The 141,106-nt window shown below is 44.9% G+C and overlaps 15 protein-coding genes, 1 long non-coding RNA gene and 3 pseudogenes across 20 annotated transcripts in view; 7 read left to right on the top strand and 12 right to left on the bottom strand.

The window, feature by feature from the left end:
- Positions 1 to 42,107: 42,107 nt before the first annotated feature.
- Positions 42,108 to 42,499, top strand: LOC311527962 (histone H4). The gene has a single exon (XM_084642469.1). It carries the CDS (start codon positions 42,138 to 42,140, stop codon positions 42,447 to 42,449), a length of 312 nt encoding a protein of 103 aa, XP_084498595.1. The 5' UTR covers positions 42,108 to 42,137; the 3' UTR covers positions 42,450 to 42,499.
- Positions 42,500 to 43,686: 1,187 nt separating this feature from the next.
- LOC311527938 (histone H3.2) lies at positions 43,687 to 44,361 on the top strand. The gene has a single exon (XM_084642417.1). The coding sequence runs from the start codon at positions 43,723 to 43,725 to the stop codon at positions 44,131 to 44,133; it is 411 nt and encodes a 136-aa protein (XP_084498543.1). The 5' UTR covers positions 43,687 to 43,722; the 3' UTR covers positions 44,134 to 44,361.
- A 405-nt stretch (positions 44,362 to 44,766) lies between these two features.
- Positions 44,767 to 45,440, bottom strand: LOC311527934 (histone H3.2). Its single transcript, XM_084642403.1, has one exon. It carries the CDS (start codon positions 45,402 to 45,404, stop codon positions 44,994 to 44,996), a length of 411 nt encoding a protein of 136 aa, XP_084498529.1. The 5' UTR covers positions 45,405 to 45,440; the 3' UTR covers positions 44,767 to 44,993.
- Positions 45,441 to 46,627: 1,187 nt separating this feature from the next.
- Positions 46,628 to 47,019, bottom strand: LOC311527954 (histone H4). Its single transcript, XM_084642457.1, has one exon. The coding sequence runs from the start codon at positions 46,987 to 46,989 to the stop codon at positions 46,678 to 46,680; it is 312 nt and encodes a 103-aa protein (XP_084498583.1). The 5' UTR covers positions 46,990 to 47,019; the 3' UTR covers positions 46,628 to 46,677.
- A 5,980-nt stretch (positions 47,020 to 52,999) lies between these two features.
- LOC311527928 (histone H1.01-like) lies at positions 53,000 to 53,905 on the bottom strand. Its single transcript, XM_084642390.1, has one exon. It carries the CDS (start codon positions 53,902 to 53,904, stop codon positions 53,269 to 53,271), a length of 636 nt encoding a protein of 211 aa, XP_084498516.1. The 5' UTR covers position 53,905; the 3' UTR covers positions 53,000 to 53,268.
- A 9,181-nt stretch (positions 53,906 to 63,086) lies between these two features.
- Positions 63,087 to 69,099, top strand: LOC311525325. Its single transcript, XR_014712758.1, has 3 exons — positions 63,087 to 63,175; positions 65,545 to 65,725; positions 66,998 to 69,099. It is a non-coding gene; the product is annotated as an uncharacterized lncRNA (long non-coding RNA).
- Positions 69,100 to 70,086: 987 nt separating this feature from the next.
- LOC311525318 (histone H2A.J) lies at positions 70,087 to 70,545 on the bottom strand. The gene has a single exon (XM_084637371.1). The coding sequence runs from the start codon at positions 70,512 to 70,514 to the stop codon at positions 70,125 to 70,127; it is 390 nt and encodes a 129-aa protein (XP_084493497.1). The 5' UTR covers positions 70,515 to 70,545; the 3' UTR covers positions 70,087 to 70,124.
- A 1,823-nt stretch (positions 70,546 to 72,368) lies between these two features.
- On the bottom strand, positions 72,369 to 72,721 carry LOC311514799 (histone H4). Its single transcript, XM_084617486.1, has one exon. The coding sequence runs from the start codon at positions 72,683 to 72,685 to the stop codon at positions 72,374 to 72,376; it is 312 nt and encodes a 103-aa protein (XP_084473612.1). The 5' UTR covers positions 72,686 to 72,721; the 3' UTR covers positions 72,369 to 72,373.
- A 10,580-nt stretch (positions 72,722 to 83,301) lies between these two features.
- Positions 83,302 to 84,019, top strand: LOC311518891 (histone H1.01 pseudogene; annotated as a pseudogene). The gene has a single exon. The product of its transcript is annotated as a histone H1.01 pseudogene (transcript).
- A 9,608-nt stretch (positions 84,020 to 93,627) lies between these two features.
- LOC311518911 (histone H4) lies at positions 93,628 to 94,306 on the bottom strand. The gene has a single exon (XM_084624968.1). The coding sequence runs from the start codon at positions 94,265 to 94,267 to the stop codon at positions 93,956 to 93,958; it is 312 nt and encodes a 103-aa protein (XP_084481094.1). The 5' UTR covers positions 94,268 to 94,306; the 3' UTR covers positions 93,628 to 93,955.
- Positions 94,307 to 95,412: 1,106 nt separating this feature from the next.
- LOC311518902 (histone H3.2) lies at positions 95,413 to 96,850 on the bottom strand. The gene has a single exon (XM_084624958.1). It carries the CDS (start codon positions 96,815 to 96,817, stop codon positions 96,407 to 96,409), a length of 411 nt encoding a protein of 136 aa, XP_084481084.1. The 5' UTR covers positions 96,818 to 96,850; the 3' UTR covers positions 95,413 to 96,406.
- A 2,951-nt stretch (positions 96,851 to 99,801) lies between these two features.
- Positions 99,802 to 100,679, top strand: LOC311518881 (histone H1 pseudogene; annotated as a pseudogene). Its single transcript has one exon. The product of its transcript is annotated as a histone H1 pseudogene (transcript).
- Positions 100,680 to 101,514: 835 nt separating this feature from the next.
- On the bottom strand, positions 101,515 to 102,265 carry LOC311514778 (histone H2A type 2-C). The gene has a single exon (XM_084617473.1). It carries the CDS (start codon positions 102,238 to 102,240, stop codon positions 101,851 to 101,853), a length of 390 nt encoding a protein of 129 aa, XP_084473599.1. The 5' UTR covers positions 102,241 to 102,265; the 3' UTR covers positions 101,515 to 101,850.
- A 304-nt stretch (positions 102,266 to 102,569) lies between these two features.
- LOC311528694 (histone H2B 8 pseudogene) lies at positions 102,570 to 103,038 on the top strand (annotated as a pseudogene). Its single transcript has one exon. The product of its transcript is annotated as a histone H2B 8 pseudogene (transcript).
- An 8,983-nt stretch (positions 103,039 to 112,021) lies between these two features.
- LOC311514874 (histone H2A.J-like) lies at positions 112,022 to 116,372 on the bottom strand (the record flags this gene model as incomplete). Its single annotated transcript, XM_084617608.1, has 3 exons — positions 115,922 to 116,372; positions 112,715 to 112,848; positions 112,022 to 112,075 (listed from the first exon to the last, which is right to left on the bottom strand). Exons 1-3 carry the CDS (start codon positions 116,301 to 116,303, stop codon positions 112,022 to 112,024), a joined length of 570 nt encoding a protein of 189 aa, XP_084473734.1. The 5' UTR covers positions 116,304 to 116,372.
- A 5,704-nt stretch (positions 116,373 to 122,076) lies between these two features.
- LOC311531192 (histone H3.2) lies at positions 122,077 to 123,791 on the bottom strand. Its single transcript, XM_084648368.1, has 2 exons — positions 123,717 to 123,791; positions 122,077 to 122,725 (listed from the first exon to the last, which is right to left on the bottom strand). The coding sequence occupies exon 2, from the start codon at positions 122,706 to 122,708 to the stop codon at positions 122,298 to 122,300; it is 411 nt and encodes a 136-aa protein (XP_084504494.1). The 5' UTR covers positions 122,709 to 122,725; positions 123,717 to 123,791; the 3' UTR covers positions 122,077 to 122,297.
- A 1,139-nt stretch (positions 123,792 to 124,930) lies between these two features.
- Positions 124,931 to 125,312, bottom strand: LOC311512601 (histone H2B 8; the record flags this gene model as incomplete). Its single annotated transcript, XM_084613917.1, has 1 exon — positions 124,931 to 125,312. One exon carries the CDS (start codon positions 125,310 to 125,312, stop codon positions 124,932 to 124,934), a length of 381 nt encoding a protein of 126 aa, XP_084470043.1. The 3' UTR covers position 124,931.
- A 5,344-nt stretch (positions 125,313 to 130,656) lies between these two features.
- On the top strand, positions 130,657 to 131,716 carry LOC311512979 (histone H2A.J). Its single transcript, XM_084614488.1, has one exon. It carries the CDS (start codon positions 131,043 to 131,045, stop codon positions 131,430 to 131,432), a length of 390 nt encoding a protein of 129 aa, XP_084470614.1. The 5' UTR covers positions 130,657 to 131,042; the 3' UTR covers positions 131,433 to 131,716.
- Positions 131,717 to 139,553: 7,837 nt separating this feature from the next.
- Positions 139,554 to 141,106, bottom strand: part of LOC311517145 (histone H2B 8) — a 9,879-nt gene continuing 8,326 nt past the window's right edge. The window contains exon 2 of one of the 2 annotated variants that reach the window (XM_084621714.1): positions 139,554 to 140,179. In XM_084621714.1, coding sequence (XP_084477840.1) covers positions 140,176 to 140,179 — 4 coding nt within the window. In that variant the 3' untranslated portion in view covers positions 139,554 to 140,175. The remainder of the gene's footprint in view (positions 140,180 to 141,106) is intronic. The other variant, XM_084621713.1, reaches the window with a different exon arrangement.

Genomic DNA, 141,106 nt, shown 5'->3' with positions numbered 1-141,106 from the left:
AGATTGCTTTCGCTACGATTTTGTAGTCTATGCTGAGGAGCGAGACGGGACGCCAATTTCGTAAATCGCGGAGGTCCCCCTTCTTCGGCAATAAGGCGAGCACAGCTCGCGTGCAAGAAAGAGGGAGGACCCCGCTCTGCACAGACTCAGCCCAGATGGTGACTAGGTCTGAGCTGAGGACGTCCCAAAACACGCGGTAGAACTCCATGGTCAGCCTGTCCATGCCTGGAGACTTATTAGTGGGCATACGACGGAGGGCTTCCGAGAACTCGACCAGAATGAGAGGCAACTCTAGCCGGTCTCGGTCACTCGCGCTGACCGTAGGGAGCTCCTCCCAGAGTACTCTGCAAGCTCTAGGGACGGTCGGATCCGGGGAGAAAAGACTTGCGTAGAAGGTTCGGGCCCTCCCGCACATCTCCACCGGTTCCGTGAGGGGGGTGCCATCTTCTGCCAGGAGGCAGGTGACCTGTTTCTTGGCCCCCCTCATTTTCTCCAGGGCATAGAAGAAGCGGGAGCCACGATCCATCTCCCGAAGGAGGCGGATGTGGGATCAAACAAAGGCGCCCCGGGCCCGATGGTCCTTGAGGGCCCGGAGCTCCTCCCGCTTCTCCCGGCACGCTCCGCAGAGAAGCGGGTCCTCGGGGCTGGCGGCCAGATGCCTCTCCAGCTCTAAGACCTCCCGTTCCAACTGCTCTATCGCCGCATTTCTCCATTGGCTGGTGCCCCGGGTGTAGTCGCGGCAGAAAAGCCGGTCACGCACCTTCCCCAGGTCCCACCATTGCTGCGCCGAGGGAAAGGCACGCCGCTGCCCTCGCCAGGCCAGCCAGAATTCCCAGAAGGACGTCACGAAGCCCTCATCCTCCAACAGGTTGTTGTTAAAATGCCAATAGGCCGGCCCTGGCCTCTCTGCACAGAGGGAGGCTGTCACGGTGGCTAGGTGATGGTCAGAAAATGGGACCAGCCGAATGCTGGAGGAGTGGGCTCATGAGAGATAGAAACGTGATAAATAAATGCGGTCCAACCGGGAGTGGCGCGACCGATGGGCCTCCACCCAGACAAAGGTGAACGTGGAAGTGTCATCCGGGTGGTGGTCAAACCAGATGTCCACTAGGGAGTGGTGTTTGACTATCTCCCGGAGGGTGTTCGCGGCAGCCGGGCTCTGCTTGGTCCCCGAGTGGTCCCGCTCCTCGAGGGTGATATTAAAATCCCCTCCCAGGACCAGGTACTCGTAAGAATCTAAGGTGCCGAGGAAGGCGGACACCTGCTGATAGAATTGCAGCCGCTCCGGACCCGATGTCGGGGCATAGACATTAACAAGGTTAATCACGATCCCCTCCATACGGAACCGGAGATGCAGCAGGGGACCCGGCACAGCCTCGGTGACCCCTAGCACCTCGGGCCGTAGGTCGGGGGAGAACAGGGTCGCCATTCCAGCCTGTTGAACCGTGGAATGGCTAAAGTAGACCCCGTCCCCCCACTCCAGCCGCCAACTGTCTTCGGCGGTCGGATCCATATGGGTCTCCTGCAGGAAAACCACAGAGTACCCTCCCTCCCGAAGGAAGGAGAGCACCTGGGACTACAACCCCGGGCGTTCAACATTGCTATCGTGAGAGGGGTCATGGGGAGGATCCTCACTGGCAGGGACGCTCACATCCCCCAGCGGGCTGCGCAACAGTCCTTGACCCATCCCGTAGGTGAGTAATTGTTCATGGAAGACGTGGACCCACCAGTAGGCCGCGGCATCCCGCTTCCCCGTCCCTTTATCTTCCCCCATGAGGGCCCTTGTGGCCCAGAGGATCTGAACCCCATCGCTGGAGAGCAACCTGTATCATGTTGCGGGAGCCATGGGCATCTTCTAAAAACTTCTGCAGCTCTCCTCGCATCTCATGGCGGGGTGGGGTTACGGTTTCCCGATTGTTCCCCGGAGGGGCCCTTGGTGCAGCCCTGTGGCCCACTAAAACAGGCAAGCAGGGTGCGGACCCTCGACGGGGTGCCTGATGGGCTGGAGCTTCTAGGCCCGCCCCAAACCCTGGGGCAATAGAGGGCAGTGGAGGGAAAATAGCAGCCCCTAATGGGTCAGTGTAGGAGAACACAAAGGCCACTCCCTGGGGGTCATTAGTTGGAAAAGGGAAGGAGACAGCCCCGGGGGCGGCAATAACATTGCAGGAGGTAAACTGGATAGAGGTAAGGGCAGGGGCAGGGGCAGAGGCGAGGTTCTGGGTTTTGGGAGGCAAGCAGCTGGATGGTGGCACCTCCCAATCAGGCTCGAGGGTTAAGGGGGTGCGGAGGGAGCTCTCAGTGATACCGGGCGCAGGCTCTATGGTGGATTTAGCGGCCACAGCATCAGGAGGTGGATTATCTTCTGTAGGGCCCCCGCCTGGGAAGGAAGTCAATTGCTCCGCACCAATGGGGGGTGCCCCTGACTACTCCTGTCCTGGCCGCGTGGCACTGGCTATCACCTGAGCAGGCTTGGTGGTTGTCAGCAGGGTGCCATCAGTGGCTGGGTTGATGGAGGAGTCCAGGGGCTCCTTGGAGGTGGGAGCAGAAGCAGCAATTAGGAGGAGGGAGCATGGGGAATAGAGGGGTGGAGTGAGGTCGCCCAGATCGAGGTTTGCTGGCAAAAGGTCATCCTTCTCCTGGGCAACCGGGGTCAGATCTAGGGCCTTGATCTCCTCAAACATGGAGGAGAGGACACTTTCTGCCACCCTGGGGTTCTCCCTGCTGGCACCCGCCACGATGGTTGCCTCGGGGTTCATGGGGGATTCAGGTAGTGTCAGGACAGACGGGGCTTCCTCGAGGGTCTCGGAGGGGAGGGTCTCCCATGGAGGGGAGACACTAGTACTTCCAGTACTGCCACGTCTTTCCCGGCTGACACCGGTGGATGGGACGCACTCGTGGGCAAAGCGGAAGGCTCGGCATCCGTGCCCCGCTTCCTGGTCTTCCGGGGGGCCTCCGCTTTGGGTCGATGAGGCAGAGCTCGAGCCTTCTGCTTGCCTCGCTTCCCCTGGACTAGGGCCTGGCCCTCCATGGCATCATCTGGGGGCTGGTTAGCAGGAGTCGTGTCAGGGGGTAGAGGCGATGGCTCAGAGATTTGGGGGGGGGGAACGGTGGGGCAGCATAAGGGAGGGAGGATTCTCCCTGGGGCAGGCTCTCTCCCATGCCTGGTGGTATCTCTGCTACACCCTCCTCCATGGGCCCCTCCAGATTGTCAGCAGCGAGGGCGGGGCTCTCCCGCTCGTCTGGGCATTGTAGGGGAGGTGCCCCTTGGGCCTGAGCAGGAGTAGCGGTGGTCCGATTAGGACGGGGGGCGGATTCGGGTATGGGGCAGCCAGGGGCATTGGCAATGACAGGGCCGATGTCCGGCCGGGTCTTGGGGATCCCAGGTGCCCCTCCTTGGCGGGCTAAGGGGCAGTCCCTCTGGACATGCCCCGACTCCCGGCAGAGGTAGCACCGGGCTTCCCCCATGAAGAAGTACACCCGGTAACGGGCCCCCTGGTGGGGGACTAGGAAGGACCCCTCGAGCGCCTCTCCGTCACGCGCCGCCGACGGCAGTAGAAGCTGCACTTGCCGGCGGAAGGAAAAGATGTGACGGAGGGTGGTCCTTGCAGCCCAACAGGAGAGGGCTGATAACAGAAACAGGTTTCCCCAGGATGGAAAGGGCAGGTAACAGGGCAGCATTGGGGAGAAAAGGAAGGACAGAGGTCAGGACCAGGCAGATGCCCAGGTCCTCTAGCAGCTCTAGGGAGACAAACACCCCCTCCACCGCCAGGCCCCTCTCCACCGCTTCCTGGGCACCAGCCTCCAATGCTAAGAAGAAAACGATCTTCCTATACATTTTGGAGGCTGCCACAATGGCTGAGGGCCCCACCACCCTCACCAACGCCTGCATGTAGGTCTCAACGTGGGGCGAGGCGGGCACCAGGAGGCATCGGACACGGTGCTTCCTTGTCATGGTGGGAAAGGGGCCCCGGCCGCTATTGATGGTGGCGGAGGTGGTGGGTGGGAGAGATGACGAGGCAGCAGGCAGAGGGGGCTGCCGCCACCCGGACATACATCCTGGGGGCTGAGGGAGGGACACCCACAGAGCTGGTGGAGGAGGCAGCGGGGAAGGACGCCGTGGTCGGTGGCGGGGCTGCAGCAGTGGGGGTGGCCCCTGCCATGGAGGACCTGGTGGTTTTAGTGGGGCCCTTCCCCTTCTTCTTGCCCTGGCCTTTCCTGCCAGCTGGGGGAGCTCCCCTAGAGTCTGGGGAGGTGATGGGCATGGCAGCGGCGGAGGTCACCCCGGTGCCCTCCATTGCCGATGCCCCAGCTGGGGCGGTGGCAGGTGGTTAACAGGAGTTGGGGTCAGGTAAGAAGGGACAAGCTGTGGGGTGGACAATTCAGGGTGGGGGGGCACATGAACCACCGTACGCTTGACCAGAGAGTCCTGTTTGATTGGCTGGTGCTTCTGGCCCACACAGTGGAATCAGGGCAAGCAACTGAGTCCAGAGGCAGATGTTAAACAGCCAGCAAAGATGGTGGAGGGGGGCAGTGGTGAAGATCGTAGTGTGGGGGTTGGGAGGACACAGATGGATCGGGGGGCAGCTCCGTGCCACACCCCCTGTGTCCCTACAAACACAGTCAAGACACAGTCAAGGCCTCCCCCCACACGAGAGCACAGTTCGAAAGTTACTCAGTCTTAAGGCCCCCTCCATGGCGATTTGTAGATTCCCTGGGAGGTGTTCCTCTGGTAGACGGCTTTTTCCTTTTCTTTTCCGGGCTTTCTTTGCAGCTGTAGTATTCCAGAGATGCCGGAACAGATGATAAGAGTCTTTCTCAGCCAGATACAGGTCCACAAACAAACAGCAAGCAGGTGGGTCTGGGTCCCTCCACTCCCCCCTCCAGGGAGCAGGTCAGCAGGCCGCCCCCCCTCAGGGGGTTTCAGCTGGAGTGGTAGCAGCGTCCGAGAGCGGGCGGGGGTGCTGACAGCCAGCAGGCAGCCGACCAGCACTCAAGCAACAGCAGAAAAACAAAAAAAAAAAAGGAGGGGGGGGGAGAGCGTCTGGCCTGGTCGGGGGGAAAGCTGAAAGCAGGGGCAAAAAGTAAGGAACGCTCAGGCCAGAGGGCAGCAGGAGAATGCCAGAAGGGAGCCTTATTCCCTGCAGAGGGAAGCAAGTTTGCTATAAATTAATTAAAGCACCTGAAGCCAATTAAAGCACCTGAAGCCAGTCACATGATAACCCCGCCCCCCCCCCCCCGCTTCAATCAGACAAGAGGAGGAGTTGAAGTAGAGTGGATTTGTGTTGGAGCAGAGAGCAGTTTGGAGGAGTTGGAGCAGAGTGGATTGGTGTTGGAGCAGAGGGCAGTTTGGAGGGAAGCAGAGGAGAGTCTGGAGAAGTGCTGCGGTGGACTAAGAAGACCAAGGCCTAGGTAAAGGGACATCTGGCTTGTGCAGAGGGAGGGCAGGAAGTCCCACAAGCTGAAGGGCAGGCGAGGGAAGTAGCCCAGGGGAAGAAACCGCTAGTTCTAGTGGTTTACTGCTATCCCTAGGGCCCCTGGGCTAGGACCTGGAGTAGAGGGTGGGCCCGGGTCCCTCCCTCTCTACTCCCCTCCTCTAGGACACTAGTGGGGCAGTTAATACCCCAGTTCAGGGACAAGAAATGGTGCCCTGAAACCCCCCCCCCCCCAAGAAGAGAAAGTGCGAGATCCATCATAGTAGTGCCAGCAATTTGCCACAATATATATATATATTTTTAAATGAGCATCATCAGCATGGAAGTATGTCCTCTGGAATGGTGGCTGAATCTTGAAGGGGCATACGAATGTATAGTACACCTCTACCCCGATATAATGTGACCCGATATAACATGAATTTGGATATAACGTGGTAAAGCAGCGCTCTGGGTGGTGGGCCTGTGTGGTCCGGCGTGTCAGCATGTCTGGCTCTGACATGCTGCTCTGAGCAGCGTGTTAAGGATGCCAGGCTGGGGCCAAGGGGTTGGATAAGGGGCAGAGGGTCTCAGGGGGCAGTCAGGGGACAGGGAGTTGGGGGGTTGGATGGTTCAGAAGTTCTGGGGGTGGGGCTGTGAGGAGATGGGGAACGGGGGCATTCGATAAGGCGTGGGAGTCCCGGGGGGGGCTGTCAGGGGGTGGGGGTGTGGATAGGGGTTGGGGCAGTCAGGGGACAGGGATCAGGGGGGTTGGGTAGGGGGTTGGGTCATGGGGGTGATTAAGGATGGGAGGGTCTCTGGAGGGGGCAGTTAGGGGACAAGGAGTGGGGGGTTGGATGGGTTAGGGGTTCTGAGGGGTCAGTCGGGGGTGGGAAGTAGGTGGATAGGGGTCAGGGTCAGGCTGTTTGGGGAGACACAGCCTTCCCTACCCGGCAAGTTCGATATAACATGGTTTCACCTATAACAAGGTAAGATTTTTTTCGCTCCCGAGGACCATGTTATATCAGGGTAGTGGTGTATATCTGGCATATAACTACCTTGCAACACTGACTACAAAAGTGCCATGAGAATGCCTGTTCTCAATTTCAGGTAACATTGTAAATAAGAAGCAGGCAGCAGTATCTCCTGTAAATGAAAACAAACTTGCTTGTCTTAGCGACTGGCTGAACAAGAAGTAGGACTGAGTGGACTTATAGGCTCTAAAGTTTTACATTGTTTTGTTTTTGAGTGCAGTTGTGTAACAAAAAAAATCTACATTTGTAAGTTAAACTTTCACGATAAAGAGATTGCACTACAGTACTTGTATGAGGTGAATTGAAAAATACTATTTCTTTGTTTATCATTTTTATAGTGCAAATATTTGTAATAAAAATAATAATATAAAGTGAGCAGTGTACACTTTGTATTCTGTGTTGTAATAGAAATCAAAATATCTGAAAATGTAGAAAAACATCCAAAAATATTTAATACATTTCAATTGGTATTCTGTTGTTCAACAGTGTGATTAATCACAATTTTTTTTAATTCCAATTAATTTTTTTTGAGTTAATCATGTGAGTTAACTGCAATTAATAAACAGACCTAAAAAAATGATCAGTGACTGGGATAAATGTGAGCTCTGTAATTCATGATCAAGGCAAATATCACCCAGAAAAGAGCCTGTAACAATGTGTTTTAGAGGATTGGTTGTAAATGCAAAACATGTGAGATATGGATGAAGGAGATAAATGGGGAAGATGGATGTTGAAGACAAATATATTAAAATTATTAATCAAGAAAAATATATATAATCTATTTCCTGTGACAATTATTTGTGCTCAGAATTCTGGGGACAAAGGTCTCCAACAATTTGTTTTAGGTCAGTCTGAAGTAAGTTGAAGAAATCTGGAACAGATGATTTGTATGGAACTAGATTTTAAGGCCCCCTGAGGCTTAGCAATGGAGCTTTATTAGTAGTGCAAGCCCCTAGGAAACAGCTAGCAATACCGATCAAATTCCTGCCCAGCATGGAATTGTCAAACTTGCTTACATTACACCTTTAAGTTTGTTTCCAGCAGCCAATTGGAAAAGATTACCAAAAAAAAAACAAAAAAAAAACCCAATGATGAATAAACAAAAATAGACAAACAAAACAAAAACAAAGGGGAAAAAGTGATTTTTCACTCACTTTCCTCCCTAATTTGTGTAGGTGCCACAGAAAAGAATGGAGGGAGAAGGGGCGCCCCTTAATCTGAGCTTCAATTTTGTCACTCTTGCACCCCAGACAGCAATACGTGTTTTTTGTGATGCTTGGGAGTAGACACAGGCCATTGTTTACTCCCATTGCCATTAATTTCCTTTTACTTGCTTGGGAGTTGGAACATATGTGGAAATTTAAGATTAACGTCTCTCATATTCTGAACTGAGTGGACTACACTATGGCTATTTTTTGTTTGTTTATGTTTTTTTTTCTCGTTCAATATAAGGTGTTTGTGATGAAGGAAGATGTCTTGGAAATATTGTTTGGGTAGCAGGATATAGGTTCTGTTAGGACAAGGCTTGATTACTCTTTGTGTATAGGATCTCCATAAAGGAGTCAGAATGTGTGAGGAGAAAGGAAAGTTGGTACTGGGTATTGTGACACGTGAACAGCAAGGGTTAAACATCCTGCAGGATGAATGACTCAAAGCCCTGGTCTACACTAGGATTTTAGGTCGAATTTAGCAGCGTTAAATCGATTTAAACCTGCACCCGTCCACACAATGAAGCCCTTTATTTCGACTTAAAGGGCTCTTAAAATCGATTTCCTTACTCCACCCCTGACAAGTGGATTAGCGCTTAAATCGACATTGCCAGCTCGAATTTGGGGTACTGTGGACACAATTCGATGGTATTGGCCTCTGGGAGCTATCCCAGAGTGCTTCATTCTGACCGCTCTGGACAGCACTCTCAACTCAGATGCACTGGCCAGGTAGACAGGAAAAGAACCGCGAACTTTTGAATCTCATTTCCTGTTTGGCCAGCGTGGCAAGCTGCAGGTGACCATGCAGAGCTCATCAGCACAGGTGACCACGATGGAGTCCCAGAATCGCAAAAGAGCTCCAGCATGGACCGAACGGGAGGTACGGGATCTGATCGCTGTATGGGGAGAGGAATCCGTGCTATCAGAACTCCGTTCCAGTTTTCGAAATGCCAAAACCTTTGTGAAAATCTCCCAGGGCATGAAGGACAGAGGCCATAACAGGGACCCTAAGCAGTGCCGCGTGAAACTGAAGGAGCTGAGGCAAGCCTACCAGAAAACCAGAGAGGTGAACAGCCGCTCTGGGTCAGAGCCCCAAACATGCTGCTTCTATGATGAGCTGCATGCCATTTTAGGGGGTTCAGCCACCACTACCCCAGCCGTGTTGTTTGACTCCTTCAATGGAGATGGAGGCAATACGGAAGTAGGTTTTGGGGACGAAGAAGATAGCTCACAGCAAGCAAGCGGAGAAACCGGTTTTCCCGACAGCCAGGAACTGTTTCTCACCCTAGACCTGGAGCCAGAAACCCCCGAACCCACCCAAGGCTGCCTCCTGGACCCAGCAGGCGGAGAAGGGACCTCTGGTGAGTGTACCTTTTAAAATGCTATACATGGTTTAAAAGCAAGCATGTGAAAGGATTACTTTGCCCTGGCATTTGCGGTTCTCCTAGATGTAGTCCTAAAGCCTTTGCAAAAGGTTTCTGGGGAGGGCAGCCTTATTTCGTCCTTCATGGTAGGACACTTTACCACTCCAGGCCAGTAACACGTACTCGGGTATCACTGTAGAACAAAGCATTGCAGTGTATGTTTGCTGGCATTCAACCAAAATCCGTTCTTTATCTCTCTGTGTTATCCTCAGGAGAGTGAGATATAATTCATGGTCACCTGGTTGAAATAGAGTGCTTTTCTTCAGGGGACACTCAGAGGAGCCCATTCCTGCTGGGCTGTTTGCCTGTGGCTAAACAGAAATGTTCCCCGCTGTTAGCCACAGGGAGGGGGGAAGGTTGAGGGGGTAGTCACGCGGTGGGAGGAGGCAAAATGCGACCTTGTAACGAAAGCACATGTGCTATGTATGTAATGTTAACAGCAAGGTTTACCCTGAAAGAGTGTAGCCACTGTTTTATAAAATGTGTCTTTTTAAATACTGCTATCTGTCCCTTTTTTTTTCTCCACCAGCTGCATGTGTTTCAATGATCACAGGATCTTCTCCTTCCCAGAGGCTAGTGAAGCTTAGAAAGAAAAAAAAAAAACGCACTCGCGATGAAATGTTCTCCGAGCTCATGCTGTCCTCCCACACTGACAGAGCACAGACGAATGCGTAGAGGCAAATAATGTCAGAGTGCAGGAAAGCACAAAATGACCGGGAGGAGAGGTGGCGGGCTGAAGAGAGTAAGTGGCGGGCTGAAGAGAAGGCTGAAGCTCAAATGTGGCGGCAGCGTGATGAGAAGAGGCAGGATTCAATGCTGAGGCTGCTGCAGGACCAAACCAGTATGCTCCAGTGTATGGTTGAGCTGCAGCAAAGGCAGCTGGAGCACAGACTGCCACTGCTGCCCCTCTGTAACCAACCGCCCTCCTCAACAAGTTCCATAGCCTCCACACCCAGACGCCCAAGAACGCGGTTGGGGGGGCCTCCGGCCAACCAGCCACTCCACCACAGAGGATTGCCCAAAAAAAAGAAGGCTGGCATTCAATAAATTTTAAAGTTGTAAACTTTTAAAGTGCTGTGCTTAAAGTGCTGTGTGGCATTTTCCTTCCCTCCTCCACCACTCCTCCTGGGCTACCTTGGTAGTCATCTCCCTATTTGTGTGATGAATGAATAACGAATGCATGACTGTGAAGCAGCAATGACTTTATTGCCTCTGCAAGCAATGATTAAAGGGAGCAGGGGAGGGTGGTTAGCTTACAGGGAAGTAGAGTGAACCAAGGGGCGGGGGGTTTCATGAAGGAGAAACAAACAGAACTTTCACACCGTAGCCTGGCCAGTCATGAAACTGTTTTTCAAAGCTTCTCTGATGCTTACCGCGCCCTCCTGTGCTCTTCTAACCGCCTTGGTGTCTGGCTGCGCGTAACCAGCAGCTAGGCGATTTGCCTCAACCTCCCACCCCGCCATAAACGTATTCCCCTTACTCTCACAGATATTGTGGAGCACACAGCAAGCAGTAATAACAGTGGGAATATTGGTTTCGCTGAGGTCTAAGCGAGTCAGTAAACTGCACCAGCGCGCCTTTAAACGTCCAAATGCACATTCTACCACCATTCTGCACTTGCTCAGCCTGTAGTTGAACAGCTCCTGACTACTGTCCAGGCTGCCTGTGTACGGCTTCATGAGCCATGGCATTAAGGGGTAGGCTGGGTCCCCAAGGATAACTATAGGCATTTCAACATCCCCAACAGTTATTTTCTGGTCTGGGAATAAAGTCCCTTCCTGCAGCTTTTGAAACAGACCAGAGTTCCTGAAGATGCGAGCATCATGCACCTTTCCCGGCCATCCCACGTTGATGTTGGTGAAACGTCCCTTGTGATCCACCAGAGCTTGCAGCACTATCGAAAAGTACCCCTTGCAGTTTATGTACTCGGCGGCTTGGTGCTCCGGTGCCAAGATAGGGATATGGGTTCCATCTATGGCCCCACCACAGTTAGGGAATCCCATTGCAGCAAAGCCATCCACTATGACCTGCACATTTCCCAGGATCACTACCCTTGATATCAGCAGATCTTTGATTGCGTGGGCTACTTGCATCACAGCAGCCCCAACAGTAGATTTGCCCACTCCAAATTGATTCCCAACTGACCGGTAGCTGTCTGGCGTTGCAAGCTTCCACAGGGCTATCGCCACTCGCTTCCCAACTGTGAGGGCTTCTCTCATCTTGGTATTCATGCGCTTCAGGGCAGGGGAAAGCAAGTCACAAAGTTCCATGAAAGTGCCCCTACGCATGCGAAAGTTTCGCAGCCACTGGGAATCGTCCCAGACCTGCAACACTATGCGGTCCCACCAGTCTGTGCTTGTTTCCCGAGCCCAGAATCGGCGTTCCACAGCACGAACCTGCCCCATTAGCACCATGATGCATGCATTGGCAGGGCCCATGCTTTCAGAGAAATCTGTGTCCATGTCCTGATCACTCATGGGACCGCGCTGACGTCGCCTCCTCGCCCGGTATCGCGTTGCCATGTTCTGGTGCTGCATATACTGCTGGATAATGCATGTGGTGGTTAATGTGCTCCTAATTGCCAAAGTGAGCTGAGCGGCCTCCATGCTTGCCTTGGTATGGCGTCCGCACAGAAAAAAGGCGCGGAACGATTGTCTGCCATTGCTCTGACAGAGGGAGGGGCGACTGACGACATGGCTTACAGGGTTGGCTTCAGGGAGCTAAAATCAACAAAGGGTGTGCCTGTACATCAAGGAGTATTTCAGGCAGGACTGCATGGAGGGTTCCAATAAGAAATGGTGCACCTAAGTTATCGTTGTTATTGGAACAAGGAGGTTAGCCTGGCCTCTGATTGATACATAGCTAGATTTACCTCGCTGCACCTTCTCTGTAAGTGACTGCAGTGTGATCTAGAAGAATGAGTCCCCTAGACAGAGGAGGGGGGGAAGCAAATGAGTACAAAACAAATCTGGTCTATTTCTTGTTTTGATCCACTCCATCTATCTTTTACATCTTTGGCTGGCAGCAGACGGTGCAGAAGGTCTGCATGCCATCCACATCTCATGGCTGCTCGGCAGAAGATGGTACAGTACGACTGCTAGCAGTCCGTATCGCCTGCCCGCTCACCATAAGATGGTTCAATAGGACTGACTGCAGGACTAAAGAGAATGACCCGCTCAAGTCACTCCAAATTTAGTCCCTGCGCCCATGTCTGCCTAGGCGCTCCTGATCGACCTCACATAGGGGACCAGGAGCACCTCAGATATGACGATGACGGCTACCAGTCGTACTGTATCGTCTGCTGCCACAAGGCAAGGGGTTGCTGCTACTGTGTAGCAATGCCGTACCGCGTCTGCCAGCACCCAGGAGACATAGGGTGACGGTTACCTGAGCGGGCTCCATGCTTGCCGTGGTATGGCGTCTGCACGGGTAACTCAGGAAAAAAGGCGCGAAATGATTGTCTGCCCTTGCTTTCACGGGGGGAGGGAGGGAACGGGGGCCTGATGATATGTACCCAGAACCACCCGCGACAATGTTTTAGCGCCATCAGGCATTGGGATCTCAACCCAGAATTCCAATGGGCAGCGGAGACTGCGGGAACTGTGGGATAGCTACCCACAGTGCAACACTCCGGAAGTCGACTCTAGCCTCGGTACTGTGGAAGCGCTCCGCCGAGTTAATGCACTTAATGCACTTAGAGCATTTTCTGTGGGGACACACACACTCGAATATATAAAACCGATTTCTAAAAAAACGACTTCTATAAATTCGACCTAATTTCGTAGTGTAGACATACCCAAAGTCAACCCATAAAGACAGTATGGGGAGATAATGTTTATGTTTTTGTGTATTTACATATCTATGGGTAGTGGCCAACAATGTAATCAACAGTCCCTGTCTATGCTGTATGCTGATAAATCAGAGATCAAAAGAACATCCTAGCATTTAAATGAATTGTAAATATGGGATATGCTGTATTCATCTCTCTTTGAAATGTATAGCAAATCATTTGTAAATGCTGGAGAAACAGGCAAATGCCTTCTTTTAATTCATATAGCTAAGTACTGGTGACTGACCTACTTAAAAGTCGCCCTAATTACCTATTGTTCCCTGAGGGACTTCCACTTGTCAAAGAAGGTTTGAAATTGTATAAAAGATCCTTGGGTCCCAATCCTTTTAATCTCATATCTGCTTAAGCGTCATCAGGGGAAGTTTGAGTTGCAAGATTGAGGTCTCAGTTCAGCTGGAGACACCCTGAATATGATATTGGACATTGGACTATAACCTATGGACTAAATTCTAAAATAACTCTTTGCAGCTACAAAACTCAGCATCTCAGCTATGTATCTGAACCTCAAGAATTGAACTCATATCTGTATGTATATTAATCTTTTAACCATACTCTTTCTCTTTTCTTTTTAAATAAATTTTAGTTTCATTAATAATAATTGGCTGTAAGCGTGTATTTGGGTAAGATCTGGAATATTCCTTAACCTGAGACACATTATGCCCATTATGTTTGGGATTGGTAGAACCTTTTCTTTTATATGATTAAATAAGATTTTCATTAATCCTCCTCATAAAGGGAACTGTGTTGTTGGCTTCTGGGCAACCAATGAGATAATAAAGAAGCTGTTTTTTGCTGGATTGGTAAATCTAAGCATTGAAAATATCCACCAGCTTTGGGGATTGTCTGCCCCATTCTTTGCAGTTCACCCTAATGAGTGACCTCAGATGGCCCCCCTGGGACTCCGGTTACAGTAGGTAACTGGAAAAAAAATAGTTTCTCTAACTCTATTCTGTCATGTTTCCTCTCTCCCTCCCCTCTTCCCCCTCAAATCCCCTTCCCATTACATTCTGTTTCTGTTTAAAATAAGATCCTGCCACCTTCCAACCTTCTGGAAAATATTAAGATTTCAGCCAATGAAAAGGTTCAGCAGAACTGAGTGGATCTAAAATACTGAAGTGTTTGCCAGTGACCTGGTATTATCAGTCTGGTTCACTCAGCTTCCCTATAAAGATAAAATTCTCCAAGGCATCCAACTCTAGACCTAGATGCACCAAAATATTAAGTTTTTAAAGCATAACATGTTGCCTTGTATTTCAATGTTTGTCCTCTCCTTCTTTGCTCTGGGCAAAAATACCAAAGAATACATGCAAAGATCCAATTGATCCTGGGAAGCACTATTTATGCTTTACTTAACACATGTAAACTTCATGCTACTCATTGCTATGGGTATGAGAGCCCCCCATACATATGACCCTGCCAGAGTCCCAAACACCACCCTCCCACACTGTCAAGGTTTCTTCTCCACTCTGAACTCTCGGGTACAGATGTGGGGACCTGCATGAAAACCCCCCTGAGCTTATTTTTACCAGCTTAGGTTAAAACTTCCACAAGGTACAAACTATTTTATCTTTTGTCCCTGGACTTTATTGCTGCCACCACCAAGTGTCTAACAAATATATCACAGGGAAAGAGCCAGCTTGGAAACCACTTTCCCCCCAAGCACTGCACCCCCTTTTCTGGGGAAGGCTTGATAAAAATCCTCACAAATTTGCATAGGTGAACACAGACACAAACCCTTGGATCTTAAGAACAATGAGAAACTAATCAGGTTCTTAAAAGAAGAATTTTTAATGGAAGAAAAAGTAAAAGAATCCCCTCTGTAAAATCAGGATGGTAAATACCTTACAGGGTAATCAGATTCAAAACATAGAGAATCCCTCTAGGCTAAACCTTAAGTTACAAAAAGACACAAAAACAGGAATATACATGCCATTCAGCACAACTTATTTTATCAGCCATTTAAACAAAACAGAATCTAACGTATATCTAACTAGAAGAAAAGGAGTACTTGTGGCACCTTAGAGACTAACCAATTTATTTGAGCATAAGCTTTCGTGAGCTACAGCTCACAAGTACTCCTTTTCTTTTTGGGAATACAGACTAACACGGCTGTTACTCTGAAACATATCTAACTAGATTGCTTACTGACTTTTTACAAAAAGAAAAGGAGTACTTGTGGCACCTTAGAGACTAACCAATTTATTTGAGCATGAGCTTTCGTGAGCTACAGCTCACTTTATCGGATGCATACCGTGGAAACTTCACTTCATCGGATGCATACCGTGGAAACTGCAGCAGTTTCCATGGTATGCATCTGATGAAGTGAGCTGTAGCTCATGAAAGCTCATGCTCAAATAAATTGGTTAGTCTCTAAGGTGCCACAAGTACTTCTTTTCTTTTTGCGAATACAGACTAACACGGCTGTTACTCTGAAACCTGACTTTTTACAGGAGTTCTGACCTGCATTCCTGCTCTGGTCCTGGCAAAAACCAACACACGCACAGACAGAGAGAACCCTTTGTTCCCCCCCATCCCCCCCTCCCCCCACACCCCTCCAGCTTTGAAAGTATCTTGTCTCCTCATTGGTCATTTTGGTAAGTTGCCAGCGAGGTTGTCTTAGCTTCTTAACCCTTTACAGGTGAAAGGGTTTTTTCCTCTGGCCAGGAGAGATTTAAAGGGGTTTACCCTTCCCTTTATATTTGACACACACATTCCATATAACACAGCTTCCTTGGGCAACATCCTGACACACAGCTCCACACTCTTTTGCCCAAATCCAGACACCTCCATGCTCCCAAATGCTCCACTCCATCTGATCTTTATCTGTACACCCACCACTACCCCTTATATATCATAACATGTCCAGGGACACAACAGAGGTGGGAGGGCCCAGGAGGCTCTCCCCTGCCACCCCCCCCCCCCGACCCCCTCACTTGGCCATCTCAGAGCAGAGACCCAGCAGCCACTGCTTACTGTTTCATCCATGCCTGGTACAGCAACATGGGGTGGCCCTGCAGCAGTGGACCTATTGCCTGTACAGGAGGTAACAGATGGGGGCTCCCACATACCTTCCCTGCCAGAGTCCTGGAGCTGCAGTCTGGGAAGGGAGGTCCCAGCACTTCCCTGAACCCCTTGCCCCGGGTGGGACAGCAGTGGAAAAGGGGCTGCACCCCAGATGCCAGGGATTTTCATGGTAAATGTTAGGGGCTTATTCCTTCAGCCACTCACTTCCCTGGTCCTTCTCGCATGAACAGAGAGAAACAATACCCGAAGTCCAAAGATGCAAACAATTCGATGTTTATTGGGGTGAACTTCCAGCAAGCATGATTCCAGTTTCCTTCCTTAGTATCCTCCTTCCCAGCTCTGACACCAGAGCCTTACACCTGTGTCCCTGTTCCCATTCCTGCCCTTAGCCAAACATGATTCCAATTTCCCCAGCCCCATTCCCTGTTCCCATTTCCCCTCTTAGCAAAACATGACTCCAATTTCCTTACCCCTATTCCCTGTTCCCATCTCCCCCACCCACACACCCACCCCCTCACTTCCTGATTGACTGCAGACTATATAGTAAAACTTGAGTTCTGCTTAGCTATACCTTAACCAATCATTTTCCTGAAATTTAACTAACCAATCCTAACATATTGTAACATGATTATGTACCCAGTTATATCCCACCACCTTAATTAGTTTACACCCAGCAAAATTAATTATACAGCAGACAGAAACAATCACAGAACCAGACAGAGATTATACAGACAAACAATAGCAAAGTGGGAACTATAATGACAAAACAATACAGAAGTGAGGATTTCACATTCCAGCTATAGATAAGTGAGTTCTTGCCGGACAGGATGCTATCAAATTAAGTTTCCTTTTACATTTTCTAGGCACTTCCCTTTCTCTGGAGGTGATAGGCACTATCAGGACAGGATTGTATTTCTAACAGTCCAATAGCACCTTCTTTCAATGTGACTAGTTTGGAATGTGAGGATGTGACCGGTCGCTTCCCAGCTTATGGTTGCCTCTGTTGCTTAGCCAAAGGCCTTAGCCTAAGAACAGGGCCTCAGACTATCACAGTAAGAGAAGGCCCTTACACGGGCAGACAGTGATTTTGATTCTTTCTTTTGTACCTCTATAACTAGCCAAGTGATAAGAATACACCTAAATTCTTAGAATATAGGCCTTTACAGACAGGCCTGAATATCTATATCCTAACAGTAAACAGGGCTTCTGGGATCCCATGGGCCTGCATGGTACCTCCCCATGCAGGCTCCTGGCTGTGCCCTGAGCTGGGCTAGTGGTCAGCATGTGCCTGTGCTTCCTTCTTGGCCTGAAGCCCTGCAAACCTGCCTGTGGCTGTCTCTGCACTCTGCGAGCCTGGCTCAGAGCCATGCATCTGGGTCACCCTACACCCCCACCTTCTTCTCCATCCCATTACAGGCACCCTACTAGAGAGGTGTCTCTACCTGGGTGCTCCTTAGAAAAGTTCTGGTTGCTTCCTGGACTTCCCCTCCTGGGCATACACTTTGTTCAACTTGTATCTCTGGGCACTAGTGTAGCCCTGGTACCCCTTTGTAGGGGAAAAACTTTAGTGCTGAACATCATAGGTGTGCCATCTTGAAATGCCTAAACAACAACCCGGAATCCATCTTGGATGCCCTTCTTCCCCCTCCTCAGGTGTAGCTTCCTGCCCTTTCTACGGAAAGGCGAGAAACCAAGCAAACCATGTGACCTGTGATCTGCCCAGTAACAGCAGGGCATATAAGGGCTGGCACGTCTGAGGGAAGGGGCTGCCCTTCTGAGTGGCAGAGTCTGAAAGTGCTGCTGCTGCAACTGTTGGAAACCACAGCAGACACCTCAATACTCTAGGTTGCCTCAGAAGAGTATGCTGAGCACCGCACTCTTCCAGGTGGTTGCGGGAGGGTAATTCTCACTTGCATGCAAAGAGTGTGTCACCAGTGGCCACTCTTTCACTGAGGACAAACACACCCCCACGATGTTGCAGGGGGAGTACAAGCCAAGTCACTGCTGGGGCAGAGCTGTCATTGCCTGATCCTGATGTCCCTCCTTACCTGTGGGTTCCACCTACCTGGACGGAGTCCGGAGCTGTCCTGTTGTCATGAGGGTCCTCAGAGCTGCAAGACATGGTAGTGGTCCATTGATCCTCCATCCTCTTACCTGGGTCCCATCCTAGGGGAGGGAACTTACTCTCAGTCACAGTCATCATACTGCCAGTCCTTTACTTACCTTTATATCACCTGTTGTGGGGGTCCTTGCTTTACCTGTGTTCCTATTCATTTGGTTTACCTCTGGTTTACCTTGTTTAAAACTGTTGATGGTTTAATAAATACCTTGTTTGTTTATACCCACACATCCTAGTTGTTTTTTAAGGGGCTCACAACAAACCCTGATGACAGATGCGGGTATGGGGATATTCCTCTAGATTGGTTTCAACACCTTCAGCTTCCTCACAGGACACTTGCCTGTAAATATCAAGCAATTCTGGCTGTTTTTCTTAACTCTGTTTTGAATGCCCTGTAGATCTCTTCAAAGCCTATTTATTGACTATGCCTCCAACTTCTTGGTTTGAAAAACCACTTGTCAAGGTCCCTTCCCCACTCTGAACTCTAGGGTACAGATGTGGGGACCTGAATGAAAAAAACCCTAAGCTTATTTTTACCAGCTTAGGTTAAAACTTCCACAAGGTACAAACTATTTTACCTTTTGCCCTTGGACTTTAACGCTGCCACCACCAAGCGTCTAACAAATATATAACAGGGAAAGGCCAGCTTGGAAACATCTCCCCCCCCCCAAAATCCTCCCAAACCCTACACCTCCTTTCCTGGGGAAGGCTTGATAAAAATCCTCACAAATTTGCATAGGTGAATACAGACCCAAACCCTCGAATCTTAAGAACAATGAAAAAACAATCAGGTTCTTAAAAGAAGAATTTTAATGGAAGAAAAAGTAAAAGAATCCCCTCTGTAAAATCAGGATGGTAAATACCTTACAGGGTAATCAGATTCAAAACATAGAGAATCCCTCTAGGCAAAACCTTAAAGTTACAAAAAGACACAAAAACAGGAATATACATTCCATTCAGCACAATTTATTTTATCAGCCATTTAAACAAAACAGAATCTAACACATATCTAACTAGATTACTTACTAAATTCTAAGACTCCATTCCTTTTCTGTTCCTGGCAAAAGCATCACACAGACAGAGAGAACCTTTGTTTATTCCCCCACCCCCTTCAGCTTTGAAAGTTTTTCCTCTGGCCTGGGGGGATTTAAAGGTGTTTACCCTTCCCTTTATATTTATGACACCACTAAACTCTTGTTTAACCGGGGTAAACACAACATAAACATAACAACAGAGTTTATCAGTGGCATGCAGTCAAAGTATGAAACACATGCCTTGTTTGCCCATGAAAGCCTTGACTATGACTTCCTAACTATCTATGCCCGTGGGACAATTCCATCTGAGCCCCAAACACTCATGGAGGATGCCATTTTTGTAGAGCATACACATAGTGTGACCATGCACACACCATGTGTGCGAGGTGATGCCTTACTTGCAAATGTAGAATTGCATGCCTTACTAAAATGTTGTGGCATGCCACTGGCATTCAGTAACCATTCTACAGTAGGTGCTCTTTAGCAGCAACATTTCAGTGCCCTTTTGTTATGTTGCATCTAAGCAGCTGTTGCTGTTATAGGGAGTACGGAGAGTTAAGGGAGTTTCAGAAGGGATGGGGCAACCATGCTGTGTGTGGGTGTGAGGTGATGGAACCCGAAGTTTGGTGGGAATGGGGCAGGGGAACCCTGGGTTTGGCAAGGGAGACGCCAGTCAGCAAAATGGCTGAATGAACACGGCTGCTGGGGACAGGCTGAGGATGCTCCCACTGGCAGCTTCATGCTTCCCCCTGGATAGGGATGGATGGCTGGGGAGAGCACTGTCCTCACCCTCCAATGGGGGAGCTGGGTGGCTTCTAGCAGAGACGGAAGGGGGGAAGGGATCCCCCAACCCCACACTACAAAATAGCACACCTACACCCTGCTGCCAGCAACCAAGTTGGAGGGGACAGCTCAGTGTATGGGGGAGTCCCCAAAACACCCCACTGCAAAATAGCAACCCGCCATCACTGCCTGCAAGCCAGAGGCTGAGGAAGGGAGGAGGAACCCTTCCAGCTGCACATCTGCTGCAACCCCAGCTTCCCCCAACCCCCGAAAAATCCCTCTCTTCCAGACTTTCTCCCTACAGATGCTCTCTATGCAGCTTCTCTCAGGTAGAATCATAGAATATCAGGGTTGGAAGGGACCTCAGGAGGTCATCTAGTCCAACCCCCTGCTCAAAAGCAGGACCCATACCCAATTAAATCATCCCAGCCAGGGCTTTGTCAAGCCTGACCTTAAAAACTTCTAAGGAAGGAGATTCCACCACCTCCCTAGGCAACGCATTCCAGTGTTTCACCACCCTCCTAGTGAAAAAGTTTTTCCTAATATCCAACCTAAACCTCCCCCCTGCAACTTGAGACCATTACTCCTTGTCCTGTCCTCTTCCACCACTGAGAATAGTCTAGAACCATCCTCTCTGGAACCACCTCTCAGGTAGTTGAAAGCAGCTATCAAATCCCCCCTCATTCTTCTCTTCTGCAGACTAAACAATCCCAGTTCCCTCAGCCTCTCCTCATAAGTCATGTGTTCCAGACCCCTAATCATTTTTGTTGCCCTTCGCTGGACTCTCTCCAATTTATCCACATCCTTCTTGTAGTGTGGGGCCCAAAACTGGACACAGTACTCCAGATGAGGCCTCACCAATGTCGAATAGAGGGGGACGATCACGTCCCTCAATCTGCTCGCTATGCCCCTACTTATACATCCCAAAATGCCATTGGCCTTCTTGGCAATAAGGGCACACTGCTGGCTCATATCCAGCTTCTCGTCCACTGTCACCCCTAGGTCCTTTTCCGCAGAACTGCTGCCTAGCCATTCGGGCCCTAGTCTGTAGCTGTGCATTGGGTTCTTCCGTCCTAAGTGCAGGACCCTGCACTTATCCTTATTGAACCTCATCAGATTTTTTTTGGCCCAATCCTCCAATTTGTCTAGGTCCCTCTGTATCCTATCCCTGCCCTCCAGCATATCTACCACTCCTCCCAGTTTAGTATCATCCGCAAATTTGCTGAGAGTGCAATCCACACCATCCTCCAGATCATTTATGAAGATATTGAACAAAACCGGCCCCAGGACTGACCCCTGGGGCACTCCACTTGACACCGGCTGCCAACTAGACATGGAACCATTGATCACTACCCGTTGAGCCCGACAATCTAGCCAACTTTCTACCCACCTTATAGTGCATTCATCCAGCCCATACTTCCTTAACTTGCTGACAAGAATACTGTGGGAGACCATGTCAAAAGCTTTGCTAAAGTCAAGATACAATACATCCACTGCTTTCCCTTCATCCACAGAACCAGTAATCTCATCATAGAAGGCGATTAGATTAGTCAGGCATGACCTTCCCTTAGTGAATCCATGCTGACTGTTCCTGATCACTTTCCTCTCATGTAAGTGCTTCAGGATTGATTCTTTGAGGACCTGCTCCATGATTTTTCCGGGGACTGAAGTGAGGCTTACTGGCCTGTATTTCCCAGGATCCTCCTTCTTCCCTTTTTTAAAGATTGGCACTACATTAGCCTTTTTCCAGTCATCTGCGACTTCCCCTGTTCGCCATGAGTTTTCAAAGATAATGGCCAATGGCTCTGCAATCACAGCCGCCAGTTCCTTTAGCACTCTCAGATGCAACTCATCCGGCCCCATGGACTTGTGCACATCCAGTTTCTCTAAGTAGTCCCTAACCACCTCTTTCTCCACAGAGGGCTGGTCACCTCCTCCCCATGCTGTGCTGCCCAGTGCAGCAGTCTGGGGACTGAACTTGTTCGTGAAGTCAGACGCAAAAAAAGCATTGAGTACATTAGCTTTTTCCACATCGTCCGTCACTAGGTTGCCTCCCTCTTTCATTAAGGGGCCCGCACTTTCCTTGGCTTTCTTCTTGTTGCCAACATACCTGAAGAAACCCTTCTTGTTACTCTTAACATCTCTTGCTAGCTGCAGCTCCAGGTGCGATTTGGCCCTCCTGATTTCATTCCTACATGCCCGAGCAACATTTTTATACTCTTCCCTGGTCATATGTCCAACCTTCCACTTCTTGTAGGCTTCTTTTTTATGCTTAAGATCTGCTAGGATTTCACCGTTAAGCCAAGCTGGTCGTCTGCCATACTTACTATTCTTTCGACACATCGGGATGGTTTGTCCCTGTAACCTCAACAGGGATTCCTTGAAATACAGCCAGCTCTCATACAGTAGGGCAAGTGGATGGAGCTGTGTGCCCTGGAACTGCGCTGAAGGGCCAGGCCGGGAGGAGAGTGGAAATATTCAGTTTCAGGGGGGAGGCAACACTCTTATATGCCCCCCCCATCTCCACCCCTGGATGTGATGTCACCAATGTTGCTCTAATGCGGTGGCTCTGTTGCTGTTACTGAGTGGACAATTCGCTGTAGGGAAAGTGTTGCTCGTAAGCGGCGGTTGCTCTTGCAAGGTATTGCTGCAAACAAGTGTCTACTGTACTTACTGCCAGAGGGAAAGGCTAATCTTGAAAGGATACGATTTAGTCACGGATTCTGTGACTACCTGCAGCTGGATCCAGAACTGGAGCTGGGGTGTGCTCCTCCCCTGCCCTGTGGCTGCTGCTGGGGCTGTGCCCCTCCTCCCCTCGTGGCGGTGGGGCTCTGGCTGTCACTCCCTTCTCGGTCCACCTACCCCAATGGGGCTCCCGCTATCATTTCTCCGGCCCAAGCCCTCACCCACCCAGTTATTTTTAGTAAAAGTCACAGATGGGTCACAGGCTCCTGTGAATTTTTGTTTATTGCCTGGAACCTGTCCATGACTTTTACTAAAAATTACCATGACAAAATCTTAACCTTAAAGCTCAGCAGTTTCCTGATCACAGCCTAGCTCTCCGACCGCCTCTGTGATTCTGCTCCTTCTACTCACAGGAGCCAACTCTTGAGCTTTCAAATTCAACCCCTGCACATTTCTAAATGGGCAGTCTGGGTAGATCCTCCATCCAGGATCCAAGCTTCATTCCTCTGTGCACCCAGCAGCTTATGTTTGGCTTTTGTTTTTTGTCTTCATTCAGCAACATACTCATCATACAATTTTGCTTAATAACACCTACCCTAAAACAATATCTCATATCATACAATTTTAAGTTTTCAGAGGCCCTTCTCCACACACCTGTAAACCATACACTCCCTTCTAGATACCCTCTTCCCCACATTGTGGAAAGTTGGAATCAGAGCTATGGCTCCTCGGAGCACCATGACTCTTCCCATAAGAACCCTCCCAACTCAAGCCCCATATTTTCCAGTGCCACTATTATTGTTGTTGTATTCTAGCAACACCTAAGGGCTCCAACCTGGATTGGAGCCAATTTTCTAGGCATTATAGTGTGTCTGAGTCTTGCTATTTTATTCGGAGTAATGTGAAGTTGGTCTTTGCTGCAGGCTGTCTTGAGATGAAGAGAAAAGCTGCAGTTTATACACATTTATTTCAGTACTTTTAAAATTAAATTAAATTCAGTTTATTCATTCATTCATTTATATAGAGGTATTTTTTAAAAGGGAAGAAACTCTGCTCCAGAGTTTCTTAGATTTGTTGTTGTTTCAAGATACAACTAGGCAAAGCTACAGACAAAACAACAACAGAACTTGGGTGGGACATCAGGGGATCTTCTTTCTCTTCTGCTTGCAGTTTAGTTGCTGAAGAGACACAGCCATATCACACAACAGGCAATTTTAATGGACAGTCCAGGTCATGAGAAACTTTCACTGGAATTCAGCTGCTAAGGCATCATTCCAGCTCGCCACTCTTGTTCCAAAGTAATGTGACATGGGTACCTTTCTTGTGGCTTGCTAAACTGGACACTTATGAAGCAGAAAAGAGTAAGACAGATAGAGAAGAGGTAAGAGAACAAAAATACTGGAAAGAGTAATATAATAAGGACCTCAGGTTCACAATTCTGGAGTTGGTTAGAACACAGCCATGTGGGTAGCAAGTCCAGGCCTAGGGAACAGATTCCTTGATCTCCAGAGTCATCCACTAGTATCCATTTCCATCTGGAGTCCAGGGTCCTAAACTGAGTTCCCCTACAAAAGAATAAGTACCCCAAAATCTCTAGCATGTCAGCAGTCAAATATTTGTCTACTGTGGGCTCTGCAAGTAGCCGAAAGACAAAGCCACATCAAGGCCACATTACAACTGACAGTTACCTCAATTAACTCCTCTCTGCAAGCACTGACAGGATGGATGAATGAAGCAGAAGGCAAAATATCATTGGTAGAAAATCAGATAAAAAAACCTTTCTGCCTAGGTGTAGAGAAGCCTAACAGATTTACCTTTTCTGAAATTTAAAGTGGGCAGACTTGGAGAGGAGCTCTCTCCACAATTATTTGAGAATTATAGAAGTACCTGTAGTAGCCCACTAGAATTTGCCTAGAAAGGCAACCCCCTAGAATTTGTTCCCTGGCTCCTTACGGAAGTGCTCAGCCTGCCAGATAATTTTAAATTTGATTTAGAAAGAGCACATAGGTCCCTGGCTCCTATGATGGTCTCAAATGTCAAACCTCATGCTTCAATTGTCAAATTACTTTGATTTATTGTTAAAGAAAAAAAATGCAGCTAGCATATGTGGGGAAAACAGTTTTGGGGGAGGCCACAAAATAAGATAATATTTTTTTCAAGTTTTTTTTAGAGATGTGGTTGAATAGAGATTAGCCTTTAGAAGAGTTCGGGAACTTGCCAAGATGCGAGGGCTGAAATGTTTTTTGAAGTTTCCAGCTCAGTCCCATATCAAGGTTGTTGAGGAAAACACAAAGGCATACCCTTGTCAGACCTGGTTAAAAATATCATGTTTGTGGAGTGTGTGCTACATTTCATCTGCTTATGATGTTGTTGCTACTTTGTGGTCTGGGAATTATAGGACACTTGTTAAAAAATGTAATTTAAATAATGGTCATTGATGAAGCTTCCAGCCTGGATGGTGGGTCTTCCGGATCCATCTCCTCTGCAATTTACAGTTGGTTTATTTTTGTCTATAGAATTATAGTTTTGTTTACAGAATCATAGGAAGGGACCTCAAGAAGTCATCAAGTCCAGCCCCTGCTAATGAGGCAGGACCAAGTAAACCTAAACCATCCTTGACAGGTGTTTGTCCAACCTACTTCTTAAAAACTTCCAGGGATGTGTGATACTTTCTTGGCATGTCAAGAACTATGGGTCACCTTGTTACCTAGACTTGCTGGGGTTAAACTGTGTAGCTATTCTCTAACACTCACAATCACTTAGCCACCCAAACAATCTCCTCCAAAGCTCTGTTAGCCTTTATTTTGTCTTGCAGGCAACACTTGGCATACCTCAGTTCCAGAGCCCCCTGGAAGAGGGTTCCCCTGGAGGATCCACCCCATGTCACTGGACACTCACAGAAGTAATTAAGTTTGCTATCTCCAAAAAGACCGTATACACACCAGCTTGTCTGACTAAACTAAGAATTCACACCTTGCTTAATATTACATCAAAGAGATCTACTTATAATAAAACAAAAATAAGTTCATTAACAAAGATAGAGAATTGTTACTGAATAAGGATAGTGGAAACATAATCTTTGCTGGCTAAAATCTTTGTCTAAGTTAAGCTTCTCACCAAAAGCAACCTCTCAGTGTCACCAGCTCCCAGCCCCAGGATCCAGCTTTAATGGATGCAGAAAGCACTCTCCTTTTTCCCCCCACAGTAATGGATACCGAAAATATCTTTTTGCCTCCTTCTTATGGTCAAGTGAACCTTTAAAATGTGTTCCTGCTGTTTGTTCTTCAGCATGCTGGTACCATGTTGCTTTTCTCATCCACTTATTAATTTGCTTTTCCCATTGACTTCAGATGCAAATGAACTCCCATTGTGTTTCTTATCCTGTTTACTCTGCATCACAGATCTAGGCAGACAGTGAAATCAATATTCCTTTGACTGGGGGAAAATTGTTTATCAACCTTGCCTGGTTACATAGTATAAACATATTTTCAGTACATGCATAAAACTTCTTGACAGATGTCTTCACATACATCTCTCAGTGATTATAAGTTTTTTATTTTATATATTACACAACATTAGCAATGCGTTAAGTGTAGTGACTTTGTCAGTCCTGATAGAAGTTGCTGTTACATGACAGTGAACTATTTGCCAGTTGGCACTGATGCCCATAACCATCCTTGGAAACCTATTCCAGGGTTTAATTACCCTTATAACTGTAAAGTTTTCCCTAATATCTAGTCTAAATTTCCCTTGCTGCAGATTAAGCCCATTACTTCTTGTTTTATGTCCAGTGGAACTGGATAACAATTGATCACAGTTTTCTGTATAACAGCCCTTAATATATTTGAAGACTGTGATCAGATCACCTATTAGTCTCCTTTTCGCAAGGAGAAACATGCCAGCTTTTTTTGTTTGTTTGTTGTTAACCTTTCCTCATAGGTCAGGATTTCTAAACCCTTTTTTCTCGCCCCCCGCCTCCCCTCTGGAATCTCTCCAATTTGTTCCCATCTGTCCTAATGCGTGGTGCCCAGAATGCAACTTCAGATGAGGCCTCGCCTGTGCAAAGAGGAGCAGGACTATTATCTCCCATGTCTTATATAAAACACTCCTCTTAATACCACCGTGAAGGATATTAGCCTTTGTATCAACTACATCACATTGTTGACTCATATTCAATTTGTGATCCACTGTAGCCTCCAGATCATTTTCAGCAGGACTACCACCTAGCCAGTTATTCTCCATTTTATAGTGGTGCATTTGATTTTTCCTTACTAAGTATAGTATTTTGCAATTAACTTTATTGCATTTCATCTTGTTGACTTCAGACCAAGTCTCCAGTTTCTCAAGGTGATTTTGAATTCTAATCCTGTTCTCCAAAGTGCTTGCAAGCCCTTCAGGCTTGGTGTCATCTGCAAATTGTATGCACATATTCTCCATTCTATTATCCAAGTCATTCAAGTCAAACACTGAATAGTAACAAACCAAGTATTACCCCCTGTGGGACCCCACTAGATACACCCTCACAGTTTAACACTGAACCATTGATAACTTCTCTTTGATTATGGTCTTTCAACCAGTTGTGTATTCACCTTATAGTAAATTCATCCACCCCACATTTGCCTAGTTTGCTTATGAGAATGTCATGTGGAACTGTGTCAAAAGCCTTACTAACCTCAAGATAGATCACATCTACCACTTTCCCTCTATCCATTAGGTCATCATTCCTGTCAAACAAGGAAATTGAGTTGGTTTGGCATGATTTGTTCTTGACAAATCCATACTAGCTATTCCTTATAAGACTATTCTCCACCAGGTGCTTACAAACTGATCGTTTAATAATGTGTTCCACTATCTTTCCTGGTATCAAAGTTAGGATGACTCAGCTATAATTCCATGGGTATTCTTTGTTCCCCTTTTTAAAGACAGGTACAGTAAAAGTTTTGTTAGCCGGCATGTTGGGAGAATAGGGGGTGCCGGTTAGTCAAAAATTCTGGTTAACTAAGAATTATATGGAGGGACGGAGTTTGGATGTGGGAAGGGGCTCAGGGATGGGAGTTGGGACGTAGGAGGGGGTGCAGGGCTCAGACTCTTGGAGGGAGTTTGGGTATGGGAGGGGGCTTGGGGCAGGGGATTGGGGTATGGGAGGGGGCTTGGGGCAAGGGGTTGGGGCATGGGAGGGTTTTGGGGTACTGTATCCGGGCGGTGTTCAACTCGGGAGCTCCCCAGAAGCGGCGACATGTCTCTGCTGCTCCGCAGTGGCGGCGTGGCCAGACGTCTCCACACGCTGCCTCTGCCTGCAGGCACCGTCCCCGCAGCTCCCACTGGCCAGGGTTCCCGGCCAATGGGAGCTGTGGAGCCAGTGCTCAGGGCGGGGTGGGAGCAGTGCACAGAGCCCCCATGGTTGTTTCTCCACCTAGGAGCAGAAGGGACATGTTGCTGCTTCTCAGGAGCCACGTGGACCCACGCCAACCAGACTTTTAATGGATATCAGAAATGCTGGTTTCTAGAGCTTTCCAGTTGGTAAAGTGCCAGATAACACAGCTTTTACTGTACTAAGTTTGCCCTTCTGTGGTCTTCTGAAACCACACCCATCCTCCCATGAGCTTTTGAATATAATTACTAAAGATTCTGAGATTTCTTCAGCTAGTTGATGAAGTACTCTAGGATGAATTTCATGAGGCCCTAATGACTTGAATACATTTAACTTATCTAAATGTTCTTTAACCTGTTTTTCCCTATTTTGGCTTATATTCCTTCTCCTTTGTTGTGATTATTAATTGTGTTGAATATCTGGTCAGCATTAACTGTTTTAGGGAAGACCACCCTATACGGGAAACCTACTGACCGCTATTCCTACCTACATGCTTCCAGCTTTCACCCAGACCACACCACATGATCCATTGTCTACAGCCAAGCTCTAGGATACAACCGCATTTGCTCCAACCCCTCAGACAGAGACAAACACCTACAAGATCTCTATCAAGCATTCTTACAACTACAGTACCCACGTGCTGAAGTGAAGAAACAGATTGACAGAGCCAGAAGAGTACCCAGAAGTCACCTACTACAGGACAGGCCCAACAAAGAAAATAACAGAATGCCGCTAGCCGTCACCTTCAGCCCCCAACTAAATCCCCTCCAACGCATTATCAAGGATCTACAACCTATCCTGAAGGACGACCCATCACTCTCACAAATCTTGGGACACAGGCCAGTCCTTGCCTACAGATAGCCTCCCAACCTGAAGCCCCCACCCCCCCCCACCCCCGTTCCTCAGACGTTCTTGTTAACTCTTGGAAATGTGCTGGAAATGGCCCACCTTGATTATCACTTCAAAAGGTTTTCTCTCCCCCCCACCCCACTCTCCTGCTGGTAATAGCTCATCTTAAGTGATCACTCTCCTTACAGTGTGTATGGTAAACATCCATTTTTGTATGGTCTGTGTGTATATAAATCTCCTCACTGTATTTTCCACTTTATGCATCCGATGAAGTGAGCTGTAGCTCACGAAAGCTTATGCTCAAATAAATGGGCTAGTCTCTAAGGTGCCACAAGTCCTCCTTTTCTTTTTGTGAATACAGACTAACACGGCTGCTACTCTGAAACCTGAAGGAAAAGGGGTATTAAACATCTCAGCTTTCTTGATGTAACCACTTATTAGCTTTCCTGTCCTGCTGAGTAAAGGACTACACTGTTCTACATCTTTCTCTTGCTGCTGATGTGTTTAAAGAACCTCTTCTTGTTGCCTTTTATGTCCCTGGCTAGGTCTAATTCAATTTGTGCCTGAGCAGTTTTGAGTTTCTTTCCTACCTGCTTGTGTTATTCTTTTGTATTCCTCCTGAGTAATTTGTCCATGTGTCCACTTTTGCAAGGATTCCTTTCTGATTTTCAGGTTATTAAAGAGCTCCTGATGGAGCCATATTGGCTCCTTACTATTTTGTCTATCTTTACTTCACATTGGGATAGTTCACAGTTGGATCTTTTATATTGTCTCCTTGAGAAACTGCCAGCTCTCCTGAACTCCCTTTTCCCCTAGATGTACTTCCCATAGTAGCTTGCCTACCAGTTCTCTGTGTTTGTTAGAGTCTACTTTTTTGAAGTCCTTTGGCCTTATTCTGCTGCTAAAATGGCTGTCTCTCTGGTTACTTCCTCCACTTTCTAAAACAAAAAGTTTTTCTTTGAGTGCTTGTTCATGTCCATTCAAATCAGGTGTGTGCGCGTGCGTGTGCACGTTGGCCGAAAGATTTTTCCCCTAGCAGCATCCATCGGGTCAGTCTGGGCACCCCCTGGAGTCACACCTAATATATAGCCCTGCCGACCTGCCACCCCTTCAGTTCCTTCTTACCGCCAGTGACGGTGGCTGGAACTTCCCTTAGCTCTTTCACCGCAAGTTCACTCTCTATCCAATTGTATGTAGTTAGTTGTTAGTGTTGTCAGAGTGATTAGAGTTTAGTATAGTGTTTGTTGGGGGCTGTTTGCCCCTCCCCCCCCGCCCACTCCGGTTCCTGGAACCGTGGTATGTCACGCTCCCCGGGTTTCAAAAACTGTGTGGCCTGCGCCAAGCGCATGCCCAAGAGTGACCAGCACTTGTCATGTCTATGGTGCCTGGGGCAGACCCAACAGAAAGATCGCTGTAAGATCTGCCGCGAGTTCCATCCGAGACCTCTTAAGGAAAGGGAAGAGCAGCTCAAGGTGATCCTCATGGAGGCAGCTCTACGCCCCCACTTTGATCCAGGCTTGGGAGACCTGACCCCCTACTGCGTCGTCCTCTACGTGAAGAGCCTCGGCACCAAGAAAGAACTCTTCCCAAGACGCTCGGCACTGTCACGGCTCTTCAAGCGGCCTGTCTGACAGTAGGCACCGTTCCCACTCACTGATGCCTCAGAAGAAGAAAAAGCCGGACAACTGTTCTCCTCTGGCTGAACCATGAGATGTGCTACCCCAGGTGGGCCACTCCTTGGGATCTCCTTCCAGGGCTGTATCGACTACTGCCCGGGTGCGGCAGTTGAGTCCGGCCCTGCCTCGAACACCGACACCTACACAGCAGCTGCAGCTCCCATCCATGCTGGAAGCGTACCAGGCTGCTCGGGACCTCCTCCGTCTGACAGAACCATTCTCGCCTGCCAGGGAGGAACCCTCAGTGCCTGCAGACTTGCTTCCTCTGGTGCATTCGAAGGGGAAGCCAGCTATGATGTTGAGACACTCCCCCTCGCCATGTCCCTTGGCGCCCACCCGCTCCGACAAAGAGCCTACCTGCTCCCCGAGCTCTCAACGTTTGAGGCAACGAGGACTGACTCCTCCTCTTCAGTGTCTGAGACCTTGGAGTCAGAGTCCAACTCCTATCACTCTGGTAGGAGCAAAAGTCGCACACTGAGGTCCGGTAGAGACAGAAGAGAGTCCCAGGTGTGGCCTCCGCAGTGGCAGAACCCACCTCAGTGGTTCTTCTAGACCCCCTAGGCTTTTCACCAGGGTCAGGCAGGAACCCAGGGTCCACGCTCAGCAACATCATCCATGGCCTTTGGCACCATCATGCCACCTTCTGCTGCGCATCTGCCCTCGGCGGCTACGGTCCCAATGCCTCTGCCTCCAGCACCGTGCTTAACTCCGATCTTGGCACCTTTTTTCACGACGTCAACACACCCGTCTACCACACCTGCACCGTTGTCGACATCAACCTCGAGGCAGGCACCTGCGGCCCCAGTGTCAATGTCAGCACCAGGCCCCCTGCTTCTGGTGGCTCCTGTGAGCGTGCTGACACAGCTCCCTCCTGTAGGACTGACGCTGTTGCCATCGTCCGTTCTGACATCCATAGCCCGATGTCACCGTCACCTCCAGCGGCACCACTACCTCCGATGCTGCCCCAGGAGCCATCTGACCCCCTCGGGAGTAGATCGTAGGGAGCTTCCACTACGAGCACACACGTCTTCCTCCTCGTTACCGGACAAAGCATTGGCAGGGACAGCCATAGCCCCTGCGTTAGAGAACAACAGACTCCTGCAGCAGTTGCTGTGCAGGGCCGCCCAGGGTCTGGGCATCAAGGCTGAGGAGATGGTAGAGGAGACACATCCTGGCACCCTTGGAACGTTCACATATAGCCTTGTCTCTTATAAAGACCATTGTGGACACCACTAGGACCCTGTGGCAGACGCCGGCATCCTTGCCATCTACTGCCAAGCACAGCTGGTTTCAGCCCAGCACATTTCATCATGGATCGTGGCCTGTATCAGTGAGTTCTACAATCTAGCAGAGGTTCCTGCGCCTCTGATCACAGCGCACTCTACCAGGGCACAGGATTCATTGACGGCATTCCTGGCTCAAGTTCCCACCCAGGGAATCTGCAGGGCAGCGACATGGTCATCCATACACACTTTCGCCGTGAACTATGCAATCACCTGACAGGCCAGAGACGATGCGGCCTTCGGAAGAACAGTACTCCAATCAGTGGACAGCTCTGACCCCACCTCCTGAATTTGGCTTGAGAGACACTGATTGGAATGGACATGAGCAAGCATGCGAAGAAGAAAAAACGGTTACTCACTTCTTGTAACTGTTCTTTGAGATGTCTTGTTCATGTCTATTCCAATACCGACCTTCCTACCCCTCTGTCGGAGTAGCCAGCAAGAAGGAACTGAGGGGGTGGCGGGGTCAGCAGGGCTATATATTAGGCGCCATGAGGGCGTGACTCCAGGGCCACACAGACCAACTCGATGGATGCTGCTAGTGCAAAAATCTTCCAGCCAACGTGCACATGTGCTCACATATACCTGATTGGAATGGACATGAACAACATCTCGAAGAACAATAGTTATGAGAAGTGGGTAACCGTTTTTTTGTCCCCAGTGTGACGGGTGGACCCCCTTTCTGGGGTGCCACCTGATGTGCTGGGGTCCCACTGAGCCCACCTGTCCACCAGCCTGGGTCCCCTCCCCCCACACTGTGCTGCTGTGTCCGGCTCTCCAGTCCCCTTCCAGCACAAACACAGGTAGGGACATGTCCAGCTGTAGAATCACACAGCATCTGCAATCAGCTCTGTGTAGGAGGACTCAACTGGGGAATTGCCCAGCTCTTCGATGCACACCCCCTCTGGTGTGTAAACCCCAAATGATATTGTCTTGCGCTGTATAAAAATGTATACAGCATAAGCTCATAATATTCATCTCCTCCCTCAATGTGAAGGAAGATATGTACAGCTTTCTCTCTTCTCCCACCCCCACCCTCCAAGTTATGAATTGCACAAACTGGGTTTTGGAATAAACAAAGAACAAGTTTATTAACTACAAAAGGTAAATGTTAAGTGACTATAAGAGATTGCAAACAGAACAAAGCAGGTTACGGAGCAAATAAAACAAAACACAGAAACTAAACTTAATACACTTAAGAATACTGGCTACAGATAATAATTTCTCACCCTAAATGTTCTTTCAAGCTGGTTGAAGAGTTTCTTGAAGATAAACTGCACTGCTTGCAGCTTAAATCTTCAGGGATTCCTTTTACAGGCTGATTTGTCTCAGAGTTTATATTCCTAACTTCAGATACAGAAATGATACATGCATACATATAGGATAATCATATTCAGTAAATCATAATCTTTCCAACGATACTTCATATGACCTCTCTTACATAAAATACATCTCAGTTATGCCATATTCATAACAATTTTTCTATGAAGAATAAGGGGGCTTAACATCACACCCATTATTGTCCAAAAACTTGTTGGACATTTTGTTGTATTACTTTCCTACCAATATGGATAGTTAAATTTCCACATTACTGCCAGGTCTTGTGTTTTGGATATTTCTGTTATTTGTTCTAGAAATGCCTCATCTACCTCCTGTTCCTGAGTTAGTGGTCTATAATAAATCCCTATTATGATGTCACCCCTACTTTTTACTACTTTTCCATATATAGTGTTTGATAATTCCTGATTTTTCATTGTGTTTTGCTTTTTAAGTGGGGAATGGGGGGACACCACTTGGGATAGAGTTGGACAGCCAGTGGTACTTGGCAACAAGTCAAGTTGTTACGTTTATGTTATGCACTTTATGTTTTTGTTTTAATCTCTATTTTTGTGCTCTTCCCTCTCCCTCTCTGGTTCCCTCTTCTATAGCCCCTTATGATGCCCATTCTTTTTACCCCGTCCCAGTGCCCTTTGGACAAGCAACACTCAGGAAAATTATACCCTAGACGATTGCGATTTACATCAAGCTTCTGCAGTTGATGGCACCTTATGCTCATGCCTCCCCATAATTCTCCTGCACCTACTTTATTCCCTGGAAGTCTGGCAAGTGGCTGTTACCTGAAATTGGGCCAGCTAGTGAGCTTAGGGAGGACTAATGACCCATGAGAGTTTGGCAGAAAGCAGCACATTTATTATACTGATAGCTAAGCTCAAAAGAAGTGTGTGTGTGTGGGAGGGGAGTCACATTCACACTCGCATGCTCACATTCTGAGGACAGGCACAGCACTGGAGATGTCAGGATCCTTCAAGGTAAGTGTCCCACAGCGCAGCGATGGATGGTGAGAGGAAGGTAAGTCTTCCCGAGGCACGATGGAATGCAACATGCCGAACCACTGGTCAGGCGGTCCGGGCGAAGGGCCTTCAGAGGAGGTACAAGCTTGTGAGTGCACTCCTGAGCATGTGGCCCCTTCCCCTTTTAAGGACCTGCTCCTCATGGCCTGCGACTAGAGATGACTTGGCCACGTCCGATTGGTCACACTGCACCTCAGGCCGTGTCCATGCAGTGTGCATGCACTGGGGGTGTGAGTGCTGCCTAATTAGAGTCCCAGACACCTTGTCTACCTGGGAGCTCTTCTGATCTTCCAGCTGTTCAACCAGCCCATTCATCCCACAAGCATTCCAGGAGTGAGGGGGAGGGGGAAAGCCACTTCACAGGTATTCAAAGAGGGAGAGGAGACAACAGCGGGGGGGGCGAGGGAATGTAACAGATCTTTTGAGCATACAAGTTATATGTAGCATAGTCATACAGAGCATACAGATCACTGCTGCTCCTACAACAGTGGCAAGCATCAGACAAGGTAATCCAACAACTGTGAAATATATGTATGAAGCATTTCATCCATATACTCCCCCTCCTCACCACCCGTTGGAATTCTGTGTAGGGAGTAGGATGGAATTCAATAGAGAAAATGATACAAACTTTCCATCACCCTCATAAGATCACACATTAAAATAATAATAATGAAACTATCTCTTAACCAGCCAAATGATCCTGAATTTCAATTTTATTTCCTGGAATGTAAAGGGATTCACCATGTAAATCCAAAGGATAAGGGGGATAAAAGCATTCTCATTATTAAAGAGAGCAAAGATCAATATAGTTCTTTTGCAGAAGACACACTTGATCACAGATGAGGCTGCTAAATTAGAACGTGACTGGGTAGGAAAAGCAATGTTTTGTTGCTACTCATGCAGATCCAGAGGGGTAGCAATCTTCTTCCATAAAGTACTGGAAATAACTGTGTCTGAGTCAATTTCAGATGATCAGTGCAGATCTTTAATTCTTAAAGTCGCCAGAAATAGATCTGAGCTAGTCATTGCTAATATATTTTTTTAACTTCTTTATATGGAGCACCCCATCTCCCTACTGTAATTGTTGGGGATTTTAATTTAGTGCTTTAAGTGGATACATCTGCCTATAGGGTCATAAACCAACCAAAAGTAGAATGGCCCTGGAATTGTATATGTAAGCGGGGAAATGGTCCTGCTATTATGGGGAAGTTTTCTGGCTTATAAATTACCCCGGCGAAATGGGCTAGCGAAAGGATCTGAGTCTTCGCTCTCACTCCCTTTACCCAGAGGCCTGCCTGACGTCAAGGGATCCCCTTCCACTCTCCTGTGTGGCAGAGTCCTTGTAACTCCAACAAGGCTGGGCCCAGGATTCCTGGGATGGCTCAACCCCCAACCTTGTAGTGGTCACTTAGGATGGGGCTAGGGTGTCCCCAGTCCAGGGTTCTCTCACCGCACCGGATGCTTCCCTGACCCACTGATCATTTAATACAATTCAAAGCAGATACAATTTATTAAACAGCAATTAATTTAAAAAATAAGGAAAACTGGGAAAGGTTAAAGTAAAACACATAACCCCGCTCTGTGGCATGGGGACATCACAAACAGTGTTTCTGGAATGTAAGGGAAGTTCACAGTCTATTCCTCACATGTACCAGGCCTCCTTCTCAGGCCCTGGCTGTGCTGCAGGGATGCTGCGGGTCACTCACTCTGGCGGTGACCACACGCCTTCAGGCTCTAGGTGGCAGGACTCTTCTTCCCAGTGTCAGCCCCCTGTTGGGGTTACGATCCCCCTCCAAGTCTGGCCTGCAATGCCTCTTGGCTAGCGGTGTCTTCCTGCGCTGGGCCTACTGCCAAGGTCCTTCCCACTCTCCCCAGCTGCTCACCGTACCCGGCTCAGACTGCTCCAGCCCCAACTCCACTCTGCCTCAGTGCAGCTCCCTGGGCTGCTTCTCTGGCCCCTCTGGCTCTGATTACTGCAGCTCTCCTCCCAGCACAGATCTGCTCTCGGGGCTGCTTCTGTGGCTCTGCTCCCAGCACTGACCTGCTCCCTGGGCTGCTTCTCTGGCTTTTGTTGTTGTGGCCCTGCTCCCAGGACGGATCTGCTCCCTGCGTGCTGCTCTGGTTCTCTCTGGCTGGCATGGCCCTGCTCTCCAGCTCAGCTCGGGCCCCTGCTCTCTCCTTAGCTTGGCCCCACTCTGTTCCCCGCAATTCCAGCTCACAGGGAGGATGAGACAGCCCCACCCCCACCCCCGGTCCTCTGACTCCCTCATTAACCTGCCCGCCTTGTCAATCAGGCTGACCTGGAGCATTGGCCTCTCCCCATTGCTCCTGGGGACTGTTAGTCTCAGGGACCTGATTTCTCAATCCATCCTTCCCCTTCCATTTGGTACTGGGAGCTAGTCAACCGAAAAAAAAAAAAAAACACTTAATTTTAGTAAAGTCCCCTTACACATATTAAAGATCTGGGACTATTTGATATCTGACAGCACATACATTCAAAGGGTAGGGGCTATTCATACTTTTCTCCAGTACAAGGATTCTATTCCCACATAGATTTCTTTTTGCTCTCCAGGGACTTGCTTAATTATATAATTGATTCCTCCATTGATACAGTTGCTGTTTCTGATTGTGCCCCTCTTCAAATAGGAACAGAACTGCATAAGAAACAGACATGTAGATGGAGATTTAATTCTTCTCTTTTATTAGATCCTCATTAAAATATATATACATTGAAAAAGGAATTGGCCTTTTCCTGGAGACAAACAAACCCTCAACATCTTCTAGCAGGATGTTGTGGGAGACTCTCAAGGCCTATTTGAGAGATAGAATTATTCGTTTCATGACTGCCAAGAAGAGGAAATATGAAGAAAATTTGATTGCCCTGAAGGAAAAAAAGTAAGAGCTTGACTCATCTTATGCCATAGCCCCATCTCCAGATTCGTTGTGATTCCTGATCAATTATAGATATGAACTCAATGAGCTGCACTTGGCACAGGCTGAACTCGCCCTATTTTGACTGAGTAGTATTTCTGGAAATGGAGTGAAAAAGCAAGCAAGTTGCTGGCATATCAACTAAGACAAAAGGCCTCTGTGTGTAGAATCATGGTCTTTTGTGATAAACATGGTAAATTACGTACATCACCCAATGGGAATAATAAATAGTTCTTTAATTTCTACAAAGATCTGTACAAACCCCTCCACAGATTATTTGGATTGATTTTTTAAAAAATATTACATTATCACAAATTACTGCAGGCCAGTGTGGAAAACTTGATGCTTCCCTAACTGAGGATGACTTAAGTGAGGTGATTAAGAATATGAAAGTGGGGAAAGTCTCAGCCCCAGATAGGTTCCCCACTGAGTTCTATAGACATTTCTTTGAACTTCTGTCTGGCAAGATAATTGAAATGTTTAATGAGTCACTTTTAGAAGGCATCCTTCCTTCATATGCTGAGGGAAGCCCTAATATTAGTTATTCCTAAACCAGGAAGAGATGGTGAGATGCCACACTATGTTCCAACTGCAGGCCAATATCCCTTGTTAATAGTGGTATCAGAATACTGTAGTGGCAAAAGTTCTGGGAATGAGACTGGAGAAGGTTTTGGGCTCTATCATACATCCAAATCAATTGGGTTTGTCAGAGACCTTCTTGGCTCTGATAACCTTTGACAAAGTTAATCGTATCATACAATAGCAGTAAAATATGGTGACCCTGAACCACAAGCTGTTTTAGCCTTAGTTGCAGAAAATGCTTTTGAGAGGGTAAGCTGGAGGTATGTTTTATACTCTACAAATTTTTTTATTTGTACCCATGTTTAGTTCCCACATTTATATTCGTCCCCAACCTCTCACCTCACAACCAGCAAAGTGATCTTGAATATTTTCAGCCTTTTCAGAGGAACCAGGCAAGTGTGACTGTTGTCTCTATTACTTTTTGATTTGGCTCTTGAGCCCCTGGCAATATCTATACAGTCTCATCCAGATACCCCAGGCATATAACTTGGTTCCATGTTGATGTTATATGCAGAGGATGCCCCGTTGTATTAATTTAGATGGAATATATGGACCCAAAGAGTCCAATGTCTTAACAAGACTGTGATGGGGCGTGCATACCCCGCACTAGGCAGTAAAGGGTTAATCCCACACTATGGGCGGCAGAAGTGCCGCCCCTTAGACCAGATGGGGCATGCTCCAAATGCTGCACTAGTATAAAGGAGAGAAGCCCAGCTCACTAGGGTGGAAGGACACTTGGTGGAGGCGCCAGTCCAGGAGCCACTTCAGCCCTTGATTGCAGGAATCAGAGAGCCTGAGGCCCAGACTGGAGACCGGTTGCCCTCAACCAGTCGACAGGAGTCGGAGTCCCAACCAGCTACCTGTACCAAGGAGCTCAGAGATCCCAATGATGAACAGACCCTGGCTTCGGGATTTACTGTAGGAAGTGGCCTAGAGGGGTGTAGTGAGTGGTGCTTCACACCTTAAGAGAATCAGCGTGTTGCAGTAGGATCCCCGCTCACTGGGTGGTGATCACACTCACCGCTGACAGGACTTTGGGCCTGGACCCAGTGGAGACGGAGGGACCGGGTCCCCCTATCATCCCTGCTGCTACCCACCCTTGGGTGGTGGTCTGCTTCTTTGACTCTGGCCACTAGGTCACACAGGCTTGACCCCAAGGGTAGCTGTGTTGAATCTGACCACTGTGCCTTATCATGGCGAGGTCTGAAACAGTCGGGTAGATGGTTACGCGGTGTCAGCACTCCCATCGCCTGCTGCATCAGGGGACAGGGAGTGCATGCATACACTTCTACAAAGACCCAGTCACTGTCCAACATTAAACAGTTTTAAACCAGGTTTGGTACTCAGAAATGCTTAGCACCATGGCAAACACCATTAAAAATCCTTGTATTAAAGACACAGAAAAGGAAGAAAAAGTTAAAGTATTTGAAAAGTAAAATATTAATAAGTAAGTCTTTCACTTTAACAACATCCCTTGTTCCCTTTCCCTGCATCTGTAGCCAGTGTTTAAAGGAAAAACACAAACAAAAACAAACCATCTAAACCTTGTTTGACAGTCTCTTTGATTATAGTAAAGATGGTAACTACTGTCCCCTAGGGAAAAGACAAGTTAGTTGAGATTGGCTGGCGCTGTTTTTGTTGCTGTTGCTACAGTTGTAAAAATCTGATCTCATTTCCTAGAAGACTGTCAGGGTTCCCTCCCCGCTCTGAACTTTGGGGTACAGATGTGGGGACCCGCATGAAAGCCCCCCTAAGCTTATTTCTACCAGCTTAGATTAAAAACTTCCCCAAAGCACAAATCCTTTGTCCTTGGAGGGTATGCTGCCACCACCAAGTGATTTAGACAAAGAATCAGGGAAAGGACCACTTGGAGTTCCTATTCCCCCAAAATATCCCCAAGCCCCTTTCCTGGGGAGGCTTGAGAATAATATCCTAACCGATTGTTTCCAAAGTGAGCACAGATCAACCCCCCTGGGTCTTAGGGCATTGAAAAAAATCAATCAGGTTTTTTAAAAAGGTAAAAGAATCACACCTCTGTAAAATCAGGGTGGAAGATAACTTTACAGGGTAACAAAAGATTCAAAAACACAGCAGAACTCCCTCTAGGCTTAGTTTCAAAGTTACAAAATACAGGAATACACCTCCCTCTAGCAAAGGGAAAATGCACAAGCTAAAACAAAAGATAATCTAATGCGCCTTGCCTTACTTACTCTTTTTGCAATATTGAGACTCATTTTAGGATGGTTTATAGGAGAAGGAGTTTTCTGAGCTGATGCTTCTCTGCTTCCCAAGAGAACACACACAAACTAAGCCCCTCCCCCAAGATTTGAAAGTATTTTCTTTCCCCATTGGTCCTTTTGGTCAGGTGCCAACCAGGTTATTTGAGCTTCTTAACCCCTTACAGGTAAGAAGGAATCCTAGGCTACCCTTAGATGTATGGTTATGAGAAAGACAAAACGAGAAAAATGTGCACAAAAGGGGAAAGAAAATAAGAGCAAAGATAGAAAATGTACCTTCTGTCTTTGGTATTGACTTTCACTTACAACCTCACTTTTGGAAAACCACAGGAAGAGCACATGGTCTTACCTGCCACTCTGAGACCTGGCAAACTTGTACTAGCCTCAAGTTTTTTAGGGTATGACATTTAGCTGCCTATTTCAAGTCACAGACTTTCAGTTGCACAATATGCAGTCCTGGTCAGTGTTGGGATTATCTGAAATAATTAATAAGGGAAACCTCTATGTTTCCCATTTGTTAGAACTCCTACTTTGCAAACATATCTATGTGCAACTGAAGTTCTGCCGGCTTCTTGTAGTGTTCTCTCTTTGTTCAGGGAGAAATAACCTGGTATTCAGAGTACTAGTAATCCTCCTGTGAGACTGAGAGGCATGAACAAAAGGTATCTATTTAAAAATAATCATCAGTAGTAAATAGGAAAAGTAACCAGAATGTTGTATCGTTTAAAACTCCTGCGGCTTAAAAAACAACAACAACAAGAACAACGTCCATCAGAGGACAAAAAGAAAAGGAGTACTTGTGGCACCTTAGAGACTAACCAATTTATTTGAGCATAAGCTTTCGTGAGCTACAGCTCACTTCATCGGATGCATACCGTGGAAACTGCAGCAGACTTTATATACACACAGAGAATATGAAACAATACCTCCTCCCACCCCACTGTCCTGCTGGTAATAGCTTATCTAAAGTGATCATCAGGTGGGCCATTTCCAGCACAAATCCAGGTTTTCTCACCCTCCACCCCCCCCCCCCACAAATTCACTCTCCTGCTGGTGATAGCCCATCCAAAGTGACCTCTCCTGCTGCTGATAAGGAATGAGAAAGGGCGACAAGTTTTTCAAGGGCTTTTGAGAACCCCCTTCAGATAACGTCCACCCATGCTTTCCAAAGATATGAGGGTTCCTACTAAACGGGTACAGTGTAGCCTTTGCCTTGCCACACGTGCAGGTATAAACTCCTTTTCTAAGTATTGCCCCCGAGCCCCCCCTTTGCATCTAAGCAATTCAGAAGCTGACCCCTTCCCAACATGAAACAATGATTTCTGCCTCTGAGGTAGAGGAACGAGTTCCTTTCTCTGGAATGGGAAAGCAGGCTGGTTTTGTGAGCGATTATTTCTGTAGTCGTTTTTATGCATTAGTCACACTGTGACTGTGTCACATGTACTGTGAAAGAAACAGTAAGAATGAGCATACCACCAAATGAACAAATTTAAGGAATGGAAGAAAAAAATGCGGTGTCCCCCGCTTTATCTTTTGATGAAGAAATGTGCACGTTTCGTTCACATTAACCCTCCCTGTACAGCCTTTGGAAAACACAGGGGAGAGACGATGCGTCCGGAAACCTGATTGGTCAGATTTTGATGCAGTCTGTAAATGTTTGAAAATCAGAGGATGGTTTAAAAAAAAAAAAAGCCACAAATATGAAGATCTCTGGATGGAAGACCCTCCAGAAAGGAAGATCATAAGCTAAGGACAAATACAAAGTTCAGCGGGGAAGTGGCTCTTATTTTGCACAATTCACAGAGACGGGCGATATTGCCAGAAACCGCGGGGTTGCATTACAATCCTAATTGCTGCAAGCAGGACTTTTTCGTGGATTCTAAGGCCAGAAGGGATCATTGTGACCATCTAGTTTTGACAGTGTGTCTCGGTATAACAAACGAAGGACTTATCCTGGATCGGATCGAATCTATCTATTTTAACTTCCTTCTTTAATTCAAATCTAGAGCAGCGTACCCCTGCCACCAACGGCGGGTGAGCTGGGAAGGAAGAGGAGAGGAGGGACAGCAAACTCACTAACCCGCCTCTTTTCTTCCGAAGCACGCCTTATGCAGGCATCGGCAACCGGAGGAGGGGGAGTTCGGTGGAAAACAGGGCCAAGGCTCCACCCCTTTTCTTGAGAGTTCTCAAACAGGTCGGCTCCCAGACCATATACGGAGAGTAGAACGAGCCGAAGCAACTTGCTCGTTCTGGTTTTCTGAGAGCGCTGGTTGTAAGGTCGTAGCACTATGTCTGGTCGCGGCAAAGGTGGTAAGGGCTTGGGAAAGGGGGGTGCTAAGCGCCATCGCAAGGTACTCCGTGATAACATTCAGGGTATCACGAAGCCGGCTATTCGTCGTTTGGCGCGCCGTGGTGGCGTAAAGCGTATTTCTGGCTTGATCTATGAAGAAACCCGAGGAGTGCTGAAAGTGTTTTTAGAGAACGTGATCCGTGACGCTGTCACTTACACTGAACATGCCAAGCGAAAGACCGTGACTGCTATGGACGTAGTTTATGCTCTGAAACGCCAGGGTCGCACTCTCTACGGCTTCGGGGGCTAAGTTTCCATCGGCCTTTAAAGTTGAAACATCCTCAAAACCACAAAGGCTCTTTTAAGAGCCACCCACATTTTCACAACGAGAGCTTAATTACTAGTCTGGTTTTGAAATTGCAGAGTGTGTGTGCGCGTGTGCGCGCGCGATAAATTATGTGTATTGTTAAGTTTTCGGAGTGTTTTATTTTCTCACTTTCCCTAAATCATAGATCACGTGGAAAGAGAAGGATTAATGTTCTTTCGCTGCAGAGGGGAGGGGGGGGCACTAAACCCCGTGGTCAAAAGCTTTAGGGCCGACCTTTATGCTCAGACAAAATCTGTTTCGTCAGCTCTCCGGGTAACGAGAGGCAGAACAGCGTGGGGTTCGCGGGAAGACCTTTCTGCTGCCTTACCCGCGTCGTGATAGCTCGAGAAACAATTGATGGGTAAAATGCAATAACGTCCACTCTGACTAAAAACACTAGTGTCCGTTTTGGTTCCTCCCGCATTTGGGGAGGACAAAAGAGATTTCCCGCTTTGTTCCACAAGGCCCCCTATTTCATACACACTTTTTCATTTTGGTGGAGAAGATATGGGGGGCATGAGAAGATGTCAATCGAGAACATATGTAAGAATTACAATTGAGAAGTGACCTTTGGTGGCCTCTGAAGCTTAAGGCAGGACTGAAGGAGAGTAAAGAGGTCCTTCCTTCATAAGGAGTCAAGCGCTGTCACCTTCTAAAAGCCGATAAATTAGCACACGAAGAGACTTTTCTATGTAGTCAACACATCCTGTGGTTTCAGTGTTACCTTCCGGGGATTCGTGCTCGTGCAAGTTGTTCATATGTAAGATACCGAACATCATTCACGCTTCTTCGCAGTACTGTATCCGAGATTTGGCCCGTTTGGAAGCGAAATATGAGACGACGAGCCGCCTCTTTAAAAGAGAGAGAGGTAGAAGGTGAGGGAGGGAGCGGCGGAGTTTCAGGGAGAGGGGGGAACCGCAAGAATCGGACTATGGGGACATCCAGAGAGCGCGAGTTTAGTGACCTGACCGTTAAAAGCCAGTTTGGGCGAGACTTGTCCCGCCGACGCTGGGGGGTGGGGAAGGGCGGGTCGGATGTTTCGCTGCACAAGCGCGGGCTTTTCAAATGTTCAAATTGTCCAATGATAGCTGTCTCCATGTCAACAACGAATCAGAAAGGAGCACTGGGCTATATATACCACCGGAGCCGGGGGGCTCTACCTTACTTTGTTCCTTTGCGCTGTTTGTCTCAGAGTTGCGATTGAGGGTTGCTGAGAATGGCCCGGACCAAGCAAACCGCCCGTAAATCCACCGGTGGCAAAGCCCCCCGTAAGCAGCTGGCCACTAAAGCTGCCCGGAAGAGCGCGCCTGCTACTGGGGGAGTGAAGAAACCCCATCGCTATCGACCCGGCACCGTGGCCCTGCGGGAGATCCGCCGCTACCAGAAATCTACCGAACTGCTCATCCGCAAGCTGCCCTTCCAGCGCCTGGTGCGTGAAATCGCCCAGGACTTCAAGACCGACTTGCGCTTCCAGAGCTCGGCCGTTATGGCCCTGCAGGAGGCCAGCGAAGCCTACTTGGTGGGGCTCTTTGAGGACACCAACCTGTGTGCTATTCACGCCAAGAGAGTCACCATCATGCCCAAAGACATCCAGTTAGCCCGGCGTATCCGAGGCGAGAGAGCTTAAAAGTTTACACCCACCACCTTTTGGCAACTAGGAAACCATTACGAAAGATCCAAAGGCTCTTTTAAGAGCCACCACATTCACATTCAAAAGAAGCTGCAACACACTCGTTATTTGTGCAGCCTCAATCGTCATACTTGCGAATCAGGTTTATGTAAGAAAAAAAAAAACGCTGAGAAAACCACATAACATTGCAACCCGATCCCTGTCGAAATTGCTGTCTCCCCGAAATACATCCTCCTGCACTTAACTCTTCTCGTGAGTTTGGTTTCTGCTATGTGTGTCTCACATCGTGCCGTCTGTTGCGTGAGCTCGTCTAAGGATGGCGCTTAGAATGCTCTTTAGACTTTCCATACCCAGCCGTAGGCCTGAGATAGGTGTGCCTGTCTTCCACTGGTTTGTGTACATTGTTTTGTGGTTTAGGCAGGAGATGACAATGCCTACCGTGAGGCAGTAGTGAGCATAACTAGAGGTAGAAATGTAGGTGCCTATGGGATTTTTCTCCTAACAGTTTAAAGAACATAAAAGAATACAAATCTCGTGTGTTAGTCAGTGGCAGTGACATGTTCAAACAAGCCTCGTTAAAACACCCACCGCCCCAAACCAGGAACAAATCATGCAAAAACTCAATTTACATTTGATTAGTAATTTGAAATTTAAAGGGACATTTTCTCATTACAGGCAATACAGTTAGAATCGTAAGATTTCAAAGGATATTGATACACAATTTTATGACTGTCAAGGCTGCACAAATAACGAGTGTGTTGCAGCTTCTTTTGAATGTGAATGTGGTGGCTCTTAAAAGAGCCTTTGGATCTTTCGTAATGGTTTCCTAGTTGCCAAAAGGTGGTGGGTGTAAACTTTTAAGCTCTCTCGCCTCGGATACGCCGGGCTAACTGGATGTCTTTGGGCATGATGGTGACTCTCTTGGCGTGAATAGCACACAGGTTGGTGTCCTCAAAGAGCCCCACCAAGTAGGCTTCGCTGGCCTCCTGCAGGGCCATAACGGCCGAGCTCTGGAAGCGCAAGTCGGTCTTGAAGTCCTGGGCGATTTCACGCACCAGGCGCTGGAAGGGCAGCTTGCGGATGAGCAGTTCGGTAGATTTCTGGTAGCGGCGGATCTCCCGCAGGGCCACGGTGCCGGGTCGATAGCGATGGGGTTTCTTCACTCCCCCAGTAGCAGGCGCGCTCTTCCGGGCAGCTTTAGTGGCCAGCTGCTTACGGGGGGCTTTGCCACCGGTGGATTTACGGGCGGTTTGCTTGGTCCGGGCCATTCTCAGCAACCCTCAATCGCAACTCTGAGACAAACAGCGCAAAGGAACAAAGTAAGGTAGAGCCCCCCGGCTCCGGTGGTATATATAGCCCAGTGCTCCTTTCTGATTCGTTGTTGACATGGAGACAGCTATCATTGGACAATTTGAACATTTGAAAAGCCCGCGCTTGTGCAGCGAAACATCCGACCCGCCCTTCCCCACCCCCCAGCGTCGGCGGGACAAGTCTCGCCCAAACTGGCTTTTAACGGTCAGGTCACTAAACTCGCGCTCTCTGGATGTCCCCATAGTCCGATTCTTGCGGTTCCCCCCTCTCCCTGAAACTCCGCCGCTCCCTCCCTCACCTTCTACCTCTCTCTCTTTTAAAGAGGCGGCTCGTCGTCTCATATTTCGCTTCCAAACGGGCCAAATCTCGGATACAGTACTGCGAAGAAGCGTGAATGATGTTCGGTATCTTACATATGAACAACTTGCACGAGCACGAATCCCCGGAAGGTAACACTGAAACCACAGGATGTGTTGACTACATAGAAAAGTCTCTTCGTGTGCTAATTTATCGGCTTTTAGAAGGTGACAGCGCTTGACTCCTTATGAAGGAAGGACCTCTTTACTCTCCTTCAGTCCTGCCTTAAGCTTCAGAGGCCACCAAAGGTCACTTCTCAATTGTAATTCTTACATATGTTCTCGATTGACATCTTCTCATGCCCCCCATATCTTCTCCACCAAAATGAAAAAGTGTGTATGAAATAGGGGGCCTTGTGGAACAAAGCGGGAAATCTCTTTTGTCCTCCCCAAATGCGGGAGGAACCAAAACGGACACTAGTGTTTTTAGTCAGAGTGGACGTTATTGCATTTTACCCATCAATTGTTTCTCGAGCTATCACGACGCGGGTAAGGCAGCAGAAAGGTCTTCCCGCGAACCCCACGCTGTTCTGCCTCTCGTTACCCGGAGAGCTGACGAAACAGATTTTGTCTGAGCATAAAGGTCGGCCCTAAAGCTTTTGACCACGGGGTTTAGTGCCCCCCCCTCCCCTCTGCAGCGAAAGAACATTAATCCTTCTCTTTCCACGTGATCTATGATTTAGGGAAAGTGAGAAAATAAAACACTCCGAAAACTTAACAATACACATAATTTATCGCGCGCGCACACGCGCACACACACTCTGCAATTTCAAAACCAGACTAGTAATTAAGCTCTCGTTGTGAAAATGTGGGTGGCTCTTAAAAGAGCCTTTGTGGTTTTGAGGATGTTTCAACTTTAAAGGCCGATGGAAACTTAGCCCCCGAAGCCGTAGAGAGTGCGACCCTGGCGTTTCAGAGCATAAACTACGTCCATAGCAGTCACGGTCTTTCGCTTGGCATGTTCAGTGTAAGTGACAGCGTCACGGATCACGTTCTCTAAAAACACTTTCAGCACTCCTCGGGTTTCTTCATAGATCAAGCCAGAAATACGCTTTACGCCACCACGGCGCGCCAAACGACGAATAGCCGGCTTCGTGATACCCTGAATGTTATCACGGAGTACCTTGCGATGGCGCTTAGCACCCCCCTTTCCCAAGCCCTTACCACCTTTGCCGCGACCAGACATAGTGCTACGACCTTACAACCAGCGCTCTCAGAAAACCAGAACGAGCAAGTTGCTTCGGCTCGTTCTACTCTCCGTATATGGTCTGGGAGCCGACCTGTTTGAGAACTCTCAAGAAAAGGGGTGGAGCCTTGGCCCTGTTTTCCACCGAACTCCCCCTCCTCCGGTTGCCGATGCCTGCATAAGGCGTGCTTCGGAAGAAAAGAGGCGGGTTAGTGAGTTTGCTGTCCCTCCTCTCCTCTTCCTTCCCAGCTCACCCGCCGTTGGTGGCAGGGGTACGCTGCTCTAGATTTGAATTAAAGAAGGAAGTTAAAATAGATAGATTCGATCCGATCCAGGATAAGTCCTTCGTTTGTTATACCGAGACACACTGTCAAAACTAGATGGTCACAATGATCCCTTCTGGCCTTAGAATCCACGAAAAAGTCCTGCTTGCAGCAATTAGGATTGTAATGCAACCCCGCGGTTTCTGGCAATATCGCCCGTCTCTGTGAATTGTGCAAAATAAGAGCCACTTCCCCGCTGAACTTTGTATTTGTCCTTAGCTTATGATCTTCCTTTCTGGAGGGTCTTCCATCCAGAGATCTTCATATTTGTGGCTTTTTTTTTTTTTTAAACCATCCTCTGATTTTCAAACATTTACAGACTGCATCAAAATCTGACCAATCAGGTTTCCGGACGCATCGTCTCTCCCCTGTGTTTTCCAAAGGCTGTACAGGGAGGGTTAATGTGAACGAAACGTGCACATTTCTTCATCAAAAGATAAAGCGGGGGACACCGCATTTTTTTCTTCCATTCCTTAAATTTGTTCATTTGGTGGTATGCTCATTCTTACTGTTTCTTTCACAGTACATGTGTCACAGTCACAGTGTGACTAATGCATAAAAACGACTACAGAAATAATCGCTCACAAAACCAGCCTGCTTTCCCATTCCAGAGAAAGGAACTCGTTCCTCTACCTCAGAGGCAGAAATCATTGTTTCATGTTGGGAAGGGGTCAGCTTCTGAATTGCTTAGATGCAAAGGGGGGGCTCGGGGGCAATACTTAGAAAAGGAGTTTATACCTGCACGTGTGGCAAGGCAAAGGCTACACTGTACCCGTTTAGTAGGAACCCTCATATCTTTGGAAAGCATGGGTGGACGTTATCTGAAGGGGGTTCTCAAAAGCCCTTGAAAAACTTGTCGCCCTTTCTCATTCCTTATCAGCAGCAGGAGAGGTCACTTTGGATGGGCTATCACCAGCAGGAGAGTGAATTTGTGGGGGGGGGGGTGGAGGGTGAGAAAACCTGGATTTGTGCTGGAAATGGCCCACCTGATGATCACTTTAGATAAGCTATTACCAGCAGGACAGTGGGGTGGGAGGAGGTATTGTTTCATATTCTCTGTGTGTATATAAAGTCTGCTGCAGTTTCCACGGTATGCATCCGATGAAGTGAGCTGTAGCTCACGAAAGCTTATGCTCAAATAAATTGGTTAGTCTCTAAGGTGCCACAAGTACTCCTTTTCTTTTTGTCCTCTGATGGACGTTGTTCTTGTTGTTGTTGTTTTTTAAGCCGCAGGAGTTTTAAACGATACAACATTCTGGTTACTTTTCCTATTTACTACTGATGATTATTTTTAAATAGATACCTTTTGTTCATGCCTCTCAGTCTCACAGGAGGATTACTAGTACTCTGAATACCAGGTTATTTCTCCCTGAACAAAGAGAGAACACTACAAGAAGCCGGCAGAACTTCAGTTGCACATAGATATGTTTGCAAAGTAGGAGTTCTAACAAATGGGAAACATAGAGGTTTCCCTTATTAATTATTTCAGATAATCCCAACACTGACCAGGACTGCATATTGTGCAACTGAAAGTCTGTGACTTGAAATAGGCAGCTAAATGTCATACCCTAAAAAACTTGAGGCTAGTACAAGTTTGCCAGGTCTCAGAGTGGCAGGTAAGACCATGTGCTCTTCCTGTGGTTTTCCAAAAGTGAGGTTGTAAGTGAAAGTCAATACCAAAGACAGAAGGTACATTTTCTATCTTTGCTCTTATTTTCTTTCCCCTTTTGTGCACATTTTTCTCGTTTTGTCTTTCTCATAACCATACATCTAAGGGTAGCCTAGGATTCCTTCTTACCTGTAAGGGGTTAAGAAGCTCAAATAACCTGGTTGGCACCTGACCAAAAGGACCAATGGGGAAAGAAAATACTTTCAAATCTTGGGGGAGGGGCTTAGTTTGTGTGTGTTCTCTTGGGAAGCAGAGAAGCATCAGCTCAGAAAACTCCTTCTCCTATAAACCATCCTAAAATGAGTCTCAATATTGCAAAAAGAGTAAGTAAGGCAAGGCGCATTAGATTATCTTTTGTTTTAGCTTGTGCATTTTCCCTTTGCTAGAGGGAGGTGTATTCCTGTATTTTGTAACTTTGAAACTAAGCCTAGAGGGAGTTCTGCTGTGTTTTTGAATCTTTTGTTACCCTGTAAAGTTATCTTCCACCCTGATTTTACAGAGGTGTGATTCTTTTACCTTTTTAAAAAACCTGATTGATTTTTTTCAATGCCCTAAGACCCAGGGGGGTTGATCTGTGCTCACTTTGGAAACAATCGGTTAGGATATTATTCTCAAGCCTCCCCAGGAAAGGGGCTTGGGGATATTTTGGGGGAATAGGAACTCCAAGTGGTCCTTTCCCTGATTCTTTGTCTAAATCACTTGGTGGTGGCAGCATACCCTCCAAGGACAAAGGATTTGTGCTTTGGGGAAGTTTTTAATCTAAGCTGGTAGAAATAAGCTTAGGGGGGCTTTCATGCGGGTCCCCACATCTGTACCCCAAAGTTCAGAGCGGGGAGGGAACCCTGACAGTCTTCTAGGAAATGAGATCAGATTTTTACAACTGTAGCAACAGCAACAAAAACAGCGCCAGCCAATCTCAACTAACTTGTCTTTTCCCTAGGGGACAGTAGTTACCATCTTTACTATAATCAAAGAGACTGTCAAACAAGGTTTAGATGGTTTGTTTTTGTTTGTGTTTTTCCTTTAAACACTGGCTACAGATGCAGGGAAAGGGAACAAGGGATGTTGTTAAAGTGAAAGACTTACTTATTAATATTTTACTTTTCAAATACTTTAACTTTTTCTTCCTTTTCTGTGTCTTTAATACAAGGATTCGATCCAAGAAGAAGTGGTTTTTTACCCATGAAAGCTTATGCCCAAATAAATCTGTTAGTTTTTAAGGTGCCACCAGACTCCTTGTTGTTTTTTTTAAAAAAGTATATATATCAACTTTGTAATGGTAGAAAGGTGAGCTGCCCCTTTAAAAATAGGATGGGGGTATTTTGAGAATTAGGCCAAGAAATTGACGTAATTGTGAGCTCTCTGTAAAATGTATGTAAATATTAATAAGTTGCCACAATAACCTGTAACAACAAATTTTGATGTCATAAAGTCTGAAAAGGAGGCAGAAAGACTGAATTAGTTTACATTAAAAGGTCTACTGGTATATTTCAATATCTGTTTTAAGATCTTGCTTGGTAAACAAGAGAATGTGGATCCATAAATCAGTGAACCAAAATTGGTGTGTTGGATATTAGGCCTAAATGGTGGGCAAAATTATGAGGGGATTGGCTATTCTACTCATCATTCTCTTTTTTGGGTCCTGAAAGAAAAAGATTTGGCTGTGTGTGGAATAGACAGAGGCCTCTGAAGCAAGTTTCAGCATCATGGCTGTCATCCCCACCATCACCTGTGACCCTTGCCCTTCATCATCCTCATCCTGAGACTGTGATGTCTACCAGACCTGGCCAGAGAGAGGAACACAGATAACATTGACATCTAGCAGCTCCAGCTGAATTGTATACACCACCTTGGATGAAATGGGTTTGGACTTTAACAACAACAGCTCCAGCCCATGTCAACAAACTTCTTATCTTCTCCCCAAAAGGACATTTATTACCATCTTTGATACCATCACAGGGGTTTTCCTTCTAAAACTCTCTCCAGCTAAAGGGAAAGAGAACAAAGGATATTGTTAAAATTCAAGCCTTGTTTAATATTTTACATTTCTATGTTTGAACTGCTTTTTCCTATTCTATATCTTTAATAAAAAAAGTTAAACGGATGTATAATAATGGGCTTGTCAACCCCAAACCTTATTTAATTCTAGCAGAGTGCATCAATTGCACATCACAACATTCATAGTCTACACCAGTGCAATCTCATTGACATCAATATAATTGCCACAAAGAAAAAGTTCAGCCATTGGTCAAGGTTGGAGGAAAATACATTGTATTGCCCACATTAAAATGTTCTCACAATTGTTGTCTTGAGATGCTTAAGCTCCTCCATGCTTTAAGGTACATACTTAACGTTAAGCAGATTGGCCACAAAAGTGTCAGGGATATCCTTTTTGTTATCCCCATGAACATCTACCCCAGTGTGGCCAAGTTGTTAGCCTCTGAAAACTCTCAATCCGTACATGTTCAGCAGAGCATTTTTCCTTTGGCAACTAAATTGTCTGAAGTTTGGCTTCCCTTACTATTGTCCCCCCTCAGACCGTTGAGCAAAAACTCCTGGCATCTACGAAGGATCACTATGGTTTCAGGCACTGGAAATTAAAGCAGGGAGACTGTCTTTTCTGTAGTTTCCATGCCCCCATTTTTGGCACGCAGGCAGGATGAAGGAGTATATATTCTAACTCAGGGGTTCTCAAACTGGGGGCTGGGACCCTTCAGTGAGTCATGAGCTTATTACCTGTGGGGCCGTGAGCTGTCAGCCTCCACCCCAAACCCCGCTTTTCCTCCAGCATTTATAATGGTGTTAAATATATTTAAATGTGTTTTTAATTTATAAGGGAGGCGGTGTCGCACTCAGAGGCTTGCTATGTGAAAGGGGTCACCAGTACAAAAGTGTGAGAACCACTTTTCTACTGGAATACAGAGGGGCGAGGAGCTTGGTGAGGGAGCAGGAGACAGGAGATGGTGAAGGGGGAGGACTAGAACATGGACAAGTTAGAAGGGCCTTTATAGACGGGGGTCACACTAAAGATGGAAAGGGGAAGAAGGGTCTTTAACTATAAAAAACACTCCCCTCTAGAGTCTGGAATAAAACCTAGGATTCCTGAATCTCAACATTCTTGTGTTGTAAGAAAATATCTGTAAAACCCTCTGAAACAAATGTGTTTCCTTTTTCTCCAACGGCAGGTCCACATACTGGATATCAATCTCAACCCGTTGTTATCAATTGGACCAACTAACAGAGGTTTACACTAGATATAAATGTCCCTCCCAACCCTTAGGGAATTCCTAATGTATCCAGGTGAAGGTCATTCTGAGAAGCATCAGTAAGATGTGATTTCTAGAGAATTGGTTAAAAGACTGAAAACACAGCCCGGGAGAGAAACAAGGATAGAAAGCGGACGTGGCGATGGAGGAGAGTATGAACAGAACGGGTATTAATCAAGGAAAGAGAGAACAAACTGAAAAATGCCCCCTCCCCCTCCCGCCTCCTTAGTAGTGCTCTGATTTCAGAGAATAAAGGTTTCCAAGTAAGTGCCAGACGAATCTGATTTGAAGATAAACAAAAATCCCCGTGTGAGGAGGTATCAATTTACATGGGAAACTAGTGATTCCCCCTACCCCCAATAAAAGAAGGGGGGACGAGTTGCCACAGGCCAATCCTTGCAGAGCGCGGGCTTTTCAAATCCACCAACGGGATTGATCCTGATCCCACCACTGTCGGCTGGCAGAAGAGAGAGAGAGAGAGTGTGTGTAGATCACGCAGTTTTCCCTCACACACTGTCCTCTCACTCTCCCCTCCTCCTAGACAATAAATCCTGTCCGAACCGAAGCTGATGTGCGAGGAATGGCCCCCTTCCTCCCCTCCCCCTCCCTTTACACAATAAGCATGATTGTTAAAGCTCGTTTCTCTCAGGGTTGTTTTGTTTTGTTTTTTTTCTAAATGGGTAGGGGAGAAAACCTGTTTAGCTGCTAGTAATCATTTGGGCCGATCCTCTAGATCGATTTTAATACACTCCTCTAAAATATAAATGAACCAGCGTCCCGCATTTTAAAGAATGGATACCATGTTGTTTCTTGTGGCGGGCAAAGAAGGAAAATGTACGAAACCGACCACTTTATGTCTCCCTCTTTTGTATTACTTTCGTTTCTTAAAGTTGTGCGCCTCATGAAAAGCAGCACGAGGTTACTGAGGTGAACCTGGTGTTTCAGCTCCTCTGGGAAAGGGTGGGTGGCTCTTAAAAGAGCCGTTGGATTTCTCTGTATGACAAATTTCTTTCTAACCCTTTTACTTCTTCTTGAGCGCTGCCTTCTTAGCCTTCGTTGCTTTTGGCTTCGTCGGCTTGGGCTTGGCCGCCTTGGGCTTCACTGCTTTGGCCTTAGCTGGGCTCTTGGCTGCCTTCTTAGGCTTGGCGGCAGCTTTCACCTTTTTCGGGCTCTTGGCTGACTTCTTGGCCGCGGCTGCTGCTGGCTTCTTGACTTTTTTCGGGCTCTTTTTCACGGCCGCAGCCTTTTTAGGTTTTTTGGCAGCTGGTTTCTTAGGCTTTGCCGCTGGTTTTTTCTTGGACGCCTTCTCCTTAGTCTCATCCGGATTCTTGTTGAGTTTAAAAGAACCGGATGCGCCAGTACCTTTGGTCTGCACCAAGGTGCCCTTGCTCACCAGGCTCTTGAGCCCGAGCTTGATGCGGCTGTTGCTTTTTTCCACATCGTACCCTCCGGCGGCCAAAGCCTTCTTAAGGGCGGCCAGCGAGACCCCTTTGCGCTCCTTGGATGCGGACACCGCCTTGGTGATCAGCTCGGTCACGCTGGGACCTGGAGGCTTGCGGGCTTTAGAGCCTCCTGCCGCCTTCTTCGGTTTTTTAGCAGAGGTTTTTGCCCCAGGACCGGAGACAGCAGGAGCTGCGACAGGCGCCGTTTCCGACATAGTGATTCGTGTTTTCTAAAATCAGAAAAAGAAAAAAAAAACTAAGACTAGAGAAAGGCAGACGGCTGGTATTTATAGAGAGGAGCTGCTCTGTGATTGGCGCATTAAAGAGCCCGCCCCACTGAAAGCAAACAGATCTCTTCTCCTCTCTCTGTGTTTCTTCGGAGTTAAAAAGGGGTATTTTTTGCTAAATATCTATCACCAAATCACCCTATTTCTTAGCTGAGTGAAGGGGAAACAGGGCATTTTCATTCAGTAGAGTTTCCAGTAGGAGAGACTAAAGATGAGCTAAAAAAATGCCAATAAATCCTGAGACCTGGGGTTGGAGAGACCTCTGAAGAGAGAAACTTTAGTTTTTCGTTGTAAATTTAAACCATATCACTGTCAATAAAATCACATGTACAATTATATCTCATTCTTTAGAAGGTTTTCTCCAAATCAAGGTACAAAGCCAGTTATTTGAAGTAATGTTGTCAGTGTAAAATGATTTCAAAAAGAAGAAAGTAACACAAGCTCATCCTTGTGCTTTGAATAAGGATTAAGAATTGGCTCTCTTAACCAACTATTCTACCCCCTAAAACACTTAATTCTGTTGAAAAAATCCATTATAGAAAACAACAGAGAGCTGATCAAATACCTCAGGAAGGATGTTTATGTTCCAGGAATTGTATATAAAAGTAGCTGTGATGTACCTTTTTTGCTATTTTAATAGAAGATAAACAAGATGTCATTATTATTTTGTAAAGTTCAAATTCATTTTACTGTACTGCTCTTTAACTTAATTTTATTCCAAGAAAGTCACTTCTGTTCATTAAAAGCAGTAGCCATTTTTTAAATGATAGTGTTCTGAACTTTAATTTAAAATAGAACTATTAGGGTGTTTGTTTCATTATAGTCTGTTAAAACTCGTAGAAAGTCAGAAGCAATGCTTCAATAAAAATCTAAACCATATGGAGAATTAAAGATCAAAATCTAATCAATCAGTGCTTTTTTTATTCTTTAGCTTTAACATATTATATCAAAATGGCTTCTGTAGTGAGGAAAAATCAATGTTAACCGTGTGATTTAGTCATATCTGTATTGCATCAAGAACTGAATGAGATTTTTAATCTGTTCTGCAACATTACTACAAGATGATTCACTGTTTTGTTTTTTTAAAAGTGATAGGGACATTCGAACAGTTTCAAACCCAATATATATATATATTTTTAATAAAATGTAAAATTCCGGATAGGGGTTGGGGGAGGAGGCTAATTTATTCATAATTTACCTTAGAGTTGCAAAAAATTGAGGAAATCGTTTTTCTTTCAATTCTGCAATGGTAATTAGCTCTTACTTGTGATTCTATTGGGTGAAAACTAGGCCACAATCAGCTACTAAACAACGGTGAAGACACCCAATTTTAGATTGAATGTAATATAGTACAATAATAATAATATTTAAAAATAATTAATAAAAATGCAAAACATAATATCTGACCAGTCTGCAACAAGTAATGAGCAAATATTTACTATTCTGAAACTCCACTGGTTGTTTAGGAAATATAAGAGGTCTTTCCTCTCTCCCCTTCCCCTCTCGTACCCCCGCCCCCCCAGACACACGGGTTATGCTGTGGATAGGGCTCTAAAGTAATAGTAGGTATATGTCATCCAATCCCAGGTTAAAGGGAGAGAAGTTGTTGTGACATTTCAGCAATCACCCAGACCAGTAAGGGGTTCTGTCACCACCCGACTTGTAACTTTGAATGCCTGTCGCTGTGCAGCTATGGGCTCAGCCTTGACACCAGTAGATAGCCTACAAGCATAAAGGTCTCAGCCTGGCTTCCACCAGACTAGTTACTCCTTGTCGGGTGACCTCAGCAGCCCTTCCCATCTTGTCTCCTCAATCTATACCAAGTTCTTAACTACTAGACACTCAGAAGATGCAGTTTTGTTTATTTACAATGAATGTACAAATGCCTGCATCTCAGAACACAGAAGGAATCAAGCAGGAAAACAGCTTCTTTTGCTCAGAGCACCGACAACATCCTTCTCAGCTTGTACCCCTGACTCAGAAAAACTCTCCCCAGATTTCTTTCAGAGTCAGATACTGCTTACAGCTGCTCCTTCCAGATGTCTGTCTGTCTCTCAGACCATGTCTACACTATGGGGACTATAGAAGCATAGCTATGGTGCCGTAGCGATACTGTCATAATCCCATAGCGTAGACAAAGACTACAGCGATGGAAGGGCTTTTTCTCTCTCTTTAGAAACACCACCTCCCTGAGTGAGAGTAGATAGGTGAAAAATTCTTCCGGTGACCTAGCTGCATCTATACCAGCAGTTAGGTCAGCAAATCTATGGCATTCATAGGTGTGGCTGTTTCACACCCCAGAGTACTGTAGCTATGTCAGTCTAAATTTTAAGTGTGGACTTAATTGTGCGTCAATTTGAATATTTTCTCTCCTCTCCCGCCCCCACCACCTTACCCAAAACAATACTCAGCAAAACCCATCCACATACTTAGTCCAAAAACTCCTTGGGAAGTTCACAAATCCTTTGTCACTGAATTTAGTATATTATTAGTAGTGTGTGTGAATACTGGGCTGCTTGCTTCAGCACTGCGTGCACTCACCAGGAGGGCTTGTATCAATGTGCAGTGCACCATGAATCCGGAGCCTCGTGTGCAATGTGCCAGCACCTGACAGGATGCCTTTGGGGAAATTTTTGCAGTGTCTGACAGGATAGAAACGATTCTCCTAGGGATTTCTAGAGCCTGGGGTCATGATCTTAGCATGCAACTTTGTCCCTCCCATAATACCGTCCATATCCCATAATTTTTGTGCCTTTTTTCCCCCCTAAATTCCACAAGCTAGTGTGGCACTTTTTGGTGCCCACCATCTCCGACAGAAGCGTGGAGCCTGCACAGCTCTATACTCGTCTCAGGAATGTTGCAAATACAGGTCACTCATTTCTCCTGTATTTGCAGACCTGCAGGAAGTACTGCAACAACTGGGAACGTGATGACTGCTTGGAGGACAGCTTTCTGTGCAATAGAGCAGGAAAAAAAAATCAAGTTTGTTAGTGGCATTCACGGAGCTGCTGCAAATGGTTGAGCACCAGTTCTGGGCCCAAGAAATGAGCAATGACTGGATACTCACCAGTGGAGGGAGAGAAGACCTCACATTTACTCTCAATCAACCAGAAATCACTATGTGGCAAGTAACATCACTCTCTGGGTTAGAAACACAGCTTATTTGTAGATTCATGGATTCTAAGCCAGAAGGGACCATTTTGATTTTCTAGTCTGACCACCTGTATAAAAAAGGCCATAGAACTTCCCCAAAATAATTCTTGTTTGTACTAGAGCATATCTTTTAGAAAAATAGCCAATCTTGGTTTAAAAATTGCTAATGATGGAAAACCCACCACAGTGTGGATACTATTTACCTCCCTAGGTCACAGGAGTATGCATTATGGTAGCCTTTTCCCATAAGTCTCCTTCCTCATTCAGGACACAGGACGTACCTTCCCAGGGAGACTGTTGTCTGTACAACCCCTACTTCTTTTGTTGCAGAAACTGGAAGGTGTACAGTGAAAGAGGCAGGGAATCGCAGGAAGGTCTCATGGGGAAGGCAATGGGATGCTGCATGGGAGAATGCTTTCCTGACTCTGCCACAGAGTTCCTATATGATCCTAGTCAAGTCACTTAAACCAAACATTTATGGCAGACTGTCACTAATTGTGTGTTCCCCATTTTCTTATACAACTTCTTACTCTGGGTCTGGTTTACAAAAGTGCCCAAACAATTGAAGTCAATGGGAGTTGTACTTTGAACCTATAACATGCTGTATAATGCTAAGTAATTTGGAAAATCAGGTCCTAGGAATCAGGTCCAATCTAAATTAGTGGATATTTTTGTCTTTAATCTCTCTGTGCCTCACCTCTGTATCTATCTGTAAAATAGGGAGAATACTGTCCCCTCACCTCACAGGGGTTTTGTGAAAAGGGATTCATTAATATCTGTGAAGCAGTCAGATGTTGTAGGAAGGTACTCTATAGAAAAGCCCATGAGGAATAAATAATTCTCTCTTCAAAACTTGTGTGTAAGAAATAAGGCATGGAGTCACAAACTGAAGAATGAAGTGAAAACAAAATGTTGGATAGTTGCACACTAAAGTCTGGTCTACACTACAGACCTACAGAAGTATAACTATGTCACTCAGGGGTGTGAAAAACCCCCTCCCGAGTGATGTAGTTATACGGACCTAATCCCTCCCCCAACCCCATGTAGACAGCACTAGGTGGGCAGAAGAGATTCTTCTGCTGACATAGCTACTGCCTCAAGAGGGATGGATTAACTATGCAGATGGGAGAGTTCTCTCTGGTCTGCTTGGAGTAGCTCCATGAAAGCACTACAGCAGCACAGCTGGAGTGTCATTTTAAGTGTACATTTGCTCTAAGTGAACATTGTCCATTCTGTGTAGCGAGTGAGGCAGCAATACTATACAAAAAATAGTATGTAATCATGGATTGTCAGTAGAGCCTGCATTATACGAATTTTCACAAGGGGGAGGGGCTGAACTGAAGTTCACAAGCAACCTTAATTCCTGCATTTTCTAACTTTTGAATGGCACTGCTACCTTAATAAATGTGCTTTTAATCTAGCTTTTCGTTGTGTAATGGAATAGAATACACTCCACAAACTTAGAGTGGGAAATTATTCAAGAATAGTGAAGGACAAAAGGAAGGAAGCTCACTCTGGAGCTGCTCTGAATTATATATCAGGGGAGCAGGTTTACAGAATCCTTGGTTTAGCTTTGGCTTTGTACAGTGGGCTGAAAATTACACTCTAAGTGGCTCAGCATCCTCAGGTCTGCAGGGTGTGCACTGCTGAGAAGACAACCAATTTATACCCTGCTGAGTGAGGACTCTGACTTTATTACTGCTCTGTTTTGGATTACAGGCCTTTGAACTTCCTCCACATATCGGGGCAATTGGGAATATCCCAGACAATCCACATACAAGATGAGAGAGGCATAGTTTATTTCTTATTATCTTTCACAGAAAATCAGAAGAATTAAAATGCTGATACCTCGTTCCTGTTTCTAAGATTACAGGAATGGCTTCTGGTGACAAGGGCAGAAAACAAGGCTGCATTAATAATGCGTTCTCATTCTAATTTGAAGATTATCATTTTGTGTCCCTTCACAGATCTCCTTCAGCACAGACCCTATTGGAAATATTTGGCGACAACCCCAGATAGGTTTGTAACCATCAGGAAACCATTACTGAGCCTTTAATTAACAGCCTGGTGTTAGTGCAATACATAAAGGATAGAAAGCAAAGGCTCACCAGAGAACAAAAAGAGACTAGCTCTTTTCAGGAAGTTTGATTTTTTTTTAAACGGAGTAATTGAAAAATGACATTATTCTCTAGTTTAGACACTAGACACAAAATGCAACTTTATAGAGGAAAACGAACAATGGATTGGCAAAATTAAAAACCAGGATGTACAGTGTAAAGTTGAAAGTTAGACCACTCACTGTCAGGGATAATAAGTCTCTTCACAGGATGAGGACAAATCACCCAGGAAATTTATCTAGCTTCTGGATAATCCTCTCTTTGGTGAAGAGTTTGGCTGCAACCTTCTAAATAATGAATTTTAGGGAGCCGTGGGGAAGAGAATGTGCTATCCTTTGGATGCCAGGGCATTTGTTTGGAGGGCTCTTCTGGTTCCTCATATCCTTTACAGTATGGCTCCTAAAGTACTCATCTTCCCATTGGCTATCATCCAGATATCTGCACAAACTCTCCTAACCCAAGTGTGGTTCAGATGCACAGTGCACCTTTATACTATTTATCTAGCAGCATGAGGTTTGGCATACATGTCTGCCAGTCCTGGGGGGGAAGCATAGCTAGGGTTGCCAATTTTGGTTGGACATATTCCTGGAGGTTTCATAACATGACATAGTATTTAATTTGAAGATTAATCTTTAATTCCTGGAGACTCCAGGACATTTCTGGACGATTGGCAACCTTAAGCCTAGCACACAATATGGCTGCTTTCTGGGTTTCACCCTCTGTCTGTCTTGGCACCCATTACATGATACTTGAGTGTCTTCTGTCCTCAGAGCCACCTGAAAAACCCAGCAGAGCCCTGGGCCTAGGGAGTTACACATGACGGGCATTTGTGGGTTCCAAAGGGAATGGAAAGCATTTAACAACCCTCATTTTTTCCTCACCCCATGACAGGGGTCTACAACTCATGGTTTTGCTGAGCATAGAGATGGACAGACTCATTTCCTGAAGAAAATAACTGGGAATGTACTAGAGAAGGGAAAGATCACATTTAATAGGAGTTCCCTCAATAGCAAAGACACGGTACTAGAGAAGTAGTTCCATAGTTCAGGTATGTGGTTTTCAAATAAGAACGAAATAGGAACCATAGTTATCTAAACAGTTAAGTGAGAAAACAAAGTTTGCATTCTTGTTTCATTTCTCTGAAATATGATTTATAGAAACATTTCATGTGTTTCATCTTGTAAAAACCAAAGTAATTAATTTTACTAGAAAGGGGTTTATCCAGTCAAAACCCTGCATCCACTTACACCCACAGCTCCTTTGATTACAATGTACCATTGCCCTATTAATACATATCATATAATATATTGCTTGAAATGGTCAGACTGTATCCTCCAACTTTTATTTTAATAACACAAACATTTAGAATCAAAATGTGCATATGGATTTGAGGATTCATTCCTGAGATAGTGCTGAAGGTTGCTGGTAAGTACAACTTATAGCAGTCAACCTCACAACCAGAGAATTTTGATCCAGCTTTTATGGACGACCATCCCTTACAATGGTCAAATGGAGGGGTCTATCTTTACCAACAAGATGGGGAAACTTGCATGTCAGGTCCATGTGAAAAGAAAAACTGCATCAGCTTCTAAAAAAACCCTTGATATTTTTATTCTAAGCAGGGGTTTTGTTGCTTGACCTTGTGTGTGTGTGTATATATATATATAATTTATTGAGAGAAAAAAATAGTTTTGCCTCTAATTCTGAAAGCAATGAGGTTCCATGGCTGTTCTTATCTCTTGCGGAAGTAAATTCTATTGTCTAAAAATGTGTTTCCTGCACACAGAAGTCGCCTCTTCTGGTCACTAGGATAATACCAGAGGTGTCAGACCACTAGAAACACCTTTTGGGGGTACATTGGCCAGATATCTCAGCAGGAGTTGCGAGCATCTTGCACTGTTAAGCCCCAACTGAGTCAGATTTACCACTGCAAGGGTCCCCAATCTGAGCTGTGTCCTTTTACACAAAGGCAACTGTTAAGCTGTCTGGAGTGACTCCAGGGTACGAGTATTAGCCTCTGAGCAGACTGTTAAGAAGCACGGCACACATCCTAAACCGTATGTAAGATTTATACATAGATTTCACTAACCAAGTTGTGACGTTATTGACATGAATTGTGACCGTATAGATCATTGTTGCAATCAAGGTCCTGTAGTGGCACCAGATCTTGTACAAAGGAGGTTAAGAAAGGTGTCTATGGAAAGGTTATGATTTGCTGGTTATGATTAGTCTATCTGTATGCATGTATCATTTTTGTATATAAAGTTATAAGTATTGGCTTTATATTGTCTGTATTTCAAACTTGTGCTGTGCTTCTGGGTGATACCCCAGACAGTTTGGCATCTGTACTGCCTGGCCTGCTTGATGGCCCATTAAGGACCATCAGCTATATAACTGACCCATTGAGAGAAGGTAGATACACCTTGTGTCTCAGCAAGGCATGCAGGGACATGCCTATGGAGAGGACGCTAAGGCTTTCAAGCCATGTGCTGGGCAGCTTATGTTTGGAAGAAAGGTAGCACAGGCCACATGGCAAAAGACTATAAAAGGCAGCTGCATCATCTCCATTTTGTCTTCATTCCTGCTTCTTACCTCTGAAACAAAGGATTGAATGACCCATCATCATAAACTGTGGATGTACTATACTACAGAGAGTTGATTTGAGCCTGCAGTTTATTCTGCCACTGCTACAAGCCTGAACCAAGACCTTTGCCATTACTGTATGTAATTAATTCCATTTAACCAATTTTAATTCTCATTTATATTTCTTTCTGTTTATGAATAAACCTTTAGATTCTAAAGGATTGGTAACAGTGTGATTTGTGGGTAAGATCTAACTGGTATATTGACCTGAGTCTGGGACTTGGTCCTTTGGGATCGGGAGATCTTTTTTCTTTTACTGGGGTATTGGTTTTCATAACCATTCATCCCCATAATGAGTGGCACTGGTGGTGATACTGGGAAACTGGACTGTCTGAGGAAATTGCTTGTATGAATTCTGGTTAGCCAGTGGGATAAAACCAAAGTCCTCTCTGGCTGGTTTGGTGTGCCTTAGTAGTGGAACCCCAGTTCCACTGGCTGAACCCCAGCCTTGGGCTGTGACTGCCCTGCTCTAAGCAATTTGTCCTGAATTGATATTCTCAGTGGTGTCCCGCCAAAGGCCGCTTCATTACACAAGAATCAAGTGTGAACTCCTCAAGTGTTATAACAGCCTAACCATGGAGTCACAGACAGTTTCTTGGGTACTGAAGTCTATCTTTCCACCCAGTTCAGCTTGTTTTTGTGATAGATGGCCCCTTCCACCAAAACTCACAAGATTCGGGTTACTCCCAGTCCCAAAAGACCAATCATTTACCTCAGGGCAATTGTACCTTAGATCCCAGGAATGGGAAAACTACCTTATGAGAGGAGACTCAAAGAGCTTGGCTTGTTTAGCCTAACCAAAAGAAGGCTGAGGGGAGATATGATTGTTCTCTATAAATACATCAGAGGGATAAATACCAAAGAGGGAGAGGAGTTGTTGAAGTTAATTACCAATGTGGAAACAAGAACAAATGGATACAAACTGGCCATCAACAAGTTTAGACTTGAAATTAGATGAAGGTTTCTGGAGAAGTGCGGGTAAAACACACAGCTGGTGTGATAAATAAAAGGGACGGGGGTGGCTCCCTTTTATGGGCACCCAGCCAGCCAGATAGATATCAAATTCCTCTTAGTAGTTGTTCTCAACTTGCTTTACCTGTAAAGGGTTAAAAAGTCTCCCTTCATAGGTAAAAGGAAGGGAGTGGGCACCTGACTAGAAGAGCCAATGGGAAGGCTAGAACTTTTCAAAATGAGGGAAAAAAACCTTCCCCTTGGTCTGTCTGTTGTTGTTCTCCAGGAGAAGCAGAGACAGAGCTGGAACTACGCTGTAAGAAGCTTGGAGCCAGGTATGAAAAATCATCTAAATTATACCTAGAAACTACTCACTTGAAACCCCCAGATATGTAAGTAGATCAGGAAATATCCAGGAAAACACGATTCGGTTTATTTTTTTATGTCTTGTGGACTCCTCTGTGCTAACCCCAAATGCTTTTGTTTTGCTTGTAACCTTTAACCTGGACTGCAGGAAGGTTATTCCTGATGCTTAATTTTTGTAAGTGGGTTTTTTAAATCTAGCAATAGCCTGAGTTTTTAAATGTATTTTTTTGTTTAAAAAAATTTACCTTTTTTAAGAACAGCACTGGATTTTGTGTCCTAAGAAGTTTGTGCATGTTCTTTAATTAGCTGGTGGCAACAGCTGATTTCCTTTGTTTTCTTTCTCAGCTCTTCCCTGGAGGGAGGGTGAAAGGGCTTGAGGGTACCCCATGGGAAGGAATTCCCAACTGTGCCTTCCTGGGTTCTCAAAGGGGTTTTTGCACTTGGGTGGGGGCAGCATCTACCCATCCAAGATCAGCGAAAATCTGTGACCTTGGGAGTTTAATACAAGCCTGGAGTGGCCAGTGTTAATTTTTAGAATCCTTGCTGGCCCCCACCTTCTGCACTCGAAGTACCAGAGTGAGGAATCAGACTTGACAGCTGGCTTCAGGACCGAGCTTGATAAGTTTATGGAGGGTATGGATGATGAGACTGCCTCCTATGGCGTGTAAGCAATCTGTAAGTGGCAGCAGCAAAGCTCCAATGGCCAGTGATGGGGCAGTAGATGGGGAGGGCTCTGAGTTTCTACAGAGAATTCTTTCCCAGGTATCTGCCTGGCGGGTCTTACCCACATGCTAAGGATCTAACCGATCACCGGATTTGGGTTGGGGAAGGAATTTTCCTGGAGATGAGATTGGCAGAGACCCTGGGGATGTTTTGCCTTCCTCTGCAGCCTGGGTCTCTTTCCAGTTTAATCTAGTGTAAATGGTGGATTTGCTGTAACCTGAGGTGTTTCAATCATGCTCCTAGGCATGGGCAGCTGGTGGAGGCACACTTTGGGAAGGTTGGCCCCTAGCTCAGCCCCTTCTGCCCGCTCCCCTCCCCCACCCGGAGGAGCCCCGAGTCCCTCCCCTCCACCCCCCAGCTGGAGAAGCCTTGGGCAGGCGGGCTGGCTGGCAGCCTGAGACCCCCTCCCCTACCTGCCTGGAGGTGTCCCAAGCCCCCACTTGCTCAGAGGAGCCCCGAGCCAGCCATGCCACACCTCCCCTCCCCAGACCCCAAATTGCTGCAGGGAAAAGCATCTTGGACTCGTCTCCTCCGGCAGAAGCTTTTGCTATGCCCCATGCAGCTTCCAGGGCAGCTGAGGAGGCCGTATTTGCTATTTAGTTTCCCGGGTTCATCCGTAATCTCTCTGGAGTCTAGGGAGATTACTGATGAACCTGGGAAGCTGAATAGCACATACCACCTTCTCAGCCACCCCAAAACCTGCATGGGGGCATAATAAAACAAAACCTTCCCCCCGCTAAACCCCACAACCGGGTGTCCAGCAGCCACTCCAGGGGAGGCTGAGCCTTCCCATGCCCATTATACCCACCACCCATAATCTGAGGATTTCAGTAACTCAGCCAGAGGTGAGGGGGTCCATTACAGGAGTGGTGGGTGAGGTTCTGTGGCCTGCAGTGCTCATGAGGTGAGACTAGATGATCAAGATAGTCCCTTCTGGTGTTAAAGTCTATGAGATCCTACACCAAAGACAATACTTGTAGCCAATCCTACAATAAACTCTCCAAAAATGTATCAACTAAGAAAGAGAAATGAGAGAGATTTATGGGGAAGGGGATGTGGGAAAGCAGTGCTCTCAATACCAGGGGATGAGGGTTAATTTTCCACCCCGCTTAATCCGTCGCTCCAATACAAATGGGCTTCCATCCCCACAACTGAACCCAGATCACTCTGCTCTCAGCCAGGATCGGGGCACCTGCCCGGTTGGAATCCCCTGGGTGGGAAGAACACACCACCCCTTGTGCAAGGGGGTCCAGGACTGGGCTCAGTTCTCACCTCCTCCTGGTGCAGGTCTCCTGCTGGGGGAAGACCAGGCAGTGCCTCCTGCTGAGCCTGGCTGCTGCTGGGGGCTGTTGAGATCACAGGCACCATGGCGGGGTCAGCGCCCCCTGGCCAGAGTGTAGAGCCACCTCTCTGCCTGGTGCATCTTGCGCACCCTGCTCTGTCTGTTCCATGCACCTGCTCTACCTTCCCTGTAATGGCCCAGCCTGTAGCACCTGGTCCACTTCCCAGAGCCTCTCTCCTGCCCCAGTACCTAGCTCCCTCTGCCCCAAATTGCCCCCTGGCTGCATGGTCACCTCCCTTCTCCCTGACACCTCACCTCTCTCCTTGCTGCCAGCACTGTGGGAGCCCCCCAGGAAGCCAAGGAGATGCTGATGCTGGTGGAAGCGCTGCCAGGGGGTGGCATCCCCATCCCCAAAGGACTTTCAGCCCAGGATGCAGGAGCTCAGCTTGCACCAAAGCAACTCCTCCCCCACCCTGCCTTGGACTATCACGCAAGGCGTAGGCATATGTTTGGGGTGAGTGTTTGTGATGGGGTGTAGGTTGGGGAGTGCATGGGGTAATAAGCAGGGCTGGTCAGGATGAGGGGGTGCATGGGGGATAGGTGGGGCTGAGGGTGCATGTGCTGTGTGTGGGATGGGTTGGTGAATGGGAGAAATAGGCAGGGTTTGGTCATTTGGGTGTATAGGATAGGGGATGTATCAGTGCTTAATTTGTGCCAGAACTTTCTGGAGCTGAGCCCCAGCACCTCTTTCATTAGAAATTAAGCACTTCTGGTCTGCCTTTTCACCTTGCTCTAGACCACAGAACAAATGTATATTTTCTTGGTGTGCGATGAAGCACATCCTCCATGTTTTCCCTGCCTGTCCTTCCTGAACAAACTATACCCCAGAGCCATCCCTAGGGGATTGCGAGTCGGGGTGACTGCTCCAGGCCCCGAGCTTTGCGGGGCCCTGTGGGCCGGCGTAGTTGGCCGGTGCCACATGGGCGATGGGTGAACTGCTGGCTGGGGGAGGCTACTCCTAGCCCCGCCCCTTCCACCTGAGGGAGAGCGCGCCGGGAGGGAGAGCGTGCAGTGGTGCCGTTGCAGCCTCCCCCACCCTGGGAAGTTGGGCGGCATGGCCCCAGCCCCAGCCCCCTGGAGCCCAGTGGCACAACTGAAGCAGGACCCTGGGGGAGGGGGAGGGGGAGGGGGAGAGCAGCATGTGGATGGGGACATGTCTGGCTGTTTAGGGAGTCACCGCCTCTCCCAGCCTCCCCAACCCACCCCCGATGCAATCAGTCCTGGAATGACATCATTCCATGCCTGGCCCTGCCTCTACCAATATTCTAGTCATGAGATGTATCCCACTAAGTCTCTGCAATGCCAGTGAAGTCATACATTTTCTTTGTGTACTAAGACTTCCAGTTCTTCCTGTTTATTCCCTATACTCCTAGCATTTGTACACAGACACCTAAGATGTAGAACAGATTCCCCAGCCATTTTTCCTCTTGTTGTTCCTATGAGCCTATTGTAATTCTCCATTTTCCAGCTCTCTGGCAAGGTCACCTTTTTTTATACCTGTGAGTTTTTTTCACCTGGCCCCTTTGAACTTATTTCGAAGCCCTCCTCACCAGGTAGGAGATTTGGTATTCCAAGATATATCTGAGGAAGTGAGCTGTAGCTCACGAAAGCTTATGCTCTAATAAATTGGTTAGTCTCTAAGGTGCCACAAGTCCTCCTTTTCTTTTTGCGAATACAGACTAACACGGCTGCTACTCTGAAACAAGATATTATTCTTCCTTGTCAGGTGGACCTCATCTCTTCCCAGCAATCCTTCTTCCTGGCACAACGTCCCATGCTTCAGGAAGCCAAAGTCTTCCTGTCAACACCATCTTCACAGCCATACATTCATACCAGGAGATATATTTTTCCCCTTCCTGGGCCCCTTCCTTCAACCACAGGCTGGATGAGACCACCACTTGAATCCCTCACTTCTTCACCTTAGATCCCAGAGCCTAGTAATCACTGCTTATCTCAGGGTCATGCCAGGCAATACCATTAGTCCCCAGGTAAATAAGCAGAATGGGGTAGCGATCAGAGGGCTGGATGAGACTCAGCAACCTTTCCATAACACCTCAGATGTGGGCTTCAGGCAAGCAGTACACCTCCCATGACATCACATCAGGCCACCAGATGTACACCTCTTTCCCTCTCAGAAGGGAGTCCTCAACCACCACCACCACCACTTGTCGTCTCCTCTTGGATATGGTAGCAGTGAGCCTCCCAGCCTGGGGGGCAGTTGGCTCCTCCTCCTCAGCTATTGGGGTCTGCTTCTCTCCTCCTGTTGCCAGTACAGCATAACAGTTCTTGACCTTGGTGGATGGAGGACCAGAGTGGGGGTGGAGCGCATCCCACTGCCTGAGGGTCCAGCTATCAGTCTCCTCCCTCCAGAGCAGCCCAAAGCAATATCCAATATTTCATTGGAAGACCAAGACTCAGAGGATCCACCAGACTCCTTGATATTTTGTTCAAATGATTAATCATCTCTGTTAAAAAAAATGTATTTTATTTCTAATTATAATTTGACTGGTTTCAGTTTTCTACCATTGGCTTTGGGCCCGGCTTGTCAGGACGTTCCCTGTAGAACTGGTTTTTACTAGGTCAGGGACAAGGAAATGGGCAGCAGGTTCCCAGGAGCCTCCATCAGGGCGATAGCCCTCCCAGTGTATAAGGTAATAGAATTGGCCTTGCTGCAGTTTGTAATCAAGAATAGCATGCACTATGCATTCCTCATGACCCTGTATCTTGACTGGTGGCAGACGCTGTTAGGCCTGGTCGAGGAACTGGTCCTATATATAAGGCTTCAAAATGATATGTGGAACACTGACTATATTTTGAGGGGCTTGGAGAGTTGAAGTTTGAAGGCGACAGCGTTCATCTGCTGACATGTCCAAAAGGAGAGGAGGAATTGGTTATCCAGCTTGTGGGAAGGTCTATTTGTGTGTAAGTGTCTCACAACAATTGAGTTGAGTAACAAATAGTAGCAGTAGCAGGTTGTCCTCCTATATGAGGACCAGTCCCCTATAGACACACCACAGGTCATCCTCACTTTGCTCATTAGTCACATTTTGATTGGTTTGAAGATTGAGAGGCATGGAGAAGATGGCCTTGGAAATTCAAACTGATGTCTTGAGGCTCTACAATTATCTAGGACAGGAGGGTGCATAACTAGAAAGTAGCACTTGTGCTGAAAGTTTGTAACTTTTCATAAAGGTTATTTATAGTTGTCTCACAGTTCCCCACCCCTCTCCTCCCTTTTTCTGTGTATCAGTGAATGTGGCAGCATACGAGAAAAGAGGTAAGTGAGGAAGTCCACAAGAATGAATATGTTAGATCCAGAAATCATGATGTATAAACATTTATCTTATGTTTCACATTTGAAATTTCTTGGGTAAAGTGAAGGTTAACACACACCAAAAGGTTGCACATTTATTAAAAATAAAGCAAAATTGTTTTTATTTACTCCTCCCCTCCCCCCCACTTGTCAGGCTCCAAATTGTGTCAGACTATATTTTAAACATGTTTAAAATCTGGTCTGCCACTTGCTATCTGTTTGTTCAGAACCTAGCATTATACGGCCTGCACCTGATTTAGATACCTGGGGGTCCCCTCAAGGTAAAAGGGGGGTGGGGATTATATAAATAACTAATACTAGAAAATATTTATTAAAACGTTTCCCAGTAATTAGACTTCAGATATAGCAAATGTACCTTGTATAACTGATTTTCTACTGAAAAGTTCCAGTCCTTTCTCCATGGGGAAAATCAAGTAGTATTCCAATAGAAATTAAAATAAGCCTATTGTGAAACTGACAGAGGTGAACAATGGGGCATTTAAGTATTTATGATTAAATATATATTTATTATTCCTGCTGTTTTGTTGTATGATGGTCTTTATTTCTTGGCTGTTATTAGTAAATATTGAACAGTAAAACAGGTTTTTATATCATTTTCAAGTTCTGCAACTTAAAAAAGAATGTCCATCAGATGGCAGTAAGGGATAAGAAATGAGAGAATGAAATACATGCCACAGTTTAGCAGAACCCCTTCTGATTATTTTGATCTATAGTTTTCAAAGATCCGCAAATTCTTAAATAATTTGTACAGTGTAGCCTTTGAGTTGACACCTGCACGTACAGCATTGTCTTCTAAATACTGCACTCTGTTTTCATATAAGCAATTCAGAAGCCCCTTCTCAACATTAAGTAAATAAAATCTGCCTATCGGTTTAGATGAATGAGTCTCTTTCCTTGAAATGGCAAAGGGGTCTGGTTTTCTGAGCGACTAGAGATTTGTCTGCAGACTTTCAAACCAAGTCACACTACTTCCTGTATGTACTGCAAAAGGCATAGTAGTAATGTAATTCTTTCCCTAGTTTGAAAAGCCCGCGCAAGGATTGCCCAGTACCAACCCTCCTTTTTTACTTCTTCAGTGAGTTACCTAGACGCATGAGACCTCTATTCTCGTACATTTGACAATAACCTATAAAGGAGAAGGTTGGATGGGAGCTTGAGAGCTGTAAATACTGACTTCCTGTTGCAAGTTGTGCCGTGGAAAAATGATAGTTATGCATCAAATTTTCCACATCATCTTCAGCCAAAGTTATTCTCTCCCCCTCCCGTACGTTTAAGTGCGTGTGTGAACGGGACGTAATTTACACATCCCAATTTAACCCACCGCTAGGTTGAGGGCAAAATCCTGTCCCCGCTGATATCAGTTAATTGTTTTGTTTGTTTGATTTTTGTTACGCTGATTTTTGTGAGAGGAGGATTTCACCTTTTGAAGATAATCAAACCCTTTTTTGACTTTGTGGGTGGCTCTGAAAAGAGCCTTTAGGTTAGTTTTAAAATCGAAGTATTTATTTCTCAGTCAGCTTTACTTGCTCTTTGCCTTGTGGCTCTCGGTTTTCTTGGGCAGCAGCACGGCCTGGATATTGGGCAGGACACCCCCTTGAGCGATCGTGACTTTCCCCAGCAGCTTGTTGAGCTCCTCGTCGTTTCGGATGGCGAGCTGCAGGTGACGGGGGATGATCCTGGTTTTCTTGTTGTCCCGCGCCGCGTTGCCAGCCAGCTCCAGAATCTCAGCGGTCAGATACTCCAGCACCGCAGCCATATAGACCGGGGCGCCAGCGCCCACCCGCTCCGCATAATTGCCTTTGCGAAGCAAGCGGTGCACACGGCCCACCGGGAACTGCAGCCCAGCCCGCGAGGAGCGAGACTTCGCCTTAGCCCGCACCTTACCTCCCTGCTTTCCTCTGCCCGACATTTGCGATTCACGTTCTGCCTAAGACCCTTTACTCAGGAAAAGAAATGCAAAGTAAACCAAGGGACAGCCAGCAGCCGCCCTTATATTGCTTCCGTTTTCAGAGTCAAACGATTTGTGATAGGCTGGAGACTTGCCTTGTCTGAACAGCCAATGGGGAAGCGGATCTAACTGTGACCATTGGTGAAGCAGAATATGCCTGTTGGAAAGGGGGTGGCTTTTGCATCTCATCGAATTAAAAAAAAGAGGGGGGGGGGCTCGGCACCATTTTTCCACGTTATTGCTGACTGAATATCAAGGGAGTTTTCTTTGTGTATTTACAGATTAGAAATGTCTGTAAGGGGTCTTGTACTTTGGTGCTCAGTGACGTGACCACTCATTGAAGGTGCTCTTACTTCTAATTTAGTTTCTTAGAGGTAAATTTATCAAATAAATTAATTTAAACAAAACCCTAGCCCTCTACCTTCGAGACTATCTTGCGGAGATAATTAAATCAGGACACTGATAAATGGACCAACTATTGATTTAACAGTAAGGATAGATGTAGTCAGAAAGACTGGCTAAAGTGAGTATTCCATAACAGCAGTGCACTCAGTTTACAGAAAGACACACAAGAGCATATCTGTAAATATCCAGTGGGTGAGAAATAAGTCTGCAGATGAATGGGGGAATTGAGATGTAATGCATAATGATCATTCTCCCACAGCGGGACTTTTAACAGGAACAGTCAGTATTTGTACATGCATCTCACGTTCCCCACACAACTTTCTTACACAGATTGTTGTCAGATTTACGAGAATAAAGGTCTTCAAATGACTGGTACACCTGTTGGAAAGTCAAATAGAAAATCCCCGAGACGTAGTTTTGTACCGAACTAGTATTCAAAACCTCCCCCTCCTCCTCCAACCGAGCAAAGGGGATTAGGGATCTCTCCTTGAAGGGGTTAAAAGGACGGTTTGTCACTGGGCAATCCTTGCACAGCGCGGGCTTTTCAAACGCCCACAAGGTTTATAATTGACTAATCCTTGCACAGCGCGGGCTTTTCAAATGCAGGAAGTTGTTTTTAAACTGCGCCCAGAAACCAGATAGAGAACGGATTTTTGCTTCTAAAATTGCCAACATTTCCTCCCGCTTCCCTCCCTCCCTCTCTCTCTCTCTCTTCTCGGAGACGTAGGCCGATATGCGTTTACACAGTAATCTTATGGCTATTGTAGATCAGTCCCCTAACAGCAGTATTTATACGGAAGGAATGATTGGCTCCCGCACTAATCCTCTTTAACTGTTTTACAAAATGCATCTTCCTAATAGATTTGATATAGTATCTCAAAATAATATTAGCAATTGTTAGGTGTTTTTTTAATGCCCCCATAATGCTGCTTTCTAGAAAATGCGCTCGACTCTTCCTTGTAAATCCACCTTCCTGTACCTCTGCGACTGCTGGAGGAACTGGCCAGAGACTGCGTCTGAGAACACCATCTACAGCTAAATGCTGCTAACCAAATACCTTCAATACTTTAAAACTATTACTTCTATATTCTAAACCAAATATGAATTAACACAAAAGGTAGGAGTCCAGTTAAGGTTTGCGGTGTGTTCCCTGAGGCACTGTTTTACTTGTGGTTTTCAGACCTTCATGATTGAACCCCGCTCCTCTACGTGAGTGAGCAGTGAAACAGAGGCGTATCTATACAATTTGTCTAATAGAGTGACAAACATGTTGCTTAGATAAAAAAATTCAGTACAAAGTATTTTTTTCCTCGCTCATCTTCCTTCCCATGCTGATTAGACTGATCCAGCTCTTACTGTGAAAGTATGGGTGGCTCTGAAAAGAGCCGTTGTTAATTATACGTGGGGAAAAAAACTCAACCACCAAATCCGTACAGAGTGCGGCCCTGGCGTTTCAGAGCATAAACCACATCCATGGCTGTGACCGTCTTACGCTTGGCATGTTCAGTGTAAGTAACAGCATCGCGGATCACGTTCTCTAAAAACACCTTCAACACGCCACGCGTCTCTTCGTAAATCAGTCCCGAAATACGTTTTACTCCCCCACGGCGCGCCAAACGACGAATAGCCGGCTTTGTAATACCTTGGATATTATCACGAAGAACCTTCCGATGGCGTTTAGCGCCCCCCTTCCCAAGTCCCTTACCACCTTTACCACGTCCAGACATAACTACCTCAGTACTACTTCACACAATGAAAAAAATACAAACTGCTTTATTTGTGAATATGTAACCGTATGTGGGCTCATCTCCTTATATACAACTGAAACCGACCTAATTGAAAACTGCAAAGAGGCGGTTCTATTCTAGTGGTCTTCCCTTTCCTTCCCCCACTGACCTCTGTACAATGCTCATTTAGAAGAGAAGAGCGGGAGAGCATTCCCCTCCCCCACCCTCCTCCCGCTCACCGTTGGCAGCAGACTGCTTCTTTTAAAATTCAGAAATCTTTTGAGTACAGATATATACATTTATTTCTGTAGTATTTCCTGAAATTTTGTACTTTTATACATTACTAAATCCTACCTAATTATTGGAATCCCAGATTTTCCAGCAATACTGGTCCTTTTAAACTCCTTAAAATAAGAGCCACATTCAAAATGTGCTTTTTTTTATCACTGGTGTATTTTCACTGCTGGAGGATCTTCCAGAAAAAGTGTTTCACACCATGGGCTATTTCTTTTGAAAATGTTCCTTAGATTTTTAAAAAAGTTGCAGTGTGCAGCAAAATGTGGCCAATCAGATTTCCTGACACATCTTTCACTTTTCTTATACCCCACATTCACTGCCATTTTCCAAAGCATGCATAAAGACGGTTAATGTGATAAGTACGCCTTAATTTCAGCCAAAGGATGTGCTAAAATGGCATTTATTACCACTTCCAGAATCTGACATTCCATTAGTTATGTATAGAAAATTGGGGAATATGTGAGCGTTACCTGTTTCTAACCCTTTTCTATATTCTCAGTGACCTCTAGCACCTGCCATCTGCACTGGAATTCACACAGGCCCAGGTACCCTTTCTCTCTCCTTTCTGATGCACTATTGGACAATTGGTCTGAAATCAACAAGATTAAATGCAATATCGATATGTGCAAGGTACTACCCTTAGGAAGGAAAAATAGTGTACAACTACAAAATGGGGATTAACTGTCTAGGTCAGGGGTGGGCAAACTTTTTGGCCCAAGGGCCACATTGGGGTTGCAAAACTGTATGGAGGGCTGGATAGGGAAGGCTGTGCCTCCCCAAACAGCCTGGCCCCTGACCATTATCCGCCCCCTCCCACTTCCTATCCAACCCCCCTGCTCCTTGTCCCCTAACCACCCCCCCGGGACCCCAGTTCCTATCCAACCCCCCTGCTCCCAGTCCCCCAATCCCTATCCACACCCCTGACAGGCCCCCCAGGACCCCACGCCTATCCAACCCTTGTTCCCCATCCCCTGACCGTCACGCCCCCTGCAAAACCTCTGCCCCATCCAACCGCTTCCTGTCTCCTGACCGCCCCCTGGGACTCCCCGCCCCTTATCCAACCCACCGGCGCCAGCCCCCTTACCGTGCCGCTCAGAGCAGCATGTCTGGCAGCCACACCACCCAGCCAGAGCTGGACACGCTGCCACTCTGCTCGGCAGGAGCGCACAGCTCCTCTGCCCAGAGCAAGATCCGCGCTGCAGCGTGGCTGCAGGGGAAGAGGGACAGTGAGGGAGGGGCCGTGGGCTAGCCTCCCTGGCCAGGAGCTCAAGGGCCAGGCAGGATGGTCCCACGGGCCGGATGTGGTCCGCGGGGCGTAGTTTGCCCACCTCTGGTCTAGGATGTAGTACTGCTAGAAATGATCTGGGAGTTAGAGTGGAATACAAATTGAATGAGAGTCAACAATGTGATGCAGTTATGAAAAAGGCAATATTCTAGGATGTATTAACAGGTGTGTTGCATGCAAGACACGGGAGACAATTGTCCCACTTTACTGAGCACAGGTGAGGCCTCAGCTGGAATACTACATTCAGTTTTAGGCAACACACTTTATGAAAGATGTGGACAAACTGGAGAGACCAGAGGAGAGTAACAAAAATAATAAAAGGTTTAGAAACCTGACTAACTGGGCGCAGACTCACCGGCAGTGCCTCCTGCTGGTTGTCCTTAGGAATTAGCGTTCCAGCCTCCAGAGTGCCCTCTTCAGGCCGGCATCTCGCCTTGCTGCTGGCTCCCATGTCCCTCCCAGGACCCCGGTGCCCCTGTCTTGGGTGCTACCCCCTGGCACTACCCCACGGTTCTGGGTCTCCCCCTTCCAGGGGAACCCCCCACCCACTAGCCCTACCTTGCCTCAGTCATAGGCTCCTGCCAGTCACCAGCTAGCCCCCACACCCTGGGGCAGACTAAAGTATGAGCCACTCATCACCGGCAAGGTTGGGTTTGGACCTGCTGCCTCTGCCTACCCGTGGCTGCCCCCTGCAACCCTCATACATAATAGGATTTACCAGGCCCTCAGCCTGGGGCTTCCCTAGGCCGGAGCACCCAGGCTCCCTTGGCCTTTCCCCAGCCCTGCGCCAAACTAGGTGTCCTGCTCGGCACCTTGCAGCCAGACCCTTCTCCCTCGAAAGAAAGAAAGAAAGTCTTTTTGAGCATCTGGCTCACAGCCTTTATAAAGCCAGCTGGGCCCTGATTGGGGCGTGGCCCACATCTGCCTCCACTTCCCCCAATCGGCCGGGGTTTTGCTCCCTTCCCCAGCTCCAGCCCTCTGCAGGGCTTTTCCAACCCCTTCAGGGCTGGAGTGGGTGCTCACCCCACTACACTGACCTATGAAGAAATGTTGAAAAAAAGTAGGAATTAAGATCAATTGTTCTCCATGTCCACTAAAGGTAGGACAAGAAGTAATGCGCTTAATCTGAAGCCAGGGCGATTTAGATTAGAAATTAGGAAACTTTCTAACTATAAGGGTAGTTAAGATTCAGAATAGGCTTCCAAGGGAGATTGCGGAATCCCCATCATTGGAGGATTTTAAGAACGGGATAGACAAACAGCTGTCAAGGATGGTCTAGGTTTACTTGGTTCTGCCACAGTGCAGAGCTAGCTCAACTTGATGACCTCTCAGCCCTACTTTTCTATGATTCTATTGCTCTGGGTCATTCCAGCAGTCTGGTGGTACATGACGCAGTGTACTACAAGGCTTAGTTAAAACTAACCAAAGACAGGATTTTCTTTGGGACTCGGCCCATTGCTCAGAAAAGGCAGAATTAAGATTTGGGGGGTGAGGAGAGGTGTTAGATATTGCCTTAATTGTATTTCCTGATTTTAGTGTTTGGGAGCATATTGGATTTTAGCAAAGGCCTAAAATGGTGGATTTGGCTAACCTTTTCTCACACGTCAATGAGAACATGTTGATATCAGTAGTTCACACACTGTGTATACAGTTAAGGGAGTCATTCTTTACACTGCAGGGAGCATGTGACACACACTGACGTTCTGGAACTGTGCATACTAGTTCCTGAAGTTTTTACTTTATGTTTGAAATTTTGAGGGCGGGGGAGGAGAGTATGGATGTGTGTATCTAGGTTAAGGAACAGGAACCCCCTCCCCTGTAACCGTATCTTTACTGTAAAGAGGCAGTGGACTTGATCTGTGTGGTTATTGACAATCTTGGACTACAAAACACAGCTGTCTTTAAAAGGCTGTATCTGGAGTACAGCTTTGCAGACACAGCTTCAAAATGTGTAAAGCTGAAAAATGAATACAAAAGACACAGAGATAAGCTTAAAGCTTCCAAATGCATTGGCTAAAAAATTGTGCCACACTGGGGAAAAAGGTGAAAAGTTTACAATCCCAGAATTTAGAAGCTAGTGAAGCCTTAGGAAATGTCCTATTCCAAAATGAAAAATGGAAGCTGAGTGATTTAAGGAAGGGGATGTGACGTTAAATGGAGTTTTGTACAGATTATGAACACTACAGAGAGAAAAAGTTAGACAGTCGGGACAAGTGCAAGTATTAAATTGTTAAAAAATGTTAGTATTAAAGGGAATGTTGATGACTCTTTTTTTACAAAAAAGGCATGTTGAGAGAAGGACTATCTACTAAGATCAATAGAAAAATAAAGTAACGTAGCCACTAATATTGCTGTCAGAAAAAGAACAGTTTAAGTGTAGCAGCAATGGTACCTATATTGAAGCTGGATGAAACTTAGAAAAGAATAAGGAAATCAAAGCGGTCTCAATACAGAATATTTCTAACATACAGCAGTTAACAGAGCCACCACCCCCAAAGTTATCTCAGCTGTGAAAAATGTATTCAAAGCCAACGTATAACATTAAAATTGCAGTTTACAAATGTAAACGTCTTAATTTAGGGAAGGCCCAATGAAAACTGAAAAGGTATTTTGATGGCCAAGTCTCTGGCGTGGAGCATGAAGTAGGAGATCAGGTGCTTGTACAGTATGTCTCAGAGAAAAAGCCTTTTCCCAAATCCATTTTGGAGGGTCCCTGCTATGTAATGGATAAGGCTAGTCCATCAGTATACCTGGTTCAGGTAAAGGATGAAAAATGGGTGGTGAGTCGATGGTTGCATGCAATACAGCTGAACCTGTACAGAGGGAGGGACAGAAAGGAATCTACTGATGTAAAAAAAGGGAAGCAAGAATAATTGTTTTCTTTTTCAGATGTTGATTAACATGGGAGGCATAATATGAATTACGTTGGGATCCATGGAATTCAGGATACAGAAGAGAAACAATGAGGGGACAGTGCATGAGGGGGAGAATACCACCCTAGCCTTACGGTTCCCAGGTAGTCATGCAAAAAAGCCTACAATGTTCTGGTACAGACTGGACTGCAGCCAAGGTGGAAGATCCTAACAGCTCTCAGGAGCAGGGACTTGGAATGGGGGACCTAGTGGGGTGGTGTGTTTAAATGGGATGGTAATGGCTAACCTAACCACACAGTTAACACTGTTGGGAAATATTACAATTATATTAGTAAATCATTGAACTACCGCCCATGAATCCACTACCATGCCAGGAAAGTGACTGAGACTTTGACCTTTTTTTCTGAATGTGATTAAGGACTTGCAGAGTACCACTCCCACTCCTGAACATACTGGAGTAACAATGTCTACTACTCTAGAATTGAAGGAAGATAATGAACCATGTCCAGAAATGGAACCATGACCTGATGATGGACTAGTGATAAATTGTGAACATCAGATTATGAGTAATAACACACAGTAACAAGTGATACCTATAGTATTGAATGTATCCGATTTTACATTACCACAGCAGCTCTGTCATGTGAAATATTTGCACGTCTAAATGCAAATGATATAAGAAGTCGGGTAAAAATTCAGACAGCCAATGGATGGGATTGAATTCAAGGAAATTTGGTGGCCTGAGAAGGGAAAGAGTCAGGGGAAGAGAAATTAAAAAAAAGATATGGAAACTGTACTAAGGGTCGGGGCATTGGGAACATCAGCATGGAATCACAATATTGTGGGAGGAAAATTAGAGCATGAGAGTTCAATTGTAAAACCTGTTACAATTAAATAAACAATGGAATGAGGATATAGGGGAGAATTTAAAGGGTGTTCAGGATGCTAGGATAACAGGACAGATGTTTAGAGAAGTGGAAGCAGCACTCAATAAACTAGGAAAAATCATGAACCATCATAATCTGTCAAAGGCAAAGTACCTGTTTGTGTTTCTTAACACAGGCGCTTCAAGTTGGAGTAAATGAAATTGAGCATGGGGAAATACATGGGTTCATAAGAAATAAGCTGCTAGAACAATAGACAAAAATAAAAGGAGTAGATTGGAGCAGGGATGCTACTCAGGAATCCATTATGCTCAGAAAAGGTGCATGTTTGATGAAACATGGATAATTCCTTGGGTACTAGCAGTACCAGTGGTCACAGGTCTAAGTGATGCATTAAGAGTGTATAGTGTCCAGCCTATAGATAAGTTGGAACCTACCATGGCAGGTTACATCTTTAAGGTATATGTCATTCCTCCTTGGATACTAGTAAGGACAGGTGGGGGAGTCTGGAAATCCCCAAATACCTCATGTTGTTCAAAGAGCCAAGGTACCTAATATGTCATTGTGATGAACTGCATTGCCAGTTTGTGGATTCTCCTTCGATGAAGAAAAAAATCACACAGTACAGCTGAGGCAATGGGGACAAGGTCAAGTCAAGATTGCGAAGGCTGGAGAAGACAAATATTGTGCAATCTCTTGAGTTGGACATTTCCAATTTGTCCACATCTTTCTTGAAATGTGGCACCCAGAACTGGACACAATACTCCAGTTGAGGCCTAATCAGAGCTGAGTAGAGTGGAAGAATTACTTCTCGTGTCTTGCTTACAATACTCCTGCTAATATATCGCAGAATGATGTTTGCTTTTTTTTGCAACAGCGTTACACTGTTGACTCATATTTAGCTTGTGATCCACTATAACCCCCAGATCCCTTTCTCCAGTACTTCTTCCTAGGCAGTCATTTCCCAATTTGTACGTGTGCAGCTGATTGTTCCTTCCTAAGTGGAGTAATTTGCATTTGTCCTTATTGAATTTCATCCTATTTACTACAGACCATTTCTTCAATTTGTCCAGATCATTTTGAATTTTAATCCTATCTTCCAAAGCACTTGCAACCCCTCCCAGCTTGGTATCATCCTCAAACTTTATTAAGTGTACTCTGTATGCCATTATCTAAGTAATTGATGAAGATATTGAACAGAACTGGACCCAGAATCGATCTCTGCGGGACCCCATTCATTATGCCTTTCCAGCATGACTCTGAACCACTGATAACTACTCTCTGGGAACGATTTTCCAACCAGGTATGCACCCACCTTATAGTAGCTACATCTAGCTTGTATTTCCCTAGTTTGTTTATGAGGTCATGAGAGACAGTATCAAAAGCCTTACTAAAGTCAAGATCTACTGCATCCCCCCATCCACAAGGCTTGCTACACTGTCAAAGAAAGCTATCAGGTTGGTTTGACACAATTTGTTCTTGACAAATCCATGCTGACTGTTATTTATCACCTTATTATCTTTTAGGTGTTTGCAAATTGATTGCTTTATTATTTGCTCTGTTATCTTTCCAGGTACAGAAGTTAAGCTGACTGGTCTGTAATTCCCTGGGTTGTCCTTATTTCCTTTTTTATAGATGGGCACTATATTTGCCCTTTTCCAGTCTTCTGAGTAGATGTCCAAAACATTTGTTGACCTGAAGACAGGAGAGTCAAAATATTCAAAGCAACATAGATACACTGTGGAATACCTCATAGTGGAAGTTAGTGCACTATATTGGGGAACATCCATGGATACGCATGATATCAACAGGCTTTGTAATTGTGCAAGCCATCCTAGTAGTGGTGTTAATTGCATTTATTTGGAAGGTTAGGAACATGGTTAGGTAGTGGGGAAAGAGAATAATGTCTATGAAATACAGGCTTTGATGAAGCTTTAGAAAGGATTCTATGGCTTCATGATGGGAAGTGTTGAGGCTGATGATATATTTAGGCTTGACAGAATCCTGCAGTGAATTTTAAGAGTCTGTTCTGACAACATTTAACAGCGTAAGCATAAATAGAACTGTGCATGTGTAAGAAATTGCAGAGTAATCATGTTTGTGAGAAAAAGAAATGACAAAGTAACTAAAAAGATGCAGAAGACCAGCTTGAACACTAAACCTGTACTGACAGAGGAGAGTTAACATGAAAATATGTGTAAGAAAGGGTAACAAAAAGCTGTAAATAAGTAAGTTATAAGTAAGTTTGTTTAACAAAGGGAGGTTAAAGCTGTATTGGCCTGTGCTGGAGGTGACTGTGATTAGATCAGCCTGATGAACTTTCCACTTCTAAGTAAGTGATCACCACTTGCTGAGTGTTTTGCCTAAATAAAAGATTTGTTAGACCCATCTGCTGAGTAAGTGAATCTCAATCCAACACACAGATGTTCAAGTTTAGGTGCATTTGACATTTAGAGATAAGAGGCACTGGCAGTCAACATAAACTCTGTATTAACCAAGATTTTGGGTAGTGAGTTTTCCTTGATTTTTGAGGAAGTGGTGGCAGAGAGGGGGAAATGATGATAGAGACAACTATGGGAGGGCATGAAGGATCCTTGTGGGTTTACTTTAGCCTCCCCCTGCACCAGCTTTGGGCTTCTCCTGCATCTTGCCCTCTGCCCCCAGTAAAAGTGCAGAGGCCAAGGTGAAAAGGGAATCTGGTAACTGAAGGGTTATGAGGAACAGATCAAGCAGCTGAAGACAAGGCAAACCCCAGATTCTTTATTCCTTTTTGGAGGCTGGGAAGGGGAAAAGAACTGTGCACAATCCATGGAGATAAATGCATTCTGATACAACACCTCCGAGAAGGGTGAACTGCTCGGTTCATCTCCAAACTTGTTTTCATCCACCCCTCAAAGTAAAATTATCCCCCCACAGTATTTGTGGAATACCAGTTTTCAATACAAATGTCCTATGTACATGGATATTAGAACAATAGGAATATTGAAATCAGGTCCATATTGGAGGAGTAGAATAAAAGAACACCTTACACAAATGATCCCACAATTATGAAACAAATCTGCCACGGACCCTGATGCATCACACTTATTTTCAAGTCTCTGGATTATAGAGGAATTTGAATATTAAATCATCTTCTTAGTGGAAGGGCTGTATATGAGGAACTTTTTGACTGAATGACCCTCAACATTTGTATAACGGAGTGTACCTCTGCTCCTCTTTTGCTATACACCTATATTCAAGAAAATATTACTATGCATGTGGATTTTGAACATTGGGGGTATATCATCACCCACTGATCAAATAACCCCAACTTTGCCACACAATTTTTACCTGAGGCATTGTTCCATCATGCCAATTTCTAAGGCAATTTACCTATACATTTGGACTTTATAGAATTTTGATATGTGCAAACATCTCATTTTGGATATGTTATATCTCAGGAATCCCTTGGCTGAATGAATCTGAATTTGCTTTATATAGGCTACCCAAATCCTGTTGAATGCCTGTGCACAACCCTTCATCAGTCAGCTACCCGGTCTTGCCGCCTCCTGGCCACTCCATGCCCCTGGGTCTACTGCATAGGGATGGGGCTCTGCACTCCAATAGGGAACATGGGAGCCTGTACAACAGTCACAGGTGAAAGACACCTAATGAGAATGAATGAAAACAAACAAGAGCTCTGATGTGTGAAGTTCTCAATTCATCACCATGAATGTTCTCATCTCTTCCCCTGTCCCAGTGCCTGGGTGTATGTGTCATATACTGCATCATATACAGTATTTGAGAAAGAGAGTCATTTTAAGGAACATACTAAAATAAACTTGGGGATTCATTAGGATATAGCTATTGTTATTTCTAACAAATATTTTTTGAGCCTTGCTCACATCACAATGTGTGTAGGGTGGAAAACAAAACACAAAGACAAAAAAACCCTCTGACATTATTACCAGAATCTTCCCTGGATATTTAAGTAGACACTTGCTTATTAGCTGTTACAGGCTAATCAAATAGTATATGATGCCTTAATTTTATCTTTCACATTATATTATCTTCTGTCACAGAATCAGCTTCTTTCTGCTTTTTTAGGAGATGATTTGTGGGCTAGTTTTCACCAGCTTAAACCCAAGATCATCACAAGAAGTGAGAACTGTTATTCTGGAATGCAAAGAGAACAAAAAGTTTCATTCCTTTGTTGTGAGTGCAAAGTAGGTTACAGATAATTCAGTCCTTTTCTGAAGTGATTGGCTCTGAGAAGGTACACAGAGAGAGAGATTTAAAGTTCCCTTTAGCTGTTAAAAAGGCATCAAAATGAGTCGTATTATATTAGTGCTACAGAACATATACAACAGTCTCCTGCAATTCAGACAACTAAATAAAGTGTTATCATTAATTATACGCTTTAAAGAAGCCACCTTTATATAACATTAAATAGAAGAAAATAATTTATTAACTGAATTTTCATCTCTAGATAATGGTATCCCTATAGTTTATGTTTATACTACATCGTACCTTAATTGTTGTTTTAATCAATAATGCTGTAAAAAGAGACTAAAATACAAAACACTGTTTAGCAAATTACTTGCTTGATACATTTTAAAAAGTTACTTTTTAAGGGAAAATACAAATAACATTAAAATTACTTTGAAACTGTAAAATAGGCTAGTGTGCTTATCTTCAGTCGGAATATCTGAAAAGGCAAAATATAACAATTATTTGCATAAATGTTCAGAGCATAAACATTCTTTTATAAGTATTTAAAAAGTCCTTCATGATTTTGTTTGTGGCACTATTTCAGCGGAATTAAAGGATTGTAGGAGGTAAAAGACATTGTTAAGGGAGCCAATTCTTATTCTGTTTTCAAAACTCAGGGACAAGTTTGTGTTACTTCCTTCTCTTCAAAATTAATTTACACTGAGGAAATCCATTCATATACTTAGTTTTATATTCTGACTTGGAGAAAACGCCCTAAAGAATAATATTTCATTGTGAATGTAATTCTATTGACAACTGTACCATTTTCATTTGTAAGCATAAACAAGTTACCCTCTCCCCAGGTCTCTCTAGCTTCAGGTTCCAGAGTTTATGGGCTCTTCTTTAACTCATCTTTATATTCTACAACTGAAAACTCTGTAGACTAAAAAATACCTTGTTTCCTCTTTACCCAGCTAAGAAACTGAGCGATTTGGTAGCAGATATTATCTAAAAAATGAACTTTTTAATTACAAAGAAACACAAATTGAACTGCTAGGCCTTTTGCAATGAAATTGGACGGGCTCTTTAACTCACCAATAAGACCTCAGTTCATCTCTAAAAATACCAGGCAGCTGATCTGCTACAGTTTGTTTCTGTCCCAGACTGTCAGATACTCTGCCAGTATGTTAGAAACGGCACCTATTGCATCTCCCCGTGTCACTGCTCCTGGGGAGAAATCCCTCGCCAAAAAAACGAAGTCAGGAGAAGGCACCAAAGCTCACAAACCCTCGGGTCCCAGCGTGACCGAGCTGATCACCAAGGCGGTGTCCGCTTCCAAGGAGCGCAAAGGGCTCTCCTTGGCCGCTCTTAAGAAGGCTCTGGCCGCCGGAGGGTACGATGTGGAGAAAAACAACAGCCGCATCAAGCTGGGACTAAAGAGCCTGGTGAGCAAGGGCACCTTGGTGCAGACCAAAGGCACCGGCGCATCCGGCTCCTTCAAACTCAGCAAAAAGCCTGATGTGACCAAGGAAAAGACGCCGAAAAAAAAAAGGCAGCGGCAAAGCCTAAGAAACCCGCCAGCGCCTCCAAGAAACCAAAAAAGGCTGCGGCCGTGAAAAAGAGCCCGAAAATAACCAAGAAAGCAGCAGGTGCCGCAGCCAAGAAAGCGGCCAAGAGCCCCAAAAAGCTTACAGCCGCTAAGCCCACGAAAGTACCTAAGAGCCCGAGTAAAGCCAAAGCGGTGAAGGCCAAGTTTGTCAAGCCGAGTAAACTTAAAGTAGCGAAGGCGGCCCCCAAGAAGTGAAACTGATTAAAGAGGAAAGGAATCGTCTCAGCCAAACAAACCCAACGGCTCTTTTAAGAGCCACCCATCCCTTCCCAAAAGGAGCTGAAATGTCGGGATCACTTACTTAATAACCTAACCGTGTCTCTCTTGAAGGGCAGAAATTCCCTTCTCAGATGGCAACAGAAGAGGACAGATACACGGCTCTGGGAAAGCGTATTATCCTACCTGCTCCATATCAGCTTTAGTCCCGCGCTCTCGGAGCAAAACAGTCTGAAATGCTAAATGTTTAGTGATCTATAGACAAAAGTCTCTTTTCTGACCTGGAAGGAGCGGGAATAGGGATTAGAGCCGTAGTTAGTTTGAAAAACCCGCACTTTTATTTTCTTTAACAGTAATTTAACAGTATCATAAGAGGGGGAGGGATGGATTAGAATCTATATGAACTCACACTGCCCCTCCTTGAGAAGATTAATGGCTACAAAATTATTCCCCCCAGGAAATCTATTTGTTTTCCAGTCAGATTTGTGGGCTATTTTGAACTCTACGTTCTTTTAAATCGGCATCCAAGCAGTGGGTAGGGGAACGCTGCTCGTTGTTATTACCCTTTTGCTATAATATACTTTTCATATAGATTCTAATCCATTCCCCACTCTTATGATACTTCTGAATTACTGTTTCCAGAGATAAACCAGGAATAAATAAAATTTCTTTTGTAGTTGTTTCACTTTTCTCAGACAGTCAGATAATTTCAGCTCTTGCTTGTTAAACTCCTCGTCTTTACGGCCGGCGAGCTGCCAATGGCCGGGAATGAGTCTGGCTTTCTTGTCCCGAGCAGCATTCCCAGCCAACTGGAGAATCTCAGCGGTCAGATACTCCAGCACCGCAGCCATATAGACCGGGACTCTGGCACCTACCCGCTCCGCATAGCGACCTTTCTGAAGCAGACGGTATACACGGCCCACTGGAAACTGCAGCCCAAGAGCCCGTACTTTACCTCCCTGCTTGTCGCGGCCCGACATTATGACGCAAAAACTATTAAATGCGCCTCACTCAAAAAAAAAGTGTGTGTGTGTGGGGGGGGGGGGAGGGAGAATAACGTTTTCACACATTGCTTTTATATCTCTTCTCTTTTTACAATAAAACGGCTTATGATAGGCTAAAATGTTCACAGATCTGTCAACGTGCCTTGGGGATGAGGATCTACCTTTAACCAATGGTGAGGTCGGATGGGAAAGTTTTTATATGTCTAACAGCCAATAGTTAACCAAGAAAAGCAGTCCGCTAATTTGCGTTAATAGTGGGGCGGGAACTATTATTCTCTTGTTTTTGTGGTTCAACTAAAAAGAGAGGATTACTTTTAGGACCCTCCGTCTGTAACGCAGGAACATAACTCATTTTACACGTTCCATGTAGTGCAAGACACTCATCAAATTTCAAAGCCCCCTGCCTAAAAGACATTTTGATACGCATAAATTACGTTATATGAGATATCGAAACTATGTTGATTGCACGCTTGACCACTGGTATTTAACGTTCCCGCAGCAAGCTTCTTATGGGAACATTGATTAAAGGTGTTCTTCCCCCTTATTTGGTTTATGAACTATGCTTATAAATAAAAGCGTGCACACCTTGATGGCTGCGACTTTGAGCCCTGGTCTACACTAGGACTTTAGGTCTAATTTAGCGGTGTTAAATTGATATAAACCTGCACCCGTCCACATGATGAAGCCCTTTTTTCGACTTAAAGGGCTCTTAAAATTGATTTCCTTACTCCACCCCTGACAAGTGGAGTAGCGCTTAAATGGGCCTTGCCGGGTTGAATTTGGGGTACTGTGGACACAATTGGATGGTATTGGCCTCTGGGAGCTATCCCAAAGTGCTCCATTTTGACCGCTCTGGACAGCACTCTCAATTCAGATGCACTGGCCAGGTAGACAGGAGAAGGCCCACAAACTTTTGAATCTCATTTCCTGTTTGGCCAGCGTGGCAAGCTGCAGGTGACCATGCAGAGCTCATCAGCAGAGGTGACCATGTTGGAGTCCCAGAATCGCAAAAGAGCTCCAGCATGGACTGAAGGGGAGGTACGGGATCTGATCGCTGTATGGGGAGAGGAATCTGTGCTATCAGAACTCCGTTCCAGTTTTCGAAATGCCAAAATATTTGTCAAAATCTCCCAGGGTATGAAGGACAGAGGCCATAACAGGGACCTGAAGCAGTGCCACGTGAAACTTAAGGAGCTGAGGCAAGCCTACCAGAAAACCAGAGAGGCGAACGGCCACTCTGGGTCAGAGCCCCAAACATGCCGCTTCTATGATGAGCTGCATGCCATTTTAGGGGATTCAGCCACCACTACCTCAGCCGTGTTGTTTGACTCCTTCAGTGGAGATGGAGGCAACACAGAAGCAGGTTTTGGGGACTAAGAAGATGAGGAGGAGGTTGTAGATAGCTCACAGCAAGCAAGCGGAGAAACCGGTTTTCCCAACAGCCAGGAACTGTTTCTCACCCTGGACTTGGAGCCAGTACCCCCCGAACCCACCCAAGGCTGCCTCCTGGACCCGGCAGGTGGAGAAGGGACCTCCAGTGAGTGTACCTTTTAAAATACTATACATGATTTAAAAGCAAGCATGTGAAAGGATTAATTTGCTCTGGCATTCGCAGCTCTCCTGGATGTACTCCCAGAGCCTTTGCAAAAGGTTTCTGGGGAGGGCAGCCTTATTGCGTCCTTCATGGTAGGGCACTTTACCACACCAGGCCAGTAGCACATACTCGGGAATCATTGTACAATAAAGCATTCCAGTGTATGTTTGCTGGCGTTCAAACAACATCCGTTCTTTATCTCTCTGTGTTACCCTCAGGAGAGTGAGATATCAGTCATGGTCACCTGGTTGAAATAGGGTGCTTTTCTTCAGGGGACACTCAGAGGTGCCCGTTCCTGCTGGGCTGTTTGCCTGCGGCTGAACAGAAATGTTCCCCACTCTTAGTCACGGGGAGGGGGAAGGATTAAGGGGGTAGCCACACGGTGGGAGGAGGCAAAATGCGACCTTGTAACGAAAGCCATGTGCTATGTATGTAATGTTAACAGCAAGGTTTACCCTGAAAGAGTCTAGCCGCTGTTTTATAAAATGTGTCTTTTTTAAATACCGCTGTCCCTTTTTTTTTTAACTCCACCAGCTGCATGTGTTTCAATGATCACAGGAACTTCTCCTTCCCAGAGGCTAGTGAAGATTAGAAAGAAAAAAAACTGCACTCGTGATGAAATGTTCTCTGAGCTCATGCTGTCCTCCCACACTGACAGAGCACAGACGAATGCGTGGAGGCAAATAATGTCAGAGTGCAGGAAAGCACAAAATGACCGGGAGGAGAGGTGGCGGGCTGAAGAGAGTAAGTGGCGGGCTGAAGACGGGGCTGAAGCTCAAATGAGGTGGCAGCGTGATGAGAGGAGGCAGGATTCAATGCTGAGGCTGCTGGAGGATCAAACCAATATGCTCCAGTGTATGGTTGAGCTGCAGCAAAGGCAGCTGAAGCACAGACTGACGCTACAGCCCCTTTGTAACCGACCACCTCCTCCCCAAGTTCCATAGCCTCCTCACCCAGATGCCCAAGAACGCGGTGGAGAGGCTCCGGCCAACCAGCCACTCCACCCCAGAGGATTGCCCAAAAAACTGAAGGCTAGCATTCAATAAATTTTAAAGTTGTAAACTTTTAAAGTGCTGTGTGGCATTTTCCTTCCCTCCTCCTGGGCTACCTTGGTAGTCATCTCCCTATTTGTGTGATGAATGTATAAAGAATGCATGAATGTGAAGCAACAATGACTTTATTGCCTCTGCAAGCAGTGATTGAAGGGACGAGAGGAGGGGGTTAGCTTAGAGGGAAGTAGAGTGAACCAAGGGGCGGTGTGTTTCATCATGGAGAAACAAACAGAGCTTTCACACCGTAGCCTGTCCAGTCATGAAACTGGCTTTCAAAGCTTCTCTGATGCGCACCGCACCCTCCTGTGCTCTTCTAACCGCCCTGGTGTCTGGCTGTGCGAAACCAGCAGCCAGGCCATTTGCCTCAACCTCCCACCCCGCCATAAACGTCTCCCCCTTACTCTCACAGATGTTGCGGAGTGCACAGCAAGCAGTAATAACAGTGGGAACATTAGTTTCGCTGAGGTCTAAGCGAGTCAGTAAACTGCGCCAGCGCGCCTTTAAACGTCCAAATGCACATTCTACCACCATTCTGCACTTGCTCAGCCTGCAGCTGAACAGCTCCTGACTACTGTCCAGGCTGCCTGTGTACGGCTTCATGAGCCATGGCATTAAGGGGTAGGCTGGGTCCCCAAGGATACATATAGGCATTTCAACATCCTCAACAGTTATTTTCTGGTCTGGGAATAAAGTCCCTTCGTGCAGATTTTGAAACAGACCAGAGTTTCTGAAGATGCAAGCGTCATGTACCTTTCCCGGCCATCCCACGTTGATGTTGGTGAAACGTCCCTTGAGACCCACCAGAGCTTGCAGCACTCTTGAAAAGTACCCCTTGCGGTTTATGTACTCGGCGGCTTGGTGCTCCGGTGCCAATATAGGGATATGGGTTCCGTCTATGGCCCCACCACAGTAAGGGAATACCATTGCAGCAAAGCCATCCACTATGACCTGCACATTTCCCAGGGTCACTACCCTTGATATCAGCAGATCTTTGATTGCGTGGGCTACTTGCATCACAGCAGCCCCAACAGTAGATTTGCCCACTCCAAATTGATTCCCAACTGACCGGTAGCTGTCCGGCGTTGCAAGCTTCCACAGAGCTATTGCCACTCGCTTCTCAACTGTGAGGGCTGCTCTCATCTTGGTATTCATGCACCTCAGGGCAGGGGAAAGCAAGTCACAAAGTTCCATGAAAGTGCCCTTATGCATTCGAAAGTTTCGCAGCCACTGGGAATCGTCCCAGACCTTCAACACTATGAGGTCCCACCAGTCTGTGCTTGTTTCCCGAGCCCAGAGTCAGCGTTCCACCGCATGAACCTGCCCCATTAGCACCATGATGCATGCATTGGCAGGGACCATGCTTTCAGAGAAATCTGTGTCCATGTCCTGATCACTCACGTGACCGCGCTGACATTGCCTCGTCACCCGGTATCGCTCTGCCAGGTTCTGGTGCTGCATATACTACTGGATAATGCGTGTGGTGTTTAATGTGCTCCTAATTGCCAAAGTGAACTGAGCGGCCTCCATGCTTGCCTTGGTATGGCGTCCGCACAGAAAAAAGGCGCGGAACGATTGTCTGCCATTGCTCTGATGGAGGGAGGGCGACTGACTACATGGCTTACAGGGTTGGCTTACAGGGAATTAAAATCAACAAAGGGGGTGGCTTTACATCAAGGAGTATTTCAGGCAGGACTTCACACAGGGTTCCAATAAGAAATGGTGCACCTAAGTAATTGTTCTTATTGGAACAATCAGGTTGGTCTGGCCTCTGATTTATACATGGGTAGATTTACCTCGCTGCACCTTCTCTGTGAGTGACTGCAGTGTGACCTAGAGGAATGAGTCCCCTAGACGGGGGGGTGGGGGGGGGAGCAAATGAGTACAAAACAAATCTGGTCTATTTCTTGTTTTGATCCACTCCATCTATCTTTTACATCTTTGGCTGGCAGCAGACAGTGCAGAAGGACTGCAAGCCATCCACATCTCATGGCTGCCCGGCAGAAGATGGTACAATAGGACTGCTAGCAATCCATATCGCCTGCCTGCTCACCATAAGATGGTTCAATAGGACTGACTGCAGGACTAAAGAGAATGACCTAGTCAAGTCACTTCTAATGTAGTCCCTACACCCATGTCTGCCCAGGGCTCCTGGCCGAAATGGCCAGGAGAACCTCGGACATGATGATGACGGCTACCAGTCCTACTGTACCGTCTGCTGTCACAAGGCAAGGGGTTGCTGCTACTGTGTAGCAAAGCCGTACCCCGTGTCTGCCAGCACCCAGGAGACATACTCAGGTGACAGTTACCTGAGCAGGCTCCATGCTTGCCGTGGTATGGCGTCTGCACAGGTAACTCAGGAAAAAAGGCGCAAAACGATTGTCTGCTGCTGCTTTCACAGAGGGAGGGAGGGAACGGGGGCCTGACAATATGTACCCAGAACCACCCGCAACAATGTTTTAGCCCCATCAGGCACTGGGATTTCAACGCAGAATTCCAATGGGCAGCGGAGACTGCGAGAACGGTGGGATAGCTATCCACAGTGCAATGCTCCGGAAGTCGACGCTTGCCTCGGTACTGTGGAAGCACTCCGCTGAGTTAATGCACTTAAAGCATTTTCTGTGGGGATACACACACTCGAATATATAAAAACAATTTCTAAAAACCCGACTTCTATAAATTCGATCTAATTTTGTAGTATAGACATACCCTAAGTAGTATTAGTGATTAAAGCAAGACATCTAAAAGGCTGCCTAGGTTCTCCCACACCAAACGTGATTTTAAGATATTAAGAGCATTTTATTGGTTTTATATTTTGCCAGGACAATTTTATATAAATCAAGTACACAGTATTCTTGATATTAGAAGGGCAGATGTTGTGTAAGAATTCTCAAACTGGGGGTCAGGACCCCTCAAGGGGTCGTGAGGTTATTGCATGGGGGTCACGAGCTGTCAGCCTCCACCCCAAACCCCTCTTTGCCTCCAGTATTTATAATGGTGTTAAATATATATAAAAGGTGTTTTTAACTTATAAAGGGGGGGGGGGCCTCACTCAGAGGCTTGCCATATGAAAAGGGTCGCCAGCACAAAAGTTTGAGAACCACTGTGTTATAGCTTTATCCAGTGTGAATGTAATGGCTCTTAGGAGAGTTTTTGTGTTGTCCTCCAGCGTAGTTATTAAGTATGAAAATTTGGTGGCGTAGCTTTTAAGCCTTCTCACTCCAGATGCTCCAGCCTCAGCATCCTTGGCATAACGGTAACCCTCTTGGTGTGAATAGCACAGAGATTACCATCTTTAAAGAGTCCCCCCATGTGTGTGCACTGTCTGCTCTGGAAGGTCAATTATTCTGAGCAGATGGGGGCTGGACTAGAGCTCTGGCCCCTATGGCCATGGTTCTGGAATATCTTATCATTGAAATTCTTGAGCTACTTGGCAGACAGTACAGCTTGGGACAGCAAGAAGAAAAGGAGGACTTGTGGCACCTTAGAAACTAACAAATTTCTATGAGCATAAGCCTTCGTGCGCTACAGCTCACTTCATCGGATGCATTCAGTGGAAAAATAGGATTATCATCCCCCGCTATCTACAACTCTTTATACATAATGACGAGGAGGTCTGTAACGCATTAAATCTAAACACACACACACAATATTTAAAAGCTAAAAGCAATCTACACTGTCACAAATTTAATCCACTGTTTTGAGCCAGCCTGATTTTAGTTTGATCATTGGTTATTTTACTTGTTCTTGGCATTGTGACTCTCTGTTTTATTGGGCAAAAGCATGGCCTGAAGGTAGGCAGGACACTCCCTTGTGACCAAGAAGATATATCAAGCTAAAATCAGTCCAAAACCAATCCAAAAACTCTTTTAAGAGCCACCTGCAAGGTCAAAGTAAGGATTTATTTATGTTTTAAGATCCAATAGGAAACAGGGTGACAGAAAATAATGAAATCCTTATCCTATAAAAATAAACGGCAAAGCTTTCATACACATCAGTGGGGCTAGGGTATTCCCCTTATTTTTCAAACAGGAACTATGTTCAAACAAGAGCAGTGGCATTTTCCCCTCCCATGAACACTGAATTAAATTGTGGTCAGTGTAGATCGCTTTTAGCTTTTAAATTGTGTGTTTGTTTAGATTTAATTCATAGTCATCCATTTTCCACTGCATGATTTTTACCAGGAACAGTCAGTATTAATCTCTACACCTCTCAAGTCCCACACACGTCTCTTGCAGGTTATTTGTGGTCAGATCTAGGAGAATAACGGTCTCCAAACGGATGGCCAATCTGTTTGTAAATCAAACAAGAAACCCTGGGGAATAGTTTGGTGCGGAATGCGTATTCCAAACCACTCCCTGCGACAGACTGCAGGGGCGTTTAGGTAGCTCCGTTAACTGGTAAAATAGGACAGGTTGGGATTGGGCACTCCTTGCACAGCGCGACGTTTTCAAACGTACAAAAGGGTTTATCACCCACCAATTCTTGCACAGCGCGGGCTTTTCAAATTTACGAAAGGGTTTAGCCACCTCCCCGATGCAAAAGGAGGTTTTGCCTATAACTCACCGACAGCTTTGCTTCTCTGACTGTCCTGGCTTTTGGCACTTGGAGACTGAAGCCGCTGTGCCACGGCAACAGACATCTTCCATCCCTTACGCTGCAAAGTTGTGCCTTTTCCCGCGTAGTCTCCTAACCGTGGAGTGTATAAAGAGACAATGCTTGTCTCCCGCACTAATCCCAGTTACCTAATTTGGAAAATGCAACTTCCAAATTGATTTCTGTAACTCTCAGTCTCAAAAGAATATTAGCCACTGTTATGAGTATTAAGGATATCTCGACAATACTAATTTGTAGCTAGAGCAGCAAAGCCCTCAGTTACGATTACCTTTTTCGGGGAGATCCAGGCTGCTGCTGTGGCCGGGGAAAATAGCTAAAGAGACTGTGTCTGATGCTACCGAGGCCGCCTCCAACCACATGCTTTCTTACTCCAGAAAGAATTTTGAACCACCAACTCAATAAAAAAGATGTAATCCATTAAAACGCATCTGAACACGTTTCAAATTAAGAATTAAATAATGCAATAACAAACGAGCCAAAGTAGGTTTTTGTGTATTTTAAGTTTCAGCATTTCCGGTTTTCCAAAGTGTGTAAAAAGAGCTGGTGAACACAACCACAGCTGCTTTTATATGTAAAATTTATAGTAGGCGGATTAACAGGGTTTTTTGCTTGTTTCAAATATAGACTCCAGCACCAGCAAACAAAAGTAGTTTTCTTCTGAGAATATAAAATAATTTATTGTCTGGATTAAAATGTTTTTCTTTCTGTTTAAGGAACTTTTAGAGAAACTCAGTTTATACTGAAAGCCTAGCTGGGGGATACAGTCTCCTACCATGAGGATGCCAAAAGAAAGTTGGTGGCAACCATGAACGTAGTTGTGAGCTGAAACGTCAGGCCTGCACTCTTCACAGTTATGGAGGCCAAAGGTAATGCAAGATATTGTATTGTGACTTTCAAAGCTATAAAAGATTATACTAGCTTAGGTTCTCAGTCACTAAAGAAAAAGGACAATGGAAATGACCAGTGACCGGTGATTTAATTAACAGCTTGCCTCTGCTCATGCCAGGTACCTATTTTAGATCAAGCTGAAGATTATATATTGTTTCAGGCTAAGTGGATAGGGCATTTTGATATGAATGAGACTGGCTTTGACCCAGTGACATGACTTTGTGTAAGAAATACTTTTATCCAACTGAACTCACCAACTTAGATTCAGAAATCTCTAATTAATGCAGATGAGCGAAAGGGGAGATATTAAAAGAGTTCCATAACTAAGATTTTAAATTAAACTGAAAACAGAGTAAAGGTTTTCAATAGACTGGGATTTTTTTTACATTTTTTCATCATTTTTCATTATGTTTTCCTCTACCAGGAAACAAGAGTGTTCTGCTTATTTGCGAGAAAGCTGGCTATCAGACTTGTGCTAAAGGAAGCAAAGATTGGTCTGGCTAAATGGTCTCTTAATACAAATGCTTAGTCGCCAACGCCACAATAAAAGAACTTCCATTATTTTCTATTTCATTTCCAATGCACGTTTTATCAAGCAAAACCACTAAGACAATACAAAAACCCTATCTAACTGAAATATAACACATTGTACTTTCATAAGACTATTTAGCAATACAACTCTTATTGCGAAAATATGGGTGGCTCTTAAAAGAGCCTTTGTGTTTCTTGCTATTTGATTTTTAACTTAAGTCAAAAGAAAGGCTTAACCTCCGAATCCGTACAAAGTACGACCCTGCCGTTTTAAGGCATAAACCACGTCCATGGCTGTCACAGTCTTCCGCTTCGCATGCTCGGTGTAAGTAACAGCATCACGGATCACGTTTTCGAGAAAAACTTTGAGCACACCACGGGTCTCTTCATAGATCAACCCAGAAATACGCTTGACACCACCACGACGAGCCAAACGACGAATAGCCGGTTTAGTAATACCTTGAATGTTATCACGAAGTACCTTCCGATGTCGCTTAGCCCCTCCTTTTCCGAGTCCTTTACCGCCTTTACCGCGACCAGACATATTGCTACGAGTATCAAAACACTCTATGCACGCTTAGGAACCTCTTCTCTCTTTATATTGCTGTAGCCGACCTGACTGAAAACTTGTACTGGAAAAGGGGCGAGGCCTAGTTTATTGTCCATTCCTTCCTTCTTCCGCTCACCGCTCTCTTTATGCTGTTCGATTGAGAGGCAGTTTATTGACCCCCCCTTTTCTTTCTTTTTCCTTTCCTCCTGCACTCACCATTGTCTGTATACTGCTCCATTTATCCTCCACAAATTTTCGAATTATATTTCAATTATATTTATACCGAGACACATTATCTATTCCTACCTCCGCTGAATCCCACATTTGTGCCAATATCGATCGGTCTCTGAATTGCTCGACATAAGAGTCTATTTCAAACTGCACTTTCTCTTTTATTTTCTATTATTGTAGTTTTTCTATCTGGAGGGTATTCAGATAACAGTGCTTCCTATTTGTGGCTATTTTCTTTGGAAAATACTCCTTTGGTTTTCAGTGATTTGTAATCTGCGGCAAAATCTGACCAATCAGATTTTTTGACAAACCATCTGTCGGCCATTTTCCAAAGAGTACACTGGATGAATATGATAAGTAGAGTCATGCCCTCATACGCTACATCCGTATTTCTTTCTCCACCTTCCCCATTTGAAGGTATTTTTATTGTTGCTGTTCTTTTTGCAGTACATTCAAAAGTATTACGTCATTTGAATGACTGCAGAAATAATCGCTCAGAAAACCAGACTCCTTTCCCCTTTCCAGGACTCATGCCTCTTCTTCATAGGCATAAATAATTATTTTATGCTCGGAAGATTTGAGTTTCTGCATAAAAACTGAGGAAAATACTTTGAAATTGCTACTGTCTACACACATTTTTGACAACACACATTGAAAGCATGGATCGAAACGATCAGAAGGGGTTCACAAAAACTGAGAAATATGCCACCTTTTCCCCTGTCATATCCTCTGTTGCCCTCTGATGGAAATTCTTTTTCAATCTGCACAAGTTGTAAAATATATAAAAAATGGGTTTATTGGTCAGGGCTTACTAATTATAATCAAACAACTATAATACAATAACATACTAGTAATAATTATTATTAATAATAATAATAATACAACTAGAGACACAAGAAAAGGAATACTTGTGGCACCTTAGAGACAAACAAATTTATTTGAGCTACAGCTCACTTCATGGGATGCATTCAGTGGAAAATACAGTGGGGAGATTTTATATACACAGAGAACATGAAACAATGGGTGTTACCATACACACTGTAACAAGTGTGATCAGGTGTCATTACACAAAGTAAAACTATTTCCCCATGTTTATTCTGTTTTTAACCCCTTCATTAGACAGTCTGATGATTTTACCTCTGGATTTTATCCTAAACTTCTTCACAGTTCATTTGTAATTTGCATCATACATTTTATTGTGTACAAAGACACTGTTGTATTACTAGTGTCTTTAAATAAATGCCTCTGTCTAACTTTTGTGTTCCTCAGCTCCCCAGGTAAGTCTCCTCCCAGGCCATCCTTACCATTCCCCCCATGCCCTTTCCTGTACAATATTATGATTTCAAGAGGAACACCCCTAGACAATCCACTAAGTGAAATACACAGACATTCAAACTCTGAATACCAGCCTTCATTTACTTATTTACAATGCATGAATATTATCTGAGACATACCAGTGATTTTACTTTATTTATTTAAAGCCAAATGCTAAATACGGCAATATTTATTTGGTTATACAAAATATACTTTTTTAAATGAAATACATTTCACATTTGTAGAAGTTTGTATTACATCTTGAAAAGGGAACATTGATAAACACAGATAAAAGACAAAAACATCACCAAAGTACCCATTAATTTGGCTAGAAAAAGTTAAGGATTTAATTAAGGCAGCCTAATGTGAAGTTGTGTCCTACCTCAAGCATATACTTTGAAAAATTAGAGCCATCCTTGATGGTTTCTTACGGTCAGAATTATTAATTTAGGTAAGCCGCACACAGTGAAGTCTTGTGATTGAAGAGTACACGATATGGGCGTGTTACAGCTCTTTTCAATGCACACGTAGTGGCTCTTAAAAGAGCCTTGGAATGTTGGGAGTATTCAAAATGCAGTGGTGCAGCCTTTAAGCCCGCTCACCGCGGATACGCCGGGCTAACTGGATGTCCTTGGGCATGATGGTGACTCTCTTGGCATGAATAGCACACAGGTTGGTGTCCTCAAAAAGCCCCACCAAGTAGGCTTCGCTGGCCTCCTGCAGGGCCATAACGGCCGAGCTCTGGAAGCGCAAGTCGGTCTTGAAGTCCTGGGCGATTTCACGCACCAGGCGCTGGAAGGGCAGCTTGCGGATGAGCAGCTCAGTGGATTTCTGGTAGCGGCGGATCTCTCGCAGGGCCACGGTGCCGGGTCGGTAACGATGAGGCTTCTTCACTCCCCCAGTTGCAGGCGCGCTCTTCCGAGCAGCTTTAGTCGCCAGCTGCTTACGGGGAGCTTTACCACCTGTGGATTTACGGGCAGTCTGCTTGGTCCTAGCCATTTCAAACAATGTGCGCTCTCCTCTTCAAATGAAAGACTGCTGTACTCCGGTGACATTTATAGAAAAAAATCTTCTCTCTGATTGGCTAAAGAGAAGAAGCCAAGCTCTATTGGCTAATTTGAAAATGTGTAAATCCCGCGCTTCGCTATGAAAAGAAATGCGATCCTTCCTCACCGCCAGTATACTCTTACTAAAAAAGAAAAGGAGTACTTGTAGCACCTTAGAGACTAACAAATTTATTTTAGCATAAGCTTTCGTGATCTACAGCTCACTTCATCGGATGCATTCAGTGAAGTTTATACTCAAATAAATTTGTTAATCTCTAAGGTGCCACAAGTACTTCTTTTCTTTTTGTGAATACAGACTAAAACGGCTGCTACTCTGAAACCTATATTCTTACTGTTTCCCAGATCCAGTCTTGCCACCACTATACCCTTCCCTGAAATTTACGATTCTTGGAACACACCAGCATCCCATTTTCCTGCGGTTTCCTTTCTTGCTGAAACCTCATAGCCATACAGAATTCTTCCCTTCCCTGCATCCTGGGTTTCTTTATCTCTTTTCATGTATATATTTATTTTTAAATTGAACAGTTTGTTAATCTGTATACCATTCCCGCTTCCTCCTTCTCTTAAAATTGAACAATCGTCACAAGCACCAAACTCAGGAGACAGGGGAGTTAAACCACAAAATGTTTAATGGGTAGAGAATCTCTCTGTTTGTTCTAGTTTGTGTTCTAATTAGCAGACTTTCAGAAGATGAAAGCGCTACCCCACAATTCTTCCCTCTTATATTGAAGGGCACCCCCTTTTTTATAAAGAATTTCTTTACTGTCCTTCCACACTGCCTTAAATCTCAAACAGATTACAGACCGGGGGGCAGTCTTAAATAGTAATCCCTTGCAATACTTAAGTAGTAAAAGGATAACTTTTTATCTGCATGCAGATGGCCTTCAGGAGCAGAAAAAATAGTACACAGCTTGGTAGACATAAATCTCTTTCCTTCTCTTAACTTTCTTCCTTCTTAAAACAAACACAAAATCACACCTTTGCTCACTTTTCAATTAGATCAGACATCATTACATAAAAACTGTTCAAGCCACCTGCCTATCTCTAATATACCTCACCCCAAACTACACACAATCATTGCTCTCTTTTAAATGTTATTTTTCTTCAGGTTTATGGGAATAGAGGTCTTTAAAAGAATGAGGAAGTTTTGTTTTGTTTCGGAAAGTCACAGAGAACATTCTGAATGTGTACTTAAGTCATCCTCCAACTGCTATAGATTGTTTATATCAGTGGTTCTCAAACTTTTGTACTGGTGATGCCTTTCACATAGCAAGCCTCTGAGTGTCCTTATGTCCCCCCTTATAAATTAAAAACACTTTTTTATATATTTAACACCATTATAAATGCTAGAGGTAAAGCAGGGTTTGTGGTGGAGGCTGGCAACTCGCGACCCCCCTGAGGAGTCCCAACCCCCAGTTTGTGAACCCCTGGTTTATATCATTCTAATATTCTCTTTTAAGCAGAAATACAGAGGATTTTTACTGGCTAATCTTTGTAGAAGAATTTTCATATTCACCCATGGGTTTCATCCCATTCCCAGTAGCCAGACAGAGATCACAAAAAATCTGACCCCTTTTCCTCACTCAGTTCGCACCCTTGAAGACCTAAGCCAATGTGCAAAGAATGGCCAAAAACATCCAATCCCATTATACAAGTACATTGTGGCTATTCTCCTATAGGGCAGGGTTTACAGAGACAGAATGGTTGGCTCCCACATTCATACTCTTCACTTGTTTGGAAGCTGTATCTTTCAGATCTATTTCTTAAAACATTACAACCAAAAAATCTTTTTAATATTTCAATAATGTTGCTTTCTAGTTGGAGCAGGAATCTAGTTGATGAGTGTGATGTCACTCAGCTTGTCAAACAATGTTTTGCAAGACCCTACAGCCATCCCTAGTCATAGGATCATTTACTGCAGAAAGTATTTAGAACAATCTTCTTCTCCATAAACCTTTAATATTTTAAATCCACCACATGAATGTACCATATGAGTTTCAACTCTTCAAGGATCCACCCTTTTCCCACATATGTGATATGGAGCTGGAAAAAAAAAAAACAAAAACCCTGCTTTGACACAACCTATTTCTAATAGGCCCAAGGAGGATAATTTCTTGCTTAAAATAAAGGAAGGAATATTAAATGTAGTTTTACTGAAAGTTATGTATTTAGTAGTTTAGCATTCCCCCCTACCCCACAGGAGTTAAAGAAGAAGCTACTAAAATGTCAGCTCTTATTATCAAAGTGTGGAAGCTCTGGTTTGTTTTTAATGAGGTGGAGGGATGGACAGCTCCATTTCTGTAGAGAGTGTGGCCCTGGCCTTTCTCAGCATAGACCACATGAAAACCATCCTTCTGTTTAGCATGCTCAGCATAGATGATACTATTGTGGACTATAACCCCAGAGAAAACCTTCAGCACACTCCAAGTCCATTTGTAAATCAGCTCCCAATGACAAGCTAAGAATGATAGTTTATTTTATACTGGAACAGTTAGAAAGATGCAATTTACAAATTATTCCCATAAGTATTTCTAGTGCATAAACATATCTCTATAAGCCTCTAATTAGTTATTGGTGTTGTGGAATTAGGAATATTTTAAACAGATTTAATGAAAGTGAAAGACTTAGTTCAAGGAGCTAGATCTCAATCCATATTCAAAGCCTGAAATAAGTTTGTGTTACTTTCTTCACTTTTAAATAATTTTACAGAGGAAATTTATTCAAATCAAGGGCTTTCTACCCTGTTATATAGAAAACACCTTAAAAATAAGATTTAATTGTAACTGTGGTTTTATGAACCACTACTACCTTATATTTCATAAGGAAAAACTAGTTTTTCCCAACTTTATTCAACTTGAAATTCTTCTGAATAAAAATACCCTGTTTCCTCTTCACTCAGATAAGAAATTGGGTTATTGTGCTGCAGATATTGGGCAAAAAAAAAATACACTCTTTTTTCGTTACTGTGAAAAAACACAAATCGAGCGGGAAGAAGACTCCGATCTGCCTTGCTGGGCGGGCTCCTAAGCGCGCCAATCACAGGGCTTCTCCTGTATATAAATACCAGGCAACTGAACTAATCCAGCCCAAGTGTTTTTTTGTTGTTTTTTTTTTGTGGTGTATAACAAATAATAGTCACTATGTCCGAAACGGCGCCTGTTGCAGCTCCTGCTGTCTCTGCTCCTGAGGCAAAAGCTTCCGCTACAAAACCGAAGAAGGCGGCAGGAGGCTCTAAAGCCCGCAAGCCTTCGGGTCCCAGCGTGACCGAGCTGATCACCAAGGCGGTGTCCGCTTCCAAGGAGCGCAAAGGGCTCTCGCTGGCCGCTCTTAAGAAGGCTCTGGCCGCCGGGGGGTACGATGTGGAGAAGAGTAACAACCGCATCAAAGTAGGACTCAAGAGCCTGGTAAGCAAAGGTACGTTGGTGCAGACCAAAGGCACGGGCGCCTCTGGCTCTTTTAAACTCGGCAAGAAACCGGGTGAGACCAAGGAAAAGCCACTCAAGAAAAAGCCAGCGGCAAAGCCTAAGAAACCAACTGCCAGGAAACCCGCCAGCGCCCTCAAGAAACCCAAAAAGGCTGCAGCTGTGAAAAAGAGCCCGAAAAAAGTCAAGAAGCCAGCAGCTGCCGCGGCCAAAAAAACAGCCAAGAGCCCGAAAAGGGTTAAAGCAGCTAAGCCCAAGAAGGCAGATAAGAGCCCGGCTAAGGCCAAAGCGGTGAAACCCAAGGTGGCCAAGCCCAAGCCCACCAAACCTAAAGTAGCAAAGGCTAAGAAGGCAGCACCCAAGAAGAAGTAAAGACTCCCCCCCCCCCCGCTTTTTTTTTTTTTTGTTTTTTTAGATAAACCCAACGGCTCTTTTAAGAGCCACCCATCCCTTTCAAAAAAGAGCTGGTTCACTTACCGGTAACCTCGTGCTGCTTTCTACGACAGAAGATTCCTTCTTCCCTTACCCCTTTCCTTTACCCCTCATTGTGTGTTTGTATAATGTTAACACATGAACTGTGCTCTGGGTCAAAGAGAAGCGACTCCAGTCAAAAATACGTATGTGAGATATACTGTAGTAGCCCCATTCTCCGTAACCCCCAGTAAAAGGATTGCAGTTCTGTTGGCTTTAATTTCTTCCCTTCGCATTATGGTTATTTTACTTTTCTTTTCAGAGCGATATATTAAAAAACTGCCTAGAGGGTGCAGCTTTCAAGCAGTTGGAGGAATCAGGCATCACCATACATTGTCAAAGGGAAGAGTCAGAATATATGTGCCCTGTCCTCGCATAACCACCTTTGTTCATAGGGGCGAGTTAGAGGACTCAGTGTGGAAGGAATTTTGATTATATATAGACAAAATCTTTTTCTGTTTTGCTGGTGGGAGGAAATGGAGCAGTTGGTAAATTTGAAAAGCCCGCCCTCTGCAAGGATTGGTCAGACAACCCGGAACGTTATTCCTCTTCAGAGGAAATCCCTCTACTTTCATAGACGCTCTAAAAGTTGAAGAGGAGAGTCTTGATAAAGGTTTTAGTTCAAATTTCTTCCCCAGCCTTCCCGCCAAAGTCAAATTCACAGGCCATTTAGAAAACCTTTTTTTTCCTGAGACCTGAGAAAAAATAACCTAAAAAGGGTACCGTATTTCCCATTTTATTTTATTGCAATTGTTGCATTGTCTCTGGAAACGACATCTAGTAATGTTATCATATTAGAAATTTCTACTTTCCGTCTTTTCGCACGTTCTACAAAATTGACGAACATGTATTTCAAACGAGCAGAGATTCAGTAACTTGTTCGTAGGAAAACAGTCTCGTGCAGAATCTATATTCCGGCCACTGAAACGCCAATTCAATATTTATTTACAGGAAGGAAAATAATTATGATTATCTGTAACAATCAAGCCCTTTTTTTGATTTTGTGCGTGGCTCTGAAAAGAGCCTTTGGTTTGGTTTTGGACTGCAGATTTTTGCTTCTTCCCGATCAGCTTCACTTGCTCTTCGCCTTGTGACTCTCGGTTTTCTTAGGCAGTAGTACGGCCTGGATGTTGGGCAGGACACCCCCTTGAGCTATCGTCACTTTCCCAAGCAGTTTGTTGAGCTCCTCGTCGTTACGGATGGCAAGCTGCAGATGTCGGGGAATGATTCTGGTTTTCTTATTGTCCCGAGCAGCGTTGCCGGCTAACTCGAGAATCTCAGCAGTCAGATACTCCAGCACTGCGGCCATATAGACCGGGGCTCCAGCCCCCACCCGCTCAGCATAATTACCTTTGCGGAGTAAGCGGTGCACTCGACCCACCGGGAACTGCAGCCCAGCCCGCGAGGAGCGAGACTTTGCCTTAGCCCTCGCTTTGCCTCCTTGTTTTCCTCGGCCTGACATTGTAAATTACGATCCAAAATCTGCTATGTTTTAATCAACAAGAGTCAGAAAAAATGCTTTTTGCTCTGTCTTATATATTTTCTATTTGGAGTTTTCAAACATTGTGATAGGCTGAAAGGTACTAATTTTCTGAACAGCCAATGGCGATGGAGATGTAACTCTGACCAATGAGAAGGTTAATGGGACATTTCGAACGCGGCTTTTGTCTCAGAACCAATAACAAATCAGGAAAGTGAGACTTTAATGTGCTTTCATTCTCTATAAATAAAGCTACGGTCACCTTCTTTCACCATTGAAGATTTTTTTTCGTTTAAAGAGAGTGTGTGAGAGAACACAGAACAAAAATGCCGGAGCCAACAAAATCTGCTCCCGCTCCCAAGAAGGGCTCTAAAAAAGCTGTGACCAAGACTCAGAAGAAGGGCGATAAGAAGCGCAGAAAGACTAGGAAGGAGAGTTATTCCATCTACGTGTACAAAGTGTTGAAGCAAGTTCACCCGGACACCGGTATTTCCTCTAAGGCGATGGGGATCATGAACTCTTTTGTAAACGACATCTTCGAGCGCATTGCGGGGGAAGCGTCTCGCCTGGCTCATTACAACAAGCGTTCAACCATCACTTCCAGGGAGATCCAGACCGCTGTACGCCTGCTTCTGCCGGGGGAACTGGCCAAACACGCCGTGTCTGAGGGCACCAAGGCCGTCACCAAGTACACCAGCTCCAAGTAAATGGTTTGTTGTGAGATTACCTACACTTTTAACCCAAAGGCTCTTTTAAGAGCCATCCACTTTCTCATCCAAAGAGCTCTGATATCACTAATTGCTGTTGCTTGTGTTTTTCAAATTCCAACAAAGCTTATTTTAAAAATATTAATGTGCTTTAGTCTCAGGCGACTTTTGAAAGTATTTTTTTTTCATTGCATATGCTCCCTATATCGTAGGGGACTGATTTCGCTCTAGTAAATGTGGCATTAAGTCAATTTAAACTACCACTGGGGTTTCAAATTTTAATGAAAAATGTCAGTGTCCCTCGCCCCGTCTCAGCTAATAGTTCGGTGAGGTGTCCAGTCCTGTCCTCCCTAAGAAATATAAAATATGGCTAAACGGTTTGTCCGGTAAATAAAAATTGAAATTTGATCAGATTAAACTGTTCAGTTCTCTATTTAACTGAAGAATAATCCTAGAGGTTTGACTAAAAAGTTTTGGCTCCATTAATATCATCCTTATCTGCTTATTGAAAATTTATCAATCCTATCTGCCTGAAGGGTAGTTCGTTGCCTCATTGTTTCTCTCATTCTTTAAGTTCCTGTAGCTAAAACTCAAATGCCTTCTCTTCTCCCCTCCCGCCACCCCCCCCCCTTACCTGAATAATCTTGCTATTTGGGAATGTTAATAGAAAAACATAACTTTGAACATTTGTTAATTTTTATATTTATTTATGGGGGTGTTACAGCTCCTTTCAGCGTGAATGTAGTGGCTTTTAAAAGAGCCTTTGGGTCGTTTGGAAGTTGCAGAAGATGGCTGAGCTGAGCAGCCTGTAAACCTCTCACCACGGATACGCCGGCGTAACTGGATGCCCGTGAGCAGGATGGTGACTCTCTTGGTGTGAACAGCACACAGGGTAAAGTTGGGTTTCAGAGTAGCAATCGTGTTGCTGTGTCCGCAAAAAGAAAAGGAGGACTTGTGGTATCTTAGAGACTAACAAATTTATTTGAGCATGATGCATCCGATGAAGTGAGCTGTAGCTCACGAAAGCGTATGCTCAAATGAATTTGTTAGTCTCTAAGGTGCCACAGGGCCTCCTTTTCTTTTTGAGGTTAAAGTTAGTATCTTCAAAGAGCCCCATCAAGTAGGCTTCGCCTCCTATAGGGCCATAACGGCCGAGCTCTGGAAGCACAGATCGAAAGCGGTCGCCACAAGCTGGCCGCTTCCCTGAAATTCAGGCTCCTGGAACCACCCCAGTGCTGCGTTCGTCTGCTGCCCCCCCGCTACTCAGTCTACAAAACCGCCTTCCCTTTTCTGCCACCTCGGTGCATATTTATTTCTTTTATTATATCAGAGGCTCCGTGTCTCGCTATTTTGCTTTCAAAACGACCAGTTCATTAAACAATGTCTTTCCCCCTCTCTTTCTCTTACATCTGAACACCCATTACGCACATCAATCCCCAGAGCTAAGGGGCGGGGATAATAGTTAACCCACAGAATGGGATGAAACGTCTCTCGATCCTCGTATTTTGTGTTTTAATTTGCGGTTATTTCGAGGGTGGCACAACTACCCTTCAGTAATTATTCAAGCCTCCTGTTTCTCATTCACATACCCCACCTCAAAAATTGGCGGCTTGTTTACAGTCACTTTTAGCCAGGTTGAGAATAAAGGTTTCCAAGTGATCAATCTGTTTAAAAGTAAAATAGAAAATGCTTTGACTACCCCACCCCTTTGTTATACGATGGTGTTTCAAAATTCAATAGAAAACCCAGCAGAAGAACTTTTATACTCAATGAGCATTCAAAACCCCACCTGTAGAAGTCTATGTAGTTCTATGTATTTTCAGGGGAAATGCAGAGGAAGGTTATTAACCAATCCTTTAACAGCGCGGGATTTTCAAACTAACTAATGGGTAAATCTCGTTCTCAATAGACAAATAGAAAAGCTACTTTGGTCAGTAAATCACACAGTTGCTCCATTCCCTGTTCCCTCATTTGCTATCCTCGTCTTCACCCCTTGGAGACCGGAGCTGATGTGCGTTCCAGGAACAGCCATAAAGCAAGCTTTCTAGCACAGACTGGAAAGAGCTCTGCTCTCCTTCCCCGGGAGATTCTGCCCCTTATGAGACTGCTGCCGGAGGAAATGGCTAAACAGACTGCTCCAAAGGCCACCTCCAATTAAGAAGAGTCTTTAGAACCCCCCAATCCTCGTTAAAGGGTGTTAATACTTTTCTTTAAATATATTACTTGAATATGTAGCAAATGAAATAAAGTCAATAACTAAACAGTAATCAAGCTTTTGCTCTCCTGAGCCTTCTTATAATTAATGACTTGTTCTCCAAGTATCCCCACCCCAATATGTGCCATGGAGCTAGAGAATATAAACACAGCCGTTTTCATACAGGTTTCAGAGTAGCAGCCGTGTTAGTCTGTATTCGCAAAAAAAAAAAGGAGTACTTGTGACACCTTAGAAACTAACAAATTTATCTGAGCATAAGCTTTCATGAGCTACAGCTCACTTCATCAGATGCATTCAGTGGGAAAAAAAACACTGAATGCATCAGATGAAGTGAGCTGTAGTTCAAGTGAGCTGTAGCTCAAGACTTAAGTCTCAGCACACTCTTTATATATCCAAAATTTGTTAGTCTCTAAGGTGCCACAAGTACTCCTTTTCTTTTTGTTTTCATACAACATTTCTTACCGGTCAACATATTAATTTACTGCCTATTAAAATAACATGATTAAGTAGTATGTGTAGTTTTCTTTGGTAGGACAATACATATTTATAATTTAGCATGTAGAATAAAAACCTGTAACAATTTGTTAGGTGAGAAAAATTAAATATGAAGCAGTTATGCCAACCGAACTAAAGTCAGGCCAATAAAGGTTGCTGGGAAAGCCCCTGAACAAGATAAATAGAATAAAAGAATACTTGTTTAAGCTTCAGGGAGTAAGAAAAAAGGGGAGGCCTGCATTCTTGTATCAGATATACTAGGAACTGTCTTGTTGAGATACGGAGGAGCTGTTTTCCACTCCTTGTTTTTGTGTTATGTTTGTTCTTAACTCCTCATCTCCTGGTTGACACCCATACCGATAAAGTGAGTGAAGCATTACGATTTGCTAAAAGTTATCTACAATAAGGGGGTAGAAGTGCATGCATAATAGAGAAAGAGGATTTTAACTAACATAGGGGAGGGGTGGGCTGCTTTATGAATAAATCTGTGACGTGACGGAACTGTCTATAAAAACCTATTAGTTTTACTTAGAGGCTGCTGGTTCTCTTTGGTGACGGGCTGTTATCTATTGTTCTGTGCACTCTTCAATAAAGAGCTTTGAGTTCGGACCTTGCTGGTGCTGCCTGTCTGTCCCCGGTCAGACAACAAACCGTGCCGTCTGGGGTTCGAGTCCTCGACAAGTTCTTATAATGAAAGCATAGGTGGCTCTTGGAAGACCTTTTGAGTTAAAATTTGGGTCATTCCTAGGGGAAAGAAAACAACCTTTATTTGCCGATTCAGTAGAAAGCATCTCGGAGCATAGACCACATCTATGGCAGTCACAGTCTTCCACTCGGCATGTTCAGTGTAAGTAACAGCATAACGCATCACATTCTCCAAGAAAACCTTTAGCACCTGTAAGGATGTTTCAGGATCAACAACCAGGCCCACAAGTTACCTTATGAACCTAGCAAATCAGACAGCCACTACTTGCTGTAGCAGATGACGACAGTTAATTCCAAGTTCAGAACCAATGAACAGGTTTATTTCAGCAGATGTACAGAATGTCACAACCCAGTGATCAATTGAGGGTGAGTAGCCGAAATGCATTTGCTACATCTACACACATACAAAATGCTGTACAGAAACAAAGGCAAAGACTTAAGTCTCAGCACACTCTTTATATATCCAAAACGACACCTTTTTATCTATCACTCCCCCTGATTCATTGTATTATAATAATATTTATGATAATCTATAAAATTCCACAGTACACAACAGATTATATATCATGTTTATCTACTGACTAGCAATAACAAAACTATTAATCTCATTTAACACATTAAATTTCCTTTTTTTTTTCCCCCCGGTCATGTTTGGCAGGTGTTTTCTTTGTCCTGTACCCAAGTTAGGGACATTTGAAAAACTGAATAAAAGGATATTTAGTAAGTCAAGAAGGTTTTGTTTGTGCTCCTTCCCAAAAGATTTATCCAAAGGTCTTATTAACCAAACTAAACTAGGCCAACATTTATATGACATATGCATTTGCTTATATATTAGCCAATATATGAGTCATTAAATATACTTAGGCCCTTACCAACTTATGTAAGGTAGTTCCCCTTCCCTTCCTTACAGTACCCAAAAGTCTCCTCATAGAGCAGTCCAGAAATATGCTTCATGCGCCCAGGGCATGCCAGGCAATGAATAGCCTGCTTCATAATATCCTAGAAAATACTGCAAAGCTCCTTCTGTTCCAGTGGCATTTAGCACCACCTTCCTCAAGTACCTTACCACCTTTGCCATGAAAACATCTTCAGATTACTTAGTAGCTACATACTACAATGTGTACAAAGAGATGACAATGTGAGTGGAGGAAGTCTGTGTGTAGTCCCTGGGAGATGGCCTGAATGAAGATTGGAAAAGGGAAAGGTAGTCTTTTTCATCCTCCCTTTGCCTCCACTACTTGCTGCTGTCTGTATGATGCTGATGCTTGATGTAGAGGGAAAGAAGTGGGTTATTGCATCTTCTCATTTTATCCACTCTCCCATCCACTCTATTAAGAGTCCCCAAGACTTGATTTTTAAAAATCATTTCTATAATAATTCTTCATTTTTGTATGCTGAGTCATGTTATTAAGTCCTGCTTAATTATAAAGACAATGAAATGCCACATTTTTGGACAATACCAGTCGCTTCTGAGAGTTGCTGAAAATAAAAGCCCCTTTCAAAGTGAATTTTATTTTGTTTTCCATATTCCATTGTGGTATTTTCATTTCTGGAAGGTATTCCAATAAAAATGATTTCCATCTGTGGCTTTTTGTTTGTTTGTTTTAAAATGTTTGTCTTATTTTGTAGGATTTGCAGTATCCAGCAAAATCTAACCAATCAGATTTCCTGATCTATCATCTTTTTCCTGCCTTGTCCCTAACTTTGCTGTCATTTTCCAAAGTGGGCACATGAAAGACACATTTATTTAATTCAAAGATAGAACTGGAGTCATCTTAGAGTGCTGGTCGCTACCTAGCTTGTCTATATTTGTTTACTAAAGCATTACATTTATTCATTTGGTAATATAAAGTAATATTCCTTTTGCAGTACATGCAATAGTGTGAGTGTTGATTTGAATAAGGGCAGAAATTATCACTCAGAAAACTAGACTCCTTTCCTATTCCAAAATAAGGAACTCATTCCTCTAATTTATAGCCAGAAGTAACTGTTTTATGTTGAGAAACGGTGAACTTCGGAATTTTTTATATAAACATTGGGAACAATACCTAGAAATTGATGCTATATACACTCACATCACACACAAAATCAATACAATGCAATTTTACTTTAAGTCTGCAGATCTTTAGAAATCATGGGTAAAACTGATCAGAAGAGATTTTCAGAAATTGTGAAGAAATCCATCACCCTTTCCCATTTCTTATCCTCTTCTGCCTTCTGATGGATATTGTTTTTCAAGATGAAGAAATTTTAAATGCTATAACATTTCAATATTTACTACTATTGACACACAAACAACATAACTAATAAAATAATTATAAATATTGTTCGTTTCTGTCAGTTTCACTTCAGGCTTACTTGTAGCTTGAAGAGCAGATTATTTTTTTTCCAGAACAGGGAAAGTTGTAGAATTTGCCAGTAGACACTCAGCTTTCTCCATTGAGTACAGACAAAGAGGATCTCAAGTAACAGGCACACCTGTACACATATCTAAAATATTACCTCTGTATTAACACAGTAAATGGGAACTGAATGTTAAACACTGTCAAAGTTCAATCAGATACCCCTGGTGTATTAATATAGCCGTTTCTGTCTGTAGCTAGAGCAGACACAGTGGTAGTACTAATTACCAATCAAAGCAGGATAATCCATCCATTGGTGCAGCCTCAGCTTCTCAACCTCCTCCTACAAGCTCCTGAAATTCAGTTTTGTGTGCTCGACCTTTCACGTTTTACCAATATCAACTGCATCTCTGACCTCATCTCCAATTTCCACTGCAAACTTAAGATCACCTCCTTTGATAGCATTTGCATCTCCCTCAAGTTCATGTTTTTTCTCTGCTTCTCTACTTTTCCATTCTGATACGTTTCTGTAGATGCAGGCAGCTATTTTGGCTGGGCCTTATTGAGGCATGTGCTAGCTGATCATATTTAGCTCTGCCTGCAACGACTTTTTTATTTACTTCTTTTTATGTCACCAGGAAGAGATAAGAATGTGTTGTAAAAAGTAACAGTGTGATTTTTAAAGTGTGGAATAATAATAATACTGTTACTATACTAGCATGAATAGTATTACGCAGAGTCCATTCCCAGTGTTGTGACTGGATAATTGAATTTAAAATTCAAAAAAGTATTTGGCCAAGCTTGTGAGGACTTATATTCAGCTCAATTGCCTTTCACTAATATTTTTTCCCATCCATCATGGGACCTTTCCAATGATAACTTCAGAATGTCATAATATCCAATTAATTCCAGAATTTCAAGGAATGTTGAAGTCACCAGTGGACGGAATCCAATTAACTTTGGGGGAATGAAATACTGAAAGAGGGGAAATGGGGGACACATGTAGATGCTGTCATCTATTAATGGCATTTATTAACACCTTGCAGAATAACAATACTCCTGCTCATCCTCCCAATAGATTTTAACATATTGATACTCTGAATGACAGAAGAGAAATAATTGTTCACCTTACTAGGAGCTGTGGGGCAGATACTCAGCCAGAGGGAGAGAGGAGGCTTCATTCTTTCCTTCCTCCTTAAAGACAGTTCCAAGTGGGGAATAGAGAGTACTAGGGGGTAGGATCCACAAAAGGATCTAGCTATTGCAAGGCTGAGTGTCACATCACCTGACTTATAGGCACCTAGACAATCACAGGAACGACACTATGATCCAGAAAGACAACTTAGGTTCCTAGGTTCCCTATAAACTGAATGGGGAGAGAGAGGCCCCTAAAAATGAAATGCATAAAAGCCAGCACACTTAGAGGTAAACCACTTAAGATACCAGCAAGATGGAGGAGTTAAGCCCTTCCCATCTCTTAAAGTTAGGCATCTAAATCCAGGCTGTAAGAAGGTACCTAGCTCTGCTAGTGATCCACAAAGGGGAACCAGCTTGGAGTCATATCGCTTAGGCACCTAATGTGTTTCTTGAGGCCAAGAGTTAGACGCCAACCTTGCTCCATGTGAAACGGCCAGAGGATCAGACACTGCCCAGGCTATGGATTTTAGCCCAGTGGTTAGCACCCTCACCCGGGATGTGGGAGACCTAGATTCAACTCTCCCTCTCTGTCAGAAAGGATTTGAAGAAGGGTCTCCCACCTCTCAAGAGGGTTCACTAACCACTTAGCTATAGGATGCACTAATGTGGAACTCCTTCAGTCTCTCCTACGGAAGTTGCTCCCCTGTGGATAAACAAAAGAGAGATTAGAGCTGGGGGCTCTAACCACTGGAGTACAGAGTCATTCAGTCTTTTGCTCTCTGTCTTGCTTACCCAGAGACTATTTAAGTATTTCTTCACAGTGTATGATCATTGATCCAGGGAGAGCAAGAGCATGACTCTGTAGTCCAGTGGTTAGGGCACCCTCCTTAGAGGTAGAAACCCTGGGTCTAGTCCCCTATCTTAATCACTTTTTCATTATTTCTGCACAGTAGAACACCTTTCACAGGAGAGACTGAGGGAGCCCCACTTATTCTGAAGTTTTTTCTTTATTATATAAATCACAATTTGTGGTCAGGAGAATGAGGTGATAAATTAATGAACCATGTGATAACTTAATTTACTGTGTTCCTTTGTCTCACCAGCTGTCCACAAACAGCCTATTCTTAACCACTTCACCTACTCTGTGCAAACCAGAGCTGCAAGATGTTACCATCTCTTGACCCTTGTCCTAAGGACTCCCTTTAAAACATCACCTACACTTAATCCCACCCTATAGTGCAATCACATATGCTACCACACTGCTACAAATCCTCATGGAGAGATTCAGGCCTTATCTACACTGGCAAGTTTCTGCACAGTAAAGCAGCTTTCTGCACTGTAACTTCCGAGATGTACACACTGCCAAGCCACGTAGTTCGCAGAAACTGCGCAGTTGCAGCTCTGTGAAAAAAACACGGCAACGAGAGGCGTATAGATTTCTGTTCCGGGGCTACAGCACCGCGGTACCAGTGTAGACACCCTGGTCGATTACAGCTCTGCGATTGGCCTCTGAGAGATGTCCCACAATGCCTGTTCTCACCTCTCTGGTCATTGGTTTGAACTCTACTGCCCTGCCCTCAGGTGACCCACTGTGAGCCCCACCCCATACATTCCTTGGGAATTTTGAAAGTCCCCCTCTTGTTTGCTCAGTGATGCATGCAGTGGTCCCAACACATCACTCCATGTACCAGGTGATCCCCCGCTTGGAGCAGTGCCAAGGTACTGGACCTCATCAGCATTTGGGGAAAGTAGGTTGTCCAGTACCAGCTGCGCTCCAGCCATAGGAATTATGATACCTATGGCAGTTTTCACGATGAATGACAGAAGGGGGCTATGACTGGGACACACTGCAGTGCAGGGTCAAAGTGAAGGAGCCGCGGAATGCCTACCACAAGGCGCGGGAGGCAAACTGCCGCTCCAGTGCTGTGCCCACGAGCTGCTGGTTCTACAAAGAGCTGGACGCGATACTCGGTGGTGACCCACCTCCACTGCGAAGGCCACTGTGGATACTTAGGTGGCTCGCGTGCCAGTCAAGAATGGACTGAGCCAGAAGGAGGAAATCTTGGACGAGGATGTGGAGGGGGAGGGGAACCCAGAGGCAGAGGACGACTCGGAGGTCAGAGATGCATGCAGCTAGGAGCTCTTCTCTACAAAGGATGAGGCTAGCCAGTCACAGCAGTCAGATCTTGGCAAAGTGCAAACAGGAGAGGAGACCCCTGGCAAAATTCACACCCCTGAGTGACGCAGTTAAACAGACCTAACCCCTGGTGTAGCCCAACAACCTAGCTACTGCCTCTGGAGAGGTGGAGTACCTATGCCAATGGAAGTAGACCCTCCTGTCAGCATAAGTAGCTTCTTGACCGAAGTGTTATAGTGGCCCAACTGCACCAATGCAGCTGCGCTGCTGCAGTGTGTTATAAGTGTAGGCAAACCCACAGAGAATGCAGCTGCTACTTGTGCCTGCTTACTGCGGTGGTGCCAGCCAAAGTCATTGCAAGGTGGCATGGGGAAATGTCCTACTGCAGAGGAAGAAATAGAAGGCAGCCATTCCTAGAAACTGTCAGGAAAGGACTGCAGAGCATCTCCATGAAAGTTTAATTGACATCTCTCAGATGGATAAAGAGACATCCCTGTGTACATAGACAAAATGTGCCACATACCTACCCACCTCCTGCCTAGCTCAATAAGGGGAATGAAAAGCAGGTGCCAACTCTACTTCTGTTTCTTATCCTGCTACCTCTTCTCATACAAGCAAAACAATGAAAAGTTCATACATTTGTCTTATTAACTTGGGGTTGAGCCGGTTGCCATCTTTTAAATTAAGCATAGTAAGGGAAAATGCATAGACCTCTAACCTGAGGTCTCTTCCCCTTCATCGGGTACATCTGTGCTAGACTGTTGGGACTGGGTAGATTATGGCAGAGTTGTGAACAGGTCCTGGGCTGTGGCATGGCTGGAGCCCCCTGCCACATCTCTCCCCTCTTCTTTGCTGTTCACAGTAAGTATGACATACAGCTCATTGTAAAAGCAGCAGGACAACAGCTCAACACCAGATCGATTGTTGCACTCCCTGGCCTTGTGGTATACATGGCAGAATTCCTTTGCTTTCATACAGCACTGCTGCTGAACCTTGTCATGTCCTTTAGCCTGTATCCTCATGTTCAGAGATATCCATTTTTCTAGGGCTGACCCATAGCTGTGCTTGCATAGCCTCTTCTCCCCACAGGCCCAGAAAATCAAATGCTTCCCATCTATACCAGGCAGAAGCACATCTAGTAAGTGGAGCAGGCATCGCTGGTTGGGCAGTTGCACTCAACAAGGGAGAGCTGTTAGATGTCGTGGTCAAGGTGTGCAATAAGGAAAAGGCATTTCAAAAATACGTGGCAGGTGGGTTTGTGTGGTTGGGGGTGGGGATCTCCCATTTCTGATCCCAGTGCAGTGGAGTTAAAAATAGTGACCAGAGCCATCTCAAGGAACTGGGCATTGTGAGACAGCTGCTGGAGGATTGTTAGGGTCAACACACGTCATGCAATGTCTACACTTGGGAACTGGTCAACTTCAATATGTCAGCCAGGCTCCAGGCTCTTAGGGGAAGTGGTTTACTGTGTTGCCATAGTGGAGTGTTATGTTGCCCAGAGATAAATTTGAGTGTAGACACATGCACAGGTTGACTCAAGGTGATTTGTGATGAACTAAATTTGTAGTGTAGATCAGGCCTGAATTGCAAGCATAAGATTAAAATTCTGCGTTCTCTTAAATTCTGCTATTCTTTTGTCTTTTTGCTGATTTGCATCTTGAAATAAAGGGATCTGAAAAGCTAGAAAACATATTTCCCCCAACCATCACCACTAGACCACCCCTCCTAAAACATTCATAAAAGAAAGTGATTTAATTTAAAAAAAAAAAAAAAGTACTATGTTTAATTGAAAACCCTTCCTCCCTTCTCCAATACAAGAGGGTAGTGGAGATGGATGCATGCAGGTTGATTGCTTTGTGTAAGTGGTGGGGGGAGAAGTGGAAAACTTGAAGGTGAGTGACCTAGTGGGGCCAAATTGAAGTATCTCTCTATGATAAAGATAGGGAAACAGTCTCTGCACCAAGCAGTCAATATTTGAGGGATTCCCCAACCCCGATGCGTTGGCTCACAGGGGTACTTAAGCAGCATTATCATGGGGCGCCTCAGAGCAACCATACTTTAATGCACAGGCATTTTTCATCATTGCTCCAGCCCTAATCCTCCAAAAAGTTTTTGTTGTTTGTTGATAACTATTTTTCAGTCCTGTCTTTTTAGAGTGTAGGTTCTGGGGCAGAGACAATCTCCTATTCTATATTGGAACAGTATCTAGAACAATGGGGATCTGATGCTGGTTGGGGCCTTCTACATCTTCAGCTTTTTAGAGGAAGCTTTTGCTCCAGGAGCAGAGACAGCAGAAGTTCCTACATACTAGCAGAAGTTTTCTATTATTAATTCTTCACCCATATTCAAAGCTGAGGAATCAGGCTTGTGTTGTTGTTTCTTTTCTACCTCAATTTGCACTGTACAGATTAATTTGAATCCCTGCCTTGCTACACAGATTTGGAGAAAACCCTTTAAAGAAGATTCCATTGTAGTTGAAATTTTATTTCTAACCTTACGGATTTCATTTCCTTGGAAAAAACACACGTTTCTTCTGTCTCTGGTTCATCTTTAAGTGTCTCCAACAGGAAGCTGCACTGAATAAAAATACCCTGTTTCGCCTTCGCTCAGCTGTATGATGAGATGATTCTGTGGCAGATATTGTACAAAAGTACAAGTTTTTAACTCAAAAAAAGATACTGAGCTAGGAGAAAAGTCCTTTCTAGCTCGCAGCGAACCAATCACAGAGCAGCTCTAGCTGTATGACAAACGGGCACCAGCTGTCCTTTCCCTCCCTTCTTCTCGCTCCACCTTAGTATGTAGGAAACTGCTCTAGAAAGCAACAGGAGGCAGCGAAACCCCTTCAAAAGGCTCAGGCAGTTAGAGGGTACGATGTGGTGAAAAGCAACAACCGCATCAAGCTGAGACTCAGGAGCCTGGTGACCCAGGATATCTTGGTCCAGATCAAAGGCTCTAGCGCCACTGGCTCTTTTAAACTTAACAAGCCGAGGAAGGAAACCAAAGAAAAGGCGCAGAAGAAAAAGCCAGTGGCAAAGCCTTAGAAACCAATTGCCAAAAACTGTAGCCCTGGAAGTGAGTTTGGGGGCCAAGAATACAGAAGCTACAGCTGTTAAGAAAGCAGCCAGGAGTCCCCTCCAAAAAGCCGCCAAGCTAAACGAGACAGCTACGAGCCCGACTGCCAAGCCTACGCCAAGGAAACCTAAAACAGGAAAGCTAAGCGGCGGGACCAAAGCAGTGAAATTACTGATAGGGCTTTTCCCACGCAAATAAACCCAACGACTATTTTAAGAGCCACCCATCCGACCGTTGCCAAAAGGAGCTGAAACACCAGGTTAATCTAACATCCTGGTGCTTTCCATAAAAGGCAAACATTTCCTTCTCCTTACTTAATCTGGGGAAGGAGGAATAAAATACTTATTGACGTGTACCACTGTGAATGAATGTGAAACGCTCCCAGAAAGTGTTTTGTTCCTTTCTTACCTTAATTGTTCAACCTACGATAGAAATCTGTATTATGAACACTTTTTAACTTGCCAAGCAATCTAAAACAGACTAGTCTTGGAGTCCAATAGCCTCTGTATGGCGTTGTGCTCTCAATTTGAAAAAACCCGCGTTGTGAAAGGATTGGCTAGTGACAACTGCCACTGTAAATTCCCTTCGAGAGACAATTACAGACACTCCTTTACCATTTTCTTTATTAGTCTAATACAGCTCCGTTAATATCCTAATCTTCGCCCAATGCTACAAGTATTAATTATTTCAAAAAGAAAATAAACTTATTTTATGTTAATCGGTTCTTTCCTAAAGTGAGAGAAAGCGAAAGATAACCGAGCTCTGTTTTTATTTTGTCGGTGGCTCTGAAAAGAGCCTTTGCGATGGTTTTTGGAGCAACGCTTTCCGTTTCTTCTTGGTCGTTTTTACTTACTCTTCGCCTTGTGACTCTCAGTTTTCTTAGGCAGCAGCACGGCCTGGATATTGGGCAGGACACCCCCTTGAGCGATCGTGACTTTCCCCAGCAACTTATTGAGCTCTTCATCGTTACGGATGGCAAGCTGCAGGTGACGGGGGATGATCCTGGTTTTCTTGTTGTCCCGAGCAGCGTTGCCAGCCAGCTCCAGAATCTCAGCGGTCAGATACTCCAGCACCGCAGCCATATAGACCGGGGCGCCAGCGCCCACCCGCTCTGCGTAATTACCTTTGCGGAGCAGCCGGTGCACACGGCCCACCGGGAACTGCAGCCCAGCCCGGGAGGAGCGAGACTTCGCCTTAGCCCGCACCTTACCTCCCTGCTTTCCTCTGCCGGACATGATCAGCACTTTCTAGAAATCAACTACGGTACTATACTTTCTCCAGTAATATATATATATATATATATATATCTCAGGCTATTTAATTCCCAGCCCGCCCTTACAGCCTTTCTGTGTGTGGAGCTAAATGCTTTGTGATAGGCCAAAAGGAAGCTATTGTTTGAATAGCCAATAGTGACGCGAATCTAATTCTGACCAATCATAAAGTTCCATGTGACGTTCATGGAGAATTAGGTGTCTCCCATGCAATAGGAAACTAGGAAAGAGAATAGTCATTTCCACAAGATGCCCATAAACAGGCACCCGCCAGAGTTCGTGTGCATGTTGTTGAGCTGACTGGAGACAGAAACGTACAGCTGCGTACTGCTCCAGCCCCTGCTCAGGCTCTTCCCCAAGCCCCCGCCCCCGCCCCTGCTCTGCTCCGGCCCCGCCCCCACTCCCCTGAAGATTGCAGCCAGGCCCGACCCTGCACTCACCCCGTGGTCAGTGGAGCGACCCGGCCCCAGCCTGCTCCGCTCCCCTGGCTTGCAGCCGGCGAGTGCTCGGGGGCGGTTCCCCCCTGCTTTCAAGCCTGGGAGCCAGGCCTCAGCGGACGGGAGCTAGCCCCAGGCCTGTATGGGACCCCACCCCAGGACTCCGCAGAAGGGGAGCTGGCCACTTCCTGCGGGAAGTGGAGCGACCCGGCCCCAGCCTACTCCACTCCCCTGGCTCCCAGGCTTGCTGGGAGGGGGGAACCGCCCTCGCGGACCGCGTGGCTGGGAGCCAGGGGAGTGGAGCAGGCTGGGACCGAGTCGCTCCATTTCCTGGAGGAAGGGGCCAGCCCCCCCGTGGAGGCCTAGGGACCCCCACAGGGCACCAAAATGGCTAGGGACAGCCCAATAGGTGCTATCAACGTGCCTGGGCCATTGAAATCTGCTCCTGCTCCTAAGAAAAGTTCTAAGAAAGCTTACCAGACCTACTAAATTGACTGCAGATCGCTCTCCCATCGAGTCCCAAACTCTACTGGAAGGAAAAGCATAAGGTAAATCGATAGGAGAGTTTCTCCCGCCAACCTAACCTGATGTAGACACCACAATAAGTCAATCTAAGAAACGTCAACTCCAGCTATGTTATTTCACTTAGGTCCACTGAACCCCGTAGTGTAGGCCTGCTCCTATAACTAAGCCCTGGTCTACACTGGGGGGGGGGGGATTGATCTAAGTTATGCAACTTCAGCTGTGTGAATAAGTAGCTGAAGTCAACCTACTTAGATCAACTTACTGTGGTGTTGTCACCCTGGTGAGTCGACTGCTGCTGCTCCCCCTGTCCACTGTTTGCACCTCTCGCGGTGCTGGAGTACATGAGTCCACCAGAGGTGATAAATCGATCCCCGCTGGATCGATCGCTGCCTTCCTATCTGGGGATTAGTGAAGACATACCCTTAGAAGAAGGGCAATAAGCGCAGAAAGATGACGAAATAAAGTTACTCTATTTAGGTGTATACAGTACTCAAAGAGGTTCATCCGCACACTAGCATCTCCTCCAATGCTATGGGTATAATGAACCCTTTTGTAAATGACAGGTTTCAGAGTAACAGCCGTGTTAGTCAGTATTCGCAAAAAGAAAAGGAGTACTTGTGGCACCTTAGAGACTAACCTTAGAGACTAACTTACAGAGCTGAGCTGTAGCTCATGAAAGCTCATGCTCAAATAAATTGGTTAGTCTCTAAGGTGCCACAAGTACTCCTTTTCTTTTGTAAATGACATCTTTGAGCGTGTTGCTGGAGAAGCGTCTCGTCTGGCACATTACAACAAGAGCTGTAATCGCTTCCAGGAAGATCCAGACTGCTGTAAGAGTCTCCTGCTGTGAGGCAAGCTGGCCAAACATGCTGTTTCTGAGGGCATACTTGTCTCCACTTACCTGAAGATCAGTGTGTGGAGATCCAGCCACCAGGGGTTGATTTAGGGTAGTCTAGTGAACACCACTGAATCAACAGCAGATTGCTCTCCAGTAGACCCCTGTACTCTACCCCTGTCAAGAAGAGTAAGGTAATTCGACAGGAGAGTTTCTCCCATTGACACCCTCCCCAAACCCCCCCCTCCCCCGTGATGTAGACCCAACTGTAACTGGACCTAAGGTATGTCAACTCCAGCTACGTTATTCACGTAGCTGGAGTTACATAGCATAAGCGTAAGGTATGTTGACAGGAGAGTTTCTCCTGTCGGTCCAGCGGGGTGTAGACCGCAAAAGGTTGACCTAAGCTATGTTGACTCCTGCTATGTTATTCACATAGCTGGAGTTGCATACCTTAGGTTGACTGAGCCTGATAGTGTTGATCTGTGGACATCAAGTACACCAGTTCTAAGTAAATAGTTTCTCAGTAGGCTATCTTAATCTGTAACCCAAAGGCTTTTTAAGGGCTGGTCTACACTACGGGGGGGGGGAGGAGGGAGGATCGATCTAAGTTATGCAACTTCAGCTACGTGAATAACATAGCTGAAGTTGATGTACTTAGATCTACTTACCACCGTGTCTTCACTGCATTGTGTCAGCGGGAGACTCTCTCCCATCAATTCCCCTTGTGCTTATCATTAAGGTAGAGTACCAGAGTCAACACGAGAGTGATCGGTGGTCAATTTATCGTGTTTAGTGTAGACACAGCAGTATAGGCATGATAAATTGACCCCTGCTGGATCGATTGCTGCCCATTTCTCTGGCTGGTAATGTAGACAAGCCGCCATCCACCTTCTCATTCAATGAGGAGAACATCACTTATTACTATCGATTGTATTTTTCAAACTGCATCCAGTGGCTTGAAAGTAAATAATTAATTATCATAATTAATAATACACAGCAAGGAAGCTTTACAAAACTCTAATCTCAAGCAAGCTGTCTGTAAACTTCTCTATTCCCACACCATACCTAGAGAGAAAGTGAGGCTGATTTCTCTTTGCTACTAGTAAATAAGCACTTGAAGTGTCATAGTATTCTAGAAGATATAGGTTTCTTATCTATCATATAAAATGATTAATATCCCCAAACTGCTGAAATGAAGGTATGATTAAACTGGTATTCACCTAAAATTCATTCAGCATATCAGAATCACACTTATAGAAAGCAAATTTAAACCGCTGGAATCTCACTGGGCTTACTAACTAAAAATCTTAGAAACTATAATCCAAATCTCTTGTTTCTCCCCATCCTTCCTCTGTCCCTGAAAAGAGTCCTTAGAGAGTGCCGCTGAATAAAACCAACTCCTTTCTTACATCAAGTAATTTCCCTATCTTCTTCTCCATTTTCAAAGCAGCTTTTTCAACTTATCCATAAATGTATTTAATTTGTGAACATGTTTGTGAAATTAGAGAGGGGGTATCTGTTCTGAGGAACTTTCAGTAAGGTGGAATTTAAAACAAAATATGCACAGGAACCAGGATTAGATCTGATTATGGAATCACATTGACACAATTATTCTATTAGTTTATATTATAAAACCCTTTAAATTACTAAATCTCCAGGATGCTAACCTATTTATCTGCCATTGTGAAAAGAAGTTTTGTTACCTTTAAGTATCTATGGTTGGTCAATTTATTTTACCCTTTTACTTTAGTGGCTGAGAAGAGACGCTCATAAGTCTTTTATAGTGTTATAAAAGCTACATCGTAACTGAATGTGTCCACTGAAGTTTCAACTCATTGGCTGGAGTTGGAGTTCTCCCTTAAAAGAACTTTTGTATTTGTAGATATATAGATATGGATAATCCTGAATGAACTTTAACCTCCGAAACTGTAAAGAGTGTAGCCCTGACCTTTCAGGGTATAAACCACATCCATAGCTGTTAAGGTCTTTCTTTTTACTGGCTTGGGAGAATCACCTTCTCTGGATAAAAAGAAAAGGAGTACTTGTAGCACCTTAGAGACTAACAAATTTATTTGAGCATAAGCTTTCCTGACCTACAGCTCACTTCATCGGATGCATTCAGTGAAGCTTATGCTCAAATAAATGTGTTAGTCTCTAAGGTGCCACAAGTACTCCTTTTCTTTCTGCGAATACAGACTAACACGGCTGCTACTCTGAAACTTCTCTGGATACATTTTCTACACTCAGCAGGTCTCCTCATAGAGGAGACAAGCTGTACATTTCATGGCTCATCAGATGAGGCGGTGGTGGCCGGTTTACTGATTCCTGGATTATCTTTTAGAGCCTTTTTCTGTGATGTCGAGAGTCATGTTTCCTAAGTACCTTTCCTCCTTTACCACATCCAAACATTTTCTAAGATGTCTTCAATAATAAATAATAACATTTATTAATAAAAGGATGTTAACTGCTGGCTTGAATGGCTCTTTTATACACTGATCCTTCTGATTGAAAACTGACATGGGATACTGGGAAAGCCAGGGGGTAGAAGAAGAGACTTTATTTAATGATTCTCCAGCTCCTTAAAGCTACATATTAAATACAGTGTGGTTCTTTTGAGAAAGGACAAATTCACAATGGAAATAAAATCCCTATTTTTTGTTATTTTAGTAATTAAATATTGCAACTTGTGATAAGCAAGTAAAGAACAGCTACCAAGAGGGATTTTACAGCTAACTGGCTGGCTGGATGTCCATCAAAGTGAGCTACCTCTCCCCCCATCACAACTAATTACTATGAAGTCCTCCCCTCTGTCAGATTTTAGGTTTTAAGGAGTACCAGAAGAGAGTAAACAGATATTCCAGGAGGTGTGCGTGCCACACAGTCCGAGGAAGAACTGTAGGATATCACTATCTTAAAATATGCAAATTAAAGCACAAAATTAAATGAGAAGGAAGGGATTCTTCTATGCATTCGAATCCTGCAGTTTATTACCCTCCTATTCGCCGGACATTGGGGCTCATGATGATTGTTTGTACCTAAGAAGAGGAAGCTGAATAATGTTCATGATCACAGATTTGGTTAGTCTGAAAGTCAAAATTCCCGACCAACAATATGTATAGCAGAAGAAACGACAAAGAAATACTGGAGAGTGCATGCTGTAGAGTGAAAGTGTTTGTTTAAAAAAAAAATCAGAGGAAACTACGAAAGGGGCCACTCAGGGAAGCGCAGGGTTTATGTACCAGGCCCATGAGCTTCACTTTGACGAATCAACAAGGGAGGGATGGGGCATATTTCTCTACGCACAGAGCGGGCTTTTCAATTTTTCAAATTGCCCAATGACATTTGCCTCCTTCCGTGTACCGGCGTATCCGGGCTGAAGGTGCTGAGAAAAGTCCAACCATCTTCTGGGCAATTTGAGAAACAGAGAAACACTAAAACGATCCCAAGGCTCTTCCAAAAGCTACTGCAGTTACACGGAGAGGAGCTTTATGCTTTTATAGCTTGAACACAAGACTTTTTGGAGGATGCGGACTTACTTGCTGTGAAATACTTCTTTTATAAAGCTTCAAACTTGACTTCATTTTGAACTTCCACAAATGTAATTCAAAACAGAAGCCCCGACGCCCATTTGCAGTAATGCATTATTTCCTTAAAAAATAAAAATACAATAAACACGATCTTTCATTGGGGACAATTAATAGCAAGAAGCAGTGCTGATCAAATTCAATTTATAATAGCACTGCTTTTGGGGGCACTGACGTAACCTTTTAGTTTTATCTGCAGACTTGTACATTTAAATTTGCAATGGAATTATGCAATTTTTAAAATGAGCAAAACAATAAATGGCTAGCTTAAATAGTAAATTACTTGTGTTTAGGCGTGTTGATGGTAATGAATTACAAATTTAAGATAAATCATAAAAGATAGATAGCTGAAGAATGAACGTTAGAGGATTAGTAAACTACCTCCTGCTTTTAATAAAATGTTTATATTTAGTCCGCAATTTTCACTGGAGAAAAGCGTTGACAGGTTCCGCACTCAGCAGAAACGGACCGTATGAACATGTTAAAGCTCCTTTCAGTGTGAATGTAGTGGCTCTTAAAAGAGCCTTTGGGTCGTTTAGAGTAGTTTTCATCATTAGAAGATGATGGACGGCCTTTAAGCCCTCTCACCACGGATACGCCGGGCTAACTGGATGTCCTTGGGCATGATGGTTACTCTCTTGGCGTGAATAGCACACAGGTTGGTGTCCTCAAAGAGCCCCACCAAGTAGGCTTCGCTGGCCTCCTGCAGGGCCATAACGGCCGAGCTCTGGAAGCGCAAGTCGGTCTTGAAGTCCTGGGCGATTTCACGCACCAGGCGCTGGAAGGGCAGCTTGCGGATGAGCAGCTCAGTGGATTTCTGGTAGCGGCGGATCTCTCGCAGGGCCACGGTGCCGGGTCGGTAACGATGAGGCTTCTTCACTCCCCCAGTTGCAGGCGCGCTCTTCCGGGCAGCTTTAGTCGCCAGCTGCTTACGAGGGGCTTTGCCACCGGTGGATTTACGAGCTGTCTGTTTGGTCCTGGCCATATTAACACACCTAGTCCCTATGAAAAAGACGTTGAGCCAGAAAGAAAAGATTGAACTGAATAAGAGCTGTACGTCTCGGGCGGTATTTATAACTAAATTCTCTTTTCTGATTGGCCGTTTCGAAGAAGCCAAATGTCATTGGACAATATGAAAATTTGAAAAGCCCGCCTTGTTCAGAGTGAATTCCCCCTCTGTTTCTTGCTTTTCAAACTCACTTTCAACTGATCATTGACCTAGTGACCAGTTTCCTAGCTCGCTATCACACATCTGCCACCCCGGGGTTTTTGTGTGTGTGGCTCGGGGATGTGACTATATCGTTTTCAAAGTGATCGAATCTGTATCTCTGAACGTTATTGCCACTTCCTTTCTTCAAAAGAAGAAAACTTAGCACGAGCAGCACCACTCCCAGAGAGAGGGGAGAACATTTAAATCACGTGATTCGTCGAACGTATAAAAATCTCTTTGTTCTGGTTCTTTTCTGTGTTTTAATTTGCTGCTTTTAAACGATATAAATGCCTTATATTTTTCTTCCTTTCAGACGGAGGGCCACCGGCACCTTATAAAGGATATGTTTATTCTGCTTATGTCCTGCTTTATAACCTCAGTTGTGATTGTGAAAAGAGAAGTTTTATAATAACCAGGCGCAATATCTATATACTGAAATCAAGTTATTATTTAGTTTTATAATAACGAAATAACTTGTCTCCAAAGAATCAGCCCCCCCAAAAAAACAGGCTATGTATGTTCAATATCTGGCTTTAAGGAGTAGGAGTATCATTAAATAAACTTTCACCCGTTCCTCTCCCCCCAAAAAATCTCAACTCAGTTTTCAAGCAGGTCGAATGTATCGTAGGCGCGCTATAAAAGCCAGCAGCCCATAGTCATTTTATTATTACTGAAGATGTCTAATAAAATGTTTGAATATGGTAAAGGAGAAAATGATCATAGTAAAAGTGGACTTAAGTATCACAGAAAAATACCTCGAGATAATATTTAGGTACTACCGACCTTCTATTACCGCGTTTGCTGTCGGGGTGAAATGTATCTATCTCTGGTCTCATCTATGAGGATGATCCTCGATGATGTCATTTACACTTAGACCAGGAAAAGAAATACTTTGACAGCCACGAGCTTGGTTAATGTCCTGAAATATCGAGCCCAACTCTTTATGGGTTTGGAGGTTAAAGCTCATCCAGGATATTTAAAGGGCCAGCTCCAACTCCTGCTAATTAACTGAAACTTCATTTTCCTCTTTAGTTTGTACTGTAGCTTTTTCAAGACTACAAAATGACTACTAGCTTCTCAGCCATGAAAATAAAAAGGTAGTGGAACTGACCATTTTAGATAATATACCATAATCAAACTTTCTGTACCCCTCCAGCTAAACAGGTGAGAATGGATCAAAGTGAAATCCTAGAGGATTACTACCTATAGTATATAATTCTATAGTATAAAGTAATAGAGTAATAACTGTGATGCTATGACTCTTTAATCAGATCTGATCCTTGTTCCTATGTGTGTTTTGTTTAAAATTCGGTTTCAACAAACTTCTTCAGAATAGCTAACCTATTTGTAATTCTATAAATCTATACACTGGCCAAATGAAGGTTTAAGGAGTTTACGGCTAAGTAGGGAGAAAGCGCTTGAAAATAAAAGGAAAACTTTGTTTTTTAATGTCTTGATGTAAGAAATTGACAATTGGTTTAATTCAAGGGCTAAAAAGTTTTCAGGGATGGGGAGATGGAAGGGAGGAATGAGAGATTAGGGGAGAGTGACAAAAATGATTAGTTTGAAAACCCAGTGAGATCTCAGAAAATTAAAAATCAATTTTAGACATAATGAACCTAATGTATTGCTAAGATGTGGTCTAAATACCTTTGAATAATAATGCTACTGCAGTAATGGGGGGCTTTAATCACTTTTAAAGAAGAGACAAGAATCCTTTCACCTAGACTGTAGCAAATACAAATGCTTGTTTACTATAATTAGTAAAGAGAATCCAGGCTCCTTTTCTGCATAAGGTTTGAGAAGAAAGTTTGCTGATAAATTACTTAGAAATAGTTATGTAAAACTTAATGCCTGCCTGATATTTTCTCTTCACTAATGACATGATGCAATTTGAAAAGCACAAATGATACTTGTCAGTGATGCTATGCTCTTTGAATGAAAAGGTGGTTGGCTCTTAAAAGAGCCTTTGGGTTATAGATTTAGTTATCCAGATGTTTACTTGGAGCTGGTGTATTTGGTAACAGCCTTGGTTCCTTCAGACACAGCATGTTTGGCCAGCTCGCCGGGCAGCAACAAGCGCACAGCGGTCTGGATCTCCCGGGAAGTTATAGTCGAGCGCTTGTTGTAATGTGCCAGGCGGGACGCTTCCCCAGCGATACGCTCAAAGATGTCATTTACAAAAGAGTTCATTATACCCATAGCCTTAGAAGAGATTCCAGTATCTGGATGAACTTGCTTCAGCACTTTATATACATAGATGGAATAACTCTCCTTCCTTGTCTTTCTACGCTTCTTGTCTCCTTTCTTCTGAGTCTTAGTCACGGCTTTCTTAGACCCCTTCTTTGGAGCTGGAGCAGATTTTGCAGGTTCAGGCATTTTCAGACTATTAAATGTAATAACTTCCTTAAAGCTCTACCTTAAACGTTCTTACAAAAAGCAGTATGTGTGAAATTTGCTGCTGCCCCTCATTTATATAACCTCATGCAAAAAAGAAACCTCTCTTTCCTCTTTTCCTATTGGACTTGACAAGTCACCCTGTCACGTCTTGTCTCGCTATTGATCAGAGTTAGATCTGCATTACCATTGGCTAATCAGACAATCACATCTTTTTAGCCTATAGAAAATCATTCAATGCCCCAAAGATTAATAGGTTTCAGAGTAGCAGCCATGTTAGTCTGTATTCGCAAAAAAAAAAAAAAGGAGCACTAGTGGCACCTTAGAAACTAAGAAATTTATTTGAGCATAAGCTTTCGTGAGCTACAGCTCACTTCATCGGATGCATTCAGTGGAAAATACAGTGAGGAGATTTATATACACACAGAACATGAAAAAATGGGTGTTATCATACACACTGTAAGGAGAGTGATCACTTCAGATGAGCTATTACCAGCAGGAGGGGGGTGGGAGGACTTTTGTAGTGATAATCAAGGTGGACCATTTCCAGCAGCTAACAGGAACGTCTGAGGAACACTGGGGGGCGGGAATAAACATGGGGAAATTGTTTTACTTTGTGTAATGACCCATCCACTCCCAATCTCTATTCAAGCCTAAGTTAAATGTATCCAGTTTGCAAATTAATTCCAATTCAGCAGTTTCTTGCTGGAGTCTGTTTCTGAAGTCTTTTTGTTGTAATATTGCAACCTTTAGGTCTGTAATCGAGTGACCAGAGAGATTGAAGTGTTCTCCGACTGGTTTATGAATGTTATAATTCTTGACATCTGATTTGTGTCCATTTATTCTTTTACGTAGAGACTGTCCAGTTTGACCAATGTACATGGCAGAGGGGCATTGCTGGCACATGATGGCATATATCACATTGGTAGACGTGCAGGTGAACGAGCCTCTGATAGTGTGGCTGATGTGATTAGACCCTATGATGATGTCCCCTGAATAGATATGTGGACACAGTTGGCAACGGGCTTTGTTGCAAGGATAGGTTCCTGGGTTAGTGGTTCTGTTGTGTGGTGTGTGGTTGCTGGTGAGTATTTGCTTCAGGTTGGGGGGCTGTCTGAAGGCAAGGACTGGCCTGTCTCCCAAGATTTGTGAGAGTGATGGGTCATCCTTCAGGATAGGTTGTAAATCCTTGATGCGTTGGAGAGGTTTTAGTTGGGGGCTGAAGGTGATGGCTAGTGGCATTCTGTTATTTTCTTTGTTGGGTCTGTCCTGTAGTAGGTGACTTCTGGGTACTCTTCTGGCTCTGTCAATTTGTTTCTTCACTTCAGCAGGTGGGTATTGTAGTTGTAAGAATGTTTGATAGAGATCTTGTAGGTGTTTGTCTCTGAGGGTTTGGAGAAAATGCGGTTGTATCGTAGAGCTTGAAAGTCCCTCTGGAACACATCCACAGCTTGAAAGGGTCATTCAGTCCTTTGTTCAGCGCTTCCTTTGCAGAAAAAAGTTACTTCAGAGGTAAGAAGCAGGAATGAAGACCATGCAGCTGCCTTTAATAGTCTTTTGCCATGAAGCCTGTGCTTCCTTTGTTTCAAGCACAAGCTGCCCAGCACATGGCTTGAAAGCCTTGCTGAGTCATAAGGTGTATCTGCCTTTTCTCAATGGGTCAATTGTATAGCTGATGGTCCTTAGTGGGCCATCAAGCAGGCTAGGCAGTGCTGATGCCAAACTTACTGGGGGTGTCACCCAGAAGCATACACAAGTTTGAAATAGACACATACATACATATCTATAACTCATTATACAAAGGTGATAAAAACACATAAATGAGATGATCATATCTGGCAAATTATAACATTTTTGCAGATACCTTACATGGCCTATCTGGCATAACTCATTACAATTTTACAATATTGATATTCATAATATCCTTAAGTGTCCCCCATATTCCATATGGTGTCACAGTAATAAACAGATAATATGGAACAATTATGGGCCAAAGTTAATGAGTTCCTGGATAGCAGGAAGCTCTTCTCCTTTTCATGATTGGTATTTAATTGGGTATTCTCTGATATGGGCACTTGTTCATTCAGTTTTTTATATCTTTCCATATGACATATTCATTAGCTTTCCTCCAACCAATGTTATGTAACAATACTCAGACCCATTTATACATTTATCCCGATTTTTATCATTTGATTTTCATTTCACAGTCTATATTATTATAAATCATTAGCATAACATCAACATTACACAGCCTTAAACTAACAAAATGTAACCCTTATTTTCTACCATTCAGCAATTTTCTTTGTATTTTAATATTATAATTCAGTATATGTGGATCATCCTAAACTATTCATTAATATACATTATTTTTATTTGAGTAGGAACAGCATGAGGAACAACATGACTTTAATGTCCACATATAACTTTTTCAAATGTGGGATTTCAGGGACTTTCTGCTTAAAGTTGAGCATCACACTTGCAAATCATTAAAAAGTATTATCAGTAATTTTGTCTGTTCCACAGAATTTATAACTAGTTCTTACATTCCTTCACCTGTAAAGCAAGATTAGAGCCATATTAACACAATGCAGGAAAAGACTAATATACAACAGCAGGCTTAAGGGTAGTCAATCATATGAACCCACAAAATCTGTGGTTTTTCATATTATAACCACATACTATTTTTTAAACAGAAAAACTGTCTCTTTCAGTCCCAGGATGGACTATGCTCATGGAATAAATCAAATTTGTGCAGTAGAGGAGTCTGTTGTCTGTAGAAGGCCTGAAACATTTATTGTGAGAAAGGAGGAGGGAGAAAGGGAGACCGGCCCAACTTGATTATCATACACATTGTAAGGAGAAAGAAAAGGAGGACTTGTGGCACCTTAGAGACTAACCAATTTATTAGAGCATAAGTAAGGAGAGTGATCACTTTAGATAAGCTATTACCAGCAGGAGAGTGGGGTGGGAGGAGGTATTGTTTCATGGTCTCTGTGTATATAATGTCTTCTGCAGTTTCCACAGTATGCATCCGATGAAGTGAGCTGTAGCTCACGAAAGCTTATGCTCAAATAAATTGGTTAGTCTCTAAAGTGCCACAAGTACTCCTTTTCTTTTTGAGAATACAGACTAACACGGCTGTTACTCTGAAACCGATATATTTTGGTTTGTATCCCGTTTGGTCCTACCTGGCCCTTGAGCTCCCAGCCCCTCCCATGCTGTCCCCCCTCCCCTGTAGCCTCAGCTTGCCTGCCGCTAGCGCCCTGGGCTGCGGGGCTGCAAGCTCGTGCCGGGCAGTGCAGTGACATGGCTGGCTCCAGCCAGGCAGCGCGGCTGCCACTCCTGCAGCTCTGAGAGGCATGGTAAGGGGGCGGGGAGTGGGGCAGTTGGATAAGGGGCACGGAATTCCTGGGGCGGTCAGGGGACAGGGGGCGGTTGGATGGGGGGGTGGTTTTGGGGGGACGGTCGGGGGAAGGGGAACAGAGGGGTTGGATGGGGGTGGGGTCCCGTGGGGGTGGTTAGGGGTGGGCCTCCAAAGAGGGGGGCATTCAGGGGACAAGGAGCACAGGGGTGTTCTCAGGGGGGCAGTCAGGGGGCAAGAAGTGGGAGGGGACAGATAGGGGGGAGGGGCCAGGGTTTTTGGGGAGTCACAGCCTTCCCTACCCAGCATTCCATACACTTCCGGAACGCCGATGTGGCCCTCATGCCAAAAAGTTTGTCCACCCCTGATGTAAGGGCTCAGGAGAACACAAAAAAGCTTAATTTGGCTCCAATCATTTGTTACTTGATTTATTACTTACAATATATGCAAATAAGTGATTTAAAGTCCAGTATTATAGCTCTTTTACTGCATGGTGGGTAGTTTGGAACACTTTCTGCAGTAAGAAATCCTCCAAGTGGAGAAAGATTGGTGTCCTTGATCACAGTTTGTCTGGCTAGTTCCCTTGGAGGCAGCAGCAGACGTCTTGCAGGCTGGAAATTTTGCAAGACAGGTTTTAGATCCTTGATGATGCGTTGGAGAGGTTTTAGTTGGGGGCTAAAGCTGATGCCTAGTGGCGTTCTATTATTTTCTTTGTTGGGCCTGTCCTGTAGTAGGTGACTTCTGGGTACTCTTCTGGCTCTGTCAATCTGTTTCTTCACTTCAGCAGGTGGGTATTGTAGTTGTAAGAATCCAGCAACCACATACCACACAACAGAACCACTAACCCAGGAACCTATCCTTGCAACAAAGCCGGTTGACAACTGTGTCCACATATCTATTCAGGGGACACCATTACAGGGCCTAATCACATCAGCCACACTATCAGAGGCTCGTTCACCTGCACGTCTACCAATGTGATATATGCCATCATGTGCCAGCAATGCCCCTCTGCCATGTACATTGGTCAAACTGGACAGTCTCTACATAAAAGAATAAATGGACACAAATCAGATGTCAAGAATTATAACATTCATAAACCAGTCGGAGAACACTTCAATCTCTCTGGTCACTCGATTACAGACCTAAAGGTTGCAATATTACAACAAAAAGACTTCAGAAACAGACTCCAACGAGAGACTGCTGAATTGGAATTAATTTGCAAACTGGATAAAATTAACTTAGACTTGAATAGAGACTGGGAGTGGATGGGTCATTACACAAAGTAAAAAGAAAAGGAGTACTTGTGGCACCTTAGAGACTAACCAATTTATTTGAGCATAAGCTTTCGTGAGCTACAGCTCACTTCATCGGATGCATCGGAGCTGTAGCTCACGAAAGCTTATGCTCAAATAAATTGGTTAGTCTCTAAGGTGCCATAAGTACTCCTTTTCTTTTTGCAAATACAGACTAATACGGCTGTTACTCTGAAACCTACACAAAGTAAAACTATTTCCCCATGTTCCCCCCCCCCCCAGACGTTCTTGTCAACTGCTAGAAATGGTCCACCTTGATTATCACTACAAAAGGTTTTCTTCCTGCCTCTGCCCCCACTCTCCTGCTGGTATTAGCTCATCTTAAGTGATCACTCTCCTTATAGTGTGAATGATAACACCCATTGTTTCATGTTCTCTGTGTATATAAATCTCCTCACTGTATTTTCCACTGAATGCATCCGATGAAGTGAGCTGCAGCTCACGAAAGCTTATGCTCTAATAAATTTCTTAGTCTCTAAGGTCTACAAGTACTGCTTTTTCTTTTGCAAATATAGACTAACAGGGCTGCTACTCTGAAACCTGTCATAGATGGAATAATTTTCTTTCCTGCTCTTCCTAGGTTTCTTATCCCCCTTTTTTTTTTTTTTTTTGACCTTAGTTACAGCTTTCTTAGATTCTTTCTTAGAAGCCGGAGCAGATTTTGATGGTTCAGCCATTTTTAACAACTGCTATTCTGCGTGCTTCCCTCACTCACACAGCTACTGCTATTCAGCCTGAATACACACGAACTGTCTCCGCTACTGCAGTAGTCCTTATGCAAATAACGACTCTCCTTGACGGTTTACTATTGGGTGGACGCGCAAGAGACTTCTCCACCAGTGCGTCGAATCCCACTATTGGCCAGAGTTAGATCCGTGTCACCATTGGCTGTTTAGAGATTAAGGCCATTTCAGCCTATCAAAAGCGTTTACCTCTTCAAATAGAAAGGATATAAGGGTAGGGTGGGCTGTGGCAAGATCATTCTTATCTCTATTTTACTTTTGTTAGCGTGAGCGCTGTTTGACGCGAACACCAGTCATGTCGGGCAGAGGAAAGCAGGGAGGTAAGGTGCGGGCTAAGGCGAAGTCTCGCTCCTCCCGGGCTGGGCTGCAGTTCCCGGTGGGCCGTGTGCACCGGCTGCTCCGCAAAGGTAATTATGCGGAGCGGGTGGGCGCTGGCGCCCCGGTCTATATGGCTGCGGTGCTGGAGTATCTGACCGCTGAGATTCTGGAGCTGGCTGGCAACGCGGCGCGGGATAACAAGAAAACCAGGATCATCCCCCGTCACCTGCAGCTCGCCATCCGTAACGACGAGGAGCTCAACAAACTCCTGGGGAAAGTCACGATCGCTCAAGGGGGTGTCCTGCCCAATATCCAGGCCGTGCTGCTGCCCAAAAAAACCGAGAGTCACAAGGCAAAGAGCAAGTGAAACCCGAAGAACAGGAAACCGGAATCTTTACTCCAAAAACACACCAACCCAAAGGCTCTTTTCAGAGCCACCCACAAAAATCAAAAACGAACTGTTATCACTCACTTTCATAGTAGTAAACAATACGTTAATAGAAAATAGCTATGCTTTTACTGTTGTGAAATATTAACCAGCAGCACTTCAGTTGGGCGTCTGGTGTTAGGTACAATCTTCTCTACATTCTTTCCTCACCAGGGTGGCAAAGCAGCGTTCATATAATGCCTTTTTCCCCTTAAAAGATCAAGCTGTGCGGATTGTTACGAGCCAATCCTTGCACAGCGGAGCAGGCTTTTCAAACTTAACCCTGTTCTCACCAGTAGACTAGAAAAGGGACTCTTGTCTATAGGTGATCGCCAAATTTCTCCTTACCCCCACCTGGTGGCCGAAGCTACATTTTCTCAGGCGCGCACAACTCCTCTCTTCCCTCTCACAAGAAGCGTGGTTATAGTCGCTCACTCCCCTAACAATTTATAGACGCTCGACTCCAGCCCTAGTATTGAATTTTCTTAGTACAACGAACGCCAAGAAAACGAAAGCTTTACAATCGATTTGTAAAAGTGTTCCCATTTATTTGCTTTCTAGCAAGGGCGTCCGCTCTAGGGCGCGAATGACACAAATAAACCCCTTTTCCTGGGTGCTGCTTCATGTTCACTCCCAATGAGCCCACCAAAGTATGATTTATTGGTCCCTTTCCTGTGATTTTAAGGGGCAAGATCGAAAAGGGAATTTCTCCCTTCCATGAAAAGTACCGTGAGTTTATTAATAAACGAACCTCGTCAGCAATTTTGGGGTAGGAATGGATGGTGTTGGGTTTCTTTGAATGACAAGAACCTTCTTTCATTTCACTTTTTCCTGGGCGCCGCCTTCTTTGCCTTCATCTTTCCTTAGCTTCCGATTGGCAGCCTTGGGCTTCAACGCTTTGACTTCTTGGCCTGCGTCGTTTTTAACGCTTTCCGGGCTCTTGGCTGCTTTCTTGGCATTTTTTCTGGCTCCTTTTCGCGCTCTCAGACTTGGGCAGCTTCACAGCTGGTTTCATAGGCTCTGCCATTGTTTGTTTTGGGGTTGGTTGTGGGGTTTGTTTTTTGTTTTTGTCCCCTCCACTCCTCCTAACCGGCATACTTTCCTTGTTCTCTCCCGACTTCCTGCTGATTTTGAAGAAATGAGAGGCCCGGGTGCTTTGGTCTGAACCAAGATGCCCCCGGTCACCAGACACTTGATGCCACTGTTGCTTTTCTCCACATCGTACCCTCTGGCGCGCCAGCTAAGAGCAGCCAAAGAGAGCCCTTTGCGCTCCTTAGAAGCAGACACTGCCTTGGTGATCAGCTGGGACCCGAGGACTTACGGGTTTTGAAGCCTCCTGCCGCCTTCTTCAGCTTTTCAGCGGAGGCTTTAGCTCAAAGATCGGACACAGCCGGAGCAGCAAGAAGCGCTGTTTCCGACATACTGTACTAACAGAATTTTTCTGTAACTCATTTAAGGCGGGGGACGGGGAGAGAGCACAGCTGGCTCCTGTTGGTCGTACACCAGAGGTATTCTGTGATTGGTGCATTAAGGAGCCCGACCGGGAAGGACTTTTCTGCCCGCTCAGGGTTTCGGTTTGTGGTTTTTTTTTGTTGGTGGTGTTCCCCCCACACTCCCGAGTTAAAAAAAAAAAAAAAAAAAAGTTTTCTTTTTCACAATAACTGCCACCGAGTCATTTGATTTTACAACTGGGTGAAGGGGAAGCAGGGTATTTTTATTCAGTAGGGCTTCCCATTGGATAAACTAATGACGAGGTAAAGAAGAACTGATAAATTAAAACTGTAGCCTTGGAAATAAAATTACAACGACAAGGGAATCCGTCTTTAAAGGGTTTCCTCCAAATCAGGGTAGAAAGGTAATGATTTCAATTTTTTTTTCAGTTCAAATTGATTTTGAAGAGGGGGGACCGACTTCCTCTGAATTTTGAATATGAGAGAAGAATTCGTTGCCTTAACCAAGTATTTTACCTCCTAAACACAGTAAATCTATATATGTAACTGTCATAGGGTACATTTATAGATATTCCAATACAACATAAAAAGTTATTTTTAAGTTTTAAAGACATTTTATTATTTGAATTAATTAAATTCCAATGCATACTTTGTTTATTAAATGCAAAAAAGCAAAGTAGTTGTTAGAGTAATATTTTGTATGTATTCTCAAAAGCAAGAAAGATTAGGATTTTTTACACCATTATTTATGACAACATTTTGCTAGTCATAAATTGTTGCTGTAAAAACCTGAAGTTATATAGAGGACATTAATTAAAGATCAAAATGCTTTCAATCCATTATTTCTTTTCCCACTTACATTTAATAGAATGCAAAAGTGCTTTTGGTAAACTACACAATTAATGACAGGTTTCAGAGTAACAGCCGTGTTAGTCTGTATTCGCAAAAAGAAAAGGAGTACTTGTGGCACCTTAGAGACTAACCAATTTATTTGAGCATGAGCTTTCGTGAGCTACAGCTCACTTCATCAGATGCATGCCGTGGAAACTGCAGCAGACTTTATATATACACAGAGAATATGAAAAAATACCTCCTCCCACCCCATTGTCCAGCTGGTAATAGCTTATCTAAAGTGATCATCAGGTGGGCCATTTCCAGCACAAATCCAGGTTTTCTCACCCTCCACCTGGATTTGTGCTGGAAATGGCCCACCTGATGATCACTTTAGATAAGCTATTACCAGCTGGACAATGGGGTGGGAGGAGGTATTTTTTCATATTCTCTGTGTATATATAAAGTCTGCTGCAGTTTCCACGGCATGCATCTGATGAAGTGAGCTGTAGCTCACGAAAGCTCATGCTCAAATAAATTGGTTAGTCTCTAAGGTGCCACAAGTACTTCTTTTCTTTGTACACAATTAATGTTAGCTCTATGAATTACTCATATTTGTATTGCATTGTGAACTGCATGAAAACAATCCCTAGGTATAAAGTTTTGTTTTGTTTTTTTATTTGTTTTTTAGCACTAATAGAACATGATTCAGTGTTTTGGGTTTGTTTGGTTTTTTTTGAAAAGGTAATGAGAGACTTACATCAGTTCAAAAATGAGCTCATAAGCTCTAGTTATAACTAATCAATTAAAGGTTCACAAAAAGATCTGAATTATACATCTGAATTATCCATAACAATAAAAGTGAGTAAACTGTATACTCTGTCTATTCCACAACACAAGCTAGAGATTGTTGATGATAATCTTGGTTGTAACCTGGTGAAAACTAAGCCACAATCAGGTCCTAAACAACAGGGAAGAAGCTGATTTGCTATTGAAGATGATAAACCATGATAAATAAAATTAAGGCACATCGTAGTAATAAGTAATAACAGTAATAAGAAAAAGAATATTTGTGGTACCTTAGAGACTAACCAATTTATCTGAGCATAAGCTTTCGTGAGCTACAGCTCACTTCAAGTTAATTATCCAGAATCAACACTGGTTATTTATGAAATATAATGGTGGTTTTTGCTTTGTTTTTCCCCTGTACACTATGTCATGTAGTTATTAGAAACAATAGTCAATATAGCCTAATGAATCCCCAAGATAAAATGAGAGAAGTCAGTTAGCACTTTTAGTATGACCCTTTAAAGGACTTCTTTGTCATTTAAAAAAAATGCCAATATGTGAGACATGATAAAGATGTGATGGTTACTACAAAGCATACTCCGATGAAATGCGAAGAATACATGGAAGCTATTAAGATAAGCAATCTCCTCCTTGTCTCCTGTTTTGATTCATCTCAATTTGTGTTTTGTTTTTTTAAAAAAAGGGTGGTGTAGGGTTAACTTGGAAGAGAAAGGGGATGAGAAAAAACAGCTCCATGTTTCATCCTTAATGTAAAAGTCAACCTGAGAAAGGCCCAGAGGAATATGATTTTAGAGAATTGTCCATAAAACTGAAGCACAGGAGGTAAGATATGGATGCATAGTTTGCTAGTGGCATGGTATTGTCAGTCTGGTTCACTTGAAGAAAAGGAGTACTAGTGGCACCTTAGAGACTAACCAATTTATTTGAGCATAAGCTTTTATGAGCTACAGCTCACTTCATTGGATGCATCCGCTGAAGTGAGCTGTAGCTCATAAAAGCTTATGCTCAAATAAATTGGTTAGTCTCTAAGGTGCCACTAGTACTCCTTTTTTCTTTGCGAATACAGACTAACAGAGCTGTTACTCTGAAACCTGGTTCACTTAGTTTCCTCTTAACGAGAAAATTATGTTAACATCACCCTGAAAATGAGGAGGTTTTAAAAATACTTTGAATTTTCTGAGTGTCTGTCCTCACCTCGGGGTATAAGTAGCTCATCTTCCCCAAATTACAAAATATATTATGAAAATATGCATTTTAATTTGTTAATGATTTTATCTGGTTCCAAAACTGACTAATGAACCCTGGTAAGCATGATCTTTGCTTCATTCAATACTTGTACATTTCATGTTGCTTCATGGTAGGTGTACACACAGTCACTCTTCCCTCCACCCACACACCCATTTATCCATCCATAAACACCCCACATGGAACAATCCTGCACTTGGGGAAAGCCCAGTGTCCCAACCAGACTCCTACACAAGCCACTCCCCCCTATTTCAATTAAACTCACTCCCCTGAACTCTATCCAGATGTAGTCCCCGCACATGTCACATCCCTTTGCTCAAATCCAGACACTCCCATGCTCTCAAATGCCTCCTCTCCACCGTTTGCACATTGTCACCATTTACCGTGTACCCTCCTCTAGATTCCAACTTTCTAGAATGCAGGATATGGGGGTAGCAGAGCTGTTTGTTTTTCCTCTCTGCTGTACTTCTTCCCACCTGGCCCTTCCCAGCTCAAGTGCCACTTCTTCCCCAACAACCATACATTGTTACTATTTTTAATCCAGTAGGACCTAAAGTGCCCAAGCAGTGCCACAGTCCTATTGCTCTAGGATTTGTACCAACTAAGGCCTTGTCTACACTACAGAGTTTTGCCAGTGCAAGTTATGCCAACATACAGCCACCACTGTAATTAAACCGCTGTTGCATGCCCACACTGTGCTCCTTGTGTCAGTGGAGCATATCCACAATAGCAGCTCTTGCATTGACACAGAGAGCAGTGCAGTGTGGGTAGCTTTGGGAAGGGTTTGCAATACCTCATGAGGACAGGTACAGTGTCATATGATGAAGATTTCTAAGTCCCATCATTCCATGGGCATCCTACTAGATTGCCAACTGCTTTTCAACTGCTTTGGTAATCTGCAATCCAGTCATCTCTGTCAGAAAGCATGGATCCTGCACTGCTCTTCAGTATTGTGTGGTGCATTATGAACACAAGGCTACAAGAGGAGCCCAACGGGAAGCTATTCAGCTGGGGATACCTTGAAGGAGCATGATAACACTGAGCCACAATAATGTGTGTTGCTATAATGTGCTGAGCCTGGCATTGTTTGTCTGCACCGTGCTACGAACCTTATAATGATTGCTGTGTGTGCCTGAAAAGGAACACATTTTAAATCATTTTTTTAAAGTAGCACTTAGTAATATGACCAAACTGACATTGCTGAACACTAACACAAGAAGCCCACAGTGTGTTGGGGGAGTGTGAGAGACTCTGTTGTGGAGGGGAAGGGGGAGTATGTGTTTGTGTTAGGGGAGAGTGACTGTGTGGGCAAGTTATCTCTAAGTTCAGACAGCAGCTGGAAGTAAACAATCCTGAGGCAGAAGCTGGTGCACAGACAGCTGGTGTCCCCCTGTCCCTCCATCTCAGCTCAGCGGAGAAAAGTACACCAGCAGGGGGAGGGGAACACCCCAACATCAGCCCCCTACTCACTCCCTGGCTCTGCACAGCACAAGTCTCTTCCTCTCCCTCCTCGCAGGTAAGCAGCCCACCCTGCCTGCCACTGTGGTCCTAGAGCTGGAGAGAGCAGGATTCCGCATTAATGTTTTGATTCCATGGTTCCCTCTGAGTTCTCCCACAGTCTCCTCTCCCCACAGACCAAGGAGACCCACCTGCTCCCTGTAGTCCAGGCAGAAGTGCATTTGCTGCCAAGGAGCCGCCATGCTCAGCTGGGCAGTAGCTATGCAAGCTGTCCATGCTGAGCAGTTTCAAAACTTCCTGAGGCTTTGAAAGGGAAGGGGTGCATGCCTGTGTAGCTGGGTGCAGGGCAGTGGAGTTCAAAACAGTGAGCAGAGCGGTCACAGTGGGCATTGTGGACTGGGATACCTCCTGGAGGCCAGTTACAGCCACACTGATGCTTTGTCGATCTAACTTTGCTACATAAAGCTCTACGCATCTTGTCGAGGTGGTTTTATTTTGTCAGCGAAGCAGGAAAGTTTTGTCAGAAGGAGGAGCATTGTACTGTGCACACCTCCGCTGTTTTGTTGAAAAAAGTTGCCTTTTGCCGACAAAACTGTGTAGCGTAGCCAAGTCCATGGCATAGAATAAGAAACGTTCCCTCCCCGGCAGCCTACACTCTAAAACGTCAGGGAAGACACACAAATAACCTGTTTGGAGGACTCCAGCAGGAGGACTGATAAGAAATAAGAATGCCTTTGCACCAAGATATCAGTGCTCTAAGACTCCCCATACTACTACTGCCAAAAGCGCCCCACTGGGCCCCGGCCCTAGAGCTGGGGAATCCTTTTAAATGTTGACCGTTTGATGCAGAGGCACTGGCATCACTTATCTTGGGCACATCCTTGTGGGGCACCTCTAAATGCCCAGGGAAGCCCTAAAGTCAGTTACCCTCATGCCATCTCCTCTGCACACACAAGAACAGCTCATCAACCTGCATATATCCATGTCCACTAACCCCTTGTCTCCCAAGCAAGAGGTGTGGGGTGGGGACGGTTGGTTGGTTTTGTTTGTTCATGTTTTGTCACTTTTAATTGATATTTTAATTATTACGGTTTTTACACCACTTTATTAAGCCTTTTTAATGTTGTTTTTTGGGGGACAGGGGAACGGAGAGAGCATGACATGTTCTTTAGTTTTTCAGATATTTTAATTTCAAGATTCACATCTGCAAAAACACAGAGGTATCAGAAATTAGGGGAAAAGAAGCTTCTGTCCCTTATGCTTGCAGTTTAGTTTCTGGAAGGCCGCACACAGACACATCACACAATCTTACTGGACACTCCCCAAAAAGATGAACATTCACTGGAATTCAGTTGCTAAGGCATCGTTGCAGTTTCCCATTCAGGTTACAATAACTTGCCACATGGTTATTCACTGTCCAAATCTTTGTTCACACAGTGTTCTGAGTGCCCGACAGTGTCTCATGCCTTTACAGAACAAAGCCACTGAGCTGCCAGGCTCTGAAAACCAGGACATACAGAATTATGGTGCACAATTAACTAACCCTTTGGAGTTGTCAGTAGCCACTGAGGATATATTGTAAGTATATTTCAGTGAGGGCTACCCTATATTAAGTGGACATGAGGAATGGCTTACAAATTAAATAGCAAAAATAAATAAATAAATAAATTAGTTAACACAGAGTTAGGCCGCCCAGTCTCGAGGCAGGAGCCATTCACCAATGAGGTGACCTCCCCTGTAGTGTGGACTTGTTCTCCTCCTCCTGGCAGTCCTCGCTGAGTCTCTGCTTTGCACCTCCAGGACCACTGCCTTCCTTATACCTTGTGCCTGCAGGAATCAGGTGTCTATGCAGGGAGGCTTCTGCAACTCCGCTACCATGGGCCTGCTCCCTCACACACCAGACAAACACGTAAGAGTCATCCCTGAGTAGGTACTCTTCAGCAGCACCCCACAGCTGGGGACTCAACACTTTCCTTGCAGTTCCAGCCGGGGGTCTCTGCTCTGCAGGGCCAGGACCGCAGTCTCCCCCACCCCTTGTACCCTAGTGTCTTGGACCCCTCAGATGTGCAGGAAACCCTATGCTATCGGTGCTGCCCTAACTCTACCCCAACCCTACTGCCCACTTAATTTCCAACAACAGTAGAAATAAAAATCAATACAAACAAAAGCATCTTAAAAAATCAAGATCAACATTAATCATTACAATTGGAAAAAAATAAAAATGGAATTCTGACAAGCCTAGGCACAGATAAGAGAAAGTTAACCAGTGCAGTAAGATACATAAAAGCTACTGACAAGAAGTCCCTGTATTAGGGAAAAATTCTACATAAAGTGGTATGATTGAAGTACAAAAACCAATTAGAAAAGAGGTATGATGACATAAAAATAGCATGGACAGCTAAAGTTACATAAAATGAAGCTTGCATATGCATATTGTATGGGTTATGTAAGACACAAGGCTTAATGTTGATTGGATAGTCAGATAATGTGGAAAGATATAAATAGTTTAGTGTGTAATGGGGTAAAATCCTCAGGAAAAATCCATTGTGACCTGCCTATGCCCCAGGAGAAGGTAATTGATTGATAGTTTTTTTCCTGAATATCTGTCATTCACTGCTTTCACTGCACATGGTCAGCAGTACCCAATGCACCCCATGCTCTGTCTACACAAAATCTGTGGCTTTTAAAGTAACCATCACATACTATTTTCTGCACAGAACAGCTGCCTCATTCAGCTCCAGGATGGATAGTGGTTCATGGAATAAATGAGTGGTGAAGGAGGCTGTTGTCCACAGAACCTCTTCATCATTTCTTGAAGAAGTTGGAAGATTGCCAAGGCCCGGGTCTCACTGAACACTGACAAATGCATAGCTGGACAGCAAGCTGGATCACCTGTGTGTTAGTATAGTTAAAATAGGTGTTAGATTTTATACAGGTGTGTTTAGTATTTGGACTTTATGAAATGCTTGTAAGTTGCTGCATGTCTTAATCTCACTTATAATATCTTTATCCGATGCTATAAGATAATATTTAAATGTTTGCTTTGTAACTATAAAAGTGTTTGCTCTAAAACTATAAACTGGCACGGTCAGGATAGAAGCATCACCAAGTGTGAAGTACAAGTTCTTTGGGACTGGGAGTAACCTGAATATTGTGGTGATTTTTGGTGTAAGACACCATCTGGCACAAAGGCAGGTTTGCTTTCGGAGGCTTGCTATAGTGCTTTAGGAGCTCACACTGGTTACTTAGTTGGTGAAATGTAATTATAGAACATACAACTAGTTTGTGGTTCTTGCCTTGTTCCGTGACAGTCTGCCCTGAGGTTGGCACTCATGCGCCTGAGCTACTCTAGGCAGCTCAACAGTGTATACTATCTGAAGTACTAGTACAGGCGAATCTAGACCTTCCCATAACTAAAGTGTCTACCCCTCAACTAAGAAGCCAGGGGGAACCACTAAGCCCAGGCTGCAAATGATTATGGGGGACAAAAAGGAGAAAACAGGATTTTGAGTAAGATCAAAGGTTGAAAATCAGGGATCCGCAAGGGGTACCAAGCAGAGGAACCCCGACAACCCCCACTACTATTCAAAGGAGTCTACAAAGTCAGTGGACACCACCCAGAGGAATTCATCCCAGAGACACGAGCAGACAAGGGACAGGAAACAGGCCTGGCAGTTGCAGAGTACCCCCATTCAGCTTCCTCCTCCTGGAGGGATGGATGGCCATCTTGGCCATTGCCAGGAGGAGGTTTATGGGGAGGACCTATGAGTGCGAGGCCATAGGCAGGGTGTTCACAGACCAGGAGGCATGGGGAAAAGT

The sequence above is a fragment of the Lepidochelys olivacea genome (assembly GCF_965140295.1).
Source record: "Lepidochelys olivacea isolate rLepOli2 genome assembly, chromosome: 1".
NCBI lineage: Eukaryota > Metazoa > Chordata > Testudines > Cheloniidae > Lepidochelys > Lepidochelys olivacea.
This window is presented reverse-complemented; position numbering and strand designations above follow the sequence as displayed.

Bases quoted from the DNA above. Each gene is read 5' to 3' on its own strand.
- LOC311527954 (XM_084642457.1), bottom strand. From the start codon at position 46,989: ATGTCTGGTCGCGGCAAAGGTGGTAAGGGCTTGGGAAAGGGGGGTGCT.
- LOC311527934 (XM_084642403.1), bottom strand. From the start codon at position 45,404: ATGGCCCGGACCAAGCAAACCGCCCGTAAATCCACCGGTGGCAAAGCC.
- LOC311514799 (XM_084617486.1), bottom strand. From the start codon at position 72,685: ATGTCTGGACGTGGTAAAGGTGGTAAGGGACTTGGGAAGGGGGGCGCT.
- LOC311527928 (XM_084642390.1), bottom strand. From the start codon at position 53,904: ATGTCGGAAACGGCGCCTGTCGCAGCTCCTGCTGTCTCCGGTCCTGGG.
- LOC311512979 (XM_084614488.1), top strand. From the start codon at position 131,043: ATGTCGGGCAGAGGAAAGCAGGGAGGTAAGGTGCGGGCTAAGGCGAAG.
- LOC311527962 (XM_084642469.1), top strand. From the start codon at position 42,138: ATGTCTGGTCGCGGCAAAGGTGGTAAGGGCTTGGGAAAGGGGGGTGCT.
- LOC311518902 (XM_084624958.1), bottom strand. From the start codon at position 96,817: ATGGCTAGGACCAAGCAGACTGCCCGTAAATCCACAGGTGGTAAAGCT.
- LOC311514778 (XM_084617473.1), bottom strand. From the start codon at position 102,240: ATGTCAGGCCGAGGAAAACAAGGAGGCAAAGCGAGGGCTAAGGCAAAG.
- LOC311527938 (XM_084642417.1), top strand. From the start codon at position 43,723: ATGGCCCGGACCAAGCAAACCGCCCGTAAATCCACCGGTGGCAAAGCC.
- LOC311531192 (XM_084648368.1), bottom strand. From the start codon at position 122,708: ATGGCCAGGACCAAACAGACAGCTCGTAAATCCACCGGTGGCAAAGCC.
- LOC311518911 (XM_084624968.1), bottom strand. From the start codon at position 94,267: ATGTCTGGTCGCGGTAAAGGCGGTAAAGGACTCGGAAAAGGAGGGGCT.
- LOC311525318 (XM_084637371.1), bottom strand. From the start codon at position 70,514: ATGTCGGGCAGAGGAAAGCAGGGAGGTAAGGTGCGGGCTAAGGCGAAG.